At 41.6% G+C, this 144,179-nt stretch overlaps 1 protein-coding gene across 2 annotated transcripts; it reads right to left on the reverse strand.

Annotated features, from left to right (window-relative positions):
* Window positions 1-34,854: 34,854 nt before the first annotated feature.
* Window positions 34,855-120,337, reverse strand: ZNF516 (zinc finger protein 516). Of its 2 annotated transcripts, XM_075270742.1 has the most exons (7): window positions 119,802-120,337; window positions 81,727-81,806; window positions 65,798-67,712; window positions 51,787-53,241; window positions 46,857-46,961; window positions 45,774-45,841; window positions 37,376-37,577 (listed from the first exon to the last, which is right to left on the reverse strand). In XM_075270742.1, exons 3-7 carry the CDS (start codon window positions 67,569-67,571, stop codon window positions 37,518-37,520), a joined length of 3,462 nt encoding a protein of 1,153 aa, XP_075126843.1. In that variant the 5' UTR covers window positions 67,572-67,712; window positions 81,727-81,806; window positions 119,802-120,337; the 3' UTR covers window positions 37,376-37,517. The 2 variants fall into 2 exon arrangements, with proteins under 2 accessions (XP_075126842.1, XP_075126843.1); XM_075270741.1 differs by lacking the exon at window positions 45,774-45,841 and having other exon boundaries at window positions 34,855-37,577.
* Window positions 120,338-144,179: the final 23,842 nt, after the last annotated feature.

The following is a 144,179-nucleotide window of genomic DNA, read 5'->3' on the forward strand; positions in this document are numbered from 1 at the left end:
TGCTATAATTCCATCCTGACTGTGAAGTGGCCTGAATGTGAACATTATTAGCTGCTTTGTCTTCTCGCTTCAATAATTACCTTACTTGTCACAAATGATGTTGATAGCGCCACCTACAGACTGTGCCAGTTAGTGCTCACCATTAAAGGAATTACTTGGTAAGGTTTCAAGATTTGTTATACAGAGACATTACCCTTCAATTTCTATAATACATGGATATCAATGAGGTTGAAACATTGGAAGTCTGTGCTGCCGATTAAGAGATTCTAAAGGCCAAGTACTTTCTTGCTTCTGTACTTTTTATTTCTTTGAGTAGCGCTTATTTGAATAAGATGACATTTGGCTTAACTGCATCTCTAAATTATTTGCAGTATTATTATTTACAGGAATAAGTATGTGATTACTTACAACTGAAATGAAATCTAGCAGTTTCACATATCATTGAGTCTGAGCAGACTTAGGCCAATTTGATTTCTTCCAAAGAATGCACCATGAATAGGACATCAAATGCATACAATTTATTTCGGCAAATGTTATAACATCGTGTATGAAGATTACTGCCTCTTTTACAAATGTTATATGCCTAGACTCTAAAACTCTATTATTTCAGGACAAGTGATGAAATAATACCGTAATTACTTTAGAAATATATCACAAGGAATTGAAGTTAGTGCAAGTTTTTTTTTGTTTTTAATACTGTCATTATTTAATATAAATTAAATGTAATACTTATCAAGCCAGATATGATATTAAATATGGATGAGACGGCACAAAACCTCTACTACTATAACTAGAGGGGTTGTCTCACCTCAGACATTCCTTGTAAATATACCCTAATCTTAAAAATAACAATGTGTCTTAAATACATGTATTTTGTGAAATGTATGAGTAACATGTTAATATGCCAGAGTGTAGTCACAGGGGAGTACACTGGTTTTCCAACAGTATGCTAAGCTTACTAGCTGCACATTTGTATGGTGAGCGTACATGTTCAGATCACTCTGCCCAGTCCTCATTGTATGTTCTGCTCCTCCTCCTAAAGTAAATGTAGGAAGATCTGGAGACAGTACTTCATTGTCCTGAGTGGTCCATTGACTCTCCTCCTGGTAGTTACATGGCAACAAGTTGAATGCCTGCCCAACAATCAGGAAGTACAATGAAGGAAAATCTGACGGGCAAGATCAAGTAAATCAGTCAAAGAATTACAATTTGTTTAATATATAGATTAGGCCACTCCTGAGAACTCCATACCTATGCATATGCCCTTGTAGAAGCAGAAGTAACTGTATACAACCACAAAAAAGCAGTGGCCAAATGGCAGCCAATCCACCCTATCAGTCTTGGACAAAAATCCCAGGATGACTACAAGCCCCCATCTGTTTATCTACAGACATTTTGTAGAGAACTTATTGGTTAACCTGTCTCCATGAACTGTTCCATTTTCGACTGGGTATCAGCTGAGGGGCAAGGCTTCAAACTTTCTTGTTCTGTTGCAGACAGGGAACAGATGGGAGCTCCCGAGTATATACATAACAGATCTATATATGCACCATTAGCTATTTTGCATAAAGCATTTTGGAGTCTGAAATAAATTGGAACCATTAAACCAGCATTTAATAAAGAGAGAAACCCTGAACTTCCCAGTGAAGCGATGTTTACTGTCCTTGGTCTCAGTGGCACAAAGTACATACACACCAGACTCCTCTTCAGCAAATAAAAGTTATTAAACATATTGAAAGCTACCCTAAACACCAGCTATATTAAGATATGCTGGTGGTTAACTGGCCCTAAACCTAGTGACAGGTAGGTTCACTTTAACCACTGACTATTGCTACAGTATTACTGACCAATGGCACAGCATCACCAAGGACAGGCTTAATAAAATAGTACCTTTAGTGTCTTCATTTAATAATGAAAGTATCTTAACTTTAGAATAAACTGGGGAATATAGTTTAGTCTATTGTATATTCCTGTACAGTGTTCTGTCTGAAGGAACGCACCCTACCAAGACTATAGATATTTCTGTACAGACACACATTTGGCGCTGAAGCTGGGAATGTTGTTGAGCTGATATAGTGTCCATTTTCTACATATTCATGATTAATAATCTGTTTAGAGCATTGATGATAGCAATAGATATAGGGTACAGTCAAAGTCAAAGAATACAAAATAAATCTCCAGATTCTAAATTTTATTTACTAGCATGTAAGTATTTTTTTCTAAAAACAGGGTAACATCTTTGTGGCTACATTCACAAAGATGCATGCTTTATCAGTGTGCTAGCCATGTTTTTATTGGCTGAAACAGGTCAATATATTATCACGGGTCCATGAACGGGGAATAGAGATGAGCGAACAGTAAAATGTTCGAGGTTCGATATTCGTTTCGAGTAGCCCCTCAATATTCGACTACTCGAATCGAATATCGAACCCTATTATAGTCTATGGGGGGAAAATGCTCGTTTCAGGGGTAGGCAACGTTCGATCAAATTATACTTACCAAGTCCACGAGTGAGGGTCGGGCTGGATCCTCCGAGAAGTCTTCTCCTTGCAGCGTCCCCGCGGCGTCTTCCGGCTCTTCATTCACTCTGCCAGGTGGCCACTACAAGCGGACATGCGCAGTCGGCTCTGCCCAGGCCCGATGCCTGGCAAAGTGAATGAAAAGCCGGAAGACGCCGCGGGGAAGCTGCACGGAGAAGACTTCTAAAGGTAGGAGAAGAACCAGTAGTTGATTGGCCGACTTTATAGCATTCGGCCAATCAATGCTGGTTCTGCATTGAACTTTTACATTCGAACAGCGAGTGGTACTCGATCGAGTATGAGTATTTTGAATACCGTAGTATTCGATCGAATACCTAGTCGATCGAATACTACTCGCTCATCTCTAACGGGGAACATGATCTCAGGGTAAAATTCAGAACAGGTCCTATTCCTGTCCATTTGCAGCCCGGGTTCACTATATGACATGAAGAAGGGCACGGACCCCTAAATGCTCCACCTTCAGTGAGAAATCAGGAAACTGTATCATACTTTATGTAGCCATCATTTAAGAAAACTTTAGAATATTGGGGTATGGGGAAATACTACAGGAGCTCCTATGTAAGTAGAAATGTAAAAAAAAAAAAACTAATACAACAAAGTCTCCAAGCATCAGTAAAAGTAGAAGATCAGTAACAGATTGGAGATACCTGTGACATATCTGAAGCCGATGATTTGCTTTACATTGGAGATGCATGATGAATATTGATAAGTACGGGAATGTTTCTACTTCTCTTATGAAGATCAGTAAGTACTAATTGGAATCCAAAGATCTATCCATATTTTAACATCAGCTACATCTTTAAGGATTTCTTGGATTATAAGAATCAAAAAACACACCTAACTTTGAAGACTGAGGTTTGGGGTTGTAGATAGGAGGCATGGAGAAACATCTATGTAGATGTTTTTGAAAGCTCTAAAACAATTCTAAGAGAAAAGTAAATAGTAACAATGGGGAAGGAATAGAAATTATCACTTTTGTGATACTGACATAATCTTCGATACAGAATTGCAAATATTTAGCACCTTGTGTGCTTTAGTGGCAGCTTGTGTTACTAGTTTTGAGTATCATTTTGACCATTGTCATGGCATGCATGTACTCAGGGGTTAATCAGTACGTGACCTATACCATCTTCCTGGCCATATTATTTATCTGAGGTCATATACATGTCTTCTATCATGTTCATATTAAATTGTGCGTTTGAATTATGTCGCTTTACATAGGACCAAGGGAGAATACAAAACATTTGGTTTAATGTCCATGACATTTATCACACATGAAGAGGTATCTATGGGAAAAATAATTCATGATTTTAATAGCTGTCACCTCTCCGTTCTAAAATGCAATCACAATGAACCATTTCCTGAAATCAACGTCTTTGAGTAATTTTCACGTTTTCTGTATTTTTGACCACTGGGAACTGTTAAACCAAGATGTATATTGCAATATTGCTCTCAAGAAAAATGTTAAAAAAGGGGTTAGATCAGATCTGGAAGGCTCCTTTCACAATCCTCAGGAACATAAACACCTTCATTAGGTTTCTCGGGAAGAAATCATTACATATAATGGCAAGAGGACTGTGATCCAGATTCCCAAAAGAGCTCAATAAACCAAACAAGTCTTGACCAGAGCAGTGAAGGTTTATAGTACAGATGTCAATTCCCCTCTGGATTTATTTCTTTGGACAATCAAAAACACCATGCAGGCAGAATTGAAGCATTTCTGACCTTAGTGTGCCACTTATTTCATCCTTACTTAGAAGATTTATTTTCTCAGAGACTGCTGTTCTAATCATGCTATTATCCAACATAAAAATCTGCTGGAGAACAGCTGAGTATTGCAAACATGTTCTCCATGTGAGAGCTTTCATTCAAATGTGCAGCAAAGTGACACCAATTATAAAGCAACCATTTCCAACACACTGCGCTACCAAGCTAATTGAAGGGGCTACGCTATATTATGACATCTCTGTGGCATAATACAGAAGTATCATTCAGAGCTGTCAAAACAAACAAACTCTTTTGGCAACTTCAAATGCACAAACAAGCACAACAAATTACTGCTTATAGACCTTAATCTAATAGTCATCAGCATTTAATAGTGCAATAGACAAACACAATGAGGACAATCAATTACCTGGGACTATAAGAGACAAATGCAAGCACAATAAATAATGTGGCAAGTAGCAAGTGAAAATATATTTATCTCAGTCAGCAAAAAAGAGCAAATCTCGATTTCTGCCAACTTTGAAGAAAAAACATACACATACTTTGACTATGGTAGGTACAATGTCTGATAAAGAATCAAGGTAGACGAATCATGGGAGGGTTTCCACCTATGGATAGGTGATAAAGTTATGGCCTACAAGTTAAAAACATACTCAAGAAGAGGACAACAGATCTTCATAAAAATCCATGGCAGTCCCACAGTAAAATCCCCATGTCACACCTAGGCACCGAACGGGTGAAATCCAATGAAAACCTCCATCTTTTCCACAAGATAATGTGCATGCTATGAATATAATATTTGCAGAATGCTCATATTTTCTGGCTTGTTTTTCCTCTACATGTGGATGGTATTTACTCTAAAAATCAACTTGTAAACTCATCCTTAATATTATCTGTGCGCATTCTTTTCATAAAGCTGCATCTTAAGCATATCATATATACCAATGGCCCATACCCTTAAGAGTAAAGACAGACGGACCTGCCAATCTTGGTGGGATGAGTTAACTTTTCACCTAATGTTGAAAAAAAGAAGAATCTAGCATGTTGAATTTCCATGTGCCAAATCATTTATACTGAAAGATAAGGCGGCTGAACCAAGTGAAGATGTTTAAAGGGATTCACCAGAGCATTCATCCAACAGCCTTTCAAAATGAACCAGGAGCAATGGTATAACCATTCAACAGTAACTTATATGGGGTTAGATAAATGTGGCTTTTTTGTTCCAGAATCAGGACCATGCTTCTTCATGAGTTGGGTCTTGCAATGCAGCTCACTCTGATTCAGATTAAAGGTTCCAAGATGAAATACAAGACACTAATGGAGAGAGTGACGTACGTACAGTACAGAAGAAATCTTACAAGAAACATACAGAGACCCAGTAAGCATAGAAGACATTTTAGTAGTTTCTAGCTTACCTCTAAAAATAAATCTACAAGCCTAAAGTCCAGGGCTAGACTGAATTACGAAAGCATTATTTTGTGTTTCAGGGCTTTCTCACAATGAACCACCCCAATAGCGAATGACAACCCATACCAATGCGGCTAACCGACCCGAAATCAAGGAACTGCTCACAAACTTCTATATGAGTTCCTACCAGCCAGACCAACAAGGGGTCACCCGAGCAGTGAAGGACTTCAATATCATCCTATACACCACAGCAGAACTAGCAGGCCTGAAACAGACAAAGCCCAAGAGACTGACTAATAAACAGTCTCACAAATGGTTTGACAGCGACTACAAGGCTCTACGCCGTTCTCTAAGGGCAGTCTCCAACCAGAAACACAGAGGCCCCAACAGCAGAGAGACGAGGGAAGCCTACAACAATCTATACAAGCAATACAAAGGCATCCTCAGAAGAAGAAACAGAGGTACCTCTCCCACAAAATAGAGCAACTAGAAGACTCCCTCCAGGACAGCTCATTCTGGGAGACCTGACACCATATGGGCACAAAGCCCAAGAAAAACTCCCTCCACATCCAAAATGGCAATATCTGGCTCAACTACTTCAGAGGTCTCTACAAAAACATCCCAGAAGAAGAACTAACCCCAGAACAGCAACAGATAATCACCAAACTGAGGGACATGGAGAAAGTCATCAAAGACTTCCAGAACCCTCTGGACTCACCAATCACCATAAAAGATATACAGGAAAGAATTGCCCTGCTGAAAGGCAAAAAGGCCAATGGCCCTGACGGCATCCTACCAGAGATGATCAAATACAGCCCTCCAGCAATAAACGCGGCACTGGCAAAGCTATTCACCCTTGTGCTCAATGCTGGACACTTCCCCGAAGACTGGAACAAAGGTCTCATAACCCCCATCTACAAGAATGGAGACCATCATGACCCCAACAACTACAGAGGGATCTGCGTCAGCAGCACGCTGGGGAAACTGTTCAACAGCATCATCAATAACAGAATCCTCACCTTCCTCACACAACATGGGGTCCTCAGCAAGAGCCAAGCAGGGTTCATGCCAAACCGCGCACCACAGACCCTATTTCTGCCCTGCACAGCCTCATCAAGATGTACGTCCACAACACCAGAAGAGGCAAGATATTCACCTGCTTTGTGGACTTTAAGAAGGCGTTTGATTCATTATGGCACCCAGGCCTGCTCCTGAAACTCCTAGAGAGTGGAATAGGAGGAAGAACATATGACGTCATAAAGAGCTCCTACACCAGAAACCAGTGCAGTGTGAAGGTGAATGGGAAAAGGACAGCATACTTCCAACAGGCCCGAGGGGTCAGACAAGGCTGTAGCCTGAGCCCAACGCTCTTCAACATCTACATCAATGAACTGGCTACAGCCCTGGAAGCCTCACCAATCCAGGCCTCACCCTGACCTATACGCTGACGACCTCCTACTCCTGTCCCCCACCAAGAAAGGCCTCCAAGAAAGCCTGTCAGTGCTGGAAAAATTCAGCACCACATGGGCTCTACTCATCAACCACAAGAAGACCAAAGTCATGGTATTTCAGAAGAAGGGCCACAATAAAGCCTCCACCCCACAATTCACACTGAACGGCTCCACACTGGAGAAAACCAACAGCTACACCTACCTGGGGCTGGAGCTCAGCCAATCAGGAAGCTTCAAAGCAGCAATAGAAACCCTGAAAGGAAAAGCCTGCAGAACTTTCTACGCCATCAGAAGACAACTGTACCACCTCAAACCACCGGTGAGGGTCTGGCTGAAGATATTTGACGCAGTCATTGCTCCGATCCTTCTTTATGGCAGCGAGGTTTGGGGCCCAACAACCTACCCAGACCAGTCAAAGTGGGATTCCAGCCCAACAGAGAACTTCCACCTGGAGTTCTGCAAATATCTGCTCCATGTCCATCGCAACACCTCCAACATGGCCTGCAGGGCAGAGCTAGGCAGACTCCCCTTATGGCTCACCATGCAGAAGAGGGCGCTATCATTCTGGACTCACATACAGGGCAGCAGTCCTGGCTCTTACCACCACCAAGTCTGGCTGAGCCACAGAGCCCAGAGAAAAACTGATACCCCCCCAACCAAGCATCAGCCATCTGCCAAGCCAAAACCCCCAACATGCCCTGAACAAGGCTCAAATAAAAGGAGTCATTGAGAGAGACAAAGAGCAGTACATCGAGGAATGGAGAAGCGCAATAAATAACTCCAAGAAACTTACTGTGTACTAGTCACTGCAAAGGGACTACACCATGGCCACCTACCTGGAGAGAATACGCCACCCCAAACACAGACAGACCCTGAGCTGGTTCAAACTGAGCTCCCACAACCTGGAGATGGAGATGGGGCGACACAGGCAGACATACAAGCCATGGGAGAACAGACTGTGCCAGCACTGTGACCAGAGAGCCCTAGAAGATGAGACCCACTTCCTGCTACACTGCACTAAATACTCAGCTGTGAGAGCCGTCTACTACCAAAGACTCTCTGCCCACATCCCTGACTTCATATCTGCAGATGAGAAGAAGAGGCCACTGTGGCGATCGCTGCCCAATACGTGTCCAGCTGTCACCAAACAAGAGGAAGATGAGACTCCATGGACTCTTATACCCCACCCCACCTCCCCATATAGCGGTCACCAACTAAGAGGAAGATGAGACTCTACGGACTGTTATACCCCAACCCCCCCCCCATACTCTCCCCCTTGACTCCAAATCACACACACACACACTTTACTAGCTTTGGCAATGCCAAATAGCCATTCGGATGTGCCAATAAAGCCTATTTGATTTGGTTTGATTATAGACATGGTAATAACTTTACAGATGAGTTTTTATTTTGATATTGTCAGAAAAGACTGTTTTCGTGAAGAATGTATGTTCTACAATGATGAAGTCACAATACTGTATTCTTTACATCTATAAAGTGCTTGTTTAATTTCTTAAGCTGGGTTTTATTGTGATAATGTGGGCCCCTTCACATGGCGTAAGCGTGCCGCTCATTTAGACACGTACAGTTAGGGCCAGAAATATTTAGACAGTGACACAATTTTCGCGAGTTGGGCTCTGCATGCCACCACATTGGTTTTGAAATGAAACCTCTACAACAGAATTCAAGTGCAGATTGTAACGTTTAATTTGAAGGGTTGAACAAAAATATCTGATAGAAAATGTAGGAATTGTACACATTTCTTTACAAACACTCCACATTTTAGGAGCTTAAAAGTAATTGGACAAATAAACATAACCCAAACAAAATATTTTTATTTTCAATATTTTGTTGCGAATCCTTTGGAGGCAATCACTGCCTTAAGTCTGGAACCCATGGACATCACCAAACGCTGGGTTTCCTCCTTCTTAATGCTTTGCCAGGCCTTTACAGCCGCAGCCTTCAGGACTTGCTTGTTTGTGGGTCTTTCCGCCTTAAGTCTGGATTTGAGCAAGTGAAATGCATGCTCAATTGGGTTAAGATCTGGTGATTGACTTGGCCATTGCAGAATGTTCCACTTTTTTGCACTCATGAACTCCTGGGTAGCTTTGGCTGTATGCTTGGGGTCATTGTCCATCTGTACTATGAAGCGCCGTCCGATCAACTTGGCAGCATTTGGCTGAATCTGGGCTGAAAGTATATCCCGGTACACTTCAGAATTCATCCGGCTACTCTTGTCTGCTGTTATGTCATCAATAAACACAAGTGACCCAGTGCCACTGAAAGCCATGCATGCCCATGCCATCACGTTGCCTCCACCATGTTTTACAGAGGATGTGGTGTGCCTTGGATCATGTGCCGTTCCCTTTCTTCTCCAAACTTTTTTCTTCCCATCATTCTGGTACAGGTTGATCTTTGTCTCATCTGTCCATAGAATACTTTTCCAGAACTGAGCTGGCTTCTTGAGGTGTTTTTCAGCAAATTTAACTCTGGCCTGTCTATTTTTGGAATTGATGAATGGTTTGCATCTAGATGTGAACCCTTTGTATTTACTTTCATGGAGTCTTCTCTTTACTGTTGACTTAGAGACAGATACACCTACTTCACTGAGAGTGTTCTGGACTTCAGTTGATGTTGTGAACGGGTTCTTCTTGACCAAAGAAAGTATGCGGCGATCATCCACCACTGTTGTCATCCGTGGACGCCCAGGCCTTTTTGAGTTCCCAAGCTCACCAGTCAATTCCTTTTTTCTTAGAATGTACCCGACTGTTGATTTTGCTACTCCAAGCATGTCTGCTATCTCTCTGATGGATTTTTTCTTTTTTTTCAGCCTCAGGATGTTCTGCTTCACCTCAATTGAGAGTTCCTTTGACCGCATGTTGTCTGGTCACAGCAACAGCTTACAAATGCAAAACCACCCACCTGGAATCAACCCCAGACCTTTTAACTACTTCATTGATTACAGGTTTACGAGGGAGACGCCTTCAGAGTTAAATGCAGCCCTTAGAGTCCATTGTCCAATTACTTTTGGTCCCTTGAAAAAGAGGAGGCTATGCATTACAGAGCTATGATTCCTAAACCCTTTCTCCGATTTGGATGTGGAAACTCTCATATTGCAGCTGGGAGTGTGCACTTTCAGCCCATATTACAGTCCTATGAAAAAGTTTGGGCACCCCTATTAATCTTAATCATTTTTAGTTCTAAATATTTTGGTATTTGCAACAGCCATTTCAGTTTGATATATCTAATAACTGATGGACACAGTAATATTTCAGGATTGAAATGAGGTTTATTGTACTAACAGAAAATGTGCAATATGCATTAAACCAAAATTTGACCGGTGCAAAAGTATGGGCACCTCAACAGAAAAGTGACATTAATATTTAGTAGATCCTCCTTTTGCAAAGATAACAGCCTCTAGTCACTTCCTGTAGCTTTTAATCAGTTCCTGGATCCTGGATAAAGGTATTTTGGACAAACAATTCAAGTTCAGTTAAGTTAGATGGTCGCCGAGCATGGACAGCCCGCTTCAAATCATCCCACAGATGTTCAATGATATTCAGGTCTGGGGACTGGGATGGCCATTCCAGAACATTGTAATTGTTCCTCTGCATGAATGCCTGAGGATTTGGAGCGGTGTTTTGGATCATTGTCTTGCTGAAATATCCATCCCCGGCGTAACTTCAACTTCGTCACTGATTCTTGAACATTATTCTCAAGAATCTGCTGATACTGAGTGGAATCCATGCGACTCTCAACTTTAACAAGATTCCCGATGCCGGCATTGGCCACACAGCCCCAAAGCATGATGGAACCTCCACCAAATTTTACAGTGGGTAGCATGTGTTTTTCTTGGAATGCTGTTTCTTTTTGGACGCCATGCATAACGCCTTTTTTTTATAACCAAACAACTCAATTTTTGTTTCCAAAATGAAGCTGCCTTGTCCAAATGTGCTTTTTCATACCTCAGGCAACTCTATTTGTGGCGTACGTGCAGAAACGGCTTCTTTCTCATCACTCTCCCATACAGCTTCTATTTGTGCAAAGTGCGCTGTATAGTTGACCGATGCACAGTGACACCATCTGCAGCAAGATGATGCTGCAGCTCTTTGGAGGTGGTCTGTGGATTGTCCTTGACTGTTCTCACCATTCTTCTTCTCTGCCTTTCTGATATTTTTCTTGGCCTGCCACTTCTGGGCTTAACAAGAACTGTCCCTGTGGTCTTCCATTTCCTTACTATGTTCCTCACAGTGGAAACTGACAGGTTAAATCTCTGAGACAACGTTTTGTATCCTTCCCCTGAACAACTATGTTGAACAATCTTTGTTTTCAGATCATTTGAGAGCGGGCTGTCCATGTTCGGCGACCATCAAACTTAACTGAACTTGAATTGTTTTGTAGAAAGAAATGGTCCAAAATACCTTCATCCAGGATCCAGGAACTGATTAAAAGCTACAGGAAGCGACTAGAGGCTGTTATCTTTGCAAAAGGAGGATGTACTAAATATTAATGTCACTTTTCTGTTGAGGTGACCATATTTTTGCACCGGTCAAATTTTGGTCTGTTAGTACAATAAACCTCATTTCAATCCTGAAATATTACTGTGTCCATCAGTTATTAGATATATCAAACTGAAATGGCTGTTGCAAACACCAAAATATTTAGAACTAAAAATGATTAAGATTAATAGGGGTGCCCAAACTTTTTCATAGGACTGTATATATATAATTGTATTTCTGAACATGTTTTAGTAAACAGCTAAAATAACAAAACTTGTGTCACTGTCCAAATATTTCTGGCCCTAACTGTATATACAGGTATGTACGTGTCCAGTATATATCGGCATATACGCACGCTTCCCATTGAAATTGGCTCTGTTTTTAAGTGCCGCGCTCGGACACGTGTATACGTGTCTAAATGAGCAGCGCGCATACGCCGTATGAAGGGGCCCTTATACTACAAGTTGCTATATATGAACCGAGCCAGGACTCTCTCACTACCGGAGTGTCAGTTCTGTTCAAAACAGGGCAAATCTAGATTCTTGTTCTATCCAGCCACTATTTCTTGCTTTCAGTCTACTGAAAGTCTTTGTTCCTGGTACTTATACTACTACTCTTTGTCCTCACTCCTGACTGCTATTGTCTTGATCCTTGGATCCCTTATCTGGTTCCTAAACTCTCCCTTAGCCCCATTTAGACCATGCCCCACTCACTAAGCTGTGATTATGTTCCTTATGTACTTTCCTGTGCTGTGGTTATGCTTCTGTGCTGTGACCACTTTCCTGTGTTCTGTGCTCTGTACACATTTCTGTGCTGCAAATTTATTCCAGTACTGTGACAACTTTCCAGCTACTAGACACAATATTGGGTTCCATGTTTCAGGTTTCATCTTCTGATTGCACTTCTTTGTCTGCATTCCTGGTCCGTACTTAATGTGTGTACTTCATGGCCCAGTTTCTCATTCCATATCTTGTCTTCATTCTACCAGGTAAATCCCTTTCTACCTTGTTTCCATAGACCTAAAAACGCAAAGGATGAAATATTAAATCAAATATTAGATGTCAGATACTCATCTCCCAGTTCCTGCTCATCTCTTTTGCCTTCTCCCTTTGTTGCTCTGTATTTTTACCTGTCTTATTTTGTTTCCTTTTAGCACTATTCTGATGATTTTCCATTTCTTTAATCCTTTTCTAACTTTCCTTTGTTGAATTTTTTCCCATCGTGTTCCCCTACATGTTATATCCTACTACAGTGCTGGTCTTCCCTGTTCCATCACTTCTCACTTTCCACTATCTACAAATTTCTCAGCCTCTACCCACCTATTCTATTCCTTTCTCCATACAACTTGACATGGTGCCACCATCATCAGGCAGCCAACAATTGTGTCACTAGTGCTCTCTCTCCTCTTTTCATTTCCAGCCATAGGATTCACAGAGACAACACAATACCTTGGAGGCTTTGGGCTTTGCTGCAATACTGCAAGGTCGAGTTCTCTGCAGCTGCCAGTAAGTCCCACTTATATGTTTCTGTTGCATTAGGAGTCTGTCATTATATACTTGATATATACCAGTTTGTCTTCCATCATATGACCATGTTACATATGTGCTTTTTTCTACTACTTCTACATAGAATTCATTCTTTTCTTCTTTGCTACTAAAGGCATTGCTTTATGAGGGTCATATATGGACTTGCCTGTATGGTTTAATGCTTTCATGCAGTTATACTTGTTATACTACTACTACAAAATATCTGCCTATTTTAACAGACACCTTGTCTTTGTTTGAGCTATTTAGCAACCATGCCTATTATGAATTATCTATATTGACACATAATATTGTTCCATACCATACAATAAGACCAATGAGGTTTTATTGTTTGTTATGGAAGATCTATTGTGTCATCAGTGGGATGACATATGTTACATCCTTACCTGGGACTGATTTTAGATAGTGTTGGGTAAATATATACTTTTGTCCATATCCTATTGGCCACATGGTGATCCACTAGATTTACATTCTCTTCCTTGGTGGATTCACGACCTCCACAGATGAAATATTATTGTTGCTCTTATGTTGTTAAATTGTGTTTGACAATTCAGCTACTGAATTTATTTACATGTCATTATATTTAGATGTCTGTATTACTATATCCTCTTAGCTTAGGGGGCGTTCACACTACCGTCGGTGTCCAACAGGTAGTGTCTGCTCCTAGTGTCCGCTCAAAATCTGTCACGGACATTAGGAGCGGACACTAGCTGTGTCCGTGACACCTGTCATTAATTTCAATGGGCATCGGGTGCGTTCTTTTGCACTCCGTGCCCGTCCTTCCCTGTCCGCAAGTGAAGATGTCCGACTTCTCAAGCGGACAGAAAAACCCTGCATGCAATTTCGTTGGTATGCAAATGAGTTCTCTTATAGCACTGAGGGCAGGTCCCAGCGCTCAAACATCACTGGGGGCGTCCCCAATGCAGCGAGAGAACTCCAAACGGCACCTCCATCTACTTCAGGAATGGTCTCTTCACGCGTCTTCTTCCGGCGCGGGTGGTCAAACTTCTAGGCTTCGGCCTAGGGCAGAGCCGACTGTGCATGCTCACAGGCCACAAGAAAATGGCCGCTTACTTGCTGTGTAAGCAGCCATTTTTCTTGTGGCTGCAGGCAGAAGAAGAGATGTGAAGAGGCCATTCCTGAAGAAGATGGAGGCGGCGCTGGAGAGTTCTCTCGCAGCATTGGGGACACCCCCAGTGCTGTTTGAGTGCTGGCGCCCAGCCCCAGTGCTGCGAGAAGACTCTTTTGCATACCGATGAAAACCGGGATTTATACCAAACGGCGGTGCGGAGAAGAAATGTAAAGGTAGGAGAAGAATAGCCTTTCTTAAGGCTATTCCTACGTGTGACTGACAAATTTGATTTTACTGGTAGAATCCCTTTAAGGAATATAGTATATCAGGAACTTTTACTGATCATTTACATTGTAAACAATAGTGAATTGGAGTTCCTGGAAGAATTTGTTAGGTATTATCTCTGACTCTTGTGGGTGATGGCACGATGTGGGAACTACCTCCTACCTATGTCATACATGTAAGGTAGGTGTGGATAGGAGTTATTCCTAGGCTGATTTCAATAGTTTCTATTTCTAGATATACTTATAACCGGGAAATGCCATAGTTCTTTCCCTAGGTTGTGACAATGAGTCAATTTCTGCCTTAGTTTACTTATATTTAGGAAATTGCTGTAAACCACATCTCCAAAACTCAGACAAGATGGCACCTTCTAAAATAATGTAAAAATAGGAAAATAACAGAAACAATTTTATATTGCGATTTGATTTTTTTAATTACTCAAAATTTAATTAAAATATATTGATTGCTAAAACCCCAACAAGTTGTATACCATATCTATTTCTATATTTTTACTTAATCTAATCCTCCAATGATACTAGAGAATAAAATACTGTAAGTTATTAAACATAAATGCCGGCTGGTCATACTTCACCGAGCTGTTAATTTTGTTAGTTGAGCACTGCAAAAAAAATTAATCAAAACATCACATGTATTTTAATAGGAAATTAAGCACATCTTTATTAAGTTTAAGTGACGACAAGCTTCATCAAGCATCGGAGCACATATTGAGTAGAGTTTGACAACTCTATGACTCACAAAAAATATCAATGAATGTCTCTGTAGTATGAATGGTAAGGAATAATATTTCATCCTATTAAATTTATAGGACTATAGGCTTAAGTAAATAAAATTCCCATTTTGAAAAGAATAATCAAATTCTTTATTTGAAGAAGAAAAAGCTTATGTTATCTGTGAATTAATATGACTATATCACTATGTGAAAATTCCAATATTTCTGAATACATTTCAGATATTATTAGTATTACTATAGAAATTGTGTAAATTTACAAATATATTGTGATTAGATATACCATGTAAGAAACCATAAACGTCAATATCAAAAGGCCTAGTGGTAACAAACAATAATAATATTCATGTGTCACGGAGCAAAGGTATACGTCTTCCTCCGGATGGTCTTTTGAATCAACACGGACGCAAGAGGTCGGGAGACAACAGCAATTTATTGTAATCCACAAAGTTAGTAGCCGGCGGCGGTCACATCAACCGTAATAACAATAAGTCCACAGAAGTCACAATCCAATGATAACTTTGGTTCCTTGGTCCTGTAACTAAATCCTGGCTCTCTGCAGAGCTGTGCACAGGCCGGCTAACACATACTAACTCCAGTTACAACTATATACTAAGACTGTTACACCTATATCTGTGGGTGGGAAGGGCTGAGTCACAGATCCTTCCCCCCTCACCTATACCAAGGAGAGCAGACTCCCTGTCTACTACGGACAATGCACCATCCAACATTGTCTTCACTGGTCCTCACTAGTTAGAGGTATTTGCATACAATGTGCTAACACACTAGACCCTAATCAGCCAACTACACATTGATGTATATACCAGGTTAGAGAATACATTCCACATGAAATATATATTACACATTGCCTATAGTATAGACTCTAACCATCCCGTGACAACCCCTCCCCCTCTCAAAACATGTGCATGACACAATTGGCCTACACAGGTAAATTGGGGAATGCACATCAGTCTCTATAGCTCATATGTCCTCCTGCCGGGATAACCCATCTGCGTTCTGGTGTTGGTTCCCTCGGCGGTACTGAATGGTAAAGTTGTAGAGTTGAAGGGCTGGCATCTGGCAGAAAATCCAGTCGATCCATGTTGGCGTCTCTCTGAGCTTGGCTTCGGGTCACTGCTCCCACAAAGTGGCACTGTAGATTTCCAACATCGTTGCCTAACAGAACATCGGCCGGCAGCCCGCTCATCACACCAATTGTGCATCGTTTTGGTCCATAACCATAGTCGAGTTCCACGGTAGCTTTAGGAATACGTTTCCGAGTACCTCCTGCCAACTCGATAGAAAGGCCAGGGCCCTCCTCTAGGGCCTCGGGTCGAACCACTCGGGGGTCCGCTACCGTTAGGAAAGCTCCCGAGTCCCGGAATCCAACAACTGTTCGGCCATCCAGTAGGACCTCCTGCAAGTGCTTCCGCTGAAGGTTTGCGGGATGTGTGGCGGAAGGCTGAATCCCATAGACCCTTGGAGGTGGAACAGATGGGTCATTCATGGAGTCATCTGGAAATGGGGCCAAACTTTCAGTCCTAGGGGTGGTTCCCAGGTAGTGAATAGGCCGGGATGCCACGGTGGCCCGTGCCCCCATGTTAACAGGGCAACTAGCTTGCAAATGTCCAGGCTGCCCGCACCCAAAACATCTGCGCTCTAGCATTCTTCCAGTAGGTTGTTGTCTAGGGACAGGGTTGTTCATAGCTGGAGGCCGATGGGCTGGGGCAGGGGTAGAGGGGGAATTGTAATCCTGAGGCCGGGCACGAAAGGTGGGTGGCTGGATGAAGGGTGTCTGGCGGACTGTGGTAGTTTTCCGCTCCTCTGCAAACAACCTCTTCCACTGCGGCTTGATGGTCAGGCCCTCATCTGCAAGGGAAGCAGCTTGCTCCACTGTGGCTGGGTTCCGTTCCAGCACCCACTCACGGATCTCAGCGGGGCACTGGGAAAAGAACTGTTCCTTAAGTATGACTTGGAGGATCTTATCGACTGTGACAGCCTCCTCTCCTTCTAGCCAGCGCTTGCATGCTTGCTTCAACTTGTGGGCGAACATGTGGAAGGAGCTTCCCCCATTGTAAGACAAAGAGCGGAACTGAACTCGGTAGGTCTCTGGAGTGACTGCATAATACTTCTGCACTGCTCTTTTAATGGCCTCATAGTCCCGCTGATCACTAGGGTCCATGGCTCTGAGAGCTTCCGCAGCCCCATCTCGTAGGTGCCCCACCAGATACCGGACCCAATCCTTCTCTGGGACTTCCATCAGGTGGCACTGGTGTTCGAAGTCCTGAAAATATCCATCAACATCCCCAGCCGCTTCATCAAAGGTCTTGAAGTGTTTATGGGAGATATATGGTGGTTCTCTCACTGTTGGGCTGGGGGTCGATGTTTGATTATAATTCCGCGTAGTTATCTCAGCCATTCGCATTTCATGCGCCATTCTTTCCTTTTCATGCGCCATTCTCTGTTCCTCCTTCTCCATTTCCTGAGCCCTCTGTAATGCTCTACTCCTTTGCTCTGCAGTTGCTCCTAGCCCCAGCACTGCCAACTCCTCCTCATACAAAACAACCCATCTGCTCTTTTGGGTCTGTACCTGCCACTCCCGTATCTCTACTGTCTCCTGGGGGCAGCCCTCCTCATGGTCGCTTTGCAGGGTCATCTCCTCCAGTGCCTCGATCAGTTGCTCTTTCGTTCTTCCCTGATAACTCAGGTTTAGTTCCCGGGCCCTTACTTGTAGACTTGCCATAGTCCAGTTCCTGTATTCTGAGGTTGTGGCTCCATTAATCGCTGGGCTGCTGTAGTCCATCTCGCTGTCCGCTGTTGATCCCACCGCTGCCAACCAGTTGTCACGGAGCAAAGGTATACGTCTTCCTCCGGATAGTCTTTTGAATCAACACGGACGCAAGAGGTCGGGAGACAACAGCAATTTATTGTAATCCACAAAGTTAGTAGCCGGCGGCGGTCACATCAACCGTAATAACAATAAGTCCACAGAAGTCACAATCCAATGATAACTTTGGTTCCTTGGTCCTGTAACTAAATCCTGGCTCTCTGCAGAGCTGTGCACAGGCCGGCTAACACATACTAACTCCAGCTACAACTATATACTAAGACTGTTACACCTATATCTGTGGGTGGGAAGGGCTGAGTCACAGATCCTTCCCCCCTCACCTATACCAAGGAGAGCAGACTCCCTGTCTACTACGGACAATGCACCATCCAACATTGTCTTCACTGGTCCTCACTAGTTAGAGGTATTTGCATACAATGTGCTAACACACTAGACCCTAATCAGCCAACTACACATTGATGTATATACCAGGTTAGAGAATACATTCCACATGAAATATATATTACACATTGCCTATAGTATAGACTCTAACCATCCCGTGACACCATGTATCCAGCAATTTATTAATAGCAGGATATACAAGATGTGCAAAATATGTGAATGGCTTTCGAGGTATCATTGATATTAGTGGGCACCATTTACAGTCCTATGAAAAAGTTTGGGCACTCCTATTAATCTTAATCATTTTTACTTCTAAATATTTTAGTGCTTGCAGCAGCCATTTCAGTTTGATATATCTAATAACTGATGGACACAGTAATATTTCTGGATTGAAATTAGGTTTATTGTACTAACAGAAAATGTGCAATATGCATTAAACCAAGATTTGACCGATGCAAAAATTTTGGTACCCTTATCATTTTATTGATTTGAATACTCCTAACTACTTTTTACTGACTTACTGAAGCACAAAATTGGTTTTGTAACCTCAGTGAGCTTTGAACTTCATAGCCAGGTGTATCCAATCATGAGAAAAGGTATTTAAGGTGGCCAATTGCAAGTTGTTCGCCTATTTGAATCTCCTCTGAAGAGTGGCATCATGGGCTACTCAAAACAACTCTCAAATGATCTGAAAACAAAGATTGTTCAACATAGTTGTTTAACCTGTCAGTTTCCACTGTGAGGAACATAGTAAGGAAATGGAAGACCACAGGGACAATTCTTGTTAAACAGGACCTTTCACCGATTTGGGCACAGGCAGTTCTATATACTGCTGGAAAGCTGACAGTGCGCTGAATTCAACTCACTGTCTGCTTTCCCGATCTGTGCCCCGGGTAAAGAGCTATCGGTCCCGGTACCGTAGCGCTTTACAGTCAGAAGGGCGTTTCTGACAGTCTGTCAGGAACGTCCTTCTTTACAGCAGCGACTATTGCGCTGTACAGTGTGAGCGGGGAGGAACGCCCCCTCCCTCTGCTCACAGTGCTCGTCTATAGACAAGTATTATCAGGAGGGGAGGGGGAGTTCCTCCCCGCTCCACAGCACAGCGCGATAGCGCTGCTGTGGAGAAGGACGTTCCTGACAGACTGTCAGAAACGCACTTCTGACTTTAAAGTGCTACAGTACCGGGACCGATAGTGCTTTACCCAGGGCACAGATCGGGAAAGCCGATAGTGCGCTGAATTCAGAGTCGCCTGAGGTATGCAAAAGCATATTTGGACAAGCCAGCTTCATTTTGGAAGAAGGTCCTGTGGACTGATGAAACAAAGATTGAGTTGTTTGGTCATACAAAAAGGCGTTATGCATGGCGTCCAAAAAAAACAGCATTCCAAGAAAAACACTTGCTACCCACTGTAAAATTTGGTGGAGGTTCCATCATGCTTTGGGGCTGTGTGGCCAATGCCGGCACCAGGAATCTTGTTAAAGTTGAGAGTCACATGGATTCCACTCAGTATCAGCAGATTCTTGAGAATAATGTTCAAGAATCAGTGACGAAGTTGAAGTTACGCCGGGGATGGCTATTTCAGCGAGACAATGATCCAAAACACCGCTCCAAATCGACTCAGGCATTCATGCAGAGGAACAATTACAATGTTCTGGAATGGCCATCCCAGTCCCCAGACCTGAATATCATTGAACATCTGTGGGATGATTTGAAGCGGGCTGTCCATACTCGGCGACCATCAAACTTAACTGAACTTGAATTGTTTTGTAAAGAGGAATGTACCAAAATACCTTCATCCAGGAACTGATTAAAAGCTACAGGAAGCGACTAGAGGCTGTTATCTGTGCAAAAGGAGGATCTACTAAATATTAATGTCACTTTTCTGTTTAGGTGCCCTTCCTTTTGCACTGGTCAAATTTTGGTTTAATGCATATTGCACATTATCTGTTAGTACAATAAACCTCATTTCAATCCTGAAATATTACTGTGTCCATCAGTTATTAGATATATCAAACTGAAATGGCTGTTATAAACACCAAAATATTTAGAACTAAAAATGATTAAGATTAATAGGGCTGTAAAGGGATTTTCCAGTGATTAACAAATATATGAAAAATTAATCAAAATGGAGGTCCAAACATAAAACAATGTTAGCATCACCAATGCCAGTGGTTTTCCCATTCCAGAGCTGGCTAGGTGTCTGCAGGGTCATTGATGTGATTGGCTAAGTGGGTATTTCCACACATTTTTAGTTTGTAGAGAGATACCATGAAGTTGAGGTTAGATTTGGTTAGCTTCAGAATTTAAACGACACAGGGATAAATATAATCTTTTTTATAATCTCCTAGGCCAGTGACAATGACAAGGGGACATCCTCTATGTCTGGAGGAGAGAAAGTTTCATTGGCAACATAGGCGGGGATTCTTCACAGTAAGAACGAGGCTATGGAACTCTCTGGCCCAGGAAGTGGTGATGGTGGAGTCATTGAACAGGTTCAAAGAGGGCCTGGATGAATTTCTTGAAGAGATCAATGTTAAGGGTTATCGATTCTAGATTTAAGGACACGTTGATCCAGGGTTTTTACACTGACTGCCAGATTGGAGTCGGGAAGGAATTTTTTCCCCTGAAATGGGGCAATTGGCATAATCCTCATGGTTTTTTTTTTTTCTTTCTCTGGATCAACACTGTAGGGGTTGTAGGGTTATCGGTTGGACTTGATGGACTGATGTCTTCATCCAACCTCATCTACTATGTAACTATGTTAGAACCCCTATTTAGATTGCTATTAAATAAATGTTTCACTCATGTTTAAAGATTTACAAACTTTTCAATAAATCCATAGCCTTACCAAATATAATAATCATTGTAATATATGTCATTAGAGAAAAATTTATGTTTCACCACTTATAACTCGTCACTCGTTCTGAAATCTTTGCTCAATCTTTTCTTGGCCTCCCAAGACAGATTGTCAACTCACTGACGTTTTACGTTTCAGCTGCCCATAGAAACCTGCAAAACGGGGTTAAAGAGGATGAGCCAAGAGAGGTGCACATAGCTTCTCTAGCTAACAAAGTTACTATTGCCAAAATCAGTACTGTTCACTATACAGTTTCTCTATAATGTCCTTCATGCTGTTTCTATGTGAGTGACACAGAGGGAAATAAGGGGCAGACTCTTCTGTTTTCACCATGTGCTGTTTGTAGGAGATATAACAAGAGCTAGTTTCTACTTCTACCCATTTGCTCAGGAAAATTGCTAAAAATGTAAAGTCATACAAGTCATATACTGTCCAGAAATAGTGATACACCTTCGGTACATTGATATGGTAATGTATCCAGAAAAGTCATTTAAATGTTTTAGATACCTTATAAGTGTCCTTGTGATGATGCTACAGGGAACTGAACATTACCACGTTCCTATATATAAATTACAGGTGATAAATGGGCCATTCTAATGGAAAGGGAATTATCCAATGTAAACCTCCCCTTTAAGCAGAACAGTGTTCAGAATTACAACAGAAAAAAAACAGAGCAGCACAAATTCTTTGAACTCAATTAGAAGCTGAATTGCTAAGTGTAAGGAGCCGCTTCAGTTACAACAGGTCACTATGTATCTAGCTTGAATTAAAAAAAACAAAGGCTAGTTGGAAATAATTAAGCGGATATCTGAACCCGGTAACATCCTCTGTCACTTGTGTTGGCACTCAGAAGTCTTTGTGACCACTGTCTTCTCTCCCCATAATTACTTTATGCAAATACTAGTGTAATCAATAGATAATAGAAATCCAACAAAACATACATAATTTGCTTCAATGAGCAATCACTTCAATGCAGGTCTGCTGTTAACCTTATGAATTACAAAATTACAGCAACTAGTTTTCATTTTGCAGTCTATTACAATTCAATATTTCATGATCACTTCATATTCTCATATGTGCCTTTTGTGATATACATTACTCTGTGTTAAAAATAAGATAAAGCCCATTGCTGGATGTACTTCTTAGGGAACTTCTGAGTTTGCTGGCCCTATATACAGTAAAATACTGAAGCGGCTAGGGGAGGTGGGAGGTGAACAACTTCTGGCATGGTAGGACATTCACAGTGGAAGTTCTTGCATAGACCCTGAGATTTCCTTGATCCTGACACTAAATTACTTAACCAATAGGTAGAGGGACTGGGAATAGAGAGCAAAAAAGTAGCCCAAATAAGACACATTTATTGGCAAGAAGCCAAAAAAAATTTAGCCTGGGAAAATTTCCAAAATGACTCTGCAGCACCTTCAACACACCAAAGGGAATTCACCTATGATCACATAATAAACAGCTGATCTATGGAGCTCCTGACCCTCAGACCCACCAATCTAAAATGAAGGATCTATCTTAAGAGAAGACTATCAGTTTTATATAATATTTAATCCCTTTAACATAGCCTATTCAATGGCTTCCCTGATTAGGTTGCAGGCGGTGGATGGAGATGAAGTGTTAATTTTTTTTTTCTTTATTGACCCAATAAGAGGGTATCCAAAAACTCAAAATCTCTGAATCATCTATGATGTTTTGGATAGTCTTTGCTAAGACTGGTGACATGGCTCCTTTGTATGACTTAACTCTGAAGTACATTTCACCCCAGCTTTCTTATACTGTCCTGAGCTCTTTGCCATTTCTCCACGTTTATTCTATTGTAACCTCTTTATTTACAGACATACTGCTTTTCTTTGCCCTACTTTGGTCTCCATTTGTATAATCTCTGGACATATTGGATTGTTTCTTTTTCAACTATCCTCCGTAGTCCAAGTATTGGTTTCTTGTTGGATTTTGATGTAACTTGGAACATGGTGAACTTTTATATTTTTCTTCAGTCATTTGTTCTACTTCATACAGAACATTTTACATAATATATTATGTATAGATGGAGAGTGTGTTACCAGATTATGGGGGGGATTTATCGCTGATATTATGCCAGTTTCTGGAGTTACAAAAGGTTACAATTTTGATACTAGTACAATCAGTATTAGTGTCAGACAATCAGAAAAGCAGTACTTTTCTCTCCACATGATTCATGTGGACACCATGCGGGAAACGGGAGAATGGGAGAGGCCACAGGAAAATGGCCGACAGACATGCGCAGTCTGCGCTTTTGTATGAAGAGAAGAGGAGCGCAAGAGAAGAGGCGGGAGGTGGAGAAGAAGACAGAGGCCGTCACTGGAGAGTTTTCAAGCAGAACTGGGGATGCCCTCAGTGCTGTTTGAGTGCAGGGGATGCCCCTAGTGCTGTAAGAAAACGCATTTCCATAAGGAAGAAAGAAGATATTTCTCAGGAACGACGGAGTGGGTCAGAATAATAAAAGTAAGAGAAGAATAGGCTTTCTTAAGGCTAATCCTACGTGTATTTAGTTTAAGGCTAAGGCCCCACTGGGCGGAAACGCAGCGGAAAAAAACACAGAGAAAACGCTGTGTTCTATGTTGCGGAAAAAACGCGCATGTACATGCAGTTTTCATCGTATTTTTCAGTTTTGTGCTGCGGGAATTCATATGAGTTTTTTGTTGAGTTTTTCATCGCGTTTTTGCTTGAGTTAGCCTTAGCCTCAACCAAGCAAAACAGTGAGTTTTTGTCTGCAGATTTTGATGCTTTTCCGGAGTTTCCACAACACATTTATCATGCTGCATTTTTGCTGCGGTTTTCACACTAGAAATCTATGGAGGAAAAACTCATCATTTCTGCAACTATAATTGACATGCTGCGTTTTTCATAAACGCAGCTTTTCTGCAGCATTTTTTTTCCGCAGTGTGGGACTAGGATTAGACAAAATTGCATTCACTGTGCTGGTACTGTAAAACGCAGCGTTTTTTTCAGCTGCGTTTCCGCAATGCCCAAAAATGCTGTGTTTCCGCCCAGTGGGGCCTTAGCCTAAAAAGGGTATTCTAGTAATAGAATCCCTTTAAGTAATAATCCATATAATGGCATACCACCATACCTAATCCCCAATAATAGAAAGCATACAGGTGTACCCACCAATGTGAATCTATTTTGATATTCCAGGGTAATGACAAATCCAGACAGCGGCTTTGTATTTGTGCATGCATAGATTGCTTGTGTTTATGGGATTCGACATCCCACACTCTAGTAACATGCAAATCTTGCAATTAGCAGCACAATTTGCTTCTAATTATCAAGAAGCCAGAGTGCTATGCATGGGAGATCTTAATATGTTTCTGAATCTGCACTGGATAAATTAAAGGTAGGTGTTTCCTCAGGCAATTCCAGCCATCTGGTCTCCCATAGAAACAGTATGGCTTGTAGAGGATCATCAACAGTATATGGGCATTGTCTAGAAATTACTGTATTTTGGTACTTCCCTTGATATTTATCAGTTACCGATAATGTTGCCTATATCGACCATCACTTGTCGGACACTCAGATTATACCCCATTGCAAATGGAAATCTCTACCCTTCATATTAATAACATCAGCTAAAAAAAAATCACACATTTTGGATTACACTTAAAGGCCTCATGAGCATATCTCAGGTCAGCTTCTGTAATTTTTACATATACACTCTTCAGAGGACAATATTCTTAAAGGAACAATTGAGTTGTATGGCACTAGAGCTTATTACCGCAGCAAAGAGCTGAATAGTTATTTGAATGCTGTCACATTTCCCATTATGTCGGAATTTTCCTTATCAGGATCTAACACTTTTGTAGATATGGTCAGAGGGAAATTGCCTCGTTAAGAAGGTATCCTTAAGGAAGCGTTCACACTACCGTCGGTGTCCGACATGTAGTGTCCGCTCCTAGTGTCCGCTCAAAATCTGTCACGGACACTAGGAGCGGACACTAGCTGTGTCCGTGACACCTGTCATTTATTTCAATGGGCATCGGGTGCATTCTTTTGCACTCCGTGCCCGTCCTTTCCTGTCCACAAGTGAAGATGTCCGACCTCTCAAGCGGACAGAAAAACCCTGCATGCAGGGTTCCTCCGATGGGGGGAGGGATTAAGGAGCAGCGTGTAGCTGTAAATTACAGCTAACACAGACTCCTTATGCAGCCGGCAGCATGCTTTATAGCTGGCCAAACCCCTAGGGTGCCATGATCACTATGGATCATGGCACCTTAAGGGTTAAACAGCGGGGGTCGGTGCAATCACCGTCCCTGCTGCTACAGGGGAAGCCTGGCTGTCAGATACAGCCGGCCTCCCATGGAGATCGCACGGGCTCTGCTTCTGAGCCCGTGCGATCTCCATCATGTACATGCACGTGGGAATGCGGGAACCAACCACATTCCCTGACGTACAGGTACGTGATTTAGCGTTAAGGGGTTAAACCTTAAAGGGGTTGGCCACTTTCAGACCAATATTGACAAACAAATGTACAATAAAAAGATATACAATTTTCCAATATACTTTCTGTATCAATTCCACATGTTTTTTTAGATTTCGGCTTGAGAAATCTAAAAAAACAGGTCACACAGACCCACCTCATTTTTTAATATAGATTCACAACTGTTAACTAAGATCTTAGCACTTCAGCTAAACTGAGTGATAACACACATATTAGAATGGAGTTATACCTGGAAACTGATTTTTGAAAACCTAGAATAATGGTAGATTCACTGGTAGTAGTAGAGAGCAATGGGCCTAGGGCTCATTTAATCTAGGTTTTGGCTTTGGTCCCACAAAAACATAGACACCTAAATTAACAAAGAATATATACAGCACACAGGCAGTCAGGCATAAGGCACAACCAAACCAAAGCTCAAAAACTACCTGTCTGGCTGTCTCTATCTCTGTTCAGCAACTAACAGTTACTAAATAGATAAAGATAGAGACAGATAGTCACCACAGATGACTCACATTGTTGGAGGGCATTCAATATAGAATAAAATATAAAGTTATCACACTCATCCACAAGGCTCTCCATAATGCCGCACCTCCATACATTTCCTCCCTCATCTCTGTCTACCGCCCAACCCGTGCTCTCCGCTCACTCAATGACCTAACACTTACATCCTCTATTATCAGAACCTCCCACGCTCATATACAAGACTTCTCCCGAGCTGCACCACTTCCCTGGAATGCTCTACCCCGGACAATCAGATTAACTCCCAATTTCTACAGTTTCAAACGCAAATTAAAGACGCAACTTTTCAGACAAGCCTATCACAATGTCTAACGTAAACCCTTAACCGTCCTCTGTCCCCGCTCCCACATTACCCCACATGATATGATGTCATCTCAGGATAACTTTATAGGTCCAAGCTCCATCCACATGTTACAGGACACGACTGGTGACGGCTCATAAAGTTTTATGTTTGTGTAATGACAGTCACCTCTATTACAGAAGTGTCTGACCCCTGTATAAGTAATGCCGCCCCTGCTACCTCTTGTGTCACCCCCTCTACCTCATAGATTGTAAGCTCTTGCGAGCAGGGCCCTCAGTCCCATTGTGTGAAATGATTCTCTTTGTAATGTATCTGTCTGTATTTTAACCCTACAAATTGTACAGCGCTGCGGAATATGTTGGCGCTATATAAATAAAATGTATTATTATTATTATTATTATTGGAGGGCACTGGAGAAAACTGGTGGTGAGAAATCAATGGTACTAATTGTGAGGAATATCTCCTTTGCCAAGCTGCTTGGCACACCAGCGATCACCCTTCTTACTTTCCACTCACCCCTGCTGAGTTCATAGGATAATATGAAATGAGCTTCCAAAATTGTACATATTTATTAACCCGAGTGGGTTGGTACTAGCCACTAACATATACAGAAATATAAATCAATGGCTCGTCAAGCAAATACACATAAAAGTACAATACAATACAAGAAATAACATGGGAATAAAAGATAGAAAAGAAGCAATACCAAAACTGGTTCACTGAGGCCTCACTACTGGGTAATGAACTCAGTGTCTGGGCCTTTTCCCTGCACCCAATAGTACCTTGTATGGATTTGGAGCGTTCAGTTCCACCTTGCGCACCCAAGAAATTTATCGGGGCAACTATAGGATGTCCTCTTTGAACATTGCCAACTTGGGGGGCAATAATTTTCTAATCGGCCACTACTTATTGTGATATTGCAATAGGTAACGGTTGATAAAAAAATGGGGTGATATACTGTGTGGGGGCCATAAAAAATCGGGGTCATATACTGTGCAGGGGTCATATACTGTGGGGGGAATATGTAAATGTTCATATACTGTGGCAGTGGCATAATAAAGGGGGTTATATACCTTGTGGGGGGCAAAAGAAAAGGTCATATACCGTGAGGTGGGTGAAAAAAATGGAGGTTATATATCATGTGGGGGAAAGGGTGGCCAGAAGAAGTGGGTCCTATATCGTGTGAGTGCCAGACAAAGGGGACATGTATCATGGTGTGGGCCAAACTAAAGGGTATTATACTATGTGGGGGCCAAATAAGGGGATTTTTTGATCTGCCAATTAGGGATCCCCATCACGCAACCAAAGATAGCTGGGTTTGGTATCTTTATTTTGGGAGGGTTGCCTTTCTGTAGTTCACCTCAGGCAGCAGAGAGCCTAGGTTGACCCCCGCATGTGAGTCATGTTTGGTAACATTTTATTCACTAAGTCTTTGTAGAAGTTTCCTTTTAAACAAAATACACAAAGACATTTATGGTGTGAATTATAATAATTTCTGGTTTAGAAATTTTAGTTCCCAAATGAGTTTCCATGCTAATGTCATGTGCCACTTGTCCTAGCATGTGATGTGGGTGATGCTGTCAGGGGTCAACTTCAGTCTTTTTCCACTTTTCACTCAGGCTGCAAATTGAGCGTAAATTGTACCCCAAATACACCATGTCACCACCGACTTGACATACTAAGAGGTCATTCGCACTACCGGTGTCGACCGTCAGTAGTTTCAGTTGCTACTGTCCATTACAAGATTTTTTTTAGCAACAGAGACTAGCAAAACCATCACAAATCCGTTAAAAATTACATTGATTTCAATGGGATTTTATCTTGTGTCCGTTAGTGTCTGTTTACACCAAATCCGTCACATCTGTTATTTTTCATGGACAAAAAAATCATACATGTAGGACTTCTGTGTTCCTGAAAAATAATGGTTTCATGACGTACGCTAAGTGTCTGTTATTTTTTAACATTAAAGTCTATGTATAGGTAATGGACAGGCGTCTGTTATTACTGTCTGTTTCTTTTCTGCGCATGCTCAGAAAGCAGAAATTGGCCAGTAGCATTGGTAGATTTTCTCAGCCTCCCCCATATATTATGCTCCAGAGCATGTGTTTCGCCCCTTCCAGCATGTTCAGTTACAACCCTCCAAAGTTGTTCCTTATTCCAGGGGATTTGCATCTCTCTTCAGCCAGTTACTCTGGCTTATCACCTCCCCCCAAGTGCTCACTAGCTGGTTTGAAGATCCCCTCTATGCTGGGCAACACGCAACTCAGGACAGCAGCTCATGGCTGCTCACAGGTGCAGGAGACATTACTACTGGTAACTTTGACCCTGCTGCAGGAACCTCGAAAGCAGTTGAGGCAACTAGGTCAACGGCATAGAAGGGAGTAAATGGATGCCTTCCTCCACTTGTAGTTTGAAAAGGTGTGAAGTTACCAATCATGGAGTCATATAAGCATTTTCGCCACTGGTAGTCAACACAGAACATGTACGTTATTTCTTTATAATGGAAGTAATCAGCTGTCAGACATGTCTCTTCTGAAAATAAGGGCTCTCATAGATGAATATATTACTTGCAGAAAGGAGTAGAGATGAGCGAACAGTGTTCTATCGAACACATGTTCGATCGGATATCAGGCTGTTCGATGTGTTCGATTCGAATCGAACATCACGTGGCAAACTCCAAAAAAATTCGATTCCCCTCCCACCTTCCCTGGCGCTTTTTTTGCACCAATAACAGCGCAGGGGAGGTGGGACAGGAACTACGACACCGGAAGCATCGGAAAAAGTCATTGGCTGCCGAAATCAGGTGACCTCCACTTTAGACGAATAGTGGATTTCAAATCCGGGTCATATGAGAATGTGAACTTTGTGACAGAGACAGGGATAGCTGTACAGGCAGGGATAGCTAGGGATAACCTTTATTTAGGTAGGAATGTTATTAAAAATAACTTTTTGGGGCTCTATTGGGTGTGTAATTGTGATTTTTGTGACATAAACTTTTCCCCATAGGAATGCATTGGACAGCGCTGATTGGCCAGAGTACGGAATTCGACCAATCAGCGCTGGCTCTGCCAGAGGAGGCAGAGTCTAAGATCGCTCCTGTGCTTAGCACACACATTCAGCTCTACTTCATCGGGCTAATAGAATGCATTGGCCAATCAGCGCTGGCCAATGCATTCTATTAGCGTGAGCTGAGTTTGCACAGGGGTTCTAGTGCACCCTCGGCTCTGCTACATCTGATGTAGCAGAGCCAAGTGTGCACACTCGGCTCTGCTATATCAGATGGGCTGACCGGCACACGGTGTAGTTGAGCAGAACTGGCTCAGCACTGCTAAGTCTCTGCATTCCCATAGGAATGCATTGGCCAGCCTTCGGCCAATCAGCGCTGGCTCTGCCGGAGGAGGCAGGGTCTAAGGTCGGACCTGAATGGAGACTGGTGTGGAGCGATCTTAGACTTCGCCTCCTCCAGCAGAGCCAGCTCTGACTGGTCGAATTCCATACTCTGGCCAATCAGCGCTGTCCAATGCATTCCTATGGGGAAAAGTTAGCTTGCGAAAATCGCAAGCTGACAGGGATTTCCATGAAATAAAGTGACTTTTATGCCCCCAGACATGCTTCCCCTGCTGTCCCAGTGTCATTCCAGGGTGTTGGTATCATTTCCTGGGGTGTCATAGTGGACTTGGTGACCCTCCAGACACGGATTTGGGTTTCCCCCTTAACGAGTATATGTTCCCCATAGACTATAATGGGGTTCGAAACCCGTTCGAACACTCGAACAGTGAGCGGATGTTCGAATCGAATTTCGAACCTCGAACATTTTAGTGTTCGCTCATCTCTAGAAAGGAGCATACAGCCCAACCACCAGATGACTACTGACCTGAACTCACAGCCACAGTCAGTAGGTCAAAGCACTGACTCTGTCTCTACCATTATTTGACAGCACAACTCTTACTCTGGCTTTGGCTCCTTCACAAATAGCCGACAACCATGGTCATACAAAAGCAGCAAAACTCGTTTAACTCAGGGGAAAAAAGCAAATAATTGAATTACTATGAAGAAAATATGCAAAAGGCTATGCATTATATGAATTATAGGATATCAATAGTTGCATAATATATTTATTTTAAAGCTGGAGTCAGATCCCTATGATGCAGCTAGATTTGGTCACCTGTGGTCGGGAAGGGATTTGCAGCTGTAATACATTCTGTATAATATGACCACATTATGGCCAGGTGAATATGGCCTAAGGGTAACAAAAGGATTTTCTGTTGTTTTCCTGACTATATTTGGCAACCTCCATTACTTTTGCAAATCCCCTTGATTTCTACACATGCTCAAGGCTAATCGATCAATGACCAATTCTAAGGCCTAGTTCACATGGAGTTTTTTGGATTGGAACCTGAGGCGGAGGCTGCCTCAGGTTCCGATCCATAAAACGTGTTGCGGAACTGAAAGCCGGTGCACGGCACTGGCTTCCAGCTGCGTACCCACCTCCGGATCAGGCTCAATGAATGGGCCGAGTCCGGAAGAGGGTGTGTCTTCAGGCTGACTCGCGAGGCGACTCGGCCGAAGAATGAACACCTCGCTTCTTTTTTCCGGGAGGCGGAAGAAACGGCTCCCGGAAAAAGCTCCTGCGCAGCTCCCATTGATTTCAATGGGAGCCGTCTTTTTGGTCCGGGTTTTGAGGCATTTACGGCCTCAAAACCCTGACCAAAAAACTCCGTGTGAACTAGGCCTAAGGGTCTCTCTACACTTTGAAATGATTGGGCCAATTGTTGGGAACAAATGTTCCTAGAAACTCTTGTTACAAATAAATGGCCTGCGTAAATCCATAAACAATCACCCAACAATCAGGCATAATACTTATTTGTAGGATGGGAGACCATGGCATCTAGACAAGCACTGTAGCACTTCTACATCATTGTATATTGTAAAGCACGTGCGCATGACTGCAGCTGCAACATGTGACCAATGACTATGGCGTCACTGCTGAGAAGAGGAAGTGACAAACGCCATAGGCTGCAGCCTTTTTATACAGGTGATCAGCGATACTGAATGAACACTGATAAGCTATTCATAGATTGTAAGCCCTCGCGGGCAGGGCCCTCTTCTCCACTGTGCCAGTCGGTCACTGTTAGTAATATATCTACCTGTATATTTTGTGTATTGTATGTAAACCCCAAATGTAAAGCACCATGGAATTAATGGTGCTATATAAATAAATAATAATAATATCCTAGGGAAATATAGGATAAGGCTGGATGATCAGTATAATAGTCCCCCCCCCCTTTTAAAACAGTTTTGCTTTAGACAATGCATATACAGATCTGCAAGATGACCATTGCTTTCCAACATTACCATTGAGAAGGTCTTCAAGAGCTATAAAAATCTTTGCTGGTAATTTCTATTATGTGCAGTTAGTTGGCATGTAAGAGCTGGCTGTATAGACGAAACTACTAGCAGAAATGTCCTGTAATGAGAATCATACCTACTTAGGTCAGTTACAGGACCAGTGAGCATCTGTTGCCTTGTGTACAGTGACATGGGAGGATTCAGCCATGTACATAGATGTCAGAATTAGCTATAAAACAGAGAATTCATCTCCTCTACAGACATGTTAATAACAGTGACCATGCTTAGAAGGATTCAGTGCACTGAGGACAAAGCTACGATCACTAGTAATTATCCCGGAGTTATTGAAATGAAGAACTTGTAACCAACATACTGATGTCGACCACTTGAGAGTCATCTGAGGGCACATTTCTCAATACATTCGCACTAACACGATGTTCATAGTTTTAGATTTATTTATAAATCGGTCTCATTTTCTGACATGTCAAAATTCTGTCCCCATTGTGTCAAAACATGAAAAGAATCAGTCTCTCCATTCCCCGTTCACCAAAATTCAGTCTCAACCGAATCTTCAACTAGGTTTACACCATTTTAAACTTGATCTAGTTTGCAAAAGAAAAACTGTGCCATATTTGTTGTCTTCCGTTCCATAAATGTGTCGTAAAGTTGGACACTTTTAAGCTACGCCCATTCTGGTGCACGAGTCGGTCGAGTCTGTCGTACGTTCTGTTCTTTCTGGTGCACACGAATTATATACATGCCATAAATGCTGTGTACCATAATTTTTGCCACAAATGTAAAAAGTCACAAAGACCTGAATTGTTTGTAAAACTTGTGTATAGTAGTTCAATCCTGGAGTGGCTTCATGTCCGTGTCATTTTCTACGGGCACGAGTGCAGCCCTTGCACCTCATGCCAACCTTCGATTCCTATAGAAAGCTGCCATGAGTCTGAAATGCTAGTTTCACAAACAGCAGCGCATAGTCATATCTGAAAGCATGTAGCATTTATTTAGGACTCTCCTAGTTCTTAAGTGCAGTGGCACACCACAATGGGTGGACCAGTGGATTCAGAATCTCCCAAGACATACTGGGTAAAAATTGTATTTAAAGAGGACCTTCTATCATCTCCACCAAGCCTTTACATACTTCAATATGTGATTCTTCCCTATGCTGATGCAATTGGAACCACTACTCTAGCCCCCGACGTTCCTTCATTTCAGTATACTTATTAGGCTCTCCACTGTCAGTATATTAGGTACTAACCGCACCAACTTTTTCAGAAATGGTAGGGACTGGAGGAAGAATTCCATCTGCAACATCAATTCTCCTTTACTGGTTCTTACATAGTATATTGCCCCCTTATATTGGCTCTCACACAGTGTATTGTACCATGTATTGACACCCAAACAGTATATTGTCCCCTTTTTTTTGGTCTGCTCACATTAGGCCATTATAGGCTAATATACAGTATCATTCCAACACGTAAAGGTTTGTTATTTTACTCACCAGTCCATGATCTCAGAGGTATCAAGATACTGTGTAGCTTGCATTAAATTAAAAATGCCCCTGATGACATGATGTCCACAGAGCCCTTATCTTACAGGGATTCTATCATTGGTGTCAGTGGTTTTGAGACATTCCTGGATAGCTTTAAAAAAAAAAAAAGGTTATTCTACTACTACCTTCTTTTTTTCAATTCTCCCCGCTGTTCTGTTGCAACCCTGGTTAATTACTTTATGTAAATGAGCCCAACAAGCTCCCTGGGCGTTCCCCAGGGTCTCCGAGCACCACACACACACGCCATACCTTTATCCACGCCCCTTCATTACTTCTGCTCTGACTTCCCTCTTCCTCTCTGAACATCCTTCCGGCCAGATCGTGCTGCTTCATTTGAATTCTTGGGTATGCGCAGTTCTGCTCCCTTCAGAGCGGTACTGTGCATGTCCGAGTGCCATTTTGTTGTAGCTCGCTATAGAACTCAGCATACTGCTCAGTATGTTGTTCTATAGCGAGCTACACCAAAATGGCAATTAGACATGCACAGTACCGCGCGTTAGAGCGCCGTTTTGTTGTAGCTTGTTATAGAACTCAGCATAGTATAGTAAGGAGTGTGCTGCGTTCTATAGCGAGCTACAACAAAAAGGCGCTCGGACATGCACAGTACTGCTTTGAATGGAGCGGAACTACACATGCCCAAGAATTCAAATGCTGCAGTGTGATCTGGAAGAACATCCAGGGAGGAGGAGGGAAGATGGAGCACAAGCAATAAGCTTCTTTCGCCAGACAGAGGAAGTGTCCCCTTGTCTTTTGATGGGATTTTATATGAAACAACTTTGCCCCATATTTTTTTGTATGGACCATTTATATATTCTAGTTCTCACAGGTATCTCACTGAGGCTGCTACTTTCTGGCATTTAGTTTAAGATTGTTCATTTCTACATCCCTTTGGGTGGAAGAAACCACTTGGTTTATAGTGCCCAATGTTTATCTTTGAGGTCATGTAATAATCTCTGGATTCTCAATGTGTATTGATCATTGTTCAACTATATGGAGATAAGGGCATAAGGGGATAGATGCCAAGATGGCAGCCACTGATTTTGCTGAACAATTCTCTATATAATAGCACAAACGTCTGAATATGAACACAACTGAGCAAAAAGCATATAGAAGCGTCACAATTTCATAATACTTAATTTGTTTAATGAGAAATTGGAATCCTTTTCCAAGTCAAGCTACATTAACGGTGTAAAAAACAGGCAACCCATTTTTCTGTGTATTCAAACACCCCATCTTCCCAGAGAAATGCAAAATGGAGCATCGGATAGTTGGAAAATAAGAGGCTACACAAATCCAGTGTAAACAATCAAACCCTTTATTGTGTAAATTACATTAGAGCGCTGTAAAAAATAACCTGTTAAAAGAGTGAGAAACAGTAGATTGGTAGAGGTAGTAGGAAAATTTCTGTAACAGTCCACAGATGGTTAACAGGAGTGTGTCAGGCCAAAAGTAAATTTTAAAAGCTGATCAAAAAAAAAACAGGTCGACTAAATAAATAACAAAAAAATCATTTTTTTTTTTTTAAATACTATAGCCTAGCAGATTTCTACATTAACAAATCAACACAATACTGATGATAAAATAAGAGCACAAAAGCTACACCGCTAAATAGGGTGATATTACAGAAAACAAAAAAAAAAATGGTTAGGATCCGTGGAGATTTATTTTTAATGCTTGTTCAATTATGTGAATGATTTCTGAACTGTACACAGCATGTAATTACCTCCGATCATTTCCCCCTACATTTCTTCTCCAGAAAGAAACACTGATGGTGTAAACTTTGCTGATTAATACCAACATAGCATCAGTGACAGTCACGCTTCCTGCCATTTGTCAGATGTTCTTCAAGACTGTGCCAAAATGAAAGAGGACCTCTATTTAATTGTAAGATCACTGAAAGCTCGACTGTTTAATACCATAGATGTCATGTTTTCAATGTTTTGATAATAATAGACCATATATTATACCATTTAATCACCGTGCCTTTCCAAACATTCACATTAAACAAAGGGAAGGAGCAGTCCAATAATGGGATAAAATGTAGATCGTCAAAATGGAACCGGATTATACATATGTTTTCATAGACATGGAATGCGTCCATAACTGAAGGAAATACTTCACACCAAAGCATCGCAGCTCTATTGCCTAGCCAGGCAATACTGAGGACTCCAGATTGATTCATTCATTCAGAATATTTGAAAAAGGGAAATAAAAATTCAGATATAGCCATTTGAAGGTCTTAAAACAATAAAACTAGATTAAAATATTTGTTGAAAAAACACGCACATGGGAAAAAAAAAGCTTTTTTTTTAAATCGTTTTTAAAACAAAAAAAAAAATCTCATCTTAAGCCCCAAATACTACAAAAAAAGCTATTCTTTATAGTACAAAGTAAACTGTTGCTCTCACCAGTATTAAAAGGTTAGATTTATATCTGTACATGTAAAATTATTGCTTCTTTTGAAAAATATATTTAGCATGCTAGGATTTTTATACCCATTTTCTGCCTTTATAAAAGGTTACGATAGAAAAACAAAAAAAAACACTAGTAAAGCTTTTGCAATTTTTTTTTCACAGAACAGTTTCTTTTCAAGGCAGCAGTAACTTTTCTTGATAATGCATAAAATCATATGTGCAAAATTTGAGACTCTTCGGCATTGCTGTAGCACATAGTGTCACAGCAATAAGGGGACAAAAAATATTTATATCTATGGAATACATATGTAGCCCCAGTCAGTACAGCGCAGCATTAAATCCTGCTGAACTAAAAGGGTTAAATTGGAGTACACTGCTTCATTTGCTTTTATTTACCATCACCTCACCATAAAAACGCTGCTGCAGAAGAGGTATATAAAGCTTTTTATATCTTATCCCCCCCACAACCTGAATGCCACCAACAGAAACAAGTTTAATAAGTAACATTTTTTTAAACATGCTATAAACAGGAAAAAAAATATATATATCTTAAGACCTCTCTCAAGGTACCGGCTTGGAGAAGGGTGGTTTTTGCAGTGGGGAGATAATTTCATGCATGCTACTCCATGCGCACTTTGTTTTTTTTGTTTTGTTTTTTTATAATTGTTTAATTTTCTATCTAGTACAGTACTAAAATCTGCAGCTGATGTGTGGCAATAACAAAGGGAAGGAAAAAAAAAAAAAGAAAAAGAAAAAAAAAACCACAAACAACTTGCATAATCTTTTTACGCGCAGGTTTAAGAAAGTAGCCCTATTATAAAAAGGTCCTGAGAGTAAAATGAAGAAGCTTCCCCCCGTATTAGTGTTCATGGAGCATAATGTTAAGTGTTTTGTTGTTCTTCTGTCACCACGTGGAATATCCGTAAATGTAAGACCATAACCATCACCGTAAGGTCTTCAGATTGAGTAAGCGCATAATCTTATGCAACATCACTGAGCAGTCTGGCTTTTAGCAAATCAGTGGTAGATGACTTCAAAGCATTTCTTGGGCCTCGTCTCTGTTACCTACTTGTCATACTTCTAAGTAGTCCTCTGAAGTAGGTAACAGATCAGTGCTTACAATTACATATGGTCCACAATGTGTCATGCTGTACCTTTCCTTCCATCCAGTGTCTGGTGAATATCTGCTGTGTTAGTAAGCATCTTAGGTCATCTTAACATCTGCCATTTAAAAAAAAAAAAAAAGTCTGAATTTTCAACTAAATAGGAATTAAAATGATATGGATGTATTTTCTCCTACATCTTCATTTAGTATAAATTGTTAAGTAGTACAGGTATACTTCTGTACTAGGGATAGGTCAAGAAGTCATGTTTTCTTCACTTTAACACGACAGCCCCAGGGATTTGATGATTTGAAGGCAAATTTTCCAGCTGTTCTTCCATGTAACTGTTGGGATTGTCACCTTGGGGTCGAAGAAGCTGCTTGTCTGGGTACTCGCTGTTGTCAAAAGGTACCCGATGCACGCACTGCACATGTGTCTTTAGGTTCCCTTTTTGAGAGGCACTGTATGGACAATATCTGCACTGGAATGGTCTCTCCCCTAGGAAAAGATAAGAAACATCACTTTTTTTTTCCTCAACATTACACATTACTTAGCTGCATTTAGAAAATCCTGAAAGCATCCAAGTCTAGCTTAAAGAAAACCTGATAATTGGATTTGCACACTAAACCACCAGCATCGTGCTATTGCTCCCATACACATCTATACAACCCTTGCTTATATACATGAAGATCAATATTAAAAAAAAAAAAATAACATATGAACTATGCAAATAACCCTAGAGTAGTCCAAAGTCAACAGAAACTCATCTGAAATCAGGGGCATAACTAGGGTAGAGGTGAATGCATAGGCAGCAATTGCTACCGATCCCTGGATCTTGAGGGCCTAAAAGACCTCTCCACAAATTAAAAACCACATAAATATGATATATAGCACATGATAATTCAGGGCCCCATTACAGATTTAGCATTGTGGCCCAGAAGCTTGTCATCTTGTGCAGGAGTAATTCATTCTCCCTCCTTGGGCTGTCACTACCTCTCCGGGCACATATGCAGGGCATAGATGAAACCACCAGGCTTCTAGAAAGCAAGAATCAGCAGTGCATGTGGAAGAATGCAAGAACATATCCACTGAGGTCAAACCCTCTTCGGAAGGTCAATCACTCCTCAATAGGAGAGAACTGAGGATGCAGACCTTTCAGATAACGGGCCCACCCTACTGACTATTTGGGAGTAAATGGCATACTTTATATAATTTCATTGTTTACACACCGAGGGTGGGGGATATGTCCAGACTGTCATTTGCTACGCCAGTCTTAATAAAGGCCCCAACTGGCAAAAGGCGTGCCAAAATCATCAAGAGGCTCTGGCCACTTAATAAATCAGGGTCACGTCCTTGTACCAAAATGGAAGTCTACGCCAGTCAGGAACTGTGGTAGAGTTTCACATATAACCTAGAGTTGAGGGGATATCATCACTCCATACGGAGAGACCAACATTTAGGTGTGTGGAGTCTTATTAAGCCATGAGCGCCTCACTGTGCAAAGGAACATGGGAAGAATATGCAAATCTGACTTCCATGATGTAATTAGGAAGCCAGTGCCTCAGGCATGCACACCAATAGAGGGCGCTCACTGAGAATGTGAAAGTCTATCTTCCATGATGTAATTAGGAAGACAGAGCCTCAGTCAAGCAAACCAATAGAGGGCGCTCCCTTTAACATCATGCCGACCTTCTCAGAGGCCTTTGTTTGCAATGATGTTGGGATTTTACCAGGTCTAAAGGGAGCGCCCTCTATTGGTTTGCTTGACTGAGGCTCTGTCTTCCTATTTACATCATGGAAGTCAGATTTGCATATTCTTCCCACATATGGCCTAGCTATAATATATTGGCTGAGGCTTCCCCACCTGATTCACATTACAGAAAACAGTGAGTGAGGTGCAGTAAGAAGGATATGGAGCTTCTTTGGTGCAAGAAAGGGCTGTACGCCAAAGATGCACCACATTAACAACCATTAGATATGAGCGAGTACTGTTTGGATCAGCCGATCCGAACAGCACGCTCGCATAGAAATGAATGGACTTAGCCGGCACGCGGGGGGTTAAGTGGCCGGCCGCCGTCAAAGCGGAAGTACCAGGTGCATCCATTCATTTCTATGGAGAGTGCTGTTCGGATCAGCTGATCCGCACAGTACTCGCTCATCTCTACCATCTATGCCAGAAAACTGGCGGACATGGATTGATAAGTGAACCCACAATGAGTTTTCTCAAAGTTTATAAGAAGGCATGTCTGTAAAGCAGTATAAGGGAAGAAATAATGTAGCGCTGGTGATTTAGTATGTCAAAGCCAAGTGACAGGTCACCTTTAAAATTCCAATGAATTACATTCTTCACATCACATTCTTAAAGATGACCTGGAAAATAACAGTATATGATGTGAGGGTCACAATGAGGAAAGAAGAATGAAAGGAAACAGATGACAGAAAAGTACAAAAGCACGGGGAAGATGTAAAAGTGATAGTCAAAGAAAAGGTTCAGTGTGTGTCCACACAAAGAAGAGAGGTAAAGTATTACTCTCACACACAGAGCTGTCAAAACCTCACAGGCTTTGTAGCAATTTCCATAAAGAATCACAATGATGAACAAATAGATGGTTCTAAGTACAGGGAAAAGCAAGTTAAATGTGAACTCATGTGAGCCTGAAGCTTTCATAGAACTGTTCAGCAATGACATTTTGAACATCACAGAACAATGCCATGTTCCTAACATAACATGGCAAGCGTAATGTTTAATTAATACATTAACCTTATGCAGAGTTAATTAGAAAGAGAAAATCATTGGGAATCAGGGGAAACCAGCCAGGCAAATTATATTTAGGGTTGAGAAATGTTCCCATCCTACTCACTGAATATGCCATGCTGGAGGTAGATTTTATCAATCTATTCAGAAACAGAGCGATGGAGTCATTTCCTTTTCAGATCAGTGTAGCTTATGCATGACATTACATTGTAGTGAACAGTAAAATACATTTGCACACACAACTTGGCTTTACATGGGATTAAACAGCTTAAATCCCTTTTTTTTTTTTTTTTTTTTTTTTTTTAGCTATAAATGAATAGGCTTCATAGGTTTGTCTATTAGTTTAGGTAATGGGACACCCATAATATAGCAAGACACATTAAAAACAACAATTAGGAAAAAATATTATTAAGTTACAAACCTGAAAACAAAAACAGTCAGAAGCAAAAAGTACATTTCTATTAGATCAATCACAGTGTGTATGGAGGCTTCTCCAGGTCTTAAATTGAAGTGCTTTTGTGCAAAGCATGAAACATATTACTGTACTACAATATAAGAAAATGCACAGCAGAAAAAAAAAATGGTATGCTTCATATAAAAACAAAAATTCACACTTATTTGGGCCAATATAGGTTCCTTTATGCCATAACAGATCATCTTACAATGCAATCACTTTACAGCTTCCAATAGTACTGGTAAATGTTATGGTACCAGTAACCCCAAACGTTAGAAGGCATTGTATTGTAGAACACGGGACACCACTTCTGCTATAAAATAAATATGGGTGTTTTCTTTCGTTACAGTAAATAAAGCTTGTTGAAGGTGTTATTGAATGGCTATAGAACAGGATGAGCGTGAGATCTCCCTATATAGCCCCATTGTTTTCTGTAGCACTGGTCAAACTGGCCCCCAAAAGTTTTATGGCGTGTCACTATGGCAGGTTATAAAGCAAAAAAACTTTGGCGGGAAGAAAATGTATGCAACTTTCTAATATTTTAACAGGGGTTTCTGGGCTACAAATATTGATGAATTATGCTAAGGATAAGTTCATAATTATCAGATTAGCACCCCTAATCATCAGCAGAAAATGGAACAGGAAGCAGACAGCTCTGTTCTGTGTAGTGGCTGAACAGAGTTACTGCATCTTTGTTCGCATTCAAATGAAGGGGAGCTGATCCGCAGTATCTGGTTTGGCCACTATACAGAGAACAGAGCTGTCTGCTTCCTGTTCCAAAGCTCTATAGATGCGGACTGATAGTGGTACCAGATATCTGTCCCTCACTGATCTGATATTGGTGATTTAGCTTTCAGATTAATATATATATAGTCAAATCCATATTTGGAAACAGTGAATCCATGGAGCAGAAAACCCATACAGACCCCTAACAGAGGGTTAGCAGTTATTCTGCCTAGACTAGATTTTCACAAACCCATTTATTGTCACAGAAATCTTGAACATGGAGAGAAAACTCCTTCTTGTTTACATTTTTTAAATCTAGTTATACCATAATCTGGTTCTTTGTTTTCATGTAAAATTATTGTGTTTATAAAACACACTTAACACTGGGTCAGTTCCAGGATCAAACTTCAGAACCTCTTACCCTAGATTCACCTGTGAAACTGTCTGTGTGTTCATAGGATTTACAGTCTTGATCAGTATCTGGGAGCAGGACTTCTAGCATGATAGATACCTACACTGCTAAAAGTCCCGGCCTCCCAGCGACATACTGTCCTGTACCGTAACTGGTACAAGATGGTCATTACAATTGCTCTGCTGCTGGGAGGGTCGCATTTTGATCATTCTCTGAACTTTTTATGCAAACATTTTATGCAAATTTCCATGAATGTTGCATTAAAAGAGCAATGTTATCAGAAAATAATTGGTGTGATTTTGTGTGTGATAGGTATACATGCAAAATCTAATTGTATAGATTTGTTTCACATTGGCCACTAGATGTCAGCACAAGAGGCTAAAACTGGTTAAAAAAAATGTATACATGTCTTGTTTTACAGCCAACAGTGAGACTGAATGTTACGACTTTCTTATATCTAGTGGATAGCATTATAACTAGTGGAATACCATCATAATTAAAAGAATAAAGTCATCTATCAATATCCTATTACTGTAGCTAATAGATACAAAACAACTACTTAGTCTGCAGATCCCAAGGTTATATCTCTCCAGAAATCATCTATATCAGGGTGGCAAACCTATGGCACGTATGCCAGAGGTGGCACTCCCATAACTGTGTGGGGGCCGCTGTGGGGCAGATTGCATTGTGCAGGGAGCTGCTGTGGAGGGGGGCCCTTCCCTATTTATGTCACTTAAGCCAAATGCAAACTTCTACCTTTCAGTACAAAGTTGTTTTGTATCACTGAAATCTCTGTAAAGGCCCATTCACACGTCCGTATTTTGAGGGTCCATAACTTTCCACAATTGTGGATTCAAGCAGTATTAAGTTTAAATTGCTGTGTTGGCACTTTAGGATAAATTATTGGGTTCTGGGTTGCAGTTTGGGCACTTGCTCTCTAAAAAGTTCCCCATTACTGATATATATCATTACATGGCTCTCATAAGAATCACTTGGCTGTCCTTGTAAGCCAGCATATTAAGATACATCCTTTGCCTAAGATGAGCGTTCTGAGCAGGGGAACCCTTTACCGGTAAACTTAGACTTGAGAGCTTTCCAGGCTTACAGATTTACTACTCTTAGGATAGGTCATCAATTGAGGATTGTAGGTTTACACTAGCATTGCATCTCCATTGTTCAGGTCCATTGGGGGGACCCGAACAACAGATGGGCGGACCACTAAAACACAGCCAAGTAGACCCCGTTGACTAGAATGGGGTCTGTCAAGTGTCTGTCATACTAAACTGCAACCAGCGAACAAAACGCCTGAGCTGCTTATAAGCCGTGTGACAAATCAACGTGATGTTGAATGGCCTTTTAATCGGACGCAGCATTGAAGAGTGCCGCTGTTGCTTTAATACAGATGACCAGTGGGGTCTCTGGTGCTGGTTCTTCACTAATCTTCAATAGATGGCCTATCCCAAGGAAAATCCAATAGCTCCATTACATTTTCAGCCTACAAAGACCAGAGTCATGTGCTTCACTAGTGAAAACTACATTTCCCAGATGCGCCTTACTCTATGTCCTTTCTAAGTGCTACACTGGCCATGCCTCTTAAAAATTCTTCATGTACTAGCCAGGCCATCTGCATTGGTTGTGTAGCACTGTAAAAAACAGCTATACAGAAGAAAAAGAGAAACTGAGCATGCTCCTCCTGGATGAAGAAAGACAGGACATATCCAGTAGAGCTCAAACAGTGGTAAAACAAGGCTGATTTCATTTTTCTAATGATATACACAATTTGGTTGACTTTGGTCAATGTGGTTACAGTGATATTATTCCTATGAAACCTGACTGTTGTTGTGAGAATACCCCTTTAAGTATTACATAATAAATGTCCTAGTGTTCATGTACTTCTGACAAACGTGGAATTGCTGGTTATCCTGAACACAGCCAGAATACTGAATAGTCCTTTCTGTAATATCTGCCAAGACTTCATTTTCATTGTACAGTGACAACTTCTGATAACCACAAGGGAACAAGAGAAAGGGATGTCGGACATGACGTAAAAAGGAGATGGCCAGGAGTATTATTTCAGAAGTTTGTTTCCAGAAGAGGTTGGAAAAGATATTCAAGATAGAAGACTAAATACACTTATAATATTTCAATTTGATTACATTGGGAGGGCAGAAAATGGTTCAAAACTTCACGTAAAGCACGTCATTCCTGACTGACATGTAAACTGTGTCACTACTTAACACACATGACTAAATGCCTTTCTTGGCTATTACAGCCAAATTAAAAAAAAAAAAAAACAATTGCAGACATTTGTGAACCCAGGCTTACTAGGGAGAGGGAGACTTGTATGATCACTGTGGGCATTAATATCTCTGATAGCAATGACCAAGATGGAAAAACGAGGAATGAAACAAGCATCAAGAACATTGTGTGGCCTCCTAGGACAGGTTCTGCCTTACCTGTCACATTTTAAGATGACTGATCTAAATTTCATAAAATCACACTAGTTATGATGTAGTTAGACTATGGAGAGAAGGAGTATCACCCAATAACCTCAAACACACCCAAGGAAATACACGAATGGCTTTTGTTTCTATATGTCATAGAAGGCCTCAATAAAGCCATCTTGTAGCATTTGGCATTCACTATTATGGAGAACTTCAAAATGGCTGACAAGAAATATTCTTTATGGATTTTTGCATGGCAGGTTTTCTTTTTCGCTATTAAAAAGGAGCATTCCGGTTTCAGTAAAATGGCTCGTTCACATCTGCACCCGGGTCTCCGTTCTGCAGGTTTCTGTCTCCTGCACAAAACAGAGGCAGGAGACGTAAACCTGCAGGACCCTTTCATACCCATTCATTTGAATGGGTTTGAAAGATGTCCGGCCATGAGCGTTTTATGCTCTCCGCCGCTAAACCGTTTTTCAGTACTCTGTGTCCGATTTTAAAAAAAAAACGGTTTCGCGGCGGAGCGCATAAAACGCTCACCGGTGCTCATGGCCGGACCCGATCTGACAGGTATCTGTCTTCTACATGCAGAAGACAGAAAGCTGAGAACAGACTCCGGGCACTAGTGTGAATCCAGCGTTACTAGTATTGTGTGACTTATACAAAGTCTCCCTAAACTTCCTGATGTTTTCAAGATCTTTACTTGTAGACACTATAAAAATCTTCATTGTTTAAAAAGGACCCGTTGGCTGGAAAAAAAAAAACCCAACTATATTACCAAATATTTATATCCCTATGTTACAACAATCCTGGAGTGCATTGTGCCTTCCTGCAATAACTGTACATTACCATTGCCCTTATGTCAGACTAGAACGGGACACATGGTATTAGCAAGAGGTACGGTAATGACCTGTTGACAATTGTTCATTTACAGGAGCTATAGCAGAGGAACAGTACAGTGCAGAAAACTTCCAGAATTGTTTATTCAAAGAGATATGGCAAAGTAGCTGACAGGTCCTCTTCCATTCCAGAAGATGAAGATGGGTCCTGGTCATGTGATCGGAGCTGGTACAAATTTCCGAGCTCTCTAGTACTAATATCACATGACCTGGTCAGATCCTCATTCTCTGCAAGTAATCAATGAAGGTTCTCATTTAAGGGGATTGTCCTGTAAAATAAAAACAGCAACGAATATGATACATTAAAAAAAAAAAAAAATTATACAGGACGTAAAGGCCGAAGCCAGTCAGTGGATGTCTCAAATCCGGACAGCCCTTTATATATCTACAAGCAGAGGCCTGGAATACCACTAGGGTTCATATGCACAATATGAAACCAGAACACACCTTTCACTACAGTGGAGCTTTGTTCGCTATCATTTGGGGTATATCAGCAATATCAATTTACAGTTCCTTAGTCTCTGTGCTCTTCTATGGCTTCAGGTACATTCAGCAAGGAAGGGTGTTCACATTTCTCTACAGAAGCGGTTAGACTACAAAGTAAGAAGGAAGTGGAAAGGGAGCCTGTTTAGATAGACACTGGACATTAGAAAACAGGAAACGCACACCACCACACAGTCCACAGAAACTGCAAGGTCAGGATAAGGAGGTACTCTATGTGGAAAAAATACTCTTCAGGAAAACACAGACTACTTCTTTCGTTTAGGAGATGCAAAACCCATGTAAAATGTGGTATTTGTACGATACTTATTATGTATATATCTATTAAAAAAATATCTATGTGCACGAATTGCTGTTGTTGTCTGAGTAGCGGGTAAATATGCAATGGGTCATCTTTGCACAGATGACGGCAAGGTCAGTGCTTTACTGAGGAGTACTACTGTGCAATGTCTCTCCCCAGCAATCATAAGAAAAACCAAACACTCAATTAGTTGATAACATACTTGTTTTGGGGCATCTGCGGAGGTGGTGTGAACTTCAGTACCTCGGAGTCCATTAGACTCAAATACCACTGTGGGAACAAGGGGTCTTGTTAAACAGAGGAGCATTGAAGCTTTCGTTAGTGTGTGTACATCATTGAGACCATTACAATTTAACCACATTAAAAAGGGAAGGGGTATTAAAAGAAAGAAAATAAAAAAAAAAGAAAAAACACACACGACACCAGTTACTTGCCTGTGGCCAGTACATCCCAATTTACTGTAACACTTTCAGTGAGAGAGTGTGCTAATGGCAGCCTTAGGCCACTGGCCTTTTTAATTCAGATTTCAGTGCTGAAGAAAGCAATCACTGACAACATTAATTATCAGTGTGTGTGTAAAGGAGCCTCTACTTGCATTACTTACCATTTGGCCTCTGTCATTTCACATCAGACTGGCTTATGTATGCATCATTCACACTCCTGCACACAAGCCCAATAGTCTGGAGCTGTCACAGAGCGCTCGTAGCACATTTCAAGCTCTACCTAACTTGCAATGTTAATAGTCGCAAAGACCAAATTGGTGGAGCTTCAAACAGATATTAAATGGCTGGATTAATTAGGTTTCATTTATCACGGTCCGGCCTGGGGAGGGCATTTTGCCATAAAACAAAAATGGCATAAAAGGTGATGATGGTGATGATGATCATGTAAAACAGGGGTTAATGATATGCAGAGACGAATAGCTGGGTATCGGTGCGCTTGTGGCAAAATGAATCACTTGCATATTTATTCATACTCATTGTGGTCTTTAGTTAACCTTTCCCATCAAAAGGAATTTTTTACTCATAAAATAGCAGACGTAAAATTACAGCCGATACTTCTTAAAAATCGGAGCATTAACTGCTCATAGCTTCTGTAAAAGAAACCGCTCCAAACCAAGATCACTAGCAATAAGGAGGTTATTTTTAAGGTAGCTGCCCAAAACAAGAAAGTATAGAAGCAGACAATGCAAGTAAGTCCATGGAGCCAAAGCAATGCATCTGAGCGGACAGGTTAGTATTCGTAATATCACAAGTATATATTGTAAGATGCAAGTAAGATGTACCTGTATGAGACCTCATATGGGTCCTTAAGTGGCTTGGCTGGGTGAAGCATTTCCCACACTCGTTGCACACGTAGTCTCCTTGTCGTGCCTGTGTCCTAAGCATTCCTTTGGATGATAAGACGAGGAGGGAGGGAGGAAAAAAAAAAAAGAGAAAGGAGAGAAGTTGAGAAGAAAACATTATGCTAGAAGAAAACATCATTAGTATGTCTAATGTGTCATTATGTGAGGCTACCTTCAGGCCCTAGATGACAACTGTCAGCCTTCATCTGGGCTGGAGATGACAGGCCAGGCACACACAGGACTGCGAGAATGCATAAATTACATTGAATTAAAAAACACTCCCCGTGATGTGCCCGCACCAGGACTGGCATGTCAGGTGTGCGCTTTTCAGAGCAGCTGGATCCACTTTTCAGCCATCACCCAGCTTTGTCAAGCAGTGTATCAAGCAAATCAAAGTGACTCCAGCGTGCCAGAGACTAGTCACATGGATAATAGAAAATGAGTAGAACCAGAGCTCGCCTGTCCCCCCTGGGCTGATGTACCTTGGAGACAAATGCAGAGTGAGTGGAGCCATCACAGACTTATCAAACCTTTAGCCCTCACCTATCTGCCTGCTGGTGCTGTTTTGACCCTGGACCTTGGAGGCACACACTAAAGACATCGGAGAATGAGAGTGTCTTTCTGGACGTTTGGAGACAGTGGGCACGTAACAGCCCTCTCTTCTGCCTTTAGTAAACATGTTTTCTGGGCCATTAGCATTTGTGGAAAACTACTCAGACCTTCCATTTTTTTTTTTAAAAGGTCAGTTTACAAAATCTGACTTAAAGGGCTAGCTGTTGTCTTTGCTGCTGATCAAGAAAGACATGTCTGACTTTTAGATTTGTATGTTTGGTTGGGAATATCATTTGCTTCCTTCAAACATATTCTCCTGGAAACAACACATCCTATGCTTCTGGCTGCTTTTAGAAGATGTGGGAGAAACACTGTATGATAAATAAGAACTAAGAAAAAATAGATTTCCAAAACCTACTACAACAGATAAAAGCAACATAAATAAAAAGGTGTTTTTAAAGGAAAGAGTAGGCCATACACATCCATATACTGTACAGAAAACCAAAATTATACACCACAACTTGAAAAATGCTACAATGAAACTTACTAAAGATACTTGTGCATAGAGAGATCAGACCCTGCCCTGCACACTGTTCATGACTACACATGAAGGTAATAGGAGCACGCTTACGAAACATATGCAAACTAAATAAAAATGGGCTCACTAAACATATGCACAGGAAGCATTTATCAATATGCAGACGGTCATACCCAAAATAACAGTGCAATATTGCAGAAAACAACAAAGAAGAGTCATTGAAAAACACTGAAGTTAAAACAATTACAGAACTTCAGGACAACTCTGTTACATCTGTATTTGCTTTAAGTGATGGAAATCTAGCATTGAAGGCTTCATTCTTGACTTGGGAAGGGGTGGGCCGGGAAGACACTAGATACCTACCCATCACCCACACATCAGGTCCACACAACTGATGCTCCAGAGGGGGGTTTGCGAGAATCCCAAGTTCATGGACAAATCTCTTTAATACTGAATGGCCGGAAAGATACTAAGTGAACAAGACAGAGCCTGCAGCACCTTTCCTCCCAGCTACACGTTACAGGTATGGATCTGTTCTAATTCCTGTGAATCACATCTCCTACAGATAGCCAAGCACCAAGTGTGCTGGATTTATGAACAATCTGAAGCTAATGACTAATCCTAAGGATAGGTCATAGATTTTAAAACTCTGGAATACCCCTTAAAATGGATAGAAATATGCCAGTTAAGGAAGGAAAAAACACTCACGGTTTTTCAAGAACCTAGCTGTGCCCTATAAGATTAGAATACTGCGGGTGGTAATATATAAGAATTATGAATAGAATCTCATAATAGCATAACAAGACCCACTTAAGGCTGAGGCGCTACATGGCGGAAACGCAGATTTTTACTGTTGCAGATTTTGTTGCGTTTTTTTGAGCCAAAGCCAGGAGTGGATGGAGCAGAAGGTAGACGTATAAGAGCCTTCTATATATTTCCGATTCCTTTTGTAGCCATTCTTGATTTCCTTAAAAAAAAAAAAAAAAAAACGCAACAATCTGCAACAAAAAAAAAGCTGCGTTTCCTCAACGTGGGGCCTTAGCCTTACAGCGTAAACATTTAACACATTACCAAATATAAAATTAGGATTCAATAATAAAAAAATAAATTAAAACTCTTTAGCGGTATTACTTGTATAAAATATCCCAATTTTTTCATATCTATGTTATTAAAGGGTTGATAGTATCACAATATGACAAGTATTGTACATTTAGCATGTAGGATGTAATATGCGCTCCAGAGCAAAGCTACGACAGGTCCTCAAATATAAATGGTTAGCTACCACATGACATCTGTGTTACCTGTACTACCCAGGTATTCTAGGGAAAAAAAATATATATATAATATATATATATATATATATATATATATATATATATATATATATATATATATATATATATATATATTAAAGCATCCTCCTAGGAGAGTGGAAATATTTCTACGTATTGCCTCCTGACTATAAAGTGGATTATTAGGGAACAGGTATAAAATAACTATATCCTGTGAATAGAACACTTCTACCTTGGCTCAAGTAAGGAGCTTAAGTGTAAATGTGTCAGCTTGCAGCGCCATCTGGTGTCTGTCTGCCCTCACTACCACAGCACAAGATTCAACATCAGCAAAGAGGGGCTTAGAAACCATAAAGCCTCTGCTGAAGACTCGCTGTGGAAGGAGAGAGGAGTCTTCATTGTCAGCAAATACTAGACATGCAGGACTGAAAAATGAAGTCTGCTGCCTGTTCCCACTGACGTAGAATCTGGAGAAGGCTGAAAGCTACTGAAAGGAACAGCATAAGATGAGAAATCCTGGCTGCAAGTTGTGATTTACATCATGATCTACATCCCTGAACATGGACAATTCCCTGAAGACTGCTGCCAAACCTACTGGAACCACTGCAATAACATTAATAACCCCCACTACTGAACATATTAGAAGGAGGATAATGGGAGCACCCACAACCCACTGAGCTGTCAGGGTGGTCACGCTGCTCTAGAGTACAAAGGGACAGGTCTGTTCAGCAAGAGGTGCGAGATGGACAGATATTGACTAATTCTGCCATCCATGTAGATTCCTGTGAAAGATAATCCTGTCAGTTGCTGTTCACACCAGACAATAGTAATGTGCGCACGTTTATAGATGATTACTGTAATACACTTCTACAGGCCTCTAGTAGCGTCTAGGAAAGGTTTATACTGCACACTGACTGCAAGATCACTCTAAGAAACTTTCCTCAAGTAGTTGCCTTCTGTAAAGATGGTATAAGCATTCATGTCTGTCATACTCCAATAATAATGGGTATTGCAGCTGCTACACGGTCACAGAATGTCCCTGTCTCTCCAATAGAAAACTACTTGGTTATATAAGGTGACAAAGTGATGTAGGCAGCGACTGCGTATATGAGGTGCATGGCACCGATTGCCAATATACTGTACAGTCGCCCCAGTGGTGACAGATGTCATTTCACAGGTGTCAATATTTTCTGCACATAAGCTTGACACACGTTCAGCACCTCATGTCACTGTAGCCATTTTGCTCACCATGGACTCCAGGAACATGGCACGTCACTGTTTACAGCTGCACACAGGGCCTTCTAACAATCTGACTGTAAACTACTCTCGCTAGGATGAAGCCATTTGAATGAAACAACATGCAACGCGGTCCTCAGTGTATGGAGCTTCGAACAAATTGGGATGTCGTCACGTTAGACAGCAGTCATAATGCCGATTTGTTTAAAGCGATTCTACCATTAAAATCAAATTTTTTGTCAGTCACACATAGGAATAACCTTAAAAAAAGGCTAGTCTTCACCTACCTTTAGAGGTCTTCTCCACGCCGCCGTTCGGTAATAAATCCCGATTTCCATCGGTATGCAAATGAGTTCTTTCGCAGCACTGGGGGCATCACCAATGCTGCGAGAGAACTCTCCAGCGCCTCCTCCGTCTTCACGCATCTTCTTTCAGCGTTGGCGCTCAAACTTCTAGGTCTCAGGCCAAGCCGACTGCATATGCCTACGGCCACAAGAAAAGTGGCCGCTTACACAGTAAGTAAGTGGCCATTTTCTTGTGGCCTGTGAGCTCGCACAGTTGGCTCTGCCCGAGGCCTAGAAGTTTGACCCCCAGTGCCGAAAGAAGACGTGTGAAGAGGTTGATCCTGAAGAAGATGGAGGCGGCGCTGGAGAGTTCTCTCGCAGCATTGGGGACACCCCCAGTGCTGTTTGAGCACTGGGGACCGCCCCCAGTGCTGCCAGAGAACTCATTTGCATACTGACGAAAACCGTGATTTGTATCGAATGGCGGCGCAGAGAAGACATCAAAGGTAGGAGAAGAATAGCCTTTCCTAAGGCTATTCCTACGTGTGACCGACAAAAAAAAATTGATTTTAATGTTAGAATCGCTTTAAGTGATGTCAGATAGTGATCCATCTGGAAGATGGAAACCATGGTATCCCTGACCCCTGTAAAATGTTACAGAACACAATCAATTATGTGCATCATCATCATCTGGAAAAGTCTCCTACGAAACCTCCTGGATGCCTAGCACTGGAGTCTGAGAGACTATTCTGCATGCATATCGTATCATTGTTGTTCAGGAGCTCCGTATACTGGGGTACACACTGCAGGTTTGTCCTAATGAGTTATTGCAGAATAACTGGGGCAAGTTTCAGACCAATATATAAAGAGTCAAAGATTAAATAGATATGAAAGGACTACATTTATTTAAAGAAAAAAAAAAAAAGAAAAAAAAAAAAAGATACCGTAGACCAAATTGTTCCACGTACCTGCATTATCCAAACTACTATTGGCTCCCCAACTTTGGTACAGTGTTGCTAGGTCCTTTGGAATGTAGGTCTTGAAGATATTTAGAATGTCTACTCGCTTTTCAAGGCTCTCCGCCCCCGGCTCTTGCTTTATTGGTTGAAAAGGCGATGGGCTACCGGTCGCACTGGGCTGAGTTTGTAACACAGGGCTGGTCTTGGGTCCAGCGCTAATGTTGGACACTGTTCCAAGTTCATTAACAATCTTGGCCTGAGATTCCCTTTGAGGCACTGCAGGGCTCTCCTGTTTAACATGTGGCTCTACTTTCTGGAATGGAAACTGTGTCTGTGACAGTGTGAATTTGGTTTTTATCGCATCAGACACAGAAAGTTTATTTGGAGATGTATAACTGGATATTCCCTGGGACATCATGTATTTTTCTACTTGTTTACTACTAGAAGGCTGCAGAACTTGTCTCGATACTGATGCCTGAAGGGGTGGATGATTTCGGTTGTAACTTCCAGTTTGGGACAGTTTAGGACTGGTGTCATATTTGACTTTTGCTGCTGGTTGTTGGACCACTGTGCTATATTGTTCCTGAGGAGGTGCTCCCTTAGGCTGTCGCTGTGCATCAAAACCAGGTGTTTTAGGCCCAATGATGCCACGAGAGTTAACACGTGCCTGTGATGGGCATGTTTTTGCATTATTTCCTAAATTTGAAGAGTTGCCCTTAGATGCTGAAGGCGGATTTGGCATCTGCGTACGTGTGAACCTAGCAATGGGTAATGGTTGACATTCCTTGCCACCAAGAGCTGGGGGAGGTCCTGTACGACCGTTTCGGACCAGAAAAAGAACATTATTTTTCAAATTTTTGAAGCCATTCTGCTGAATCCACTGAGGGGCCATGGAGTTACAACTGACTTTATGCCAAATGCGTTTGTGCATCCACAATACCTCAGGATAATAGGTCTTATGACTACAGTAGGGACACTGATGAACAACCAGTTCAGCTTGCACCGGATCTGTAGCGCTCTTACTACAAACCTCACTCCTGCTGGATTTCTCACTTAAATCCACGGGGATAAGCTCTTGATTCTCTGCACCAATATTTTCTAATGCTGTGTTTTCTTTTAGCAAGTCAAGTGTCGTTCCATTTGAATGAGTTATTTCAGATGACAAGTGGTTTCTCATATTAACAGTTTCCACATTTCTTTGTATTACAGAATGGGATGAGCTAACATTCTGACTAGATCTGTGAGGGTCTTTGTTGTACTTGTATGCTGGTACTTTTAAATCAGGGGGATATTCATTTTTCACACAAGAAAGGCTTGGATGCGTATCAGAGACAAAAGAAGGACACTGGAGTTCTAGGTTTTCACATTTGCTGGTGTCTTCGGATTTAAAGGTTTGATGGTTTGCAGTAGGCGTTTCCATGTCCATATCCTCAGAAGAAAATTCACGGTGGAATGACTTCAGCCCTGAAAAATAAATTAAAAGATTTTTAGAGAAACTAAATAAAAGAGGAGCGGTCATATGCACCTGTCATCTAGTGGTCTACTATGTGTATGCACAATTACTGTCAAACAAAAAGGTGTTGTCCCAAGCTGGCAATAGTGGACCCCAATGTTCACAAAAACAGGGCCCAGTTCCCCCAATTTATATCTATGAGATTGCCAAAGGAAGGTGAGTGCAGTACTCGGCTTCTCTCTTTTCTTTACCATTCCCCGTCCTCATGATTGGTGTAGGTCCCAGTGGGAACCACCAGGCTCAAGAGACTTCTCCCCTATATTTTAAGAGGGGAGGGGATTATTAAACACAACTAAAAATCGTTATACGGATGAGCACTATATAAAACACCATGGTTCAATGTAAAGAATCACTGTAAACCAGCACAGCAATATTAGGTATGAACTTCACTAAAGAGTCATCTGTGAAGATCTCAAGGCCTTCAGGAAAATGAGAAGGAATTATTTGTGGGAGGTTTGGCCTTTTTACCAGATCAGCTTTATCTGCAAAAGGCAGTTATATAGAATGGCTGTGCACAAGACCTGTACCACACTGCGCTGTCAGGCATCCCTATATCAATTTTATAGTTAGAATTGCTTTTCCTTAGGCACTGCGCCTGAAACCGGCGAGATGGCATCAATACAACAGCAATAGAGATGACCCCACATGCCAAGTAAAGAGGGAATATGAAGCTAACCTACTTATCTCAGTCATTTAAGTTTTATTTATACACAGAATAACCATTCCCCTGACATAAGGTCTTCAGTGCTGCTTTCTGCTAACTTGTTCGATTCTGTACTGTAAAGGGTCATGAAAAAAAAAAAAAAAAAACTCACTTTCTATGCCCAAATGTTTTAGTAGACAGATGTAATAAACCGAGTGTTATACAAAGAACAAGGACTTGGTTGTTCAGGCCTTCTCAAAACACCTATAGAGTTCTCCATGGGTAAGTGGGCTGTGAGTCAGTGAATAGGGAGGGGAGGTCACAAAATGCTTGTTCCCTTGATAAAAGACCCAAACATCTGACATCTGCCGCTGATGTGGTAAGCTCATCTTTTGTACCATACATCTGTGGCATTTCACAGAACTGACCCTTCACTCTTACCATACACATATGGAGCAGAGCATGAATGGGTTAAATTCTGTGTGAATGTGTGTGTGATTCATACAGGACATTTTACAGAACAAATTAAGGGGACAGAATAAAGTCTCCACCTGTCTTACAAAGATCTGGAGGTGGGCATGGAATTACTTGACTGCTGTCAAACTACTCTCCCCATTCTCTGCTGTGAGGACAGTAACCAGCTTTATAAGGAAGCACCCCACAGCTCAATGTATAAAGAAGTCATGAATCTCCTCTTGTAGACCCTGAATTAAGAACAACAGTATTAAGTTTTCCTGACTTGTCCCTTTAAATTGAACCCCCAAGTCATGGATGACAGTATGGTTACTAGGTACACTGTCCAATAACCAGACAAATCATACACAGCAGCCTCAACTCTTCACTTCTTACCAGAAAGTCCCAAATCATCCTGCTCCAAAATAGTCAGAATTAACAGCAATTAAGGAGTCCCTCCACTACATGCCATGCAGTGTAACCTTTTTCCTGCCAGCGATGTATCTATATGTCCTCCCAGGGTGGCAGTACTGTAGCAAAGGACATATCTAATACCTCCTTACTTCTACTTTACTTTTGCTCTCTGTCACATACAGGTATAATGTAATTCCTTACATAAAACTTACACAACACATGCACAAAGTCATCAATAAAGTTTACATTTTACCCAATACCTGTCCTGTCCATACCTGATCTTTATAGAGCAAAATAGACTGACTGCCTCTCTAGCAATATCAGTTACAGCTAAAACAATAGCAATAACCATTATCACTAAAGATAAATGTATACATTGCTACAGTTAGGGGGATAGAAAATTATATTTTTGTGTGAACTATTTAATTTGCAAGCACAAAATTGGTTGCCGTATTTCTGCTATTTTGGCGTTTAACACACGCAGTTTTTGCTTGTAATCTCTGTTTGCTGCAAAGTTGCTTGTATATACGAAATATTAAGTTGTGTTTTTATATACAGTATGCTGTGCTAGATTTTAGTATCCCAGTCACAGTTTGCTAGGCACAGTATAGATGTTTAACATAATAGTGAATAACAGCAAAATATTGCTCGTCTTCTGTATCAATATGCTCTGAGTACAAGCTCTTGTTATAGTTGATGTTTGCAGTATATATAACTTGTGTACACCTTGAGCTATTATTTTATGTGTGTTTTGTGTATGAGTGTACAATTGAATAGGAGTTTTAGGTGAAAATATATGTTTGTGCATTTTTTCCCAAAAATTATTTGTGACATATGTTTGTCACAAAGTTACATGAAGCTGGGTGTGGCTATTGATAACCCATTGAGACACATGTAATCTTCAGGATGTCTAATTTATATAATCCTTACTTTTGTTTTAACATTTCCATCTTCAAAAGCAGATTTTTGTTCCTTCCAGTTCTGGTGATTTTCTGAAGACACGTGCATGCGGGTGTAGGCCTTAGTGATATGAATGAACTCTGCACATGTTGAACTCTTTATTTTTTGTGAGGTTTGGTGCATATAATGTTTTGTTTGGTTTCCACTTTTAGCAACTAATATACATTGCAATTTGATTTGTCCATCTCAGAACTATGAAAGTTGCTCTGGCTACCAGAGTTGTTAAATTTTCCAGAGACACCTGGCAGTGAAAGGGTTATCTTTCTACTAGAGATTAAAATGTTTGCTGCACATAAAATGTAAATATTTTGTGAGCATTATTTTGTAAGATGCTAGAAATGATCATTCCAGTGTTAAGTGTGAAATAGCTTTCTTTCATCATTAGTTCAATTACTGAAGAAGATTTATGCTGCCATGTATACCACAATGGATAAAGTGAGAAGTGTAGGGATATGCTGCCACTTGCTGGTTGGCTTAGGAAACAACAACAAATCAGCAAAACCTCAACTGGAATACCATGAAAAGTATCATAAAATGTGCCTTCTTATTGGTAAAAGGGGCTTAAAGGGGTCGTCTCAGACCCAAGAGTAATAGCTTCTGAGAACCTATTCACAGTCTCTAATCAGCGCGGGTCAAAAACCTTTACCCTGCACCAATGTGAACTTTAAGGGTCAGTTCATATGTTGTTTTTACAGGTCGATTTTGACGTGGAATCCGCCGGCAAAAAAGGCTCCCATTCATTTCAATTGGAGCTGCTTGCTTCTTTTTCCCACAAGCGATTTTTTTTTCAGCTAGTGGAAAAAAGTGACATGCCCTATCTTCCCACAGATTCCACGGCTGACACAGCCGTGGCATGAGACTCACTCCCGATTAGGCCCATATATTCAGGGGTGCGCAGCAGCAGCTAGCCGCATGGAAAATGTTTCCGCCGTGTGAACATACCCTAAATGGACACGTTTCCATTAAATAACCTCATCCTACTAGATGACTGCTACTAGTTACTGCTCATAAGGGAAGACAAAACCTATATTGCTCACTCAAAAAGAAAAACTGCAACTTTAGAATCTAAGCTGAAGATTTCACTTGTGCTTTTCTAGAGGGCCTGGTCAACATGATGGTCTATTACAGCAGTTCTCAAGCTGTGGGTCGTGACCCCTATTGGGGGAGGTGTGGGGCCTAACATTTCTGATGATGTTCGGAACAGAGATATCACTCCTCTATCCATCTCCAGGCAGGTCCACCCACATACAAGTATCCAGATTATCACGCCAACCTCATCACATACACCTGTATTTGTACGGGGTGTATGTGACAGGGTTGGCGCCATAATGCACTTATTCGCACTAGTCACACATGTGTAATTAGCAGCTATTGTGTTGAAAGCAGCAGTATTGGAGGTAAAAAAATGTTTTGGTTGGAGGTCACCACAACATGAGGAACTGTATTAAAGGGTCGCGACATTAGTAAGGTTGAGAACCACTGGTCTATTATATGAATGATGTTTTAGGAGAAAATGTTCACATTAAAGTTGGTTAAAGATCACCTATCAAATTAGTTTTAGACACAGTTTAGTTTTTGTTACTTTTTTGAACTTTACACATATAACAAAATTGAAATAGCCACATTGTCAAAGTAGATGTTAACCGAAAGAAGAAAAAAAAAAAAACGAATGGGCTGCACATTCAATGCATTCATCTGATGACCTGTGTTATCCATGGTTCACATCTGCGTTTGGTAATCCGTTTGGGGAGTCCACATGGGGACCCCCCGAACGGACTACCAAACACATTTGCAAGCAGTGTGCAATGAAAGTTCAAGGACCTCATAGACTATAATGGGGTCTGTGTGCTTGCCGTGAGACCTCCGCACGAGTGATGTGGACTAGATTGTGAAGTACTTTCCTGTCCGCATGTTCCCTACTGAGATCTCATGGCAAGCACATGGACCCCATTATAGTCTATGGGGTCCATGTAATTTCACTGTCCACTACTTGCAAATGCGTTCAGTAATCTATTCGGGGGGAGGTCCCCATGCGGACTCCTCCAAACGGATTACCGAAGCAGATGTGAACGAGGCCTTAGCTCTTTAGAAGCCCCAGGTAAGCATCATCTGTGAGATATAGACTGGAAGTTGGCAGAAATTCCAGGACCAAAGACCAAGTTGGGGCCCAGACTCCAGCTTCATAACCATCTATGATGCTTGGAGTCTCTGCAGGACTATTATCTCATACTGTGACCACGCTTTCAGTATAGGACAGGAGAAGCAGGGTCTCCAAGTATCATAGATGACCATTATGATGGGTGTTCGGAGTCCTGGCTCAGTGGCATCTGTATGTCACAGACCAAATACACACATGAAACCTGTCTACAGGTGAAGACACATGACCCAACGCCTGACACACACTATACTCTCATCTTAAAATGTTACTGTATAAGCGAGAGATTTCCTATTTTCAGCATAGATTTGGATCTCAGAGGTGAGACCCAAATCTATTTTAGGCGACAACTGAATGCAGCTAGCAATTGGGTGAAACCATTTTTGATCTACTGACTGTATGGAGTCTTAGCTTTTTTTTTTTTTTTTTTTTTTTTTAATGTAGATTGTGAGCCCCACATAGAACTCACAATGCACATTTTTCCCTATCAGTATGTCTTTTTTTGGAATATGGGATGGAAATCCATGCAAACACGGGGAGAACATACAAACTCCTTGCAGATGTTTTTTTTTTTTGCCCTTGGCAGGATTCGAACCAAGGACTCCAGCGCTGCAAGGCTGCAGTGCTATCCACTGAGCCACCGTGTGGCCCCCGGAGTCTTAGCTTTTTGTTATTACAAACATACAGAAACCATCCACTTATCTAATCCAGTCATCAGTTTGGCTCGGTTTCCTTACAAAAAAAAAAAAAAAAAAAAAATTATATATATATATATATATATATATATATATATATATATATATATATATATATATATATATATATATATGGGACAGATTTACAGAATTTGTTCTGCTACAACTTAAATAAAATTTATTATTAATTATTATTAGCATCTTTTATGTTATAGGGACATTTTTTTTTGAACATTTCAATGGAGTAATTCTTGTAAACTACAGTTCCTAGGAATGAATGCTCCCAATAAACAGAAGCAGGCTATTAAAGGCATGCTTTTGTACACTCTCATTCTGGGCAGTGCATAAGTGTAAATTGATTTCTATACATGACAATAAATAGGGCCTAAGAGATTCCCTACATAGTGCAATGGTAGGAGGGGTGACAGCAGAGACTCCTTACTTCACAGAACAGCACCATGGGGTAGGAAGATATAATGTGCCAACCACATGTACAGTAAAATCTAATATATCCTTTATGATAGGTGATGCTATCCTTGGAGTGTATATAGCACAGCATATAATTACAGGTCACAATATTAACTTACAAGGGAGAAGAGTAACACAAGAATGTCTACACAAAGGAGTGGAGCTACAAATATAAATAAAAAGTACATGTCTGTGGTGACTATAATTCCTTGGGAAGTAGGGATAGCCAACATGTTTGTCCCACCCTTTCCGTTTGTCCTGCAACACTGAGAAGAAAAAAAAATATGCCAAGAGGAAAATAAAAATCATGACAAACTGCATGACAAACTAAATTGCATCAGAACAGGAAAACGTTGTCTTTGCATGGAAACAAGTCCTGGACTAGACCACAAGAGGGCGCCTGCTCACATTTTATGAAGAAGACTTCACCTTTGTGTGTGGTCCTTCCTTAAAATTTCACCACAAATACTGAAGCACTGAAAAGTAGATGTTTAAGTAAAAACACAAATACCTGACAAACATACGCACTCTTATTAGGATGGCAGTCTTCTACTTATTATGAAACCAAGTTACATAGGGGTTGGGAGAAAGTGAATTCAAAGAAAACTGCAGTTTGCTTTTCCTGGCATGTGATTTACCCGCAAGCCATAGTCTATTTAAATGACAATGTAGAAATATGTGAAGCAAACAATGAAATGCTAAAAGGACTTCAACTGTCTGCAAGACCCTCCCTATAGAAACTCAAGGAAGTACTGACAACAGTAACACACAAGCAAATCATTAACCAGCTAAGAGCTGGACTGAATACACTGGGAAAATGCAGGATATGAAGTGCAATCTGTCTGAAGAACTGAATGGGAAAACAAGAAGGACAGCATTTTATTCAGGGAGTGACTGACGCCGTGCTGGTAATCCTGCACTGTCAGCAGAAAACACACAACCTGCTCCAGAGAAAGTTGGCAATAGGAGTAGCAAGAGTGGGCCGCACAAGCATGGCTGCAAAACCGGATAGGAATAGGACCAGTCCTGAGTTTCACGGCCTGAACTGTCTGTCCACGCATTAGCCTGTAGCATACACAGTGATGTGCGTGCTCAGACAGAACATAAATGGATCAGTGTGATATCTAGGGGGGAAAAAAAAAAAAAAAAAAAAAAAAAAAAAACCAGTGACCTAGCCCACAGTCACAGCAAGGGGACAGGTGTTCTGCACGACAACCATGAGCAAGATCCATGTGCTATCCAGGTTTTTCCCAGATAACACAATGGCCCATTCATTTCTGTCAGCCAAATCACACGATTGTGGTATTACATGGTTCTTTGCGGGCCAACAGTCCAGGCTGCAAAACTCAGGACAGGTCCTATTCCTTTTATTCCTATTATGGTTTTGCAGTCATGCTTCTGCTTCCTTTAGTCATTGAATGAATGTGGCCACAGAACCACGGGTGGCAACCGGATGACATCTGTGTGCCGCTCAATAATGGCCAGCGGCTTGCGCATGCTCGTGTGCAGTTAGCCTAAGGCTGAGGCAGCTTTTTTTGTTGCAGATTTTGCTGCGTTTTTGGAAAATATATAGGAAGTTCTTCTGTTTCTCCCTTCTGTTCAATCCACTCCTGGATTTGGCTCAAAAAACACAGCAAAATCTGCAACAAAAAACACTACGTTTTGAACCGTGGGACCTCAGCTTTATAGAGACTCAATCAAACCAATGACGCCCCAATAAAGCAATCACTTTCCACGTCCAAGACTTATGCACATGTTGTAACGTACTTCTGTGGCCTTACAGAATCTAACACTAAAAAAAAACTATTCCCGCATGCAAATGAGCTGTCAACTGTCTGGTGGGCATGCCGAAATACAGCAAGTGCCCTGGCGTTACTGACAGAACCCTCCACAATGCCTTTCCTTTGGTAATGTTGACTCAATTATATTGTGCAGCACACAAGAACATTGTGCAATGCTGGAGCACCCTTAGGCCCTGTTCACATCAGTGTTGAGTTCTTCTTTTGTTCTGTCTCATCAGAGAAGCAAAAGAATGGAAAAAAAAACAGCAGTGCTGAATTCCTGACATGACTGATAAAGGCTCATAGAGATCTCACTGACTATATAATAGGGTCTTTTGGGTTACATCATGGAGTGGGAAACATTTAATGGACAAAAAAAAAAAAAAAAATACCACATACTAGGCTATGTTGTCCAACTTCAGCTGCAAATGGAACCGCCACTGAAGATGTGAACAGAGCCTTAACCAGTTTGCAGGGTACAAGAACAGATTCATCTAATGTAAAGTCTTTAGTCACATGACTGGCCCGCAGAAGTCTATGGATACTTGTGAGCACGTTGGAGATTTTCTTGGTCATGACCCACAGACCAGACAAGTCAGGAGATTATGATATAGAAATAAAATCATTGCAAAACATACCAATCAAGTTTTCACAAAGTTTGCATGGGGGGAGGGAGAGAGGGAGTACATCCAAATTCTTGGGAGGACAGTGACGAATAAGTACACCAGCAGCCGCTAGATATGGAGGTCACAGCCAGTTCAAGGTAAGAGGCAGATGCCCTCGCCACAGCTGTTTCTTCTTTCACAGACTTCTATAAAGCTGCACCCACTCCCCTCCCCACTGCCTTATTATGGGGCTGCGTCATTTGTGAACCAACTCTTGCCTACTGTTATTTGTAGGAAAAAGCCATCAGTATCCTGACTGAAGTAATTCTTATTCTATTACTTGGAGCTAAACTCTTGTGAACAAGAGTCCTTGTATTGATACTGTAGCGTGCCCTTATGTACAGTAATGTGTGCTTAAGTGTATAGGTTCATATAAAGCTACAGCCCCACCACACAAGTCAGTGTTAGATTGTGAGTAGGTGAAGGTACCATACAAAGTTACAAAAGGTATCGATTTGAACCATAAAACAATGTCAGGTTAAAATTTAAAAGGTCTTTCTGTTGCCTAGCTCAATTTTGATATTGAAGATCTATTTCCAGTTAAGGTTATCAGAATCAAACCTCCGAAATTACAGTTTTAATGATAGAAGTAGCTGTAACTGTACATACAGTTGTGCATTTTGTTATGCACTTACCTCTATGGGGGCTTCCAATCTATTCTGTTCCAATGAAAATGAGAAGGATAGGAACTGCTCCACTGTCATTGCAACAGACTATCAGACGCCCTCTTCAGCTGGCACACTCAGACATGTGATGCAATGTCACTGCCATTAAACTGGACAGAGGACCAGAAAAATAAAACATTTGGAAACCAATGATATTAAAGTGGCCTTTTGCTAGGGCAGAGCAATTTTGTCACGACAAAGCTAAATGTGTGTGATTTTTTTTCTCTACAGCTTACCATCATGTGACTAGGAATGTAGCTGTAAAAACTAATATTTGCGACATAATGCAATCTGTGATGGGAATGTTGCATGCAAGTCAAGACCAAAGACCAACACATGTTTGGAATATTGGCAACAGTCATGTGTAGAGCGATGTTATGTTGTGCGCCACACTGAATTATTGGCTGCCCTGAAGCCCTAGCCTTATTCAACAGGTCCCCTGAGTTTGCATTAAAATTATAAAATTAGAAAACCCCTTTAAACTACTGATACTGCGTTGTCTGAATAGAAAGTCAAACAGCTGTGTCTGCTTTCAAGCTCAGAGATCTTGTTTTTGCAGGAATAACATTTACATTCATATAGAGAACATCTGGCAGAGCGGAGCATGTGTAAGAGGAGCCAGATTACTCTTACCCACGAATCTTCACCCTTTTATTTAAAGCCTTCACTAGTGAAGTGAAAAACTTTTATTTCTTTTGAATGATTGAGATACTGTGTACCTATTAGCTACAATGTTGCCTTTCACAACATGTTGTTGCTAAGGATAAAGATACAAATTAATCTTGGGTTTCTGCTGTAGATTTGATGCTACATGTGTATACAGGGTGTCCGCAAAGTAAGTACACAGAATGAAAGGGTGGACTTTAGCCGGTATATGAAGCATTTTTAATTACTGAACATGTGACCGGAAATGCACCGTTGTGGTGCTGCAGGTAGACTGAGATGTCTGTTTCCTATCCCTCACTGCGCCTATCTTCATTGGATTAAAAACCAATAGATTAAAGATCAATAGACAGTCCTACAAGCCTCACCCACACATGACTAAAATCTGTACAACACAGTCAACTGCACTGGGGGTTTAAACCAGTATGTCAACTATTACAAAGATTGAAAGCTGCGAGAAGCGATTCCTGCATATGTACAGCCGCAAAAGCTACCCAAATTACTAGAAGATAGACTGCGAGAACAAAATTTAGTCATAAGGAGGGAGAATATAATATAATTTTCAAAACTACAAAAGGATCCGGACACTGTCAGCAAAACGGTCAGGAATCTTAGAGATGAGCGAGCACTAATCGAAACTCCCGTTTCGAATAGCACGTACCCATAGGAATGAACGGACGCAGCCGGTACGCATGGGATCAAGCGGCCGGCCTCCGGCAAAGTCTGTGTATTCCTACGGGTGCGTGCTATTTGAATCGGCCATTTCGAATAGCAATTGCTCATCTCTAGTCAGGCTCTCTCACAGATTGACACTGTCAATCACATATAAAGTGTATATCAGTTATTGCCATTTCAGGTCACCAGGGGGTGCTAACCACTATAGTTGCTGGAATTCACTGACATGCTCCCGCCCCCCTCTATTTGCTAACCAGTTTGGGTTCAAGTTTGCCACAGCAGCACCTGTGCATACTGGTAAAGCAGGGACAGCGGTGGGCCTCTCCAGGGACATAGGATGCAGCGGTGACTGGCCTCTCCCAGCTCACATGTACATACCGCTGCCGGGATTGGATAGAAGCTTCTTCCAGCTCACCCAGGCACAATGGGTCCTCAGACAGCAGCAGATGCCTCACACACAAGGTAAGACCTATTTAATGATCTGCTAACGCTAATGTATAGCAAGGGGGAAGCGGTTACAACGACTGCCGCTAGGTTTTATTTTTAGGGGCGGCCTTATATTTCTAAGCTTGAAAGAAATTGCACTAAAAACTAGATATTAATGTAGAATGTTGATCTAGGTATCTGTCTGATTGGCAGAATTAATGATTTCTTGTTCCAGTTGATATCGATTGGGTCTGTGCCATTAACAGAGTGATTTGTGTAAAAGCAGAGGTATCCCGGGAAAAAATAATTTTTATTAAAAAAAAAAGGTCTGATAGTGCTATTAATGGGTTAATAAGTGCACCCATATAACTTTATAACATGTTTTGAGTGATTTCTGGGTTCTCTGGGAGCGCCTAGCATCTTCTGCATTTGTTTACTTGGTGTAGCTTCCTGCTGCCTTAGCTGCTGCAATGCATTCTGGTATTTGTAGGCTTTCACACCATATCCCTCTATAACACTGCCTCCCACTGCTTTCCCATCCCAACTCACTCAGCCCACCCCATTATACTTTAACTATCTTCCTTCTGCAGGGAATGGCTCCTCCTCTTTTTTACTGCAAGCACGCAGCACTGTGCTTCAGCCTTCAATACATCTCTATTGCTCAAGCTCCCATACTGAGCAATAGACATGTATTGTCGGCCTCACCGCTAAGCCAGGACTCTGGCTCTATTGCACATCAACAAAGGAGAAGAAGCTGTTCCCCGAAGAAGGAAGCCTAGGCAGGAAGAAGATGGGCAAGTGGATGGAAGATGAGGAAGGGGGTGGGAGTAGTAGTGATGATCCGTTTCCGGAAGTGGGCAAACAGATAATGGCTGGATAATCTGAAAATGTGATATGGGTAACTATACATTTTTGATTACTTATGTCATTTAGAAAGTAGGCAAGGGGAAGGGCGTTTAGATCAGTGTAGCGTTTTATACTTACCTTGGACAACCCCCTTTAAAACTTTAGCCATTTTGATTGTACCATAAAAGTTAGAGGGGTTGCCAGTTCTTTTTATTTTTTATTGATGCCTTATCCTCAGGATAGGCCATCAATAAAAGCTCAATGGGGGTCTGACACGAGGGACCCCTGCTGATCAGCCGTTTGACGAGGTCAAAGCCCTTCACGGTTAACACTGCATGTAGTTTCATAGCAGCTGTGCAATGTAACTACTGCCTCATCCCATACAAGTCACTGGGACAAGGCTGTAACTCCATCACACGGCTGCTTTGAAACAGGCTGCAGACGTCCCAAATGTACTGAGGAAAGATCATCATAAAAAAAAAAAAAAAAAATCAAAAAAACTGGGCATTCCCTTTAAATAAGAAAGTTCTATAATTATATTCGGAAACGGAATTAAAAACAAGTGTATTTTGATGTAAATTCACAAAACATCCGTTTTACGTATGACTTCATTCGTATTAACATATCAAACTGATTTTAATATAGAGAATTATTCTATATACATTTGCTAGATATTAAAGGGATTTATGATAATATGATCGTATTTAAACCTAAGCCATTTCAAAACCATGAGAAATGTGGCTTTGGTAGGCATTTCTTTTGTTAACCGAACCAAAAGTTGTACCAAATATGCGCTATATAAACTATACCCAATTAAAATTAAAGTAGAGCCGTTACCAATACTGTGCAGATTGAGCTCAGAATATATATTTTCATAGCAGGCAGAGCTCTGTTTTTCTGATAAATAGTAAATGATAATTGTAAGGGTTTTTTTTTTTTTTTTTTTTTAACCACGTTGCTCAATTTGTCAGCGTTACAACCAGAAACAACTCCATTACCTGGTGATGATGTAGTGGCTTCCTCAAAGCTATCATCATCATCATCAGCTCCATCATCCCCAATTCCATACGCCAGAGAGTCTTCTGGAGCAGAAGCAGAGTCAGGACTACTGGGCCTACTAGCAGAGTCGCCCTCGCTATTTGATCCGTATCGGTCATGCTGAGATACTGAACCACTCTCACTTAGACTTCTACGATCTTTTCGATGAACCCTGGAATGAAGCACCATTTGATGGTACGTCCTGAAAATCTTTCCACACTCAAAGCATTCAGTAGATTTATTTTGAGAAGATCTGCGGCTCTGACGTGAAGGCGGTCTAAATTCTAAATCATTAGGAGACTCCACGACACTCTCTGCAGGCTGCACACTGCCTTTCTCTGGGCGACTTCCACTGGAGCAGTTGCGTCTCTTTGAATTGCTGCTATTGTTATTTTCAGGCTCCCGTTTACGTTTCTCTTGATTGACAAGGACATATTCACCTTTATCTCTATCGTACGAGACATCTGCATCAGCCAACGTTTCATCCCATCCTAAGTACTTGACATACTCTGATGGCTCTGCAACTTTGCCCTTGGTGGCCAGCTGCCAAGCTTGATAGCTATTGACTGGGTCAAGTTCAGGTACTCTCTTCCCCTGCTCTTCATCCATGCTTTTAAGTTCATCTCCTAAAGGTTTCAAATTCAGATAGTTTAAGAAAAACTGTTTTGAAGCAGCCGCCTCTGAACTTGCACTTAGCAGCCCCTCACTTTTTTGTGCAATTTTGTTTTCAGAACGTTCTTCTATTCTGCAGTGGACCAAATTGTGTGCGCTAAGGCTTTCCAGATTGGTAAATAAATTTCCACATTTTACACAAACTTCATACAGACATAAGCCTGTCATTATGGTTTCCTCCTGAACGACATCATTTATGGTGGCTACTGGTTCGCTATCAGATTTGGGTTTGTTTTTGTTCCCAGTTTTTGGGCCGTGAGATTTCATATGATTTTTTAGAAACCAAGGCTCCTTAAATCGCCTGCCACATATATGGCAACCGTGGTCGAAGGATCCCCTATGCTTTTTCATATGAGCTTTAAGAAACCATGCTTGACCAAAAGCCTGGCCGCATATTTCGCAAGGGAACTCGCCAGAATTAAGATCACCTTTCCCATTTTCGGAGTATGAATCTCTATTCAATGGAATCGCTGTGGTGATATGGTCTTTCTCAATATGGTTTAATAAAGTTTCCTCCCGTAAGGTCATGTAACTGCAAAACCTACATTTATATGGCTTGTGCACTTGTATAAGATGTTGATCAAGCTCCTTCCTTCGATCATACTTATTTTTGCAGAACATACAGTTATAGTCACCTGGTGTGTCATCATCAACTATATCGGAGTCTTCCATTTGGAGAGAGCCATTAAGAATTTTGTTACAAGCAGATGTGCTTTTTGTTGGACTTGCACATACTCCCATTCCTTCAGAGGCACCTAGCTCTCCAACATGTGAATCACCCATTTCAGCATCATGAACCTGGCCAAGTGTACCAGTCCTGTGGGTCCGGAGGTGTATCTTCAAGTTTCCTTTCTGTGCAGCCCTATGATCACAATAAGGACATTTATATGGCTTTTCCCCAGTGTGCTTGCGCATGTGCTGAGAGAGAGAGCTCTGGAAAGGGAAACTTTTCCCACATATAACACAACTAAAACAGGTTGGTTTGTCATCGTCCATCTCATTTTTACTTGACTTAGCAGCGGTTTCTCGTAATTCCATGTCAAATGGTTTCCTTCGTTCCATTACCAGCAAAACATCAGGTAGGGAAGTCTTTCCAGGAGCAACTGGCAGGAGACTTGTGTTTATGGTTGTATGTTATTTAATAAGCATAACGTCCACACTAGGCTTCACAAATCTGCACCAACGTGTACCACAGATGGATCCCTGCATAAAGGGGGGAAAAAAAAGACAAGTTACCATCTCCAATAATAATACAAATATTATAAAAAAACTAAAATACAGATACAAGTCCAACAATTGGCATCTGCATTTAGACAATATACATAATCAATAAACTTTACAAAAAAAGTTTTGGTTATGAAAAACTAGAGGATTCTCACTCAAGGATTCAGTATCATACACTGTCCTTACTATGCTTGAAGTTTATGTATATTTGGTTTGGCATCACTCTAGACTCTTACAGTCATTTCCTCAAAGCTATGTAAACTGTTAGTTGCCTGCAATCCCTGGCCTGTAAAGCAGGTTAGGGTGCATTTACATTACATTTGCAGTATATGTCTAAGGTATCCTTTCGGAGGATTTTCTGACAAACATCTCTGACTGATGCCTCCGATGGAATTCTATGCAAGCACAAAGTGGCAAATGTCTCACACAGAAGCCCATGTTACATAAATAAAATAAATATTTACTGTGTATAAAAAGCTACTAAAATTACGTTCACATCTGTGCCAGGCTGTCCATTGTTCTTGCCCTCTGACAGATAAGAACAACGGATCCATCTTAAATCAGATAGGCACTGCAATAGAGTCTCCTACGAAATACAGCCCAAATCACAAAAACAGTGTAAATATTTTACATCTCTAATACTATAGACCTTCCTTCCCCAAGAATTGGAAAATTTACAGAAATGCAATTGGTCCCCAGTGCTGAAACGATACAGCTATATGTACACAATAAAGCTATGGCACTCTAACACACCCATTGGTCTCATGCCTATATATTTGGGATAGAACTAGTGGCATTGGAGTCAATGGTTGGACCCATTAACTCTACAGCTCAATGACCAAATAATGTCAGAATGGAAAAAAATATATGGTGCAAAAAATATGGCACAAAACAGGACCGAGGAGTCAGTGAGCCAAACTTCCAACTTCAGACACCTCTAGTTTGCCACACTGACTCCAGCTTTGACTATTTCTACAATGAACATGGGCCTTGGATGAGACATAAATATACCCATATATACTCGAGCATAAGCCGAGTTTTTCAGCTCAGTTTTTGTGCTGAAAAAGTGCGCCTCTGCTTATACTCGCGTCAATACGGTAATTGAAAATGTCACGTGACTGGTTCGTAGTCAAAGACATCTGTGGGAGGCCGCTGGAGCAGCTGTCTCCAGGACCGCCTTAAGAAGTTTCCAGACCATCTTCTCTGCCTTGGAAACAGCTTAAGGCGGCCCTGGAGACAATGCTGCCTCACCGACCACCTATCGGCAGCAGCGCTTTTCCAGCGGCCTCCCACAGATGTCTTTCACTGCGGACCAGTTCAATTACCACTCGAGTCAATACGGTAATTGACTCGACTGTATTGACTTGGCTGCAGCAGGCCTCCACTCCAGTCCTGGCCCCCTCCACCAGCTACATCACACGCCGGGTGACGTGGCCACATTAGCTCAGGCCCACACCCGGCCTGTGTCGATGACGTCTGGGGCATTATCATATATGCCCAAAAGCTTATGGTAGCAGTAGCAGCCTGTTGCCATACAGGTCCAAAGCCTGTGGCTAGCAGTAACAGGCTATTACTACTACTGCAGGCTTTGGGCCTATATGGTAATATCCCAGACCATGTGACAGCTGGGGTATTACCATATAGACCTGAAGCCGGCTAGGATTAACATGAGCACAAACAGAATGTCATGCATTTTCCCCCCTCGGCTTATAGTCGAGTCAATAAGTTTTCCCCGTTTTTTTTTTTGTGGTAAAATTAGGGGGTCGGCTTATATTTGGGTCAACTTATACTCGAGTATATACGGTACATTATGTTCTATGATAAATATTTCTATTCAATACTGTATATAGCAAGTCAGGCATGTAATAAGCCCATTATATAATATTTAATAGTTCTATATTAAAACAAGTCCGGAGAGAGCACATATTCTGTGTGACCATGGAAGAAACAATACTCGAAAGGTAGAGGGTTTATCTAAAAAGGAAAACTTCAAAGTGTATTTTTTTTCGCATGATTAAATTGTAAAAACATTAATGAAACTGTGAAATCTGCTTTTCGTCAAAGTGATTAGAAAACTAATCTTTCGCTGGGAGTTATTCAGAACCATTGAGTACATTGTATGCACTCTTTTACAGTCTCAATATAATACTAAATCGGAGATTAATTTTTTTTTAAGAAAATTATTCCAGCCATCTGTGTAAAATGTAGACCCCCATCATTAAAACAACATAACAGTAGATAAACAATTGGCAGCTTATTATTCAGGGTCTGAATTGCTGTATGAAATGAAGCATTCACTATTGGAAGAGTAAGTACCATTGATGACACAACCTCAGGGCCTCGGCTGCTCTCAGGCCGATCAATAATCCATTATGAGCCAAATACATCTCTACTTTCATACCAAGAAACATATAAAAGGAATCTCTATGTACACCACTGCAGAACAAACAAGCAAGACCATGGACATCATTGTAACTGGCACAGATACTAAAGCATGCCTTCTCTTTATCCCCTTATTGGCCTCTGCGCAGTTGTCCAGTTTAGGCTTCTTTATTGTTCCATAGTGCCGAATGAAAATGACAAGATTATAATACATGCAAACATCTGCATTAACCATCATTAATCCAAATACGCCCGAAATCTGAGGCCAAGTGCTAAATGTACTATTTGTAATACACTGTCAGATTTTTAGTACTGATGCAGACCATCAACCCACAAGAAAAGATTCCTAAAACTAGAGATTTTATTTTATTGACACTTAGGATTGATTCACACCTGCGCATGGGTTTCCATTTGGGGAGTCCACTTGGGGTCCCCCCTGAACGGAAACCTAATCCTTTTTTCACAGCTTTCAAACATAAATGAATGAAAATGCAAAACTGGCAATAAGTATATAAAATACCGGCTTCCCGAGAGTCACCCACAAGATAGGGACAAGTTTCACATGACTGGGGGTCCAACCTCTGGGACCATAAGTCCCCCTTGCATCGTCCCTGTGAATGAAATATTGGATTGCTGCAGTACTCGGCATGCAGTCTCACATAGACATGTAAATGATTACAGTTGGGTCTTGCCACAAGAGGGTGTAAAGGTGCTTTCTCCATAAAAAATGCTTAGAGGCTACTTTTGGGTAGTGTACCTCTTGAGAAATCATTGACTTCTAGACTGCCTCTGTAATGTATTCAAAGACATTTTGCCAAGGTAACAGACACAGAAGAGGCGTATCACTGGATGTTACAATAAACTAGCGTCCATCTAGGCTGTTCTGACCTAGTTGTTAGGAGATATTGAGAGCTGTGGTAATATGCAGGCACACAACCATGGCAAGACAGCATAGACAAACTACCTACAGAAAGGATTGTCTGATTTACCAAGAAGAACAAGTCACTCCTACAGTTTCCTGGTCCACCATGCAGACAGATAGTGATGTAAATTGTGGGTGTCACCTCTGTCTGGACCATTTCCAGATGCTCAACAGAAGATAATTTAGTGTGCCCCTTATATATTCTACCATTGATAGCCACTGTTGCCTTAATTTGCATTGGTGCCGTGAACAAGAAACCTGGACTGCTACCAACTAGGACGGTATAGTCTTTAGCACAGAACAGGTTGCAGTATGGAGGCCTGGCAGTAAGTGCTTCATTTAGGGACACTGAAAGCTCAGTGACATGTACAAGACAATCTGAAGCCATGTGTTTCCTGGACTTGCAAATGGGAAGTTTCAGCAGGATAAAGTTTACCCACACATAGCAAGGTTTTCCTAGAAATGTCTTAACCAGATTTCAACATTTTTCTCGACTTGCCAGGCTGCCAGATTTAATGGCAATCAAGCATTTATGAAACAAGCTGGGGCAACAGTATCGGCAACCTATAGGTCTACTGGATCTACAAAGTCCCAATTGCAACATGTGTGGACAAACGTACCATAGAAAACCTGTATGCCTCCATGCCCAAATGTATGTCACCTGGTATCTGGCTAGAAGCAGCATTACAGCCTACTTTCAATTGTACTTTTCCCCAATAAACTTATCTTCGCTACTATAATCGCTAATATGTATAGATGGAATTAAATGAAACCTTACATGTATCATCATTACAACAACTCCTTCTTGGCGCTTTCATTTTTTTGTCAATGAATGCTTATAACTATTGCACATATATACATATATCTACAGATAACCAAAAGGCAACAAAAGCACCAATATAGATCTCAAAGAAATAAACAGTACACCATATTACATTATGTATTTAGAGGTAGAAATCCAAAGCAATGAGTTCTGAAACTCTTAAACATTACCAAACCAAAGAAAAACATTGCAGAAGTGACTCCAGTCATGCGGTGCGGTGATTTTACAATCTGTTTTAACACATAAATAATACTTGTGCTCTGAACACCGATCCTACCACACAGGAAAACTGCTTGAAAGTAGAAAACAATGGAAATATTGAAACGCAAACAGCAAAGAACAGCAACATTTGTAACGTAGAAGTGACATTTAACACTATCCTGTACACAAGAGCTTCCCAATTTCAAGGTTTGCTGTATTCCAGCAGCTAACATGACCTAGATATTACTCATGTGTCTACCTGCAAAGACTGCATAAAAATCACCCACACGGGAAAGATGACAAATCAGTGCAGTAATTCATGACAAACACATTATGCAACGTCATTTCAATCCTATAGTTTCCGATGCCTATAATTATGATGCAGGTTGGACTGGCTGCAGTAATAACCAATAATATCTTACTCGTATATAATAAGGACAATAACATCTAAATATATATGCATGCCTACACACAAAGATAAAAAGAAGGTATGGCTGCTTTCATTCTGCATGTAAAATCTATTGTGTCAATCTAAAGCATTTTTCCCTACAGAGACTCCAGCCGGCATTTGTACATTGCAGAGCGGCATATATAGAGCGTTAATCATGGTCTGTTGCTAATGCACTCTACATCACAAACACAATCCCTTGTCTCCTGGTAAATTTGCAAAGTATTAATGTGAGCAGCTTTGCAGTACATTGCTAGGAGACAGATAAGGATCCTAGAAGACTTGTGCAGTCACTGACATGAACACATCAGTAAACTAGACAAAAAAAATAAATAAATTAGAGATTTAGTTGGAGTTTTTCTACACATTTAATTTGATTTTTAATACTAGCTTGAGCAAGAAACATACAAGTCTTTACATGAAATACATATAAGGGCATCCATGTAGATTACTAGGCCATAGGGCACAGAGCGCAGCCACAGGTATGCATCTCATAGGGATTGATGGGCCATCAGCATCTGGCAGGGAGCCACAAGGCAGATCTGGAAGCACTTTAACACCTTCATTGTTTACACAGGTACAGAGATAAGTCTGTAGTGCAACCAAGCACGTCTGTGAAGGTTGGCTACAATTGTATTGTATAGTTCTACATAAGTGAGGGGCAGACATAAGCTGATGTGTGCTTAAAGGGGTTCTCTCTCCAATGCACGTTTTCCTCGATCTTTAGTAAAGGGGGAAAACTTGATCAGTGGGGGTCCAAATGGTCAGCCCATCTCCAGTGCTCCCACTGAAATGAATGGAGCAAAAGCCCCAGGGTCTGAGTGTGTAGGCTCCCACTTATCTGAAAATTACTCACCATGCTATAGATGGAGGATAATTTGTTTTAGTTGAAATGCCCCTTTTAAAAAGTTTTTTTCTGGGCTAAGAATACTAATTATCTATATGACAGCCGGGGACCCCGCTGATCAGCTGTTCTCATAAACTGCTATAGGGAGAACAGAGCCAGGGCCAAAGCACCCAACTTAGACAGATCTATATTGTCTCAGCCCAACTCCCACTTCTACCCTTTTATAAATTGCTGACACTCATAGAAGCTACAAAACTCCTCTAATTCATGAATAAAATGATTGTAAATATATGGAAAACTCTGCAGCTAATTAAATAATGATAATTGAAAGATATAATTAATAGTCATTTTCTTTTGCAGCCAAGGACTGATTCTAACTTTTTGGTCACTCCACCCAAAACTTGTCCCAAATCTGACTCTGCCGCCCTAAACAGAGCTGGAAGCGGATAGCTGTGTTCTTCTAGTAGTAGCTTTGCTGAGTTGTTACAGATCATCTCCCATACAAGTGAATGTAACTCAGCACAGCCACTACATGAAGACCACAGCTACATCTGCTTCTGACTCCGGTGAGAACAGCTAATGGGTGGGGGGTCCTATGAACCAAACACCCACCAATCTGATATTGATGACCTATCCTATTGGTAGTAGTATAGAGAGTGTACAGATCTATAGCAATGAGGGTGCTGTTATTGGATGCTACAACTCACTTTGTCATATCTGATCTACACCAACTGCTAATAAGAAGAGGAAGTGTCTAAGGTAAAAAATAGCTCAGCCAAGAAAGAGGCAGACCATGCAATCTTGCTGGAGTGTTGAAGTAAAAATAAGAGGTGGAACATTAACCAGTGCTTCATTAGTAACTACAAAATTTCAGAGCTTCATAACATGGGTTTCCATAGCAGAGAACTACACAAAAGCTAAAGATTACAGTGGGAAGTCCCAAGCATCAGCTGGATGAACATACAGCATGTTACCAGTGACATCTACTGCAGTGGAAACAAATGGAGTGAGACACCACAATTCACCATTTGGCTGGATGACACGAAATAAATAAGTAAAAAAAAAATAAATATTATATATATATATATATATATATATATATATATATATATATATATATATATATATATATATATATATAATATTTTATTATTTATTTATTTTTTTTTTATATATTTTTTTTTTAGATTAAACTATTCAGAGCCCTCCTTTCAAATCTTTGTAGTGGGGTCACTATGGTTCTCAGTCCAATCATTATTTTAGCAAAATGGCCACCAGATCTCCAGAACACTGTACGCACACTGTCCAAAGGTATGTTTTAGTTTGGTGTAAAGGAACAATGTCCTTGACTCCCTCTCAAGCACACTGTACACCTTTGGAATGAAACCTAGTGTGTTGACTGTGAGCCAAACCAAGTCCTCTAACATTAGAGCCTGACCTCACAAACACTCTTTTGGCTAAATGAGCGTACGGTCTCAGACACTGCAAAATCTTGTGAAAAACCTTTCCTGAAGAGTAGAAGATGTTTTAGTCACAAGCAGGCTTCCTACAAGATATTAACATCCAGAGTTTGGAATATTGACAGCAATATTAGAAGAGGTTTCTCCCACTTCACATTATTATTCCATTACAGTGCAAAGAAAGACATCAGAACACTTTCTGCAAACAAATGTCCAAATCTCCACACTCATAAGGAGTCCTGTATGAAAGAATGCAGGCACTCACTAGTAGCTACAAGAGTCACATATTTACCCTGGTTTTATCTTCTAATACAAAAGTGCTTTCAGGTCTACCTACAGAAAGCCGGCATTACAAAACATATAATAATGGCTGACTCTCTCCAGCCTCAGGGGACCGGAACAGGGGACAATGACAAGCTCATTGCTAAATGCATTTCTTAGGAAGCACCAGCTATTGAGGCTTCGCTGCCCACTCATTCTTTATCCTATGATTTTAACCAATGTACCTTGTTCAGCTGCAGAACTGAAGACCGCCATTAATCACACAAGTAAGGAAAAACAACTAAAACCAGAAGCCAAAAAGTTGAAAACCACTGTATGCCGAACAACCAAGAATAGAACAATGACAAAAATAGTGGACTCAAAGAAACAGCTTTCTAGATGAATGGGTGCCATTCTTTTAGCATCATGCAGATATTTATACAGATGTAAAGAACATGGACTTGAGTTCTGCTAAACTTGTACAAAGCACCTTTAACATCCCTGGCCAGTCTGAAAGCGACACCATTAATTTATGGTATAACAAAGGTTCTTTAATACAGCAGGCGCTGCTTCTACTACACAAGTAAATCCCGTTACACAACGAATAAGCTTGGATTACTGAATGACCTCGTGATCAAATGCAAGAGGCAAGGAAACTTTCAGAACACTTCTAGAAAAATCATATTCATCATATGAAAACAGTCAGTCCCACCACGCCATGAGCAAAGACATAACTAGACAGTCTATATGGCATTAATAGGCAGCTTAAATGCTCAATAACTTTTCAGAAGGTTTTACATACATAAATAGCAAATCAAAGAAATTCTTCAACTGAGTTCATCTGAAAAGCACGCCTTTGTCCAGTGACAACGCTAGGTGTATACTAGCATGCGGCTGGCCATTGTTCTAAGGTTTCCAAACTGAATTCCCTGAACCAACAAGCCAGGCGTGCAGGTTTCAGGGGACATTGCACCGGCACACATAAGCCTTAGAGGACACATTCTGTCTTTCCTTTTCTCTCCGAAATCTAAACTAATTAAGTGCACAGTGTATGAGGCCAGAAGCAAACAACACTATGTAATGTATAGTAGCTTTGCTGCACTACTGCAGCTCAGCTCCCACTCCCAGTTTTTGGCCACTGTATGAGAATTTACACTTCAGCCTCATTTCCTCAAGTGTATTTATTTCCCATATAGGATCCAAGATTACAGATAATATACAGACCCATCATTTTCTATGGGCCCAATCACAGAGTATTTGCAGCAATGCCCATTCATTCAAGTGTATAGGTCTGTGAAAATCACAGATCGCACATAGATCCCAATTTATGTGCCATCTGTTCAGTTTTCAATTCCACGTCCACTGCACAGTGTCCTGTACATGGGGCCTTCGAGGTCATTCACAAGACAAAGCTGGGCTGCATCTATCTACCAGCCTGAACTCTATGTCAGGAGATGGATTCCTAGTATCATCTATGATACCAAACACAGTCCTGTGATCGCCACTGACTAGCATTTCACCAGGAGGAAGGTACAATGCTAGGAGTCAGACATCTGGACAAGTGTTCAGGTTGGTGAATACGCCACACACAAGGATAAAACTCTGTAGTGTAAATGACCACTTAAGCTGGGCTTACACACATCTTTTTTGCTGCATGCAGTTTCTAGTAGCATAGAAATGAGCTAAACATGACTTCAAATGGTCATTACATTGAGAAAAAAAATAGTTATTTTAAGTGTTTCTTCATATATTTTACTCTTCTACATTTACACATCCCAGATATTAAAAACTGGAAAAGGAAAATCCTATGCCTACTGGAGTAAAATATTTCTATTTATACAAGTGCATTTTTTATTTTTTTGCTTATAATAAGTGTTATTCAAGATTGTTTTCCCAACGTGTGTTTGGAACGGGCAGAGGTTATTCTGCAGACAGAAACTTTGAAATACATATTTGCATTTCATAATGGGAAGGAAAAGTGTCTTATTCCCAGGCAGAGATAGAAATGAAATACCAGTCATAGTGAAAATAAAGAAAAATGTCAAACTTGTGCTAAAGCAGAAAGCCCCAAAACGGCCATTATGATTTACATATTAAAATCTTTGGGCCCCTTCACACGGCGTATACGCTGGCTGATTGTGAATGTGTAAATGTTCCGAATCAGCAGCGTTTAAATCAGATCCCATTGCTTTCTATGGGAGCCGGCATACGTGCACTCCCCATAGAAATGAACGGGCTGCTTTTTTCCATTCATTTCTATGGGGAGCGCACGTATGCCGGCTCCCATAGAAAGCAATGGGATCTGTTTTAAACGCCGCTGATTCGGAACGTTTACACATTCACAATCAGCCAGCGTATACTCCGTGTGAAGGGGCTCTTAAAGGGTTTTTTTGTGTAGTTAAAAGTTTTCCACACTAATGACCTATCCACAGGTAGTTTATCAGTAAGTGATCTTGGAGGATCCAGCAAGAAGACTCTGCACAGCAATTCCGGCAGCCTCCAGATGCGGAAATTTGCTGTACTGGATGGGAAGTGAGTGCTCCTATAGTAGTACTATTCAAAGTAGGAAAAATCTATTTGTTGCCAAAAAAAGACCTTTAATGACTTGTTACCAATCAGATTCAGAAAGTTAAAAGGGGTTTCCAGAAAAACATTTCTTTGCAAGGAGGCCAGGGAAGACTCCCACAAAGATCCAGTCCTACTGCCCTGGGGTCTTGTTTTGGCAAAAGTCCCCATCACATGTAACCGCCGAGGCCAAACAAGTGACCTGTGATGACCCGTACCCATTCCTTAGGCAACTGAAAGACCCCAAATCAGCAGGAGTGGACCATGATGGGAGAAGCAGGAGCACCAGGAACAGGCGAGTATAGCTGCACTTTTTTTTTTTTTTTTTTTTTTTTTTAACCTTCCCTGACCCATATATATATTTTTTTTTTATTTTTTTTTTTATTTTTTTTGCCAGATGAAAGAAATGCTGCAACTCTGATTTCTCATTATTGATGATCAACCCCAAAGACTGTTCAGCGATAATAGACCAATAAGGATGTGAAACCTGGCAACCCCCAAGAATCAGCTGTTCTCATACGCTAATTCACAGAAAATGGAGCAGAAAGCAGACAGCTTTGTTTTCTGAGTAGTGGCTGAACAGAGTCACTGCAGCTTAGCTTAGGCCTGGTTCACATCTGCGTTCGATACTTCATAATTCTGCTCTGCCGTTCCATTGATATTCCGGTTTTTCCAGGTATGCAAATGAGTCTCCAAGCAGCACAGGGGGCATCCCCTGTGCTGCGTGAAGACTCTCCAGCTTCTTAAACTGTGCCTCTCTGCCGCATCTTCATCGCCAAGCCGAGCCAGCATTCGGGATGGAAATCCTGTGCGTGCTCACTTGGCTCTGCCATTGGGCTTGGGGCAGAGCCGACTGTGCATGTCTGTTCGCCCATTTTACTGTGGCCGCTTACAGGAACAGTATGCTCGTGTAAGCGGCCACAGTAAAATGGCCGAATAGTAAAATGCAGTGACTCTGTAATTTCCATCCGGAACGCAGGCTCGACCCAGTGATGACGACTCGGAAGATGCAGCGGAGAGGCACAGCTGAAGAAGATGGAGCCGTCGCTGGAAAGCAGCACAGGGGACGCCCATTATGTTGTCTGGAGACTCATTTGCATACCGGGAAAAACTGAATATTAACAGAACGGCGGCGCAAAGCAAAATTATAAAGGTAGGGGACAAATAGACTTTAAGACTATTCCGACGTGGTATTACCTCAAAAGGGGATTCTAATGATTGAGTCTCTGCATTAAGAAAAAAAACTGAATAAAAAAAAAAAAAACCTGACACCTTATGTTGTTGAAAAACAGTGTCTTTAGTTGGATATTTTGCTGCAGTCTATAAAATAAGCCACTACCAGAGGGGTTAGGCAACAATTTGGCTCACGGTTTAGTGCAGATATGCACGCTCAGCCAAGTTTGTTTGTTTGCGGTCCCACTGGTGAAACAGTTGTGTTAGAAAGAAGTAGTGTTTGGGCCAAAAGCTTTTGCATGAACATGCTTAAGCACAACATTAGATGGGCCTTGAACGTATCAGGCTCAGCAATGTGGCAATATTTATCTTCAGGGAAAAGGACACTACAAGGACACAGTCTATAGTAATGCCTAAGAATTTAGAATGGGAAGATAAAAGCGCCTGTAGACTTATGGCCATACAGTGTAGAGCTGAACTGCTGAGACCCTTGGGAATGTAACATAGGGAAAGGAAAGCGATATAAGGAAAGTCTTCTAAGACCACTTTATTCCTTTAAACCGGTATGTGATAAATGTACAGTAGAGTACAGTTAAGAAAAAAAAAAAATGTAAGGAAATGTAGAATTTAACAAGGCCAATGGAGGAAATACAGAAGAAAAAATTCTAGGATTAAAAATGCTAAAAGCATCTGTCCGAAATATAGCAGCCTGAAGTGACCCTCTCCACTCTCCCTCATTATCTCTTCTTGCCCCACAGCCGTACACCATACACATTGAGAAGCAGGGAACAGCTCTCAATAGAGAAACAAGGGAAAGAGTGAAAACAAATGAAGCATTTCACAGAAAGCCAAAATATGCTAATAAAGTATACTACAAAATGTATTAAATATAAAAGCTGCAAGAAAAATCAAAAGTTGCCTGAAAGTTTAGCTATGCTTAAAACACAGATCACAAAGCCTAACCAGCAGAGACTCTCAAGCAACAGAATTTGCGGCAAGATCGAGCAGGACGATTATTTTTTCAGTGTCCTGCTGCAATCTCTGAATTCCACTGAAAACAATGGGAGGTAGAATCTAGGCAGAAATGGACACGCAATCAGGGGTGGAAACTGCCCCCTAATCCACAGGAAATTCCTCCGTGAGAACTTACCCTAACATATTTAAAGGTTTTAGACATGCTATCACACCTTTCCAAGGATATACAGACAAGGTTCTTTAAGCCTCTCATGATAGCTTTTAAGTTTCCGACTGGATTTGGATTTGGATTTTATTTTATTTTTCATTTCATTTGGACACCAAGGTCCCAGAGTCTGGAGGAAGAGCAGAGAGGCCACTGTTCACAATCCAAGCTGCTTGAGGTCTAGTGTGGAGTTTCTACAATCAGTGGTGGTTTGGGGAGCCATGTTATCTGCTGGTGTAGGTCCACTGTGTTTTATCAAGACCAAAGTCAGAATAGCCGTCTACCAGGAAATTCTAGAGCACTTCATGCTTCCCAATGCTGAAAGGCTTTTTGGAGATGGAATTTTCATTTTCCAACAGGACTTGGCACCTGTCTACACAGCCAAAAGTACCAAGACCTGGTTTAATAACCACAGTATTACTGTGCTTGATTGGCCAGCAAACTCGTCTCACCTTAACCCTATAGAGAATCTATGAGATATTGTCAAAAGGAAGATGAGAGACACCAGACCCAACAAAGCAGATGAGCTGAAGACTGCTATCATATAACCTGGGCTTCCATAACACCTCTGCAGTGAAACAGGCTGAGCCCTCCATGCCACATTACCGAATTGATGCAGTCATTCATGTAAAAGGAGCCTCGACCAAGTATTGAAGGTATTTACCGGACAGACTTTTCATTTGGCCAACATTTCTGTGCTAAATAATTTTTTTTTTTTTACAATTAGTTTTATATAATATTCTAATTTTCTGAGATAATGACTTTTGGGTTTTCCTTGGATGTAAGCCCATAAGCATCAACACTTGAAAAAGTGAAACCCATATATTATATTACAGAGTGAGCTTTTCCAATTGAATTACTAAAAAAAAGGGAGCGCCCTCTATTGGATGTCTTGACTGAGACTCTGTCTTCCTAATTACATCATGGAAGACAGACTTGCACATTCTCAGTCAGCGGCCTCTATTGGTGTGCATACTTGAGGCACTAGCTTCCTAATTACATCATGGAAGTCAGATTTGCATATTCTTCCCATGTTCCTTTGCACAGTGGAGTGCTCATGGCTTAAAAGACTCCACACACCTATATGGTGGTCTCTCCTTATGGAGTAACTACTGTATATCCCCTCAACCCTGTCTAAGCCTCTCACCTCTGCCAGATCAGTCCTCTCTACGCCAAGCTGATGAGATGCAAATACATCGAAACGGCTGTCCTTGACTGAGAAGACTGTACCTGGTATAATCCCGACATCATTGCAAAAAAAGGCCTCTGAGAAGGTCAGCATGATGTTAAAGGGAGCGCCCTCTATTGGATGTCTTGACTGAGACTCTGTCTTCCTAAGTACATCATGGAAGATAGACTTGGACATTCTCAGTCAGCGCCCTCTATTGGTGTGCATACTTGAGGCACTGGCTTCCTAATTACATCATGGAAGTCAGATTTGCATATTCTTCCCATAAAGAAAAAAAAAAAAAAAATATATATATATATATATATATATATATATATATATATATATATATATATATATATATATATATATATATACACACACACATATACATATACACACACACACACACACACCTATATGTATATTATACATACACGCGGTAAATAAATAGAAAGTCTATGAGTCTGTGATATTACTAAAATAAACAGTCCATGTTTGTCAAACATACAGTTGCTGGAAGCATTTGTTATAGTTGGTATGCTGGATGCTTGTAGACTGACCTTGGATTGAAACACTGACTGTCTCTGTCCATCTCCACACTTATATTGGCCCTACTGCCATACTGCGACTGCAAGAAATCCTGCAACAGAGTTGAAATAAAACACAATGTTAGTTTAATTCATATCCATTATTAATTTCAAATTTTTTAAAGAAATCAATTTATTTAAAACCATTTAGTGAAATATATCACTGGTTTCTAACCGGTCTTCATTTTCAATGTAGTTTTTATTCCATTTTTCTGTATACAATTATGGGGGCTGTCCTTTTGCCTGAGCTTTTCCTTTGCCTTGTTATCAGCATAGGCAGCAATAGTCTTGGGAGGAGAAACAGAGAAGTTGACCTATTATCAGTAGTGGATGCAAGGACAGCTCAGTGGCATTCTCTATAGAGGTGTTCGTTTCTATTTTAATCCTTCCCATCTTGTCTGAAATGTGAATAAAATGACTTCTAGGAAGAAAACCCTTACAGAATTGTCAAGTGTCAGTCTATTATTATGCTTAGTGGCCAGAGTAAAAATTGCACAATATAGTATTTTTTCTTTAAATTTAGATATTTATTAAAAATATATATGTTAAATATGTTTAAACAAACTTTGCACCAATGTTTGAATTCTGACTTACTCTTTAAACAATGAGAACTGCTGCAATTAAATTGTGTAAAGGGGTTGTGCCATGTTTGCAATTTAACCCCATCCACAGCACAGGGAAAAGATGTAGACCAGACCATGGGGTCAGGCCACTGAAACATCTACCAGTCATCGGAATGGGGGCAATTCAACTCTATGGAGTCTGATTGCAAATCTCTATACTCTGCTTCCCACCAGGAAACCCCGAAGAATAAACAAAGGCGGCACTCACCTGTGTGAACACTGCTGCATTCAGAAGGGGATACAAAAGGAACCCAGTGCTTATGATCAGTGGGGGGTCCCAACAATAGTCCCTGCAGAACTAAAACTTTTTTTTTTTTTAAATGTAGATTGTAAGCCCCACATAGAGCTCACAATGTACATTTTTTTCCCTATCAGTATGTCTTTTTGGAGTATGGGATGGAAATCCATGCAGACACGGGGAGAACATACAAACTCCTTGCAGATGGTTTTTTGCCCTTGGCAGGATTTGAACCGAGGACTCCAGCACTGCAAGGCTGCAGTGGTAACCACTGAGCCACCGTGTGGCCCCCAGAACTAAAACTTTTACCCTGTCCCGTGGATTGGGGGATAATGTGTAAATGCAGCACAACCGCTTTAAAAGCAATATGGAGATTTAGGCTCTAAATGCCTTTCAATGATCTTTCTCTAGGTTTTAGGCTTAGGGACTCAGAAAAATGGAAACCCAATCTGCTTAAAAAGCAGTTACCTGCGGAAACCCGCAAACCTCAGACTATAATGTGGTCCATCGGCTTTCTGCCCAAATAATGAAGAGAGAAAAGTCCTGCTTGCATTTTTCAAGCGGATTCGGGGATGTACCTAAAAAGGTATCAGTCTAGGTTACAGAAACCAAGTCTGGAAACAACAAAGTATCGTCTCACAGGTGGGACCTGCATCTATCTCCAAGGCAAGGTCCCCTAACTCACACACACACACACACACCTTACCATTCATTCTTCACCTGGAAGTGGTAGTCAACTCAGAAGGTGGGACAGTGGTCAAGAGAAAAGCGATCAAATTAAGTAATACTTGCGATATTAAAGTAGTGTCAGACAATCTGCCTCTCATCATTATATACAACAGCACAATAAATTCACAACTCCTTCATAAATGGTTGAAAGCCATGGCCAGTCAGAAGCTGTAAAGATCCTCTAACTCATTAAAAAAAAAAATATATATATATATATATATATATATATATATATATATTATTTATATTGAAATCTAATTAATAATGGGTTATGGTCTCTAGATTTTAAGGACACATTGAGCCAGGGTTTTATACTGACTGCCAGATTTGGAGTGGGGAAGGAATTTTTTTCCCCTGAAATAGGGCAATTGGCATGAGCCTCACTGGGTTTTTTGCCTTCCCCTAGATCAACACTGTAGGGATTGTAGGGTTATAGGTTGGACTTGATGGACTCATGTCTTTATCCAACCTCATCTACTATGTAACTATATGTAAGTCAGTAACTTCTTTCAGACAAATCAGACTCCACTGCCCTGAGCAAAACACAGACCAATAAATAGGTAGCAGATCAACAAAAGGCAAAAAAATAAAGTTAGAGTTTTCCAATGTCTTACACAGTACAGATAAAGTGTGGATGGAATCGTCACCATACAGCTCAGTTTACATTTTAGGGGCTATACAGGTCATATATATTTAAAGCATCAAGACATGGCACAGTGTTATAAACAGAAGAGATTCACAGGCATAAAATGCTCGGCATATCTGTGTCACCCTGCAGTTGTTCATTTCTTTTATTAAATACTGGAAGCTGGATAGAAGGAGCACTTCTCTGTCTGCATGTGTGTAGCTGCCATAAATGTGAGACTCATTTTGCTTGTACATAGTTAAAAATAACTAAATGACATCCATAAGTTTTACAATTGATCAGTCTCCTCGTAATTATTGCTTTTCAGAAGTAAATCCCCTGGAGGGGAGAAATGCAGCTGCCACAGATCAAGATGCACTAAAGAGCTATGGAGTAAAAAGGGAACGGATTCCTGGGAGCTACAGACAAATAGGGAAAGCTAAAGTCATGTCTACCATGATAATAATAATAATAATAATAATCATAATCTCAATATATAAACAAATGCTTACCAGCTAGCAAAAGAAGCATTAGTGCAGATAAATACCAAGTAAGGAGCATTATCATAGCGTAATAAGTTATTTATTTCATCACATTAGGCAAATGGAAATTTTCTAGTCAATTGTAAAGCATGTACATAAGCAGAAACACACAACAGGATTCACCTTAAACTTAGTAACGGCAAAATGCCAAGTGTTCAGGCACATGCTACCCTGGTAAACTAAGGCTGGGTTCACACGGGGGCTTTTTGAACCAGATTTTGACGTGGAGGGCGCCTCAGAATCTGGTTCAAAAAACAGCTAGCCGCCACTGGATGCCTGTGCAGTGCATATAGTGCACTGGCGTTCAGTCGCGGCATTCCACTCCAGATTAGGCCCAAATGAACGGGCCTAGTTGGGAGGGAGTGTCGCACCGGGTGCCCCTGGCTGAATATGCTGTGGAATTAGCCTTAAGAAAGGGCATGTTTTTTGTTTGTTCCCGCTCATGGAAAAAGGTACCCATTAAATTCAATGGGAGGCGTTTTTTGGTACGGATTTTGATGCGGATTCTGCATCAAAATCCAGACCAAAAACCCCCATTTGAACCCAGCCTGTGGGTATATTCACACAGTTTTTTGCAGACAGATTTTAACACGAAATCCGCCTCAAAATCCGCCTGTAAAAATGGCCCTCATTGATTTCAATGAGAGCTGCTCGCTTCTTTTTTCCGCTAGCTAGTAGCGGAGAAAAAAAGCGACATGACCTATCTTGCTGTGGATTCTGAGTAGTCTGCGTCTCGAGACACGCTCTTATTTAGGCCCATTCATTCGAGCCTAATGAGGAGCAGGATGCCCCAGGATACCCTAAATCTAACGTTTCTTGGTGTAGATTACCTATAGTGAATGACATCACATGGTGGTTATAGGGCAGCAAAATATCGCTCCATGGTCGCTACATAAAACCACAACCTGTTATTACATTTTCCTGCATTTTTTTTAAACCTAAAAACAAAGTTTGGTTTATACTTTATGTAGAATATTTTAGTAAACCATTGACAATATCAATGACACGAGAACTTGTAGAAGGTTCTTTGGAGGTTTCATATTTTAACCTTTGCTTTGTTTTCTTACAGGTTAAAGTTTTATCAAGTCAAGTGTTTGTCAGATGAAGGAGTAAATCTAATGCAGCCAAGTGATGGAGGTTTTTTTAATAAACTTTTTTCCAAAATTGGAAAATTCCAATTTTGTGTTACACTTTGTGAAAAATGAGAGTAAATCCGGCCTGCTGCTGGAATGTGATACACAATGTACCACCACCTATGGCCTCTACACACCAGGCTGAAGGGCCTCCACATAGAGCTGCACAATAACAACTCAATCACTATCTCACAAGGACAATTAATGGGGCTATCCACAACTAGCCATAGGAAAGGCCATTCATATGTGATCTGAGGTGGACACTTTCATCAAGCTTTTTTGGAGCACACAGCCCGGTATGTTTAATTGTGGGTATGACCATTCTTTTCTTTGTTTTTTAGTTTTTTGTTTGTTTTTGTTTTTTTTATTCAAGTGAATGGGATGGAGGCCAAGTTTGGACCCAAATGATGGAGACCACAGCACAGATGAGAATCAGACAAGTGCGCATATAAAAACATGGCAATTTAAACACTGAAGAGGACAGTGTTCACATAGGTGCCATGACCCCTTGAAATAGCTGATCAGCAGGGGTGCCAAGAGAGACTCACAGATCTAATATTAGTGTCCTAACGTTAGGACATCAGTATGGTTATCCTACTAACCTATTCAATGTGAAAGATCACTTTTATATATAGTTTAAACACACAAATTCAATGACAATCCGTGACAGCATTAAAAAGACAAACCAGAGGTTTTATTAACATTTTAATATAATCCATCAGATGTCCATTCTTTAGGCCAAGGCCCCACGTTCCAAAAACGCAGCTTTTTTTTGTTGCAAATTTTGCTGTGTTTTTTTGGAGCCAGTGCCAGGATTGGATTGAGCAGAAGGCATAAGTATAAGAACTTCTTTTATATCTCCCATTCCTTTTTTAGCCATTCCTGGCTTTGGTGTTAAAAACCGCAGCAAAATCTGCAACAACAAAAAAGCTGCGTATCCGCAACCTGGGGCCTCCGCCTTAATATGGAAACCACCACAGAGATTTTGGATACACACTGCGACAGTCTCCAAATATAGGCTCCAACACAGATGTGAAAGTCAACTGACTTTAATTTTGGTCATAATTCATCCAACCCTAAGTGTATTTATTTTTTTAAATTAGATTATAAAAGTAAACCTCAAAAAAAAAAAAAAAAAAAAAAGGATGAGCTGCTTCTCTGAAGAGTTAACAGAAGAGTTGTCAATATCTGGGAACAATTACATTGTACTAGCACTGAATGCATCCATATGGAAAGCAAATTTTGTTTATGGGTGGTGCTCTCCAAAAACAGACTGCACATATGTGGTGTGGAAGAAAGAAAATCAAAACCATTGGAAATAGATAGGAGGAGACTAGATATAAATCATAAGAACAGCGGCTCGGGGAGGGGGGGGTTGAACACATATGCAGTTAAGATATAGGACACACTTACAGGTCCAAGCAACAAAGCAAGCCATGGGAGAGAAGGGAAAATAATTTCATTGTTCTGCCTCCTCCATATGGTATTGAGCACAGACTAGCAAATTAACAAAGACAGGATAGAAAAACATTATAACTAATCCGCACTGAAACGGATTACAGAACTGCCAGCAGGATCTCCAACCCAAAACTCATCACAAGAGAAATACAAGTAAGGAGAAAAACAACCTGCTCAGACCAACAAGAGTATTTATAGGCAGAAACCAGAATAGCTTCACTTCTGGCAGCGGCTATGGAGGAAGATAAATATATACACCTGGAACGCTAAATAATTATTAACACAGGGTGCCTCATGGTAAATGGAGACACTGAACAATAAAGCTTTATTTATACTAACAGCAAAGCACTATCCTCAGCTTTCTTGCCAGCCTGTAGTCTTCTGACAACGTGACTACCTCAATAAGATAGTAAAGGGCCATCCAGTGTGTTGTACACAAGACGGCCGCTCCTTATAGAAGCTAATTGGGGCTTGGCTTTTATTTTGGCATTATACTACTTAGGCTACCGGAGCCTGCAGCGCTGGTGAAATGAAGCGCTTGAGCAAAGTCAGAAAATCCACCATTCCTTCCATGAGCTAAGTAGTTATTAACATGATATAATCCATGCACGGCTACTGTTCTTTCTACGTCTTCAAGAGGTTTGCTGGCTTTGGTTTCTACAGCTGTACACCACTACTTTAGGAAATTGCACCCCAAAGCGCACACTATGAAAGTTACATAGAATAAAGGACTTCCTCAAACAAAACCTGAATAAAGGAACAGTTACACAACAATCCCCACCACCAAGGAATCCAGAGGCAGAAATGTTATTTTACTAAAAAACCACACACAAAAAAAAAAACAAAAAAAAAAAACAACACTATTATAAGTCTACCGCATGAGCAATATCTGATTATAAACACAACAGGCGATTATATATGGGTGTATGTTATAACGTATACCAAAGTATAAAAGATAAATATATAAGTAGTCAATGAGGAAAACTGTAATTCTGTCAGCTGTTCATTCTGCCATAGCTGCAAACATCACTGAGATTATCAAATGTGTATGGGAAATCCCAAAAGACTGTCAGGGAGCGGCTGCCAAGGGAGTCTATCAGTAAATGGAAGATGACACACGTGTGTGTGTGCGTGTTTTCAGCAGACCAAGACATTTCTAGGTGTATCTGGTCCAGGGTCCGTCAAGCAACCATTTTGAAGCCAAAGACAAAGGAACTTTAACAAGGCACCAAAACAATAAGGGTCGCTTTACACGTAGCAGATTGATGGTCATCCCATTCATCTGAACAAGGCTTTTAAGGAGTCCTTGTACTTACTGCAGAAAAAACCCATTCATAAGAAAGGAACAGACTTTCAGTCACAAAAGTCCTCAAAGAAGTAGTAGTAGAGTAGTTTTATTTGTCTTGTTTGTATAGCGCCGCCATATACTGCAGCACTTTGCTGCCACTATAGTAACAGCTTTGTGGGAGTTTGTCTTGCCCCATCCTATACATGTACACAGACATGTGAACTATAAAGCAGTGCTGGTGAAGGTGAAGCCAGGACACTTTCTGGCATTAGCAGGGCCTCTTTAGGCAATCCTTTAAAAAGCTTCTAGTGTTTGCAGAAACCATTTTAGACTCTGTCATTTCAGAGTCTTAACACACAATGCAGCTTTCAGCAAATAAACGTCTGACAGACTGTCAGGAGTGCACAGATACGTATGTTTCCAAAACGATCAAAGATGTCAGGGCTTGCTCCTCGGTGCAGTAGAGAATACACTCACCGGCCACTTTATTAGGTACACCTGTCCAACTGCTCGTTAACACTTAATTTCTAATCAGCCAGTCACATGGCGGCAACTCAGTGCATTTAGGCATGTAGACATGGTCAAGACAATCTCCTGCAATTCAAACCGAGCATCAGTATGGGGAAGAAAGGTGATTTGAGTGCCTTTGAACGTGGCATGGTTGTTGGTGCCAGAAGGGCTGGTCTGAGTATTTCAGAAACTGCTGATCTACTGGGATTTTCACGCACAACCATCTCTAGGGTTTACAGAGAATGGTCCGAAAAAGAAAAAACATCCAGTGAGCGGCAGTTCTGTGGGCGGAAATGCGTTGTTGATGCCAGAGGTCAGATGAGAATGGCCAGACTGGTTCGAGCTGATAGAAAGGCAACAGTGACTCAAATAGCCACCCGTTACAACCAAGGTAGCCAGAAGAGCATCTCTGAACGCACAGTATGTCGAACTTTGAGGCAGATGGGCTACAGCAGCAGAAGACCACACCGGGTGCCACTCCTTTCAGCTAAGAACAGGAAACTGAGGCTACAATTTGCACAAGCTCATCGAAATTGGACAATTGAAGATTGGAAAAACGTTGCCTGGTCTGATGAGTCTCGATTTCTGCTGCGACATTCGGATGGTAGGGTCAGAATTTGGCGTCAACAACATGAAAGCATGGATCCATCCTGCCTTGTATCAACGGTTCAGGCTGGTGGTGGTGGTGTCATGGTGTGGGGAATATTTTCTTGGCACTCTTTGGGCCCCTTGGTACCAATTGAGCATCGTTGCAACGCCAAAGCCTACCTGAGTATTGTTGCTGACCATGTCCATCCCTTTATGACCACAATGTACCCAACATCTGATGGCTACTTTCAGCAGGATAATGCGCCATGTCATAAAGCTGGAATCATCTCAGACTGGTTTCTTGAACATGACAATGAGTTCACTGTACTCCAATGGCCTCCACAGTCACCAGATCTCAATCCAATAGAGCATCTTTGGGATGTGGTGGAACGGGAGATTCGCATCATGGATGTGCAGCCGACAAATCTGCGGCAACTGTGTGATGCCATCATGTCAATATGGACCAAAATCTCTGAGGAATGCTTCCAGCACCTTGTTGAATCTATGCCACGAAGAATTGAGGCAGTTCTGAAGGCAAAAGGGGGTCCAACCCGTTACTAGCATGGTGTACCTAATAAAGTGGCCGGTGAGTGTATGCACAATTGTAAATCCTTCTGGCTCCTGCTATACAATGAGCCGCAGATAAAACTACTTCATTATAGACCATAACCTATAAAATATATACACACAGGTTATAATATATTATACATGTACTAGTATCACCTACTGAAAAACACAACCACATAACCATTGGGACTGACATTTTAGATACCTGTAGCACCCTACAGCTTCCAGTTTCACCATCTAGCCCATCTCTGCTCTCGGGGTATTGGGAGCAATAAGCGCAATGTGGTGAAGTCACTTACATAGTGCCTGCTACTCCCTGAAGCCTCTGGGACAGACCACAGACAGAAGAGACCAGAGGAACACAGAGAAGAGACTATTAGGGTAAGTTCACATAGGGTTTTATGGATCGGAACCTGAGTCGGAGGCCGCCTCAGGTTCCAATCCAAAAACCGGGTAGCAGCGACTGAAAGCCGATGCACTGCAATGAATGGGCAATGAATGGGCCTAGTTCGGAGAAGGGAGTGTCTTCAGGCCGAATCGTGAGGCTACTCAGCCTGAAGAATGAGGCCTCGCTTCTTTTTTCTGGCAGCCAGAATAACGGAGCTGTCTTTTTGGTCAGGGTTTTGAGGCAGATACGACCTCAAAACCCTGACCAAAAAACTCCATGTGAACTTACCCTCAGGCTTTCTTGGGTTTTTTTTTTTTTTTTCCTTTCTTTCTTATTTGCTTGATCCATTGTACTGGGGGCAGGTTAATAAAAGTAGAAGAAAAATAAGGTTTTTAAAAGTACAAACAAAAAAAAAACTAAATATAACGTTCAAATCACCCCAATTTCCCTACATCACATACAAAAATAAACAAAAGTAAACATTTTAGATGTCCCACCGCTCCTAAACGTCCGTACTATTAAAATCTAAAAATATTTATCCCATATGGTGAATGGCATCGCTGCGAAAAAATCTAAATGGCCAAATGACATTTTTTTTTTCCAACACTTCCCATCCTATAAAAAAAGGAATATAAATTGATCAATCCATTACAACTTCCGCAAATGGTAGCAATAAAAACGTCATCTTGTCCCGCACAAAAAGATGCCTTACTCCGCTCCATACATATAGATATGAAAAAGTTACAGGTGTTACAATATGGCGACTTTTTTTTTTTTTTAATCTATTTTCAAAGTTTAAAATTTCTTTAAAATGTATCAAAAAAATTATAAATACTATATAAATTTGGCATCCGCATGTTCATTCTGACTTGCACAATACAGGAAACATGTCATTTTACCACAGTGAATGCTGTCAAAACCCATATGAAATGGCCGCAAATGCATTTTTTGCCCAGCAGAAGACGGAAAGCTGTCAGAGCGGGTCCGGCCGTGAGCATTTTATGCTCTCTGCCGCGAAACAGTTTTTTTAAAATCGGACACAGAGTACTGCATGTCCGACTCTGTGTCCAATTTTAAAAAAAACTGTTTCGCAGCGGAGAGCATAAAACGCTCACCGCAGGACATCTTTCAAACCCATTCAAATGAATGGGTATGAAAGAGTCCTGCAGGTTTCCGTCTCCTGCCTCTGTTTTGTGCAGGAAACGGAAACCTGCAGAACGGAGACTGGGCGCAGATGTGAACAAGCCCTGAGATGTACACCCCCTTCATTACCTGACCAGCCATTGGCTTACATATGTTAAATGTGTAATCCATAAACATTAATTTGATTTAGTCACAGGAAGACACTAACTGCAGCATTATCTCGCAGAAAAGTTAGCAGCATACACGCAATCCTGTTATAGAGAATGGGGTGGACATATACTCCCCTGCATTATACAGGGGTCAGGGAGCTTTTGTTACACCACCTTCTCTAGGTTTCGACATTTCCTTTGCAGTTGTTGTTCATAAATGACTGCTGTATGTATGAGGAGAGGTTTACAGTTGTCACACTGTAAAGAAAGCCTCCTCTCTTCCAGTGTTTACAGCCTTGTTCACACCTAGTATTGAAGAGCAGCTGAAAGCGTCACAGCCATAACAACATGAAAATGAAATTAAAATAAAGGATTGAAGCCAATCATTCTAGGCAATGCTTGCATAAATAATGGTGGTTAGGGAGTCCATTCATCATTATTTGCACTATATTCTGACATCAGCCTCCTACAGCTCTGTTTGTGCATACAGACAGCTGTGGATAAACACAAACCTACTAGGAAGTCAGCGTTATGCTGAGTAAGAGAGCTTTCACACAGAGTTACACTCCGCTCAGACACGTAAATACGTGTCAAAGTGACCGCCGTAAAACAGAATCCCTTAGACTTCAATGTGTAGCAGTCTTACGCGCGCTACACATTGAAATCAATGGGTTACAAATAGAGATGAGCGAACACTATTCGAAACCACCGTTTCGAATAGCACACTCCCATAGGAATGAATTGAAGCAAATATGGATTAAGGAAAATTAACCTGGTGGGTACATTCACATGGAGGAAAAATGGCACCTTAGTGACAAAAACACACAGCAAAAACATGTAGCATGTTTTTCACTAAGTTTATTTCTTCTCCTATTAAATCTATAGGGAAATGCTCACGATTCCATAGTCAACTTGCTGCAATTTTCATAAACATTTATTTTTGAAGACGCAGATTTTCCGCAACTGAAATCTCATTTACTTTCCTGGTACTGGAAGGCTGGGGCCTCATGTAGCACTAACACCACAAAGAAAAAAAAAAATCAGAGCCATTTTACATTAACTACAAAGTGGATGGGATTCTGGCTAATGCCATCCACACATTGCAGAAAATAAACCACAGCAGAAATACTGAGATTTGAGAAAAAAAAAAAAAAAAACCTTGCGTTTTTTGCAATCACACCATGTTAATTATACCTATGGAAAAGCTGGCATTTTCCACACAGGTATAATGGAAGCGCAGAAAGTCCGCAGAGGAAAACTGTGGACTTTCTGTGAAAAGAGATGTGGGAAACACTGCAATGTGTTTCTGCTGTGGTTTTTCCTGCTGTGGTTCGCTATGTGAGGCCTTAGCCTCAATTTATCAAACAAACACACTGTTCCTGCAAATGGAAAGAAAACACAATTTTACTATCGTTTATTGACATAAAATTGTTGCAAATCTGTAATTTAGTTACAAGATACATTTCTTTTCGATTCAAGTCTTATTGATTTTCAAGAAGTGGATTGGGCTATCACTTGCACCCCATGGTGGTGTAATTTACAGCAGCAAAAAGCTACACTACCAGAAGATAAGCCTAACCCAGCATTCACACGACTGAATTCCAGCCATGAAACTCAGTCCGTGTGTTGGTCGGATATTGTGCCCTGAACAGTAGGCTGGAGGAACTCCTAGCATAATAGTTATCTATAACGCTAGGGGTCTCTGCCTCCCAGCAGCATAGATAACTATTTGCAAGGAATCCCTCTCCCAGTATGATGTTCACGGCGGGAAATGCAGCGCACAGATGGACAGAGTTTCACAGCTGGTCATGTGAATGCAGGGTAACTCATGACAAGGTGCAGTCTCGCCTCTTCATGAATTAAAGGTATCCTCTGCTGGTGCAGAAAGTAATACACCAGTCTTTGTGAATTCTGTAATGCATTTTATCATATACTATCGACTTTAAAGGGGTTGCCCGGGGAATATTATAGCTAGAACATTCCCTTCATGAGATAAACTTCATTACTAATGTATAAGCATGAACCCCAGGAGCACTGAAGTCTACCTTCATAGAGCACAGCAGGGTGCCAGAACTGTGGGAGTGCTGCATCACTGCAGCCACATCAGTACCAGCACCCCTCTACTCCAGCCACAGGTCCTCGGAGTGGAGTAGGTCACATGACCAAGAGCCAGAACAACAGCAGAGAAGGCAATGGAACAAGCTGCTTTCTGCAAGGGTAAACTCCGGGGGACCAGATTATTATTGATAATTTTTTATTTATCATCATCATTTCACCAGTGCAGGGAATGCACTGGTAAGATGTATTATTCCCCAGATAACCCCTTTAAAGAGGACCTTTCATCAGATTGGGCACATGCAATTCTATATACTGCTGGAAAGCCGACAGTGCGCTGAATTCAGCACACTGTCGGCTTTCCCGATCTGCGCCCGGTGTAAAGCGCTATCGGTCCCGGGACCGTAGCGCTTTAGTGTCAGAAGGGCGTTTCTGACAGTTAGCCAGGAACGTCCTTCTGCCTCGCGGCGCCTATCGCGCTGTGCTGTGGAGTGGGGAGGAACGCCCGCTCCCTCTGCTCACAGTGCTCGTCCATAGACGAGTATTATCAGGAGGGGAGGGGGCGTTCCTTCCCGCTCCACAGTACAGTGCAATAGGCGCTGCTGCGCAGAAGGACGTTCCTGGCTAACTGTCAGAAACGCCCTTCTGACTGTAAAGCGCTACGGTACCGGGACCGATAGCGCTTTACACCGGACACAGATCGGGAAAGCCGATAGTGAACTGAATTCAGCGCATTGTCGACTTTCCAGCAGTATATAAAACTGCATGTGCCCGATCTAATGAAAGGTCCTCTTTAACCTCTTCTAACCGAAGGCATTTTTTTTTGACTCCCTACCTTTCAAACCAGCAAACTTTTATATTTTTCAATGTTTCCCCCCGATCAGTGTGCAGCATCAAGTAATGACCTTTCCAAAGGCGACTCAACAAGCATTCCAAAGCTTTTAAAACCTTAGAATGGAATATGTAAATTTATCTTTACCTGTTAGGGGGAGTGGGAGGGGAACATGCAGGTGAGCTGCTACATATCATCATTAGAGATGAGCGAACACTAAAATGTTCGAGGTTCGAAATTCGATTCGAACAGCCGCTCAATGTTCGTGTGTTCGAACGGGTTTCGAACCCCATTATAGTCTATGGGGAACAGATACTCGTTAAGGGGGAAACCCAAATCCGTGTCTGGAGGGTCACCAAGTCCACTATGACACCCCAGGAAATGATGCCAACACCTCTGGAATGACACTGGGACAGCAGGGGAAGCATGTCTGGGGGCATCTAACACACCAAAGACCCTCTATTACCCCAACATCACAGCCTAACAACTACACACTTTACACACTCAATACCACCTCTCTGACAGTAGGAAAACACCTTGAAACATGTGTATTTGGCACTTGCAGTGAGGAGAGCTTGTCACCAGCAGTGAATTTGGCCCTTGTAGTAAGTTGAGGTTGGCACCAACATTTGTTTTGAAAATCAGGGTGGATTGAGCCTCTAACCAGCAGAGTTTGGGCAAATTCATGGTGGAGGGAGCCTCTAAAAACCCCAGTTTGGACCAATTCATGGTGGAGGGAGACTCTAAAAACCCCAGTTTGGACCAATTCATGGTGGAGGGAGCCTCTAAAAACCCCAGTTTGGACCAATTCATGGTGGAGGGAGCCTCTAACCAGCCCAGTTTGGGCAAATTCATGGTGGAGGGAGCCTCTAACCAACCCAGTTTGGACCAATTAATGGTGGAGGGAGCCTCTAACCTGCCCAGTTTGGACCAATTAATGGTGGAGGGAGCCTCTAACCACCCCAGTTTGGACCAATTCATGGTGGAGGGAGCCTCTAACCAGCCCAGTTTGGACCAATTCATGGTGGAGGGAGCCTCTAAAAAACCCAGTTTGGACCAATTCATGGTGGAGGGAGCCTCTAAACAGCCCAGTTTGGGCAAATTCATGGTGGAGGGAGCCTCTAACCACCCCAGTTTGGACCAATTCATGGTGGAGGGAGCCTCTAAACAGCCAAGTTTGGACCAATTCATGGTGAAGGGAGCCTCTAAAAACCCGTTTGGACCAATTCATGGTGGAGGGAGCCTCTAACCAGCCCAGTTTGGGCAAATTCATGGTGGAGGGAGCCTCTAAACAGCCCAGTTTGGGCAAATTCATGGTGGAGGGAGCCTCTAACCAGCCCAGTTTGGACCAATTCATGGTGGAGGGAGCCTCTAAACAGCCCAGTTTGGGCAAATTCATGGTGGAGGGAGCCTCTAAACAGCCCAGTTTGGGCAAATTCATGGTGGAGGGAGCCTCTAACCAGCCCAGTTTGGACCAATTAATGGTGGAGGGAGCCTCTAAACAGCCAAGTTTTGGGAAATTCATGGTGGAGGGAGCCTCTAACCAGCCCAGTTTGGACCAATTCATGGTGGAGGGAGCCTCTAAAAAACCCAGTTTGGACCAATTCATGGTGGAGGGAGCCTCTAAACAGCCCAGTTTGGGCAAATTCATGGTGGAGGGAGCCTCTAACCACCCCAGTTTGGACCAATTCATGGTGGAGGGAGCCTCTAAACAGCCAAGTTTGGACCAATTCATGGTGAAGGGAGCCTCTAAAAACCCGTTTGGACCAATTCATGGTGGAGGGAGCCTCTAACCAGCCCAGTTTGGGCAAATTCACGGTGGAGGGAGCCTCTAAACAGCCCAGTTTGGGCAAATTCATGGTGGAGGGAGCCTCTAACCAGCCCAGTTTGGACCAATTCATGGTGGAGGGAGCCTCTAACCAGCCCAGTTTGGGCAAATTCATGGTGGAGGGAGCCTCTAAACAGCCCAGTTTGGGCAAATTCATGGTGGAGGGAGCCTCTAACCAGCCCAGTTTGGACCAATTAATGGTGGAGGGAGCCTCTAAACAGCCAAGTTTTGGGAAATTCATGGTGGAGGGAGCCTCTAACCAGCCCAGTTTGGACCAATTCATGGTGGAGGGAGCCTCTAAACAGCCCAGTTTGGGCAAATTCATGGTGGAGGGAGCCTCTAAAAAACCCAGTTTGGACCAATTCATGGTGGAGGGAGCCTCTAATTAGCCCAGTTTGGACCAATTAATTGTGGAGGGAGCCTCTAACCAGCCCAGTTTGGACCAATTAATGGTGGAGGGAGCCTCTAACCACCCCAGTTTGGGCAAATTCATGGTGGAGGGAGCCTCTAACCAGCCCAGTTTGGACCAATTAATGGTGGAGGGAGCCTCTAAACAGCCAAGTTTTGGGAAATTCATGGTGGAGGGAGCCTCTAACCAGCCCAGTTTGGACCAATTCATGGTGGAGGGAGCCTCTAAACAGCCCAGTTTGGGCAAATTCATGGTGGAGGGAGCCTCTAAAAAACCCAGTTTGGACCAATTCATGGTGGAGGGAGCCTCTAATTAGCCCAGTTTGGACCAATTAATTGTGGAGGGAGCCTCTAACCAGCCCAGTTTGGACCAATTAATGGTGGAGGGAGCCTCTAACCACCCCAGTTTGGGCAAATTCATGGTGGAGGGAGCCTCTAACCAGCCCAGTTTGGACCAATTAATGGTGGAGGGAGCCTCTAAACAGCCAAGTTTTGGGAAATTCATGGTGGAGGGAGCCTCTAACCAGCCCAGTTTGGACCAATTCATGGTGGAGGGAGCCTCTAAACAGCCCAGTTTGGGCAAATTCATGGTGGAGGGAGCCTCTAAAAAACCCAGTTTGGGCAAATTCATGGTGGAGGGAGCCTCTAAACAGCCCAGTTTGGGCAAATTCATGGTGGAGGGAGCCTCTAACCAGCCCAGTTTGGACCAATTAATGGTGGAGGGAGCCTCTAAACAGCCAAGTTTTGGGAAATTCATGGTGGAGGGAGCCTCTAACCAGCCCAGTTTGGACCAATTAATGGTGGAGGGAGCCTCTAAACAGCCAAGTTTGGACCAATTCATGGTGGAGGGAGCCTCTAAAAACCCCAGTTTGGACCAATTCATGGTGGAGGGAGCCTCTAACCAGCCCAGTTTGGGCAAATTCATGGTGGAGGGAGCCTCTAAACAGCCCAGTTTGGGCAAATTCATGGTGGAGGGAGCCTCTAACCAGCCCAGTTTGGACCAATTAATGGTGGAGGGAGCCTCTAAACAGCCAAGTTTTGGGAAATTCATGGTGGAGGGAGCCTCTAACCAGCCCAGTTTGGACCAATTCATGGTGGAGGGAGCCTCTAACCAGCCCAGTTTGGGCAAATTCATGGTGGAGGGAGCCTCTAAACAGCCCAGTTTGGGCAAATTCATGGTGGAGGGAGCCTCTAACCAGCCCAGTTTGGACCAATTAATGGTGGAGGGAGCCTCTAAACAGCCAAGTTTTGGGAAATTCATGGTGGAGGGAGCCTCTAACCAGCCCAGTTTGGACCAATTCATGGTGGAGGGAGCCTCTAAACAGCCCAGTTTGGGCAAATTCATGGTGGAGGGAGCCTCTAAAAAACCCAGTTTGGACCAATTCATGGTGGAGGGAGCCTCTAATTAGCCCAGTTTGGACCAATTAATTGTGGAGGGAGCCTCTAACCAGCCCAGTTTGGACCAATTAATGGTGGAGGGAGCCTCTAACCACCCCAGTTTGGACCAATTAATGGTGGAGGGAGCCTCTAAACAGCCAAGTTTGGACCAATTCATGGTGGAGGGAGCCTCTAAAAACCCCAGTTTGGACCAATTCATGGTGGAGGGAGCCTCTAACCAGCCCAGTTTGGGCAAATTCATGGTGGAGGGAGCCTCTAACCAGCCCAGTTTGGACCAATTAATGGTGGAGGGAGCCTCTAACCAGCCCAGTTTGGACCAATTAATGGTGGAGGGAGCCTCTAACCTGCCCAGTTTGGACCAATTAATGGTGGAGGGAGCCTCTAACCACCCCAGTTTGGACCAATTCATGGTGGAGGGAGCCTCTAACCAGCCCAGTTTGGACCAATTCATGGTGGAGGGAGCCTCTAAAAACCCCAGTTTGGACCAATTCATGGTGGAGGGAGCCTCTAACCAGCCCAGTTTGGGCAAATTCATGGTGGAGGGAGCCTCTAAACAGCCCAGTTTGGGCAAATTCATGGTGGAGGGAGCCTCTAACCAGCCCAGTTTGGACCAATTAATGGTGGAGGGAGCCTCTAAACAGCCAAGTTTTGGGAAATTCATGGTGGAGGGAGCCTCTAACCAGCCCAGTTTGGACCAATTCATGGTGGAGGGAGCCTCTAAAAACCCCAGTTTGGACCAATTCATGGTGGAGGGAGCCTCTAAACAGCCCAGTTTGGGCAAATTCATGGTGGAGGGAGCCTCTAACCAGCCCAGTTTGGACCAATTAATGGTGGAGGGAGCCTCTAAACAGCCAAGTTTTGGGAAATTCATGGTGGAGGGAGCCTCTAACCAGCCCAGTTTGGACCAATTCATGGTGGAGGGAGCCTCTAAAAACCCCAGTTTGGACCAATTCATGGTGGAGGGAGCCTCTAAACAGCCCAGTTTGGACCAATTCATGGTGGAGGGAGCCTCTAACCAGCAGAGTTGGTGGAAATCAGGGTGGAGGGAGCCTCTAACCAGCAGAGTTGGGGGAAATCAGGGTGGAGGGAGCCTAGTATTAGCAGAATTGTGCAACGCTTATAGTGGATGAGTATGAGGATGCGGAGGAATTGGAGAGGTTGAGTACAGACATGGAGTTTCATGTTGGGGTGCTTTACACAGGTGGGCACAAAAATGACGGCTCTACCCAGTGGTGGTTCATTTTTATCAAAGTGAGCCGGTCGGCACTCTCAGCTGACAGACGGGTGCGCTTGTCAGTGATGATGCCACCGGCTGCACTGAACACCCTCTCAGATAGGACGCTGGCGGCAGGACAGGACAGCACCTCCAAGGCATATAGGGCAAGTTCAAGCCACAGGTCCAACTTCGACACCCAATACGTGTAGGGCGCAGAGGGGTCGGAGAGGACAGGGCTGTGGTCGGAAAGGTATTCCCGCAACATGCGCCTATACTTCTCACGCCTGGTGACACTAGGACCCTCCGTGGCGGCACTTTGGCGAGGGGGTGCCATCAAGGTGTCCCAGACCTTAGACAGTGTGCCCCTCGTTTGTGTGGACCGGTGAGAACTTGGTTGCCTACTGGAGGAACTGCCCTCCCTGCCGCCAACGTCACATGCTGGAAACATCTCCATCATATTCTGCACCAATTGCCTGTGGCAAGCATTGATGCGATTGGCCCTCCCCTCTACCGGAATAAAAGACGAGATGTTGTTTTTATACCGGGGGTCAAGGATAGCAAAGATCCAGTACTGGTTGTCCTCCATGATTTTGACAATACGCTTGTCGGTTGTAAAGCACCCCAACATGAACTCAGCCATGTCTGCCACAGTGTTAGTTGGCATGACTCCTCTGGCCCCACCGGAAAGTTCAATCTCCATTTCCTCCTCATCCTCCATGTCTACCCATCCGCGCTGCAACAATGGGACGATTCGAAGTTGCCCGGAAGCCTCCTGTATCACCATCACATCATCGGACAACTCTTCTTCCTCCTCCTCCTCCTCCTCCATTAAACGCAGTGAAGCGGACAGATGTGTGGACCTACTCTCCAGCTGTGACGGATCGGATGCTATCCCTAACTCCTCTGTGTGATCTGAGTTATCCCTGATGTCAATCAGGGATTCTCTCAGAACACACAAGAGCGGGATTGTAAGGCTCACCATCGCATCCTCAGAGCTCACCCTCCTTGTGGACTCCTCAAAGACCCGTAGGATGTCACAAAGGTCTCTCATCCATGGCCACTCATGGATGTGAAACTGAGGCAGCTGACTTTGTGGCACCCTAGGGTTTTGTAGCTGGTATTCCATCAAAGGTCTCTGCTGCTCAACCACTCTATTCAACATCTGAAACGTTGAGTTCCAGCGTGTGGGGACGTCGCACAAAAGCCGGTGTTGTGGCACATGCAGGCGTTGCTGGAGAGATTTTAAGCTAGCAGCGGCTACTGTCGACTTGCGAAAGTGGGCGCACATGCGCCGCACTTTCACCAGTAGCTCTGGAACATTGGGGTAGCTCTTTAGGAAACGTTGCACCACTAGGTTGAAGACGTGGGCCAGGCATGGAACATGTTGGAGTCCGGCAAGCTCCAGAGCTGCTACCAGGTTCCGGCCGTTATCACAAACGACCATGCCTGGGCCCAGGTGCAGCGGCTCAAACCATATTGCCGTCTCATCGAGGAGGGCATCCCTCACCTCGGAGGCAGTGTGCTGTCTGTCCCCCAAGCTGATCAGCTTCAGCACAGCCTGCTGACGTCTACCAACGCCAGTGCTGCAACGTTTCCAACTCGTAGCTGGGGTCAATCTAACAGCGGAGGAGGAGGCGGTGGCGGAGGAGGAGGCGGTGGCGGAGGAGGAGGCGGTAGAGGAGGAGGAGGAGGGGGGTGTTCTTCTCGTGTCCCTGCCAGGAATGTTAGGCGGGGAGACGAGGTACACCGGGCCAGTTTGGGAAGCAGTCCCAGCCTCAACTACATTCACCCAGTGTGCCGTCAGTGAAATGTAGCGTCCCTGTCCGCATGCACTTGTCCACGCGTCGGTGGTCAAGTGGACCTTTGTGCAAAGCGCGGAACTAAGGGCCCGCCTGATGTTGAGTGACACGTGCTGGTGCAAGGCGGGGACGGCACACCGGGAGAAGTAGTGACGGCTAGGGACGGCATAGCGAGGTGCCGCAGTTGCCATCAGGTCCAGGAAGGCGGGAGTTTCAACAAGCCGGAACGCCAACATCTCCTGGGCCAGCAGTTTAGCGATGTTGGCGTTCAAGGCTTGCGCGTGTGGGTGGTTAGCAGTGTATTTCTGCCGCCGCTCCAATGTCTGAGAGATGGTGGGTTGTTGTAAAGAAACGCCTGATGGTGCCTTTGATGGTGCAGGAGAAGGAGATAAGACAGGACCAGGGGAGGATGAGGTAGAAGTCAACAAAGTGGCGGAGGCAGATGAAGTGGTGTCCTGGCTCGTCCTCTGGAGTGCATCGCCAGCACAGTCAGCAGTGGCAGTGGCAGAGGCAGAGGCAGTGGCAGTGGCGTGAACGGCAGGCGGCCTTTGTCCTGCCGTTGCTGCCTGCCACTGATTCCAGTGCTTGGATTCCAAATGACGGCGCATTGAAGTGGTGGACAGGTTGCTCTTCTCAGAGCCCCTAATCAATTTCGAGAGGCAAATTGTGCAGACAACACTATATCTGTCCTCGGCGCATTCCTTGAAAAAACTCCACACCTTCGAGAAACGTGCCCTCGAGGTGGGAGTTTTTCGGGGCTGGGTACGAACTGGAACATCTTGGGAGATTCCGGGTGTGGCCTGGCTTCGCCTAAGCTGCTGACCTCTGCCTCTGCCTCTAGCTACCCTTTTTGGTGCTGCACCTGCCTCAACATCCACACTACTTTCCCCGCTTGACATCCCCCCTGTCCAGGTCGGGTCAGTGTCCTCATCATCCACCACTTCCTCTTCCAACTCCTGTCTCATCTCCTCCTCCCGCACAATGCGCCGGTCAACTGGATGCCCTGACGGCAACTGCGTCACATCATCGTCGATGAGGGTGGGTTGCTGGTCATCCACCACCAAATCGAACGGAGATGGAGGAGACTCTAGTGTTTGAGCATCTGGACACAGATGCTCCTCTGTTAGGTTCGTGGAATCGTGACGTGGAGAGGCAGGTTGAGGGACAATGAAAGGAGCGGAGAACAGCTCTGGGGAGCAGGGACAGTTTGGGTTATTGTTCTGTAAAGCTTCGGAATTTTGGGAGGAAGGAAGACAAGACTGTTGGGTAATAGGAGGAGAGGAGGCAGAGTCTGACTGGCTGCTGGACAATGTGCTGTAAGCGTTCTCTGACAGCCATTGCAAGACCTGTTCCTGGTTCTCGGGCCTACTAAGGTTTGTACCCTGCAGTTTAGTTAATGTGGCAAGCAACCCTGGCACTGTGGAGTGGCGCAATGCTTGCTGCCCCACAGGAGTAGGCACGGGACGCCCTGTGGCTTCACTGCTACCTTGCTCCCCAGAACCATTCCCCCGACCTCGCCCACGGCCTCGTCCACGTCCCTTTCCGGGAGCCTTGCGCATTTTGAATTCCTAGTTAGAAATTGGCACTGTATACCAGTAGTAAAAATTGTGGGTGCACGTAACCCCAATATATTCTTTGAATTCCCAGTCAGACACTGGCACTATATGGCAGTAGCAAGAAATGAGGGTATTTGTATTCCCAATATACTCTTTGAATTCCCAGTCAGACAATGGCACTGTATACCAGTAGTAAAAATTGTGGGTGCACGTAACCCCAATATATTCTTTGAATTCCCAGTCAGAAACTGGCACTATATGGCAGTAGCAAGAAATGAGGGTATTTGTATTCCCAATATACTCTTTGAATTCCCAGTCAGACAATGGCACTGTATACCAGTAGTAAAAATTGTGGGTGCACGTAACCCCAATATATTCTTTGAATTACCAGTCAGAAACTGGCACTATATGGCAGTAGCAAGAAATGAGGGTATTTATAACCCCAATATATTCTTTGAATTCCCAGTCAGACAATGGCACTGTATACCAGTAGTAAAAATTGTGGGTGCACGTAACCCCAATATATTCTTTGAATTCCCAGTCAGAAACTGGCACTATATGGCAGTAGCAAGAAATGAGGGTATTTGTATTCCCAATATACTCTTTGAATTCCCAGTCAGACAATGGCACTGTATACCAGTAGTAAAAATTGTGGGTGCACGTAACCCCAATATATTCTTTGAATTCCCAGTCAGAAACTGGCACTATATGGCAGTAGCAAGAAATGAGGGTATTTATAACCCCAATATATTCTTTGAATTCCCAGTCAGACAATGGCACTGTATACCAGTAGTAAAAATTGTGGGTGCACGTAACCCCAATATATTCTTTGAATTACCAGTCAGAAACTGGCACTATATGGCAGTAGCAAGAAATGAGGGTATTTATAACCCCAATATATTCTTTGAATTCCCAGTCAGACAATGGCACTGTATACCAGTAGTAAAAATTGTGGGTGCACGTAACCCCAATATATTCTTTGAATTCCCAGTCAGAAACTGGCACTATATGGCAGTAGCAAGAAATGAGGGTATTTGTATTCCCAATATACTCTTTGAATTCCCAGTCAGACAATGGCACTGTATACCAGTAGTAAAAATTGTGGGTGCACGTAACCCCAATATATTCTTTGAATTCCCAGTCAGAAACTGGCACTATATGGCAGTAGCAAGAAATGAGGGTATTTGTATTCCCAATATACTCTTTGAATTCCCAGTCAGACAATGGCACTGTATACCAGTAGTAAAAATTGTGGGTGCACGTAACCCCAATATATTCTTTGAATTACCAGTCAGAAACTGGCACTATATGGCAGTAGCAAGAAATGAGGGTATTTATAACCCCAATATATTCTTTGAATTCCCAGTCAGACAATGGCACTGTATACCAGTAGTAAAAATTGTGGGTGCACGTAACCCCAATATATTCTTTGAATTCCCAGTCAGAAACTGGCACTATATGGCAGTAGCAAGAAATGAGGGTATTTGTATTCCCAATATACTCTTTGAATTCCCAGTCAGACAATGGCACTGTATACCAGTAGTAAAAATTGTGGGTGCACGTAACCCCAATATATTCTTTGAATTCCCAGTCAGAAACTGGCACTATATGGCAGTAGCAAGAAATGAGGGTATTTATAACCCCAATATATTCTTTGAATTCCCAGTCAGACAATGGCACTGTATACCAGTAGTAAAAATTGTGGGTGCACGTAACCCCAATATATTCTTTGAATTCCCAGTCAGAAACTGGCACTATATGGCAGTAGCAAGAAATGAGGGTATTTGTATTCCCAATATACTCTTTGAATTCCCAGTCAGACAATGGCACTGTATACCAGTAGTAAAAATTGTGGGTGCACGTAACCCCAATATATTCTTTGAATTCCCAGTCAGAAACTGGCACTATATGGCAGTAGCAAGAAATGAGGGTATTTATAACCCCAATATATTCTTTGAATTCCCAGTCAGACAATGGCACTGTATACCAGTAGTAAAAATTGTGGGTGCACGTAACCCCAATATATTCTTTGAATTCCCAGTCAGAAACTGGCACTATATGGCAGTAGCAAGAAATGAGGGTATTTGTATTCCCAATATACTCTTTGAATTCCCAGTCAGACAATGGCACTGTATACCAGTAGTAAAAATTGTGGGTGCACGTAACCCCAATATATTCTTTGAATTACCAGTCAGAAACTGGCACTATATGGCAGTAGCAAGAAATGAGGGTATTTATAACCCCAATATATTCTTTGAATTCCCAGTCAGACAATGGCACTGTATACCAGTAGTAAAAATTGTGGGTGCACGTAACCCCAATATATTCTTTGAATTCCCAGTCAGAAACTGGCACTATATGGCAGTAGCAAGAAATGAGGGTATTTGTATTCCCAATATACTCTTTGAATTCCCAGTCAGACAATGGCACTGTATACCAGTAGTAAAAATTGTGGGTGCACGTAACCCCAATATATTCTTTGAATTCCCAGTCAGAAACTGGCACTATATGGCAGTAGCAAGAAATGAGGGTATTTATAACCCCAATATATTCTTTGAATTCCCAGTCAGACAATGGCACTGTATACCAGTAGTAAAAATTGTGGGTGCACGTAACCCCAATATATTCTTTGAATTCCCAGTCAGAAACTGGCACTATATGGCAGTAGCAAGAAATGAGGGTATTTGTATTCCCAATATACTCTTTGAATTCCCAGTCAGACAATGGCACTGTATACCAGTAGTAAAAATTGTGGGTGCACGTAACCCCAATATATTCTTTGAATTCCCAGTCAGAAACTGGCACTATATGGCAGTAGCAAGAAATGAGGGTATTTATAACCCCAATATATTCTTTGAATTCCCAGTCAGACAATGGCACTGTATACCAGTAGTAAAAATTGTGGGTGCACGTAACCCCAATATATTCTTTGAATTCCCAGTCAGAAACTGGCACTATATGGCAGTAGCAAGAAATGAGGGTATTTGTATTCCCAATATACTCTTTGAATTCCCAGTCAGACAATGGCACTGTATACCAGTAGTAAAAATTGTGGGTGTATATAGCCCCAATTCTATTGCTAGGGGACTTGCAGGGTATTTCTGGGGTGAAGGTGGGGGGGCACACCGTTGGAACGGGTATCGGGGTATATATCGGGTATACGGGAATACACTGACAGTGTATTCCATTCAGGATCCTGGGAAAGCTGGGTTGCGGCGATTGAGCCCGTCAGTGCCACGTTACACTGACAAGCTTCTCCCTGGAATTTAGCTCTTACAAGAGCTGTTGGTTGTCTTCTCCTTCCTATCCTAGCCTGTCCCTGCCTACCCAGAATCTAAGCCCTAGCTAGCTGGACGGAAACCTCCGTCCTCGGTGAATTGCAAGCTCAGAATGACGCGAAGCTGGGCGTCGCTGTTCTTTTAAATTAGAGGTCACATGTTTTCGACAGCCAATGGGTTTTGCCTACTTTTTTTAACGTCACCGGTGTCGTAGTTCCTGTCCCACCTACCCTGCGCTGTTATTGGAGCAAAAAAGGCGCCAGGGAAGGTGGGAGGGGAATCGAGTAATGGCGCACTTTACCACGCGGTGTTCGATTCGATTCGAACATGCCGAACAGCCTAATATCCGATCGAACATGAGTTCGATAGAACACTGTTCGCTCATCTCTAATCATCATGCATCCATCCCACACCTGCCTCCACCCCCATGGTGTGACATAGTATGATGACTACATGACTAGATGAAACTGCTATTCACTCCTTGACTTGTGAAGGTAAATTTACATATGTTAATCTAAAGTTTTAAAAGCCTCAGGCTAATGCTCCATGTTTCGGAAACACAGCGTTTTTTGTTTTTTTTGTTGCTGCAGATTTTGCGGGTTTTTTTTTTTTTTTTTTTTAAATCGTAGCAAATTGAGAATGGTACTGCTTTTGGTCTGTATTCTCCATGGACTCGGTGTATCAATGTAATGTACATTAAACTGGATTACTAATTTCATAAAAAGGGAAAGCAACACAAAGTTAGCATGTATTCTTGTAGTAAACAGTGTATCCCATAACAGGAATTCTATTATTCATACATATGGAAGCAGCAGCAGAATTGGCCTCATGTCCAAGGTGTATACATGTTTATTTACAGAGACAGAATGTTCTGAGACTCCCCTATGATGTCAATGGTGTAATCCACGGGAGTGGCACGCTGCTGATGTCATGTGTTTTATGAAGGGGAGCTTTTATTAGTAACAGCGGCTTATTACACACACACACACACACACACACTAAATCATTTACAAAGTATTACTTTCTTTCTAACAAAAATCACATATGAACAAAGACTTTGGAGAGCAAGATGAATCACAAGCAAAAGTTTCTGACAGCACTTAGCCTTAAACAGTAAGGGATGGACTATGAATATAGTTTGGTGGGATTCCGACACCTGAGCTGACTGATGGTGCTACGGCCTCTTCCTGGATGTCGCTGACATTCACTGCCTAGTGGCCATGTTTAATACTGCAGCTCAGTCCTGTTCATGTAAAGAGGAGCTAGAGTTCACCCAAGCACTCCAAACGCTCTGAAAATCTGATGGGCAGGGGTCCTTGGGGCTAGACTTTAGTCATCTATTGGTATTCTTTTCTAAGGACGGTCCATCAATATCATAGCCCTGAAAAACCGTTTTAGACCTCATGTAGCAAAATGGAGCTAAAAACGTGTTGCTGTTTTTGGCAGTCTATCAAGTTTATTTTTGCAATTTTTGCAATTCCGCTGCTTAAATTAACATGCTCCGTATTTTTATGAACACGAATGTTTTCTCCATTGCTCTCTTTCCCCACAATTTGTGGATTTGCTGAATAGAATTCCATTTACTTTGCTGGTACTGTAAACCACAGCAGTTATACAAAGTGGCTATGCATGACAACGACACTGGGAAAAAGAACAAATGATCTTTCTGGAAACTTATTTTTCTAGAAAACTGTGGATTGCAAACAATCGTGGGCGAGTTCAGCGTGCTATCTGTTTTTTTCACGGATAGCATACTGACCCATTCATTTCTATCTGCCCACGCACAAGACCATGTATTATAAGGTCCAGTTTGCGGGCCGACAGTTTGGGCCACAAAACTTAGGGCAGGCCCTAATCCTGTTTGGTTTGCAGCAGCGCTTCCACAACTCCTATTCATTGAATGACATCTGTAAAACACCCATGCCATTCAATCACAGCCAACGGCTAGTCCACTGCCCACTACAAGGGGCCCAAGTCTAATGTGTATGGACGCCTGCAGGCTTAATAGCTGAGCAGACACCAATCTTACAGTGGAGAAGAAAAATTATTATGCAACTTGTTGCCTTCTGGATTTTAAGTTAGACTAGTCTATATTGTACATTTCCCTCCTTCCCTATTGCTTCAATATGTGTGATCTAAACTAGCAGATTTCATGGTCTGTACATCTGTGTTCTGTGACAAGGTCAAAAAAACCTTATGAACCATGATGTTAGAGTGAACATACAACTGGCCGGACATCTGAGAACAAAACTACCTAGTCTACAAAATACCCTATTTAGGATGGGACCAGAGACGGCTTTTCATACTTTATCATGAACAGTATGCGTTTGTTAAAGGGACATTATGTACAACAATGTAAATGTTCAACTGCTGCAAGATAAGAGTCATAACATTGAGCACAAACACATCACAGCAGAAATCCTCAAGTCCATTAATGCAGATAATGTAAGTCAATGGGGGACACAGCCAACATTGTGACGTAGTCACAGTCTCTATGTTGTGCCCATTCCATATTTTCCCTGCACAGTAGTACTTTTGGCAGATACACAAGTGCATCTCAATACATTAGAATAGCAAGAAGTTATTTTTGGTCATCTATAATATTCTAATTTTGAGATAATGACTTTTGGGTTATCCTTGTCTGTAAACCATAATCATCAACATTAACAGAAATAAACACTTGGAAAAGTTCACTCTGTAATGACTCAATATAATATATGTGTGTTTCACGGTTTCAACTGAATTACTAAAAATCACTTTTTGATGATATTTAATTTATTGTGTTGCACTTGTATGCAGGGGACTGCAGTTCCCTGTAGAGTGAGTGGGCCAGTAGTGTCCTCATGGGGGAGGGGGGTGAAGGGGCAGCATTTAACTAGAGCTATAGACTCATTGACTCCTGTCTCACAGTCACTGTTAAAGCAATAGATATCCAATGAGATGGAAGTCACGTGGGAATTCATCCCAAGAGCAAGAATGAATTTTCTACTCTAAGTTTTAGATTCATTTTTCTATTCAGTTATTGCTCCATGGTTTGTTTGTTTTTTCTTCATATCTCCCCCAAATCCTGCTCCACTAGCTGTCTTCTCCATTCTTGGGAGCATGTCCACAGTCAGACTTGCAGTTCTTGACGTCCTACCCTGCATTTCACAGGCACTGGCCAATAGGAAACACAGTATTGCCATAAGACATGAACCCATCCCGGCCTCATTTAAATCCAGCTATTATATTTTGTCTCCATTCACAGTCACAACTATCCTGTGTGTCCTATCCATGCAGTAGGAAATACACATACACAACTTTACTGCTTTGTCTCAGTCCACAGTGGGTTTCCACAAATCAATACAAAAAAAAATTTTTTTTTCTTCTTACAAAAAAAATATGTCTACCGTCACACTTTGTTTTTTAGTTTGTAGTCACTCCAGCCAAGTCAAGTGTAATGCGTATGGCCTGCTTTAGTTGAAATGGCAGTGGCATGAGGGAAGTACTAGGCTGCTATGGATATGTACAGCACAGGTAGTACGTTGGTATTGTCACCTTCATCACGTTGTAATTAGAACTGGTATTAAAACTTTCAAGAAGTTAAATTATAAAATTGACAATCCATTGTCAGGTCAGTCATATAGGACTAAAAACACACCAGGATCACAAAAACCAAAGAGCTCTCATTCAGCATAATGCTATTAGGGTTGCATAATCTGAATACTCTCATATTATGTGTTTGAGGTCTAGCAAGCCTGTAAACACTTGTACATAGTAATTTGGTTACAGTTGCATAAAAATGATGCAACCGCTGCTGCAGAGGAGGACAGCAGAAAACACTACAACATCACTTTCCTAATGTGCTCGCTAAATGCAATGCACATGCAGAGTTGTCAGTCTGTGTCACTCAGCAGGGCTTTTGTTAAATTAGGGCATGGAGAAACACCTCTTTGTTATGAGGCCCAACTTTATTTACTCTGCTCCTGTAACCCTACAGCAGTAGATCTGACACTTGCTTACATGGCTTTTCTGTGCTGCAGCAATACTACATATATTATCATTGTACAAACACGGCTAAAAGGCTCCAGCTGGACACCAGGATAAGCAATAGCATATAATGTAATCAACTAATGGGCACATTAAACATTTCAGAATACTGCTACTCCGGGGGTGGGCAGGGGCCTGCAAGCCTTGTTTCATTTCCTTTTGTGTCTAGACCGTGTTAAGCAGAAGATCTTTGAAAGAGTAAAATCATCAACTTTTTAAGTATTTTACAAGTCACATTGAAAATAATGAATATGCCAATACATGATATCAGAAATAGAAAGGTCTTTGGATACAGTAAGCAGTCACACACACAATTGTTATAGGGTCACACATTAAGTTAGAGTATATAGAATATATCTTTTCATAGCATTTAAAACCCTCACAGCACGGGATATTGAATTCCTGGTAAATGGAGCCTGTTCAGAAAGGTACTGAAGACGTGAGGAAGCCTGAATATATACTTGACACAAAAGTTACACAAGATTTCCTTTTCAGAGGTAAAAAAAAACAAAATACGGGTAGTTTTACACTACTGTTTAACTTTGTTTTATTTGAAGAACATGTTGAACTGTAAGTGAATAAAAGAAATATAGATCTAAATATATATTATTGTAGTTAAAGCAGATACAAATGGGAAGTTTTTCTATTTGCTGAAAAGGTTATAATTATTCACATACATGTTATCCTTTAACTTTGGATTCCTATTTCTTATATCACAGAGAGCTCCTTATGGCATGAACCAGATATTCTAAGAACAATGTTACAATGCCATTGTGTGTTCTAACTCTTCTAATCTTTTCTATACAACTGTCAGTTTAATTCTGGGGAATTGGCACACATTGGTTATTAAGGCATTTGTGCATTTTATTATAAATTTATATTTTAAAAAAATGTGAATGCCCCCATCTGTTCTGATAAGCATCTATTTTTTTGGTTTTTAACAGAATCCATCATAACAGACTAACTGATGTTAGGCTAAGGCCGCACGTTGTGGAAACGCAGCTTTTTTTGTTGCAGATTTTGTTGCTGTTTTTTGAACCAGTCCAGAGTAGCTACAAATGGAATCAAAAATATCTCATAAAGGGAGCCTTCACACAGAGTAAACGCTTCGCTCATTCTGAACGTAAACTTGTTCAGCGTGAGCGGCGTAAAAAACAGATCCCATTGACTTGAATGGGTGCCGGCATACGCGCGTATCACATTGAAAGCAATAGGTAAAAAAGCCTCCCACTGATTTCAATGGATAGCACGCATATGCCGGCACCCATAGAAATCAATGGGATCTGTTTTCACGCCGCTCATGCTGAACGAGTTTATGTTCAGAATGAGCAGAGTGTTTATTCCATGTGAAAGATCCCAAACTTATCATGTTTGATCAATCTAGTCCTGGTTTTGGCTCAAAAAAAAAAAAAAACGCAACAAAATCTGCAACAACAAAAAAAAAAATCTGTGTTTCCACAACGTGAGGCTTTAGCCTTAAGGAGTCTTTTTTTTTTAAACGGATGCATTTCATGGACATTAACATCAGTTGGTGTCCGTTAATATCAGTTTTTATACTGTCCTTATATTTCTGTTCTGGTTTTTGAGCATGCACAGAAAAAAAAAAAAGACAAATACGGACAGTATAACGGACCCTCCATTAGCCATAGACATTAATGTTACAAAACAGATGCTTATGTCCATTATTTGGATGGACACAAAAGTCCTGCCCCTCTTGTTATGTGATGGATTTGGTGAAAACAGATCAAATCCTATTGAAATCAATGGAGTTTTTAAAAAATTTAAAACAAATCTGTTAGTGTCCATTGTTAGCATTTAGTAACAAATGCTAGCAGCGGAAACTTCTAACAGTAGTGTAAATGTCCCCTTATAAAAGATGTACATATACCTATTTACACCGGTTTGAAAAAAAAATGGAGTGAGAAAATGCAGTATTGTGTATTGCTTGGTTAGGATTTAGACATTTATAAATAAAATTATTAATACTGCAGACCACATATTGCAAAAACGCATTTTTTTTGTTGCAGATTTTGCTGTGTTTTCTTGAGCCAAAACCAGGAGTGGATGGAGCAGAAGGTAGACGTATAAGAACTTCCTATATGTTTTTCATTCCCTTTGTAGCCATTCTTGACTTTGTTTAAAAAAAAAAAAAAAAAACAATTTGCAACAAAAAAGGCTTTGTTTCTGCAATGTGGGGCCTCAGACAAAAGGAGTTTTCCAGGAAGTCCTGGTTACTTACTGTCCGCCCAGGTTCCTTAGGTGTCAAACTTCAGTCCATCTCTAGATCAGGTGATGGGGATCAATGTCTGGCTCCCTCCGCCCACAGCTCAGTGTACATGGGGACTCTTTATTTACTACTACAATGATGTCGTCTGGCAGTCCCAATATACACAGAACAGAGGGTTGAGAAGGTGGGAGCTGCATGCTAGGTGCTGGTTCCCATTACATGATCTGGTATCAGAACCAGCCTTGAAACCCAAGATTCAAGAAAAGAACCCAGGCAGACAATAAGTAGTAAAGATGCCCATTTAGGCTGGACCCCATGCAAAAACCACAATGTTTTAGGGCTCGTTCACACAGCGGATAAGTTTTCCACTGTGTGTTTTTTTTGGTGCTGCTAGCCACGATGGGATGCCAATGCAGTGCATCAGCATTCCATCGCAGCATCCCACTCCTGATTAGCCCGATGAATGGGCCTAAACAGAAGCGTCTCAAGCCGCGGCTGACTCAGCCGCAGAAAAATAGGTCATGTCGCTTCTTTTTTTCACTACTAGCCAGTAGAAAAAAAAAAAGTGAGCGGCTTCCATTGAAGTCATTGGGAGCCTATTTTGCAGGTGGATTTTGACACGGATTCCGCATCAAAACGCGCCTGAAAAAACTCTGTGTGAACATACCCTTACAGTCACTGCAAAGTGGATGGGAAATCTAGCAAATCCACTGCATTTTGGAAACTATAGAATGTCATTTATACCTATGGAAATGCTGGCAGTTCCCCCATCGGTATAATTGAAGCAGAAAGTCTGCATAGGGTGCAGATGAATTTCCGCCATGGTTTTTCCCGCAGCACTTTTTTGCTATGACCGGCTACATGAGGTTTTAGCCGTAAAAGGTTATAACGTATGTTGTGACATATTAAGGAAAGTTCAGAAATAGATTATGGAGGCTGTGCCTGAATGCTGGATTAAAATAGACCCAAACTTATGGTATACAACATCCCATTTAGTTTTAGGCCAGCATTTCCTCAGCAAAGAAGTGTGTGACTTAAATGAAAAAGGTGTTGGTTAAGATACAACAATGTACACCAAAGGGAGCCTTCACACGAAGTTTTTACGCTCCGCTCATTCAGACACGTAACACGTGTCAAAGTGACCGCTGTAAAACACAATCCCATAGACTGCAATGTGTGTTGGTTTCACGCGCTACACATTGAAATCAATGGATGTAAAAGACTCCCATTGATTTCAATGTGTAGCGCGCGTAAAACCGGCACACATTGCAGTCTATGGGATTGTGATTTACGCCGCTCACTCTGAACGTGTTTACGTGTCTGAATGAGCGGTGCGTAAACTCCGTGTGAAGGCTCCCTAAAATGTGCCACAATGGTAGCAGAAAATAAGCCAGTTAACAGGTAGTATAAACTTCATTTTAAGATGCAGCAGACTTAGGCTGGTCTTACACGACCGTAGTGGTTTTTGCAGTCCGCAATTTGCGGATCTGCAACACAAATTTCACTCAAAAAAAAACTCATTCCGCAGACGTCCGTGTCCAACCGCAAAGACCATCCGCAAGGCTCCGCAAAAAACAACACATACCCCCAATATGAAGTATGTTCAGTGTATATACGCAAAACTGTACGCGTCCATAGACTTATATGGGACAGTCCATGCTGTAAAAACACGGCCATTACGGACATGCAGTATACTGTCCGGACCACGGTTACGGCACGCCACACCACGGACAAAACCTACGGTGGTGTAAGAAGCCGCATAGAAAACACTGGGTCCGCAAATATTTATTCCGCAATTTAAAACCCGCAATTGAGGACCATTTGCGATCAAACTACGGTTGTGTAAGACCAGCCTTATCCTTCAGCATCAGCCACTCTGATAAAAATGCTTTACATTGATAAAGATTAGTAAATGTGGTCCACAGTTATAACTTTCTCTCACCCGTAAACCTCCATTAGATAATACTGGCAGTAGCACATCTCCCTTGAAAATAAAGATTTGGGCGGGTTTAAATTCAGAAAGCAATGCTAAATGGAGTCAGATTTCCTCACATAGATCTTCAGATCTATAAAACGATTGTAAAACAATTTAAATCCAAAAAATAAAAAATACAGACGAAAGCACCCCTGTAGAAAGCTGCAGTAACTGTTGCTGTTCCTTTAATTCCAGGAATGCAGAAGTAACTGATAGCAGGAAATGCAATAATTGTTGTAGGCATATGCCTGTATCCAAGGACAAAAGGGTAACTAAAACAGCAGAAGGAAAATGGTAAAATTATCTCCTATGCATCAGGCTCCTATATCACTTGAAAGCCAAACCCACAAAAAAAAAAAAAAAAAAAAAATTAAAGCAGCATCAAGTAACATTGGCCTAGTTGTGGAAATCAAACAAACTAAATGTCTAATACTGCATTTGATGGGATACATAAGTGTATAGTAGAAAATTAGCTCACTTCCAGCAACCTCTTAATACATGAGAACAAACAGGGTATCTAGTCATCTGAGTAAAACTACTTCTATAGCCTACTATCCTGTTTCTCTTAGAGGACCAGTAGCTGCTACACGGTGTCACAAGCCAGAAATACAATATATAATCAGATGCATGTGAACGCAGGAAAATATATTATACAGTACACATCTGCTTCAGAATAATTCACTGGTGCTGGCCTGTGGAATGTCAACTCCTCCATATGAAGCATCAAGGGAGGAATACAAGCATACCGTATGCATGTGCCTGATAGCTTCACACATTAGTGAAAACTAAGAATTCGCACAAAACTACAGGTCTTTATTTGTGGCTGGATTTCTCAGATTCACTTTACAAGTTCTACAAGAGCTAGAAAACTTTTCTGTAGTCATCAGTCATTTCTCCAAACCTCATTGAGAAAGATGCTAGTTATTAATATTTTGGACACCCCAGAAATTCTTACAGATCTTCTAAGATATTTTATTACCATGTCCTTTTATTAGCGCCAACATATTCTGCAGTGACATATAGATTAGTACCTAGCCCAAACTGGGGCCCAAAATCGTCATTGTAAATTAAATATCAGTATGCTCGGAGTGTGTGAGAAAGTCACAGCACCCAGACAAAGCTTCAGATAAACATGGGTAGGAGATATAAAAGCCGTATAAATGTTGTCCCTAGCAATGCAAAGGAATTAGAAACCCGCTACCACTTTCACATAAGCCAATCAAATGGATTATTTCTACTAATGTTCTACCCTCAGGCGAATCCATATTAAACTATGTGCTAGAGACAATGGCTGGACTACAAGCACATTGGGGGAAGTAGTAAAAGTATATAATGCTGAATGCAGTAGAAGTTGGGCCATGCTCCACTTTGTATAAGTGGCATTCATCATTGGAAACCATATAGTACAATAAATAAAGCTAATAAGTACAACATTTGCTGTAGTAATTCTCATTCTGATGTTCACGTCTCACTTCACTTACTGCCAAAGCATTTCACCAAATGACCAGTAGTGGCATGAATGTATATGTATATATGACCATAAACTATTAAGGGTCTCACATAGTAAAACTTCCACTTTATACATTCAACGGGATAAAGTTTCAAAACATTTTATACACTCTGGGCACAGGTTATAGCACAGAAAACTGTGGACAATATCAATGTCACTGTGGCTCCAAATACAATATGGCAGCTCAGAGGCAAAAAGCAGACAAGTAAAAGGTCAAATATGTAATGTTTTCTGGAACGTTAGAAAAAATACAGCTACACAATCCTGAATGGTGTGGTGTGGTTTACACATTAACTATTCTAGCAAGCCAAAATGGCTTTCTAAATGAAGTGCAGCTAAACCTTGAGTCTTTTAAGAAGCAGCTGTTACCATTTAGACATCTGAAAAACATAACTACCAGCAAGACAGCACAATGACCGTCCCGTTCTCATCACAGTAAAATGGTTAACCCTAATGGCCTAATAAATTACTTTAAAGGCTCAGCCACTTCTCCAAGAACCTTACTGTTACCAGATGAACATACAAAATCTAAACAGCAAGACAGTCATAGCCAAGCCGAACCCCAAATGGGCAGATTATATAATATGGTCATTACATATTACATGTAAATGGTTTTAGAATTGCAAGATACTTGAAAGTTCCTCCGTGTTCAAACTTTGCTTACAAACAATTCCTTAGATGGTTTGGCTGTGCTATAAGAGTTTAAAAAAAACTCACAAGAAATAGCAACACCAATAGGCAGATGTGATAACATTTACACCCATTTCCTTTCCATACAGATTCCTTCCATATAAGCTAATTGTAGAACCTGTCTTATCCAGGCCATGCAAACTTTTAACACACCTTGGTCATTGTGCAATGAAACATCTTGTCAGTTTACATTACTTTTATGTTGCACACTTTCAGGAAGAGTTTCTGAACATTCGCATGAACGTCTCATCGCACCGCCGAAGACATCCACACCTGGAGCACAACAATGACTGGGATAAAACTCAACAATAATGCTAGGTCACATGTTAAAGTCAACACACCAAACACAGCTGACACTTTCTACATACAGCTCCAATGTAATGAAAGTAGCTGAAAAAACAAGCCCTATTTAGGCACTGAGGCAGGATATAGTGCTGGCCAGCTGCACAAGTACAATTTTAGGAGTCTATTTAGCAAGCTCTGAGGTCACTACCTCAAAATTTTTCATACAACAGCAGATGGATCCTGAAAATCAGTCCATGTTCCTCTATAGAGACACCAAACTGGATCCTTTCTACAATATAGTACACTATAGACAAAATACAATCCGTCCAGCAACAAAAGGTGACTCCAGGGTGTCCTGCAGTGTTAAAGGGCACATTTTTGCTATACAATGGTGTCCAAAAACCAAATATAACTCCCTAAAACTGCAGGAAAGTAGTGACGGGGGCTCATATTTTGTCAGACCAACCGTTGACTAAGCACGGAAATACAATACATACAATTGTCATTTGTGTATACTGTTGTTTAACCTCTAAGGTTATGTTCAAGCACTCAAGACTCCGCGCCTAAATTATGACAATCCCTCAAGTCAATGGAGTGCTTTACGCTCCATTCACATGCAGAAGGAAAAAAAAAGCCACAGAAAAGCTATTTGTGGATTAGCACCCATTAATTACAATGGGGCTAAACCTCTGGCACATCTATGGGAGGAATCAAAACTTCCAGGAACTATTTCAGTCATCATGTAAAAAAATAAATAAAAGATACCTGTTTGATTTGCCTATGATAACATGCCTTACGTATATAAATTTGATTTGCCACCGTTAACATATATTTGATGATAACATAGCTTAAACATGCTTTTATAACCTATACACAGGAATGGCCTTCAGGCTTTGTTGTGGTATTTTTAAGTCCAAGTGTACATTTTAAGATTTAACCCTAAAACTGTAACTAAAATCGGTCATATATGCGTTATTCTAAGTGTCGACTACTTCAGCTCAAAAACAGACATTTCTGAACACACGTAAGGCTAATTTAGAGGACATGTTCAGACACATGTTACAGCAGAACACATGAAAAGACACCACAAGGCCAAGCTATGCTATTATTATGCTAAAACTAGGTTCATTGATTTTTGGGCCGTGACAAACTTCAGGGTCAATTCTAACTACTTTCTGCTTCCACATGCCATACCCAAAGTTGCCTACAAACAACACTCTGGAAACATTAATAAATTCACGTTTATTTTATTTCATTCTTTTAAACAAACAGCACATCTATCTGTTCAACGGTTTTGCAAAAATGCAAACAGGTCACAAAGCAACAAAGAATCATCCAAGAATATATCTCAAGCTGAGACATAAACAGAGTAAGAGTCCCCGCCCTGCCCCTTACGTCAAGATATAATTAAAGAAAAATGAATAGACGACTGGAAAAATCCAAGGAGCCAAATAGCTACTGACAACTATCAGCTAGAGTTATTTCTGCCAAGGAACGAGAACATCAAACTGGTTCCTCTACATCCCATGATATTTAAGGGACAGATTAGCTGGGCTGCCCCTAAGAGACAGGGGTCTTTAAACAGCTTTCTGCCCACAACTCTATTTACACAATCTGAACTTTCAAAGTAAAACAAGCAAACTCACCAGATTACTCAATTTGTACTTTCCTGCCAAAAAGTCACAGCCCCCTAGCTGCAGCACACCCAAACCACCACCTGTGGAACTAAGAATAAACAGAGGGACTGGGGCTGAGCTCTGTCAATGTCCTGCCATTGTTTGCTACTCCATTCCAGAAAATGGCAATTGTGCGCCATACAAACACACAAGGGCTCTGCTGAGAACAACGCTATTTCACAACTCTGAGAGGCTTAGACATTAGTTTTTAACAGCCTTAGAAATCCCTCTTCTCACCAGCCGGCTCGCGTGTTATTAAGAACTACATTGTAGGATTAACCACTAGTTCACCAAATCAGTTGGAAAATAACATGCTTGGAAAAACGAATAAGAGCAGATGACGGATCTCGCACTTAATATGTAAATCTAGGGATGGTATATACAGGATTTGGGCGGATGGCTTCAGATAACTGACATTCTTGGTAATAAAAGGTCGATTGACAACAAAAGGAACATTAAGTCATGACGTCAAATGATCTGCCCCCTTCTGTACAGTCGTAGCCTTGATGGAGAACATATCACCCAGTTATCAAGCAATTCCACGAAGGTCGCCCTGACCCAGGAGTCTCAGGGTACTCTAGAGTGTAACAGCAACTTATTTACACAAGTGTGACAAGCAGACATTGGCCATGGGAAGTTATGTGAATAGTAAATATTAACCCCAGCAATGTGCTAGTAAATAGTCAGCACATATGAGGAGTTCTCATAACCTCAGATCATTCAAAATGGCCATTGCCTGTACCCTTGTGAAGCTGAAGTGGTCTCCTTGAATTGCTGAGCTGCACCACAGGTGCTCCTGAGGCCACCACAATAAATAGAGTGACAGTAAATAGGAAATGTATATAGACCTATTGGCTATTATGCAACAGATGCACCAGCAGGCTGTAATGGATTGATATAGACAGATCAGAGGTTGCTGTGAACTTCCTGACTCCAGATAATGTGCTGATCACATATTGCTGGCTCCATGAATCATTCATGAGGCCGGTGGCTCTCAGCACTGCTCACTACAAGCTGGAGGAATGATCAAGTTGCAGCATAAGGTGCCCTATAGACAATGGGGGGCTGTGTGTGAAAGTTGCTGGAGGACTGCAGCTCGGACTCCTTCCTCTTTGTCGCTGAAAGTTACATTGTGTCACTCCGGGGCTCTCCTAGTCCCTGGACTTGGCCAGGCCGATCCTCCCCTCCCTCCTCGGGAAGACAATACATTGTAGTGCCCCCTCCTGAGAGCCAGCACAGCCCAATGGCTGCCACGCCTTACCCTGCACCCTGTGCACCACAACAAACTTCCTCGTCTCCATTTACCTTGTGTGTAATCCGCGGCAGCTCCAGTGTCCTATTTATAGAGAGCGGCACAATAACTCCAGCAGCTCTGTCATCTGTCACTGCTCCCAAAATCCACGGCGACTGAGGGGTTAAAAAATTACACTAAAAAAATATACATGGGAAAAATGGAAACTTCTTGGTGTAAACTTGTCTGCTCCAAGCGGTGCCCCCGGAGGAGGTGAGCCCGGAGTGCGGGGCTTTGTTGGGGGCTATAAGTTGGGCTTTGCCTGTTTGCTGAGCTTCTCTCTCACTCCCAGTACACAGTGTGACGTGCTGGGAGAGGGGGAGCCGCTCCATGCTCGACGCCCAGCTATGCACGAGCTCCTCCCCCGGACACTGCACGGCAACAGCTCCCAGGCCAGGTACAGGAGGGAGTCAGGAGCGCACTGCCATTACAATAATACTAGTCATGAGTGTGTGCTGAGGGGTGACAGTGCTCAGGCTCCTCCATGTCACCGCCACAACTTTACCGCCAATTCTGCTGAAGCGACACAGGTCACCTCAAAAAAGGAAAAAAAAAAAAAAGTGGAGCAGCCAGTGATCTCGACCAATCAGCTCGCGTCTTATATTTTATAACCTGCTGTGATAAATGACAGCTGCAATCCTATTGGCTGAGGCGTAGTGTACAGCTATTCTCCAGCTGTGCTGAGGGGGAGAAGAGACTTCAGACAAGTCCAGTGATGGGAGGAGCAGGCACATATTGCTGCTGGCTTGTCTCTTCACTTCACAGCACAATAAGCCTCTCATGCAGGGACAGGCCATTAGGGGGAGGTACACATAATCCTCACACAAGAAACTATCTAGTACTTGTGCCTTTGGTAATTTAATAGAGGACAGGTTTCATGTGTACAGGGTACTAGTATGTGCCTGTAGTCTCCTCTTATGGGGAGGGGGCACATCATACCCTGTAATACACATACAAGTGCACAGGAGCTGTGTACAGCTGCCCCCCACCATCCTTAAGGCACAGGTCTGCACATTCGCCACCATACACTTGTGGAACATCCTGGGGGTTTAAGCTGCTTTCATGAAAGCCAAACAATTTCTAAAGGATTATATATTTTTGGTGGGTGAAGTTGGGTGGGGGGATTAGCTGTGCATATAACGTGCTATGGGCTCCTGACAGACATTCCTTCACTCAATGTGCCTTTTGTGCTTGGCAGAAATGGTCATTATTCATGGCATTCAGGGATCTGTGCTCGCAGGCTGCGCGTCTCATTCTCTCGCACTGCGAGCCTTACTCCCTGTATTCTACACTATTAACACTTCTAATTGTTTTATGACTAATTTCCACATCTGCTGCCATGTTTATGGTTATGTTATGGGTGTATGAAGCCGCACTGTAATATACATTTTGCCATATGCCAATTTGCCCCAACATGATGGGCAAGATTTTTTTGTACTGATCAGGGAACTAGCATGCAGAAACATAGTTACAAAAGTAACTAAGGGTTAAAAAGAGACCTAGGCCCATTAAGTCCTACCTGGGGTCCTACACACTACTGGCCATGCATTTCCCAACATCACAAATCAGTTAAATCACTGTAGTCATTTTCCAGGGGTAAAAATATAGTATTAGGGTGCATTCACACTGAGTAAACGCTAGCTTATTTTGTAGAGTAAAATTACACTTGTAAATTTTGCTATCCCATTGACTTCAATGAAATTTTACAGGCGTATTTTTACAGGCGTATTTTTTACAGGCGTATTTTTACACTTGTAAAAAAATATCATTGAAGTCAATGGGATAGCAAAATTTACAAGTGTAATTTTACTCTACAAAATAAGCTAGCGTTTACTCAGTGTGAATGCACCCTAATCGACACTCCTGAGCTGACTCACTGTGGTAATACGTCAGCATCCTGACTATTATAGTGCACTAGGACTGGCCGACCAATCACGACATGGACCATACTCCGATAGATGATGCATCACTGCACAGACAAACAGTAACTATACAGAGTATGGTTTTATTGTAGTGTTTTTACAATAAAAACACGTTTTTATAAGATTCTGTTCACACTATTCAGGTCTATGCAAGGTTTTTGCAGCATAAACATCAGATATAGATATGCAGTGGAAAGAAAATTAAAAAAATAGCACACATCACCAAAGACCCCCAAAAAACAAAACAAAGCCAAACACTCTTTTAGGCCGGGGCCCCACGGGCCGGAAAGGCCACGGGAAAAATCACGGCGTTTTACAGTACTTGCAAAGTGGATGGGATTCATGTAAATCCCATGCCTACTTTGCAGAAAAATAAAAATCGCAGCGTGATTTCCAAAACCGTCGCAGTTTTGAAAATCGCAGCATGTCAATTATATCTACGGAAACGCTGGCGACTTTCCCATACATATACCGGTAATTGTAACAGAAAGTCCCCAGAGGTAAACTCCGTGATCTTTCTGTTCAAAGCGCTGCAGGAAGAACCGCAATGCGTTGACGCTGCAGTTGTTCCCGCAGTGTTTTAGCGCGGTGGTTCCAGCCTGTGGGGCCTTAGATTATGTCATAATAATAGAAATCACATGGTTGCATCATGTTTTCTGCAGACATGGTAAACATACACTGTACATGAAAGAAAATCCACCAGAAATTTTAAGCATTTTTATGCTCATTTTAATTTTATAACATTGGGGGTAAATTTACTTACAAGCCTAGACCAGAAAACTGGTGTAGACATGGCGCCTCTTTGGTAAACAGACCTGGTTTGCAACAGATGTGCCATTTTGTTGGTTTTCCAGCCCACTTGTCACTTTATAAGCCCATGAATGGATGCCTTGACCCATCAGATGTGTCATGATAGAAAACTTGAGAGTTTCTGGCACGCAGCACCTGAATTGTGCTGAAACTATAAGTTTATAGCAGGCTGAAAAAGTTTGCTTCAGGAATTTTTTTTCTATTTTTTCATTTCCTTCCAAGCCCACCATTTTGGGTAATGACTTAGAAAATCCACTTAAAAAAAAAAACCTAGAGGGGGAAAAAAAAAAAAAACCCTGCCATCATATGTATGGCCTCTTCATGAAAAGTTTTTAGGCCATTTCATGGGAATTTGTTAGACAACAGATGCTTTACAATGTCTATAAATATTGTACAATGTCACCTTTACAGCTAATAAATACCAAATAATAAAGGGGCAATGGCTTCATGATCCTGGCTGGTGAACAAGGTCACATATACAAGGCATTGGTCACAGCCACATTTCCAAAAAGTCACAGAAGTTGAATAAATTTCCCCACACTTGTTGCAATTCACAGCCATTGCCCAATTTTACCAACAAAAGTGCCAGGAGATGAAAGAAACATTGAAAAGCCCCCCATGCCAGACACTTCCCTGTGACTGATACATGGCATATTTCAGAGCTGACCTTTCCCACCAATGACACTTCTGCTATAGCTGTATATGGCAGTATTAGAAGGCACAGCCGAGGCACTGGAAGGGTTAGTTTTACCTCAGCCTCACACAGGCACCTTATTCCTTCCTTCATTACTACAGCTGGCACAATACAACCAGTATACAAGTCACCAGCACCCAAAAATAGGAGGAGGAGGAGGAGGCGTCACCTGTGTCACCACTGCACCACACGGTACCTGTGCGACAATGGATGTATGTGACGTGTGCACATGACAAGTATACATGTATACACACAGGTGCCGGCTGCCTCCTTCCCAGACTCCCATGTAGTTTGCATTGATCGGGACTAGAGAATGAGGGTGCCGGGATAAGCCATTGCCCGGGAGGATGTATGGAGTAACAATAAGCCCTCCGAGGGGGGTAAGGCCACGGATTGGTGTGCCACCTTGTCCCTCTCCTCTCAGGGAGGGGCTAGGCAAATCAAGGCTCTTTGCAATTCTCCATATCCCAGCCGTGTCTTCCAGAGAAATCTCCCTGTGACCTGCCATATTCGTCCATTCCCGCCCCTCAGCCACCTAACTACTATACACAACATCATCACATCTTCTGTATATCCTTTTGTTTCTGCTCTGCTAGCAGGAAATAGTGAACTGCAGCACTGAGAAGTGGGGGATGGGACAGGGAAGGGAGTTATGTGCCTCTGCCCAAAAACGGACTTTGACCTTATATTGATCTACAAAGATGCCGGAATTTAGGAGGTAAAAGGAAAAAAAACGAATGGCGAGCAGTGAATCCACAAGTCATGGCCAAGTCTCCTGGCCATAATGGCATTGCATTATTTCATCATGCGCCAGCAATCGTGTTTCCTTAAGAAAGGACTGACCTATTTTTGGCTGGAGATAAACGATCATGTTAACAGATGTTAATCTTGTAATCTGGTTTTCCTGTAAGCACTTCACATCCCCGCTTTTCAGACATTTCGATATCTATTATTACCATATTATATAGATCTAGATGGCCAGTCATTGGGGCTGGAGTCAGATTTGGGGAATTCATTAGAGTTAATCTTCATTCTACAAATCCCACAGGCATCTATTTATATCCCCAATTCCACAGGTTTCCATAGAATAAGATCCAGAATAAATAATGTCATTACTCCTCCCCTAGAAATATCCCCAAAATATCTTCTCCCTGCTTGTAGTAAAAGTAATGGACTTACTGGGTGACACAGACTCGATGGCTGCACTTTGTGAGCACATCCAGGAGCCTCTCTAATACTTCATTGCTGGGCTAGGAGCAAACAAGGGCTGATTGTCATTCTACACCAACCTCCATACATACTCAGCCCATTTCAATACCCCACCCAGTTAGCTTTTCACAAAGTTACCCATGCAAACTTTCCCAAACTTGTCCCAGCACATACATTCCAATTAGATCCTTATGTGGATCTGGCTTACATCAAAAGTAAAGTGCATTAGCATAAAGTATGGATCCATGAGAGGGGATAGTCCACAAAAGCTCGATGATTTCGTGTGGATTTATCAGAGTTGTGTACTGTGTACTCCACCCCCAACTTCCTCTAATACACGGTATATACTTCTCTCATATCATATAGTAGATAGAGTACAGCAGACAAAAGCATCATCATCCTCATCAGGCATTTGGTGCACACAATCAATCCGATCAGCATTAATAATGTAATAAGTGGCCATGTCAGCAGGCTGCTATATGACTAAGCTATATGTGATCATTAGGCTAGGTGCATACAAGCCCACAATACACTCAGCTCCTCATTAAGCTGCTCAGGACTCCATGTCCTCAATGCAGTAAAACGATCTTGGGAGAGAGAAAAAAAAAAAAAGACTGACAGGAAAAAAAGGCAAAGTTAGAATATAAGTCATCCAAATGCTACATAAAGCGCCTGCTAATGGCACCAGCAGAACTTGTGTGTACGAGCAGTGTGTCATATCCAGCCCCTGCCCCCCAGTCACTTACCTCCAGCTATGGCCACTACATCTAATATTTTATTGAGGACACAGACAAACAGGAATCTGAAGGTGAAACCATGCACTGAATGCAATAAAGAAAGAAGTGCACATGATTGACTGAGACCGCACCACTGTCTCACGGGGGACACGGCTGCTGGCTGCTGCTCTCTGCCTCACATACTCCAAATAATCGCCACCAAAACTTACACATTATTCTGCCCACCTCACTTTCTAGTGTCCTAAAGAGTCATTGTGTGAAGGAGTGACCCCCCGCCAGGCATTCAGCTACTGTATAGGTTAGCATGTCCCCCGCAGGCAGGACAGTGGTATGTCCTAAATTAAATGCACACACACTATCTACTATTGTCTCATCAGCTCACACAAAGTTCTGCTTCAACGCGGGGAAAGTGTGCGGCATCAGATGACTCCCACATAGGAGTGACGGCGGTACCGCATCACACTGCACTCCTGTGTGAACCTCTCCCTCTGTGGGGATCTGTAGCGCTGTGCTTTACTAAACACACACACATCATATATATATATATATATATATATATATATATATATATATATATATATATATAGTTTGTGCATTGTATATATTTATATACAATACATTACAATAGTCATCATCTGTATATAGCTCACCGGGTCACACTTGTTACTCATATTATAATACAAAGCACAGGACAATATGGCCTCAGTCATCACAGTCCCTGTCACTTAGTCTAGTGAGATGGCAGCTAGCCTCACATTTCCGTCTCAATGCCTGGAGGATGCCTGACTTCCATGTTTTGTAAGAGTTCGCTCCTCAGGATTATGGCTGGTGTCACAGGCAGCTGCCACTGTGCTGTAATGGTGGCCTTGCATAGGATGAAGGAATATATTTCTTATTTTGTGATGGAGACAAGTGGCTTCCAGAAGTCATTACAAGTCTATATATAATCTTTGTATTTGAACAAGGGGAGAATAAGGAATTCTGGAAACTTTGTAGAAATTAGATCAGTCAGAAAGTAAGTTTAATGCAACATACACCACCAAAACCACTTTTACATTATTTATTTGCTGTTGTAGGGTCGGTTTCCTCTATTACTGCACATGCTTTACTTCTGCAATCTTCTTGCTGTGAAATGTAACTTTTATCACTTTTAATATGCAAATGAGCTGTTTGGTGCACTCACAATGGGACCACACCTGCTGAAGCACAGTCCTCTTTAGCAAATTGCTATCCATGTGACATGTCAGTCTTTCTGTTTTGGAGGTGGCACTGGATCGCGACTGCAAAAGAAAAAGCATGCTGCAGCAGGTATGGTGTGCACAAAACAAACCATTTCCTTATGGAATAAAAGTTGAGTTTCTCAGCAGCAAGATTGCACTTAGACACTATAAAGGTATGTTCATTATATCAATAACTAGCCCTACAATAGCATATAAGTGGTGTAGAAGCTATTCTGGTGGTGGTAGACTCCCTTCAGAGTGCTTTAAGCAATAGAATTGTCACTTAAAGAGGACATACTATGTCTCCTAATATGTCTATTTTACTAATTGTGTATATTCTTCATGAAATAACAATACCAGCGCTTGTGCTGTTATCAGAGGCATAACATGAAGCTCCTGGGTCCCAATGCAAGATTTCTTATAGGCCTCATACCTACCATGCCATTCAGAATAGTGGAATATTTTATATGACAGAGGGACCCTTGGGGCCCTCTCAAGGTCCAGGGCCAGATAGCAACTGTTTCCTCTGCACCCCTTAGAGCTACATCCCTGTCTGTTATTCTTCCTAAAAATGTATGAATAAATTGACAACTGGGTGTTCCTAGTTTGTAGTGTGTCCTAATTTGACACTATCCAATAAATGCTGTCAGTGTCGGCCTAGATCAGGATCACACCCAATTGACAATCGGAATGGTAACACTCAGGTGTCAATTTATTCATCCAACTTTAGCAGGAATTACAGAGGAGGAGCATAAAACAGGATATTTAAAGAATGGTCTAGAATTGGTATTTCATTGGCATTGCGTGTATTTACGAAAACAGCTAGATTCACCAACAAAGTCAATTTTTATATTGTGTGAGTGCAACTAAAATGAAATATGAAGCAACTCAAATAATATTTTAAATAATTTTTTTGTGTGCACAGAAAATATACATACCTGTATGGTTTGATTTGTTTTCCTAAGCTTTGTATAGTTTGATCCTGCTATCATATCAATATCCAAGGCTCTAAGAACATGAAAGAGAAAAATGGCTGTCACACGGCTGCACTAAAATCAAAATACAACAATTTTATTTTCTTGTCTGAAGTTTATTGTGCAGCCCAGATCACCACCTATCTATCACCTGCCTGCAGTAAATCCCCATTACTACTTTTGTACTGAACTTTTAGAAAGAACGATCCATTTGAATGGTCTGTCAAAAAAACAGGATGTCCTATTTTTGGCAGTTTTCAAAGATCACCAAGTAGACTCACGTCTATGAGGATCCGTGAAAGCAAATGCCATACAGATGCAAAATGGCCATCAAAAACAGGCTAATTTATCTAAAGGGCCACAGTAATGAGCTTGGTTACTATGAGAGGTTTCGGCTCCTCTCATACATTTACTTTTATGTCATCAACACATCCTCTGCTTGCATAGGGAGATGTGCGCCAGCAAACAAGCATTTATATGCCTACATAAACAGAGCAGTCAGCTGATAAATGATCATTTGCTTGACTTTCAGCTGATCACTGGCACTTTATACTGACCAGTGAATGGGAACAAGCATTCAATATTGTGATTATACGCCCAATCTTCTGACTGTATAAGAGTAAAAGCTCACAATGCTGCGGCACCAAGCATATGCCACTATGTGCTGCCAGTGTCTTCACTGACATTGTCATTTATGAATTATTGCTGGTTTTGCAGGTTAGGACACTACACAGTCTACCAGCTGCAGTCAATCCTGAGGTGGCAGATGCTTTCACTTAAAGAGGTTGTCCTTTTTCAGCAAATAAATGTTGTTTGTATATTGATATTGTCTGTATCAATTCCTCATGGTTTTCTAGATCTCTGCTTGCTGTTATTCATTCTGCTTACTTCCAGTGGATAAAGATCAGTCATGGTCATGTGATGGACACACAGGTACATTACTAGACAGAAGTCTGTTTAATGTACTGTGACCATAATGAGCTGTACCCTGTGTATCCATCACATGATCATGGATCCATCTAATTTGTATCTACTGGAAACAAGCAAATGGAAGATATTAAGTAGAGATCTAGAAAACCGTGAGGAATCGATACAGAAAGTATATAGGAAAATTGTATAACTTTTCATTGTACAAGCAATAACATTTATTTGCTGAACCTGCACAATCCCATTGAAATCTATGGGGCAGAGCTGTAGTACCTACAGATGCCACTACAGTTTGTACAGTGAGCAAGCAGCGCAGCTAGTGGCAAGTAAACAATACTGCAAGCCATGCTGTCTCAGTACGCGGGTTCCGGATCCCCAAGATCTAATATTGATGGCCTATCCTAATGGTCTATTCTCTTTGTGGGCGGTAACCTTTTATGTTTCTTAGAGAATATAAAAGGTTACCGCACACATGGAGAATCTGAGTTAGTTTACATATAACCTTCCATGGCCTGTATCTGTATTTTGGTATTTTCTACTTGGTGACAGGCATTCTTTAATTGAAATCATCAGCCAGTCTCCATTGATGGTGACTGTTTAGCGGCCAGCGCACAGTGTGGCAGCACTGCTCACCTGTAATGTGACGTGGCTGTTAACAGGGAAACAAGGATTTGTTGAAAAATTAACAATGTAATTGAAGACACCAGTGGCATGGACTCATGCTACACTATGTGTCTTCACCATAAGGCTGGGTTTACACACTGCCTTTTTGCTTAAAAAAAATATTTTTATTTTTTTTGATTGATCACTTTTTATTCAAATTTTTATCAGAAGCAAAATAGCGAAAAAATTGTGGTTTGGCACTTTTGATTTTTTTTTTTCCCCGCTACGGTGTTTACCATATGGGATAAATATTTTTATACATTTATAGACCCGGTGTTTTTGGACACAGGGATACCTATTATGTATGTGTTTCACAGTAATAATTTACTTTTATATGTATTCTAGGGAGAGGGGGGTGATTTGAATTTTTAGGGGGGGGGGGGTTTGTTTGTTTTTTTGTTTTAAAACTTTATTTTATTTTTTTTTACCATTGATTGCAAATCCCATAGACCTCAATACTACGTAGCTTCATAAGGCTCCTGGCTGTCAGAAAAACAGATTGCAGGACCCAGCCTGCAAGTAAAGGTAGGGAGACTATTTTTATACTTTGGGGGAATCCTGCCCTGCAATGCCTGCAATCAGAGTGAACTTTGATCGCGGGCATCAGCGCCAGGTCTCTGCTGTAGATTCTATAAAGACCTGGCATCTACCATACTATTACGGCAGGTGTCGGGAAGAAGTTAAATGTCTTTAAAAAATTAGGATCTTTAATAGGCACTAGTCCAGGCCCAGTTGAATTTTTTTTTAGCGCATACCATTCCCAAGCAATCTATGCAGTTAGTTTTGGTGCCAGATATGTTAAATAGGCTCTGTACTGTCGGGTGGGCAGGAACAGACAGGGGGTGTGAGTCAAAATTTTAATCAGAAGAGGACATTGTCAGAGCTCAGAATCACACCCCTTGCCCAACACCACCCACCTGACAGTAGGGAGTCTAAAAAGTATAGCAGGCACTAAAACTCAGAGCTCGTATTGCTTGGGCACAGTAGATATTAGAAAAAAAATTCCAACTGTGCAAAAATCGGTGAAACCGTTTTTTTGCATAGACACAAAGTCAGACATGCAAAAAAAATAAAAACGTTTCACTTCGGAGAGGCTGCATACGGACACCAGCAGTTTGCTTTAAAAACCCATTGAAATGAAAGGGTTTTTAAGCTGACCGCCGGCAAGCCATCCCGATGCAGTTTTTCTGGGCAAAAACACAAAGGGTGGACAGTGTCACTAGTGTGAACGCCACATTAGATGGTAAAAAAAAGAACCACTTGCAATTGCCATCCTATCTCATCCTGACATAACAGGTGTCTGAATTGGGGATCAGGAATATAAAATTAACCTATTTGCTGATGACAAGCTTCTGACTATCACAAAACTCTTAATCATGCTCCTGAATATAATCACACCCTTTCCCATTTTGCACTACTCTCAGGCTATAAATTTAATAACACTAAATTGGAAAACTTACATTGTAATATCCCTCAGGCTACTAAAAAACTGATAGCATTACACTTTGGTTTGAGACTCAGGATAAATACCTAGCCTACCTAAATATTAACATTTGCTGCCCTTTAGACACTCGCTTTAAATGGAATTATGCAATGCTTATTCTGAAGCTGCTGAAATATTTAAATGCTTAACATCGTCCCACCCTCTTGGGTCGGTCGGATCCACATGATTAAGTTGGTTACTTTACCATGTAGTCTTTATTATTTCTGCACCGTTCCAACCCCAGTTACTTCCTCCTCTTTAGCTGGGGTACAGAAGTAAATTTTAAATATTATATGGAGTTACAAATGACCACGCATGCACAGAAGGATTACACATTACCACAAAAGCTTGGGAGGCCTCTCAGTTCCCCACTTCTATAAGGATTACATAGCAGCTAGGCTATGCTCTATTTACAGTGAGATAGACAGCAAATTGATAGGCCACTAGGGTTACTCACTATATGTTGCAGTTATGGCGGAGGGTCCGTTTTAGTTTTCGATTAAAAAGTATGTTTAACAACTGATGGGTCTCCACCAGGAATTACTATATTCATAACCATGTTCCAACCCCATCAGACAGTTTCCAAACTTATCAGGTTTTCACATTTCTACGTACACCTGTCCCACACAACCATGTGATCTCTTCCACCTTCCAACACGTTTATTTATGGTGACAGATAGAGGTTTCCTCTCCTTTATATACAGTGAGCTAAACACACCTCCTCCTGCATTCAGATTGGATTTTATGACAACCTGGAAACGAGGCCTGGCAATCACCCTAATACCAGACCAATGTGCAGATTGTTGCACGCTCATTGGCATGGGCAGCTGGTAGGTCACCCTTATGGAGCCCTGGCTAAAAATTCTCCACAGATCCTATGTGGTCCCCTCTAGATTCCATAGCTCCTTTCCTATGGATTATCCCTTTTGTTTTCAGGGTTGCACTGTAGTAGGAGATACTTTCCACATTTGGTAGACTTGCCCTTGGTCCACCATTTCTGGCTATCAATACATCAGATGGTTCAACGACTCATAAGTCAGTTAATTTCTTTCACTGCACCATTTTTTCTTCTTGGGCTTAAGCCAGCTAAAGTTAGCTATGCCTAGTATAAATAAAAACATATGCAAAAAGGCTTGATAATAAGTAAAAATCCAAACTAATTAATTGACAATAATGTCTGAAGCAGATAGGATAACTTTAAACATAAATAATATTTATTAAAAGATAAAAATACAACAACAGTTGCTACATATGATAATACATTATATGAAGTGGGGGGGAGAAAACAACCCAGAAAAATACAGACCAGGTGGTGGGAGGCAAGCATATACTAATAAGGCATATAAAGAGACTACCAAGCAAGGTGGAGTGTAACAATTGAATAAGACACAAAACACACAGTGCTTGGGCATACACCAGTAAAACACAATAATACATAATATATAAAACACACCAGTGTTGATAATGCAGTGGAACAAACCAAAAACCAAGCAAGGAATAAGTAATACAGATAGAAGATAGCCAATGCCTACCCACAGGACCTGGACACCCGACGCGCGTTTCACCTCGCACAGGCTTCGTCAGGGGACGACTCATAAGCCAGTTAATTTCTTTCACTGCACCAATTTTTCTTCTTGGGCTGCTATGCCTAGTATAAATTACTACTGTATAGTTTGATGGCCACATAACTTCTAGCTGGAAAAAAAAACAAACCTTTCACTCTCGGTAGCCATGTGGACACAATCAAGCACTACGAGAGGATCTGTGCAACTATTCAGATACTCATCCACATTTTGACAAGGTAGGATCTCCATACAGTGCCTTGCAAAAGTATTAATATCCCTTGAGTTAAATGTATTTCATTGAGATTTTAAGTGATAGACCAACACAAAGTAGCAAATAATTGTGAAGTGGAAGGAAAATGATACAAGGTTTACAAAATTTTAATCAAATAAAAATCTGAAGACTGACGTGCAAAAGTATATCAATACTTTGTAGAATCAACTTTAGCTGTAATTACAGCTGCAAGTCTTTTAGGGTATGTCTCTACCAGCTTTGCACATCTAGTGACTGAGATTTTTGCCCATTCTTCTTTGCAAAATAGCTCAAGCTCAGCCAGATTGGATGGAGAGTGTCTGTGAGCAGCAATTTGGATGTCTTGCCACAGATGCTCAATGGGATTTAGGTCTGGACTTTGACTGGGCCATTCTAATACATGAATATTCTTTGATATAAACCATTCCACTGTACCTCTGGCTGTATGTTTAGGGTCATTGTCTTCTTGGAAGGTGAATCTCCTTCCCAGTCTCAAGTCTTTTGCAGCCTCCAGCAGGTTTCTTCCAGGATTGCCCTTTATCTTTCCATCAGCTCTGACCAGTTTCCCTGTCCATGCTGAAGAAAACATTCCCACAGCATGATGCTGCCACCATCATGCTGTGAGCCAACTGCACATGCCCACAGGCCACAAGAAAATGGCCGCTTACTTACTGTGTAAGTGGCCATTTTTCTTGTGGTTGCGGGCATGCGCAGTAGACTCTGCCCAAGGCCTACAAGTTTCACCGCCTGCGCCGGAAGAAGACACAGGAAGTGGACGTTCCTGAAGAAGATGGAGTGGTCGCTAGAGAGTTCTCTCGTAGCATTGGGGAAGCTCCCAGTGCTGTTTGAGTGCTGGGGCCCGCCCCCAGTGCTGCGAGAGAAATCCTTTGCATACCAGTGAAAACCGGGATCTCTACGGAACGGCGGCATGGAGAAGACATCTAAAGGTAGGAGATGAATAGCCTTTCTTAAGGCTATTCCGATGTGTTAGTCACAAAAAATTCCATCTGAATGATAGGATCCCTTTAAACTTCTCCACAACTTTATCTCTGACCTGTCTGGTAAGTTCCTTGGTCTTCATGATGCTGTTTGGTCTCTAACAAACCACTGAGGCCTTCACAGAACAGGTATATTTATATTGAGACTATATTACACACAGATGGACTCTATTAACTAATTAAGTGACTTCTGAAGGCAATTGTGCTCACTGTATCTTATTTAGAGGTATCAGAGTACAGGGAACTGAATACTTTTGCACATCACACTTTTCAGATTTTTATTTGATTAGAATTTTCAAAACCATGTATCATTTTCCTTTCACGCGTATCACATTGAAAGCAATAGGTAAAAAAAGCCTCCCACTGATTTCAATGGGTAGCGTGCGTATGCCGGCACCCATTCAAGTGAATGGGATCTGTTTTTTACGCCACTCACTCTGAACGAGTTTTATGTTCAGAATGAGCGAGCATAAACTTCGTGTGTAGGCTCCCTTTCACAAATTTTTGCCATGTGAAAACCGCCATGTGTGATTATACCCTAAGGACCTGATCACATAGTATATTGCACTTTTTATGCTGTGTTTCCGCAACATTTCTGCAACGTGTGGCCTTAGTCTTAGATATTTTCTCTCATTATTGGAGATCTTTGAGTTGGCATCTCAATTATCTCAACCACAAAGAGCTGCCTTTCAGATTTGAGCTGAGAGATTTTTGGATCCCTGTGATGTGTCAACAGGTCATCCATTGAAATCAATGGTTCTGCAATGTGCATCTATTATTAGTGACTTGTCAGAAAATGGCCCTGACTCTGACATTAATTACCTTTAAGATGAGAAAAATAAATTGCGTAGTTACGTAATGTGCTTGTTCAACTTTGTGTTCCAACTATTTGGGGCACACAGGTCCCCCGTTCTTATGATCAGTGGAGTCTCCAGCACTCAAACAACCATCAATTAGACAGTTATCTGTTATCTTATGGATTGGGGATCAATTTTCATTACCATAATTTCACTTTAACTTGCTATCATATCAAATCATATTAAAATTGCAAAAAATTTCCAGAAAATGTCACTTTATTTGTAGATCTTGAATGTATAGCTGAAATAAATCTCGCTAGCACATCACTCTGGTGCCGTACGGACATTTTAAACCTTTAGCAATCTAACACATTTTACCATTAAACCAGTAACATTTTTTCCCTCTCTGCTTTCCCACTTTTTTAACTTTTTACATTTAATTTCAATGTGGCTCTATGATACCTTGTATTTTTGGGTACATAAGACTTTTTTTTTACCAGTTTTTATTGCCTTTTATTTTTGAGAGGTAAGATGATCAGAAAATATAAATTTTGGCATCTGAATTTTAAGGTTTCTGGTGTTTACCATGTACAATAAGTAGCATACTAATTTATTTTAGGGTTTGTCACAGATAGCCGGTGATAACTCATAATCTAGGTGGGCAAGATTAGAGATGTTTAAAATGACTGATATCTCTGCAGCCTCCCTGGATGTATCCTTCTCGGGGTGAACCGTAATGCACTTTACTCAAACCTAAGCAGAGCTTGTGGGGGAAGGGGATAGGAGCTGTAATCTCCCAGCATTCTTGGTAGACTGAAGATCTGCGCAGAGCTTGCAGTATTTTCATCAGGCACAGTAAAGTAGTATGTAAGTACAAAAAGCTAACTTTCCCACTTCATAGGAAGTAAGCTGTGCCACTAAGGATGCATCTTATGACAAGCTTGTTGCCTAATAGTGACCATCAGTAACTTAGGACCAAAAGAAAGTAAATAAAGAAACATATTTACAAAGTGAAACAAATTTGCAAATACAGATATAAGTGATCAAAATCAATGACTCAGCTTTGATAGGTGCCTTACATACATGTGACATCCACATTATTCGTGGATGCCATAATACCCATCCATTTCAATGTGTTAATGCAGACATCAGCAATTTTTTGCGGACCGTAGGAAACATGTCCTTTTTTTCACTGATGCAGATGCATGACACCAATGAAAGTCTATGGAACCAGGAAACACATGACATGTGTGCGATCTGCTTTTCATGGATCACGAGACACACAAAATTAATAAAATGAAACAAAAAACAAAAAGTTGATCTGCTTTTAACATTCGGGAAAAACGATTCAACCACAACAGCACACCACTGACAAATGAGCAGGGTCGGGTTCTGTCTCTTACTATTTGTGAATGGGGCCAAAATGTTTTAATATTTTTCCCTCTTGGATCCGTTGATCTGAAGGGGCATACATGCATGCAATAGGAACAACATATCATTAGTTCCTAAACATTAAATTGTTTGTTTTGTAAATTTCAAGACCATATGTGATTTCTGTGGTAAAGTCTGCAATATCAGCTATGTTTTTGGCTACAGGAAGAAAGTGGAGTAACACATAAACACAGTGAGATGTTTGGTTTGTTTTACACACTGAAATAAGTAGTACAGTATTTTCCATGGCCTTTTCACAGAATTTTGCCTTTTTCTGATGGGGGAGAGAGGCAGTCAGGATAAAATGCTACAACCAGAAGTTAGTTACAATTCTATTATAAAATATAAAGATGTCTGTATACAATTTCTCCAAACTAACACTGACACTTATAAAATATAAAAGATTTTCAGACTGCAAGAGTCCTAACAGCTGCCATAATGGTGATCACCCAGCTTTCCAAAACAAAACCTGCCAGAGGCCCCACGGGACGTCCCACACCAATAAAGCGCTGCGGGAAAAACCACGGCGGGAATGTTCTTCACACAGCGCTTTAAACAGAAAGCTCGTGTAGTTTTCCTCCGCTGACTTTGTTACAACTATATCTATGGGGAAACTGCTTGCGTTTGACATGCTGCAATTTCCAAAATCACGCCAGTTTTGGAAATTGCAGCATAGCCACACAACGTTTTTTTCCATAAAGTGGGCATGGGATTCACTAGAATCCCAGCCACTTTGCCCGTACCGGAAAATGCCGCAATGTTTCCCATGGCATATCCGCCGCAGGCAAATCACAGTGTTTCCTTCTCGTGGGGCCCCGGCCAGAAGAAGGCAACCAAAAAACCTGTATTTACTGGAATCGAATTTAGTTTAGAATATAGGGAAAAATAATCCATTTGAAGTCAAGTTTTAAAATCTGTAAGTAAAATGTGTGACCAATAAAGCCAGTTATATTTTGCTGGCAATATTCTTTATATACCGAATATGTTCAGAAATTATAAATGTAACATAAAGTTTTCAAAAACCAAGACTACAATCCACCATTACCCTTACATTATGGCCATGTCATGCAATTAATCTTCTTTTTTTGGGGATTTCTATAGAGCCAGTAAACAAAAGGCCAATTTAGAAGGAAAGGAATGGCTATGTAAACAAAAGGCGGGTTTTCTTTATATAGTGTATGCAGAATGTCTCTGGGCTGATTGTTTTTTATACTCATAGTGGAAAGTACAGCATAGATGTACATTCACTGGTTTATAAAGCCACATTCTTCAGCCGACTCAACAGCTACAACTGTTTCTACAAGTTGAAAAAAAGGCCAATCTCACAAGCAATTATCTTCAAACACACTACAAGGGATCTTGTACTCATTCTACAGTTTAGCAAAGCATGTAATGACTGAAGGCAAGCAGCAACGTTTCTAGGACTACATTATAGCAAACAAGACACCGTACAACAGTACGTTTTAAAGTGTATGTACGTAAGTCAATTTGACATATTATGTGACATTTATTTACATGTGTATGGCATGTATTAACCGGTTAAGGACCAGGCCCAAAAGTATGTTAAAGACCAGGCCTTTTTTTTCAAAACTGACATGTGTCACTTTAAATGGCAATAACTTTGAGACGGTTTAACTTACACAAATGATTTTGAGATTGTTTTTTTCGTAACACATTATAATTCATGTTAGTGGTAAATATTAATCAATATTTTTGTATTTATTTATAAAAAAACTAGGAAATTTGATGGAAATTTTGAAAAAATTGCAATTTTCAAAATGTGAAATTCTCTGCTTTTCAGGCAGATAGTCATACCACCCAAATACATGAATAAATATTATCTCCCATATCTCTGCTTTATATCGGCATCATCTTTTGATTGTCTTTTAATTTATTTTGGACGTTACAAGGCTTACAAGTGTAACAGCGATTTTCTAGATTTGCAAGAAAATTCTCCAAACCAATTTTTTAGGGACCGCTTCAGTTCTGTAAGGAATTATAAAGGCCTATATAATAGAAACCCCCATAAATCACCCCATTTTCAAAACTACACCCCTCAAATTATTCAAAACAGCATTTGGGATGTTTGTTAACCCTTTAAGTTTTTCATAAGAATAAACATAATATGGAAGTGAAATTTAGACATTTCATTTTTTTTCATTAATACATTCATTTAGACCTAAAATTAACACATTCACAAAGGGTTAAAGGAGAAAATGCATCTCACATTTTGTTATGCAATTTCTCCCGTACACAGAAATACCCCACATGTGGGCGTAAACTGATTTTTGGGTACACAGCAGTGCATGGAAGGGAAGGAGCGACACTGGGTGTGTGAACAGCAGATTTTGCTGGAATAATTTTCAGGCACCATGCCTCATTTGCAGAGACCCTAGAGTACCAAAACAATGGAAACCCTCCAAAAGTGACCCCATTTTAGAATCTACACCCCTCACAGAATTCATCAAGGGGTATAGTCAGCATTTTGACCCTACAGTTATTCCACAGATTTTACTAACATTGGGATGTGTAAATGAAAAATTACTAAAATGTCACTTTATCCCCAAAGTTTTAATTTTCACAAGGGGATAAAGGAGTAAAAGCCCCCCACAGTTTGTTAAAAAATTTCTCCTGAACACGGCAATACCCCATGTGTGGCCATATTCTGCTGTATGGGTACATGGCGGGGCTCAGAATGGAAGGAGCGCTATTTGGCTTTTGGATGGCAGATTTTGCTGGAATAATTTTAGGTGCCATGTCGCATTAGCAGAGCCCCTAGAGAACCAATACAGTGGAAACCCCCTAAAAGTGACCCCATTTTGGAAACTACACCCCCCAAAGAACATATGAAAGGGTATAGTGAGCATTTTGACCCTACAGCTGTTTCACAGATTTTATTAACATTGGGGCATGAAAATGAAAAATTACTTTTTTTCCAATAAACTGTCAATTTAGCCCCAAATTTTTCATTTTCACAAGAGGATAAAGGGGAAAAAGCTCCATAAAGTTCGTTAAACAATTTCTCCTGAACACAGAAATGCCCCATATGTGGCCATAATCTGCTGTATGGGAACATGGTGGGGCTCAGAATGGAAAGCGCTATTTTAATTTTGAAGGACAGATTTTGCTGGAATATTTTTCAAGTCCCATGTCGCATTTGCAGAGCCCCTAAAGTATCAATACAGTGGAAACCCCCTATAAGTGACCCCATTTTGGAAACTACACCACTCATAGAATTTATCTAGGGGTAGAGTGAGCATTTTGGCCTCACAGCTGTTTCACAGATTTTATTAACATTGGGGCGTAAAAATGAAAAATTACTTTTTTTTCACAATGTATCGTCCATTTAGCGCCATATTTTTAATTTTGCAAGTAGTTAAAAAATTAAAAGCCCCCCACAGTTTGTTACAAAATTTCTCCTGAACACGGCAATACCCCATATGTGGCCATAATCTGCTGTATGGGTACATGGTGAGGCTCAGAATGGAAAGAGAGGTATTTGGATTTTGGAGGGCAGATGTGGCTGGAATAGTTTTGAGGTGCCATGTCACATTTGCTGAGCCCCTAAAGTACCAATACAATGGAAACCCCTCAAAAGTGACCCCATTTTATAAACTACACCTGTCATGGAATGAATCAAGGGGTATTATCATTTTGTGCCTAAAATGCTTCCAAAAAATGAATGTCCAAAATGAAAATTGAAATTTTGAAAGAAATATGCCATTTCGGTGCCCAATACGTTGCACCCACTTTGTGTTGTCAGAGACCTGCACTCCTAAAACTATTAAGGGGCCATCCCAAGGGGCAAAAAATGATATATGTGGGTGTAAACTGCTGCTTGGGCACACAGCAGGGCTCAGAAGGGAAGGAGCACTGCGCTTTTTAGCTTTTGGGGTACAGATTTAGAGGGACTTTCTGGGGGCCATGTTCCTTTTGGAGAGACCTGGAGGTAACTGTAAACCCCATTTTGTAGGGGCAAGTTTAGGGTCTCTGCAAAAGTGTCATGGCATCCAAAAACCAAACCATCTGTGCTCCATAAACCCAATAACCCTTCTGTGTCCGTCTGTGCCCTAATATCAGTTTATAACCACTTATGACATTACGTACGTTATCCCGGGTACACCAGTGTCATACATGTGTCATAAACTGTAGTTTGGGCACACAGCAGGGCGCAGAAGGGAAGGAGCGCTATTTTGGTTTCTGGATCACAGTTTGGTTTTTGGATGTCACTTTTGCAAAGCCCCTGAATTGTCAATAAAGTGGAATCCGCAGACATGTCACCCTATTTTGGACACTAGCCCACTGATGGGATTTATCAAGTGGCGTAGCGAGAATTTTTAACCCTTGAGTGTTGCATTTATTTAGTTACCAGAAATGAAATCGCAACTGATAATGAGAAGTTAAAAATGAAAAATTTCCAGAGATTCGCCATTTCAGTGCCCGATATGTTGTGCCCAACTTATGTCATCAGAGACACTCCAAAAACTGGTAAGCGGGTATCCCGGGCACAACAGCTTTCAGAGCGTTCATCTCTGATACAAGTCAGGCACAATATATTACGCACAGAAATGATGTATTCCTGGAAAAATGGTCATTTTCACCTCTCACAATCAGCTTCGTATTCATTTATGGATAATAAGTTATAGCAAAACTTGGGGGCTAAAAATGCTCTCTGTACCCCTGGATAAATCCTTCAGGGGTGTAGTTTCCAAAATAGGGTCTCATATCAGGGGATTCCACTTTACTGGCGTTTCAGCTGTGCAAAAGTGTCATGGCATCCAAAAACCAAACCGTCTGCGCTCCAAAAACCCAATAACCCTTCTTCCCTTCTGTGTCTGGCTGTGCCCCAATATCAGTTTATACCCACATATGACATTACGTCCGTTATCCCGGGTACACCAGTGTCATACATATGTCATACATGTGGCATAAACTGCAGTTTGGGCGCACAGCAGGGCGCAGAAGGGAAGGAGCGCGATGAGGCTTTTGGAGTACAGATTCAGATGTTTGGTATCTGGACGCCATGTCATGTTTGTAGAGCCTGTAAGGTACCAGAAAAGTGGATTCCCCAAAGGAGTGACCCCATTTTGAAAACTGCACCCCTCAAAGAATTTATCAGGGGGTGTAGTGAGTATTAGTATCCGGACGTGACTGCACGGCGGATGGCGAAGAGGGAATATATAAGCGGTGCGGAGAACATTGCAGACACCAAATTCCCTACTATGTCCCAGTAGCTCCTATGATTGGGGGAGTCACTCTGGGGGTCACTTTGGGGGTCACTTCTGGTGTCTGTTCCCTCATAAGCTGTAAATCTGGGGTGTCCACTGATATTCGCTCACACTGCTTATACATTCCCTTCCTGACGCCGCCAGTTGTATTCTAATAATTTGGCGATTTTGGGTTTTTTTGTCTTCACATTACTAGATGCTATATTTTCTTTATTCTTTTGGTGACGTGGCCATATAAGGGCTTGTTGTTTGCGGGATGTGATGTATTTTGTAATGACACCATTTTTGGGTGCCTACAACATACTGAATACATTTTATTAACTCTTTCTTGCTGGATTTAAAAAAAAAATAAAAAATCAATCCTGGCATTGAGTTGTACCCTTTAAATTTTGCGCCATGCAGCGTACAGTATAAGTAACATGTAGCCTTTATTCTGCGGGTCGGTACGGTTACGGCGATACCTCATTTATAGTATTTTTTTATGCGATACTAATTCTGCAGAACAAAAACACATTTGGGGACATAAATCAGTGATTTTTGCATCGCCATCTTCTGAGAGGCGTAACATTTTTATTTTTCGGTTGACAGTGTTGGTTGAGGGCTTATTTTTTGCGGGACAACCTGCGCTTTTTATTGGTACTGTTGTGGGGTGCATATGATTTTTTGATCACTTTTTATAGCATATTTTGTAAGGTGATATGGTGAAAAATCATTACTTCTGGCGGGTTTTTTCCGTTTTTTTTTTCAGCTGTACACCATATACATTAAATATAATTTCAGTTTTATTGTACAGGTTGTTACGGACGCGGCGATACCAAATTTGCATTGTTTTTATTAATTTTTAGTACTTTTTTTATATAATTCATTTTGTATAGAGAAAAAGGGATTTTTGGGCTTTATAACTTTATTACTTTTTTCATACACTTTATTTTTTTTTAACTTTTTCATGTGTCCATTTAGGACACTTCAATCAGTTGATGCTTTGATGAAAGCATCAACTGAATCTGCACAATAGCAGACAGGACACGAGCAGGACACGAGCCTGCTCGTGTCCTGCAAGCTGCAGAGGAAGTGAGCTGCATCGCTCACTTCCTCCATCGGTCGGCAGGATCAACCAGGTATGTGGGGCTCCGGTAGTCTGGGGTCACTGGCCAGACCCCAGACTACCTTCTACTGACATCGGCACCCCCCGATCTCGCCGCGGGGGGTGCCGATCAGCTTCAATCTTCGGCGGATCCCTTTCGATCGCGCCGTGATGTTTCACGGCACGATCGAAAGGGTTAAAACGTTCAGTCGGAACTGAGTCCGACTGAACGTTGTTGAGGGGGTGGTTAGGTGTTAGTAACACCTAACCCCTGCCCTCCCCCCGTCCCACCCCCTGCCTAGTGAGTCTCTGAAGACCGGCCGTAAATTTACTATCGGCTGGTCTTAGAGACCAGGACTGCTGGCCGTAAATTTACGGCCAGCGGTCCTTAACCGGTTAAGGTTACATAGCTAAAAAAAAACACATTAAGGATGCATTCACACGAAGGAAAATGGCACTGAATTTGGCGTGGGATCCGCCTCAGATTCAGCGCTAAAAACAAAGCCTCCCATTGACTTCAATGGGTTACTTTTTCTGCTAAAGGAAATGCCATACACATTTAAATAAACGTCACATAATATGTCAAATTGAAGCACCATGGTGTGATGAAAATCTTATAAAAGTATGCAAATAATGAAACTTACATCTTATTTCATTTGGTGTTCAGTGCTTTACAATCCCTGGCCTATTGCAGAATAGAGGTGTCCTAGAGTGTGAGTCAGTAGGGAATACCCATAACCTAAAGGCTAAGTCCTCACGCACTGGCGCAGTGGGCCACAGCAAAAAAGTGCTACAGGAAAAACCACGGCGGCAATGCATCAAGGTTTTTCCTGCATCACCCTACTCTGTGGACTTTCTGCTTCAATTATATCTATTGAGAAACCACCGGCATATCTGTAGGTATAAATGGTGTGCTTCTATATGATGGAAACAGAAATACAAATCAGTTCCTCGATAGGCAAATTGGCTTCCTGTAAAAAGAACAGACCATTAGGGATGGTAGTCTGTACGGCAGCCACTAACTCCCTTACTCTACAAGACACCCTGTGATTTTAGTCCCTTGTGTGAGAAAAGCGCATTAAGGCTAAGGCCCCATATTGCAGAAACACAGCTTTTTTTGTTGCAGATTTTGTTGCTGTTTTTGAGCCAAAGCCAAGAGTGGAGTTGGAAATATATAGAAAGCTCTTATACTTCTAACTTCTGCTCAATCTAGTCCTGGCTTTGGCTCACAAAACCGCAACAAAATCTACAACAAAAAAAAGCTGCATTTCTGCAACATGGGGCCTTAGCCTAAAGATGTTTTCATTGTCATTCATAAATGATGATACACTAACGAGCGAAAGGGTAACGATGTTTAACTTTCTTGCTCGCTCCATATCTCACCATCCACTACAGCTCTGAAAGTTAGACTTCCATAATTTTATAGACAATCATCTTGGCTATTTCGTACATAAATTTGTCTTACAGCTATTTAGCATATGATTAATTATGAAGATTCTTCTCATGTAACTGCATTGTTACTATTTTGTTAGTGTTTTGTAAATCCACCTTTGGCTTTAAACTCTGCTTGAAACCTTCTGAATCTTCCTGGATCCTCATAGATAATAATAATAATAATAATAAATTTTATTTATATAGCGCCAACATATTCCGCAGCGCTGTACAATTTGTAGGGTTCAGATACAGACAGATACAAAACAAAGAACGTCATTTCACACAATGGGACTGAGGGCCCTGCTTGGAAGCTCTTGTGAGCAGGGCCCTCAGTCCCATTGTGTGAATTGACTATGTCATCTATCATCTTTTTTGTCTTTACTTCAACCCTACAAATTGTACAGTGCTGTAGAATATGTTGGACCTATATAAATAAAATGTATTATTATTATTAATATTATTGGTATGCTCTTGTTTAGATTCAAGCGTGTCTTGACACAAATCTGATCCCACGTCTCTTCTACACATTCCCAATGTTGCTGCATACTGGTCGATTCACTTGGATACGAATATAGCTTATACTTCAACTCTACTCACAAGTGTTAAATTGAGATGAGGTCTGGGGACTGTGGGGGCAAACCAACACCTCAACTTCATTGTCATTGAGCCATTTCTTCACTTATTTCTGTTAGGAGTCGGGCCGGAACCTCTGTGGCTGCATGTGGGAGTTGCCGGCCTTCTCCTAACCTGGACTGTGGCTTTCTCCTTCCAGCGCATAGGTTATGCGGCTTGCCGGAGCCTATGTATGTTTGGCTTCCGCTCCGGCTCACCACTGGCTATTCAGTCCACTCTCGAAAAAAGCTCTTCTCTGCCTGTGGCCCATGTGTCTCTGCCTTGATCTCTTTGGTTCTGTTTTTGACTCTGCTTTTGCCTTCTGATTTTGTACTTTGCTTTCTTCTGTTGATG

The sequence above is a fragment of the Leptodactylus fuscus genome, chromosome 4 (genome assembly GCF_031893055.1).
Source record: "Leptodactylus fuscus isolate aLepFus1 chromosome 4, aLepFus1.hap2, whole genome shotgun sequence".
In the NCBI taxonomy this organism is placed as follows: Eukaryota; Metazoa; Chordata; class Amphibia; order Anura; family Leptodactylidae; genus Leptodactylus; species Leptodactylus fuscus.

Excerpts from the sequence above, each read along its gene's own strand:
- ZNF516 (XM_075270741.1), bottom strand. The coding sequence starts at position 67,571 with ATGGAACGAAGGAAACCATTTGACATGGAATTACGAGAAACCGCTGCT. Across the intron at positions 53,242-65,797 it reads AGCCACTACATCATCACCAG|GGCTGAAGTCATTCCACCGT; the intron begins GTAATGGAGTTG and ends TTTATTTTTCAG. Across the intron at positions 37,578-46,856 it reads CCATATGAGGTCTCATACAG|GGGAGAGACCATTCCAGTGC; the intron begins GTACATCTTACT and ends ATCTTTTCCTAG.